This window comes from Furipterus horrens, unplaced genomic scaffold, assembly GCF_987537825.1.
Source record: "Furipterus horrens unplaced genomic scaffold, mFurHor1.1.pri manual_scaffold_6, whole genome shotgun sequence".
Classification (NCBI taxonomy): domain Eukaryota; kingdom Metazoa; phylum Chordata; class Mammalia; order Chiroptera; family Furipteridae; genus Furipterus; species Furipterus horrens.
Genome location: NW_028327176.1, coordinates 127,477,844 through 127,622,022, shown reverse-complemented (window position 1 = coordinate 127,622,022; position 144,179 = coordinate 127,477,844). Strand labels below are relative to the sequence as shown.

Below are 144,179 nucleotides of genomic sequence, written 5' to 3'. Positions count from 1 at the left end.
GGTAGTTGATCAGGTGGAGGAGCTGCTCTGGCTTAGAAGGATCTTTCAGGAACTACAGGCATGTGAGTGCACCCCAGTACAGGGTAGCAACGAATAGGAGGAGGGCCTTGCAACCTAAAAAAACATTTTGTTGAGGAGCAACAACTATGTAATAGCAACAATACTGGTTTAGTGTTGGCTGAAGAGTGAATTTCTTTTTTTCTTATAGTTTTTTTTTAAGGATTTTATTTATTTATTTTTAGAGAGAGGGGAAGGGAGAGAGAAAGAGGGAGAAAAATATCCATGTGAGAGAGCACCTCATACAGGTCCTGACCGATAACCGAACCTGCAACCTAGGCATGTGCCCTGACTGGGAACAAACCAGCGACCTTTAGCTTTGCAGTATGATGCTCAACCAACTGAGCCAAACAAGTCAGGGTGAAGAGTAAATTTCTTAAATTATGGTAAGCATATTCCTGTGGTGATCTAACTCCCACTCAAGTGCAATATTAGTGAAGAAGAGAATAGAAATAAAGAGGAAAAGGTGAATACAAGATTTCATTTTCTTTCTTCATGGCTTTCTAAATAAACAAACAATTTTCTTTTGAAGCCTTGCCTGTCCATTCATCCTTCTTTTCCACTTTATTTTAAATAATATTTATGCTTATTTTGTTTTTGCTTATATTTATTTTACTAGAATCTATGCTCTCTGAAAGCATAAATTTCACCCACACTGTTCATAGCTATTGCCCCAGTGCCTAGAAGAGTTTTTGGAATTTAGTAGGTGCTCACTAAATATTTGTTGAAAAAATGAATAAATCCCTTTTAGATTGTTGCCTTTCCATATTCAATGATAAATAATTAGTTCATTTTATGCAATTTTAGAATTGTGTTCCCAAATATGACAACAAAATATTTAGGGATATGGACTAAGATTGAATATTGACTTGCTAGTTATTTCTGGCTTTCAGATTAGGCAATGTAGTCACTGAGAGTATCTGCAGTCATTGAGATCTTCTGAGGAATTCTGGTCCTGCTACTTACTAAATGTGAAACCTTTAGCAATTTAATTAATTTCTCTGTGCCTCAATTTTCTCCTCTGTGAAGTGGGACAGTAGTAGGAAGGAAGCTCTGAATATGAACTGTATCTAAAGTATCTGAAACGTCGTCTTGCATATAGTATACAGGAACAATATTCATTGTAGTTGCTTTTCTGTTAATATTATGAGTTATTTTTCCATCAGTGCTGCTTCAGTAGATCATGAACACACAGTTACACTTGTATTCTTGACTTAAATCTGAATTTGTTGGAATATGTAGCTACATGACCTTTTTGAAAATGAAAATCTACAATTCGAGTGCAGGAAAATAAAGAAGGGTCACTTTTGGACAATGATGCCCAGATCACAACGACAACAACAGTAGCAATGAAATTATAACTATTATTTGTTTAATATTTTATTTAAATCTGTCTGTCTACCCTTCTAAATATCTACCCATCCATCTACCTACCTGTCTGCCTATTTATTGACCTATCTAGCCATCTATCCATTCTACTATAATTACATGGTCTTATCTATTACGAAGTTATTTATTTATGGATGTTTTCAATTTGAAACACACATATAGCAATAACATGGTGTCAGGTACCATTCTAAACATTAGCGAAAATTTGCTATTTGTTAGTGTAAGCCAGTGGTTCTCAACCTTCCTAATGCCGCGACCCTTTAATACAGTTCCTTATGTTGTGGTGACCCCCAACCATAAAATTATTTTTGTTGCTACTTCATAACTGTAATTTCGCTACTGTTATGAATCATAATGTAAATATCTGATATGCAGGATGTAGTTTCATTGTTACAAATTGAACATAATTAAAGCATAGTGATTAATTACAAAAACAATATGTAATTATACATGTGTTTTCCGATGGTCTTAGATGACCCCTGTGAAAGGGTCGTTCAACCCCCAAAGGGGTTGCGACCCACAGGTTGAGAACCGCTGGTGTTAGCACTCGTGTGTTCGCTTTCTACTGGAGAAATTCTTTTTTAAAATTTCAACTCAGAAACACACTTTCATGGAGCGTTAATCTTAGTGTTTTTGTTCTTATTTGTTCTGATTCATGTAAGTTTCACAGAATCCAATTCTTGCCTTCTAGAGTTAACAGTGGAAGTTCATCACAATGGGTTTCAGTATTAATTAAATAATAGTATTAAAATGCAACCCAACTGCTCCAGCCAACATATCCTTAAGCTCTCCAAATTTTTGAGTATATGTAATTTTATATCCTTCAAAATGAATGAAACCCTGTCTCTGCTCCCAAACATCTTTGAGGATTTTTCAAAGACTCACAATTCTTAGAGTTCTAGCTGGTTGTTTCTTTCACTTACTCCTAATATTCTTCTTAGAGTGAGCAGAACTTGCCATTCTCTTTCAAGAGCTCCACCTGGTACCTCTAATTCTCTTCTTTCATGTCCCCTAGAGCACTGTTTTCACAAAGCTGTTACTTGTAGCTCTCTTTGGTGTTTTGTGGGAGGGATAGTGTGGTGGGAGAATATGCAATGAAAGGAACACAATAACAGTAATTTCAACAGAAAACACACAACACCGTGAAACATTTTCAGACATCACTGTTCAGAGCATTTATGGGCATTTCCCACTATTAGGAATTTCTCATTGTTTGTCTCCTGCTGCATTTTAAGGTTCCTCTCTTCCATGACCCTCTCTACTTTCTTTTCTCTCTGTTTCTAAGCCCCTTTACTCAGTCACTACTCTCTTTAAAGTTTCTTCCAGAAATACAAATACAAGGTTTGTCCAGGAAAAGGCCACCCATTGTTAATATAATGAGAATGGTTGGCACAACATCATTGTAATCTGTCAGCCAGGGACAGTGGACTGGAACTCACATGCACAAACAGTGACAACTTCACTGTACTAGTCAGTGGGGATGGTAGATGCTGTTGAGTGAGCATGTGTACTGTATGGCATCACATTCAAAATGACTGAGTGAGTAGAGCAACAAATCTGCATCAAATTTTGCATTAAGCTTGAACATTCTTCCACAGAAACTATTTGGATGATTCAGAAGGCCACAGCTATGGGCAACTGGTGATTGGCAACTTCATCATGACAACATGCTCATACATCATGTCTCGTGCAAAGTTTTTTGGTAAAACATCAAATCACCCAGATGACTCAGCTCCCCTACAGCTCAGACTTGGTGCCCTGTGACTTCTGGCCTTTACCAAAACTAAAATCACCTTTGAGAGAGAAGAGATTTCAGACCATTGATGAGATCCAAGAAAATACAATGGGGCAGCTGATGGCAATCGCGAGACCTGTAGGAGGTGCCAAGGTGCCTACTTTGAAGGGGATTGAGGCATCATTGTCCTATGTACAATGTTTCTTGTATTTTGTATCTTTTTTTTAAACTCCTAACTCCCTCCAGCAACCCCCCCACCCATTAGTTCATGTCCATGGGTCATGCGTGTAAGTTCTTGGGCTACTCCATTTCCTATATGGTTCTTAACATCCCCCTACCTATTCTGGACCTACCAATTTGTACTTTTTAATCCCTACACCTTTTCCCCCATTTTTCCCCTTCCCCCTCCCAATGGATAACCCTCCAAATGATCTCCATACGTATGATTCTGCTTCTGTTCTGCTTGTTTGCTTAGTTTGTTTTTTTTAGGTTCAATTGTTGATAATTGTGAATTTATTGCCATTTTAGTGTTCATAGTTTTGATCTTCTTTTTCTTAAATAAGTCCCTTTAACATTTCATATAATAATGGTTTGGTGATGATAAATTCCTTTAGCTTTACCTTGTCTTGGAAGCATTTTATCTGCTCTTCCATTCTAAATGATAGCTTTGCTGAATAGAGTAATGTAGGTTGTAGGTCCTTACTTTCATTACTTTGAATACTTCTTGCCTGTCCCTTCTTGCCTGCAAAGTTTCTTTGGAAAAATCAGCTGCCAGTCTTATGAGACCTCGTTTGAATGTAACTCTGCTTTTTTCTTGCTGCTTTTAAGATTCTCTCTTTATCTCTAACCTTTGGCATGTTCATTATGATAAGTCTTGGCATGGTCCTCTTTGTGTCCAACTTGTTTGGGACTCTCTGTGCTTCCAGAACTTTTATGTCTATTTTCTTCATCAAATTAGGGAATTTTTCTTTCATTATTTTTTCAAATAAGTTTTCAATTTCTTACTCTTGATCTTCTCCTTCTGTAACCCCTATGATTTAAATGTTGGTATGTTTGAATTTGTCCCTGAGGTTCCTTACTCTATCCTTGTCTTATTTTTTTTTAATTTTTTAAAATTCTTTTTTCTTCTTGCTCTTCTGATTGAATTTTTGTTCTTGTGTTCCAAATCATTGATTTAATTATTGACTTCATCCACTCCACTGTTGGTTGATTCCCTGTAAATATTTCTTTATTTCACTTAGCATAACCTTTATTTCTGCCTGGGTCTTTTTATGCTGTTGAAGTACCCAATGAGTTCCTTAAGCTCAACCACTCTTGTCCACTTCCTAGAAGGCAGAAGCAACTACTGTCAAACTCTACTTCATACAGAAACTTTCCCCTTTTAATACTCTGTAAGGCTGTTGGAGAAACAGAGGTTAGGCCTCACCTCCTTCCCTATTTCTGGGAAAAGTTCTGAGTTACAGGCAGAGCAAGGTGCAAGGAAAGTTTTCAAGCAGCATTCACCTCGGTCTTACCACCAAGAGTTCCACCTCCTTTGTACTACAGTTCAGCTCACAACACTCTGTATTAGAAAAAATAGAAAGACAACAACTAATCCAAAAGTCAAGTTAAGCACCACAAGTCAAACACAATTTAGGTTGTACATTTTTGAACTTAAGGTTCTTTTTTGTTACATCTAAATTCAAGCTCTTGACCAACCATGAGAAGAGTTTACATTACTCTTTGAAATCAGTGAGGCAAAAACAGATTACCAAAAGCTGGAGAGAGGATACATGGTTGATTCTTTCCACAAGGCTGAATACAAAATTTAGGGAATGTCTTCATTTCTCTTCATAGGATGGATACTGCAATATAAGCCCCTAGGTACTTCCAGCCAACTTGGACTCCTGTCTGGACCTTCATCTGATTGTGTCTGCAATTGCAAAGGGAGTTTATAGGAAGAATTTCTGGAAGAGACTCCGGTTTAGCCCAGCTCCCTAGATGGGTCAGTGACTATCTCAACTCCAGGGAATAATTCTAGCAGGAAGATATGGCTTCTGACCTACATGTACCTGGGGTCAGAGAGTATTACAAAATTTCTAAGTGGAGAATACTACCCTCTATAAAGTTAATTCTGATATGACTTAAGGAATAAAAGAGAGAAGTATCCTTGGACATACATGTTGCACAAGCTCCTCTTCACACTTTTGGTGTCCAGGATAGCCTGTAGAGGTATTTAAATAACTGACCAAATAATTATTTAATTAGATCCTAAAATCCAGTAAAGGTTGAGCCGAGTGCTTCTCATTGATCACCTCAAAACAACAACAACAAAACAAACAAACAAAAAACCTGAAAGATGCATGCTAAAATATTTCCATTTTACTGAAAAAACATGTTTGAAGAAATCATTGGTTTTCTCAAAGACATTCAACTTGTACATGGTAGAGCTGATATTAAAAATCAGTTCTGGCTGTGTTCAAAGCTTTTGCTCGTAACAATAACACCGCATTGAATGGATATGCCAGGTAATTTGGAAGGAGGATAGTGAGATGGGGTGTCATATGGATGGTAAATTTCTTTCTAGAATTAGGAATCCCTATACAATAATGAATTTAATTAGCCAGGACTCTTGGCTGGAAGTGACAAAAAAGCCATTCAAACTAGTTTAAGCCAGAAAAAAATTAATTTATTGGCTTATTTAACCCAAAAGTGCAAGGGCTGGTAACTTCCTGCATAGAACCAGACTCACCTACTAATTTTTTTTTTTTTTATGCGGGTTTGAATTTATAGTCTGGCTGTATCTACATACAGAGAAAATGAATATTGGCAACACCAGACACATAGTCCTGCTCCTGATCATCCATAATAATCCTTGAAAAGCACTGGGTCTGCTTGGATCCATGCCCATCCTTGGACCAGTCACTGTGTTTGAGGAGGAATGCAATACTCATTGGCCAACCTGTTCATAGGCTTACTCCTAACAGGACAGGCAAGGGCATGTGAGCAACAGCTCCAACTGTTAAAAAATAGTTCCCAAGACAGAAGGAGGCTGGGCAGACAAAAAAAGTAAAAAAAAAAAATAAAGTGGGTACAAAAATTACTAACTAAATAAAGCAGGGCAGTCTCTAGTTGTGGGTAGCTAGAAGGATGTGAGACAAGCTAATGAAGACACATCACTCGCTACCTCATTGAGCAAGAGATATAATGTGTTAAAAATATCTCCCTTGAGCAAAGCACACTAAACAAAGATAAAGAGATACTGCCCTTATTCTTAAAATATAAACCAATACTACTAAATAAATAACTCCCTGAAGCATTTTTTTTTTTTAAGCAAGTAAATCAGGAATGTCCATAGACATTAACTCACTCATTACTCTGAAAAAACAAAACAAAACAAAGATCAGTTTAAGAGTAAGAACCATTACTATTACAAGAAAGAGAGTGAGAGTGAGAATGAATATGAATGAAAAAATGAGAATGTCTTCATCCAGTATTAACATCTGGGAGACTAAATACAGGCAGTCTTTAATTTTGAAACTCTCCTGCCAGAATAGCATCTGATGCTTACTTCTGGGTTCTCTCACCATCTCAGCCTTTACCCTTTGAATTCTTCTCTCCAGCCTCCTTCTGACTGGTGAGTGTTCAGGGGTCTCAACTAAGAACTTGAGGTTAGCATTGTAAATTAGCCCAGAGAGTCCTTTCCTTTCTCCATTATCCTCCCCTCCTTCCTCCAACCAGCTGAGAAACTAAACTTTTAGACGCTGCTCAACCAGCCTCTCTTTTATGCTTTCCTCCATTACAGAACTCTGGTTTTGTTGTCCTAATTGTTTATATGTGAATCTTCCCTCATTTTCCCTCAGCCCTCCATCATTGGCATGGTGATGAAACTCATGTTAATCATTTTTATATTTACAGCAGTTTTTACACTGCCTGACATATAGTAGGTGCTCAATAAATTTTGGTTGAGTGAATAAGAACTTGGCCGTTATTTCTAAAATTGTGAGTCTCTGTTTTGTTAGAAAGTAGAATAGAATTCAGAGAAATTTTTGTAGAACTCAAAGAACTATGGATATTCTCAACTTAACTAAACAGCTAAATATATAAGTATATACTAAGTTGAGTCCCATACTAGATTTTATTATGGAGAAGTAGTAACTGTATTAAAGGATTAAGGAAAGCAGAAAGATGTACAGCTTTAAATGAGCATTAGAGTCCAACAGGCCTGTGGTCTATTACTGGCTGTCCTGTTCATTATTACCATGTAAGGAATTGCCCCAACTCTAAAAGCAACAAGGCAGTCCTCCCTTGAAGTCTGTCATGCATTTGCAGTCAGACATAGGGCTGCAGGCACCTAAAGGGTTGGCTGCTCTGGAGACATGGTTGACAGTTGATGCTGGACTGATGACCAGAGTACCTGTATATGGCCTGTCTAGCACGGAGGTCTCAGAAAGGTCATATTTTTTACATGCCAGCTAGCTTCTACAAAATGAGCATCACAAAAGAGCCAGGTGGAAGTGGCATCAACTTTTCTGACCAGCATCGGGAGTCATACAGTGTCATTTCCACTGGAATCTTGTACTCAGGTGAGTCACTAAGGCCAGTCAAAGGAAGGGGACATAGACTTTCAATGGGAGAAATGTAAAAGAATTTGTGGACTAGCTCTACCACCTAGTGTTTGAATAATCTGGGGAAAATAAGTCATTTGAGTTTTTCTATCTATAAAATAGGATCCTGATGAAGATTAAATAAGATAATGTATACAAAACACTCAGCTCACGGTAAGCTCTGAAATGTTCTTTTATAACTGAGAGAAAATATATGGGCAAAATCCTTAAAGCCAAGAAAACGATATCCAATAATTTCATTTCCTTGAAAATTGGGAAAAGACCATTGCTCTCTTGTATTTTTCTATAAAAATTTCTTGTGGGACACCAGTGCCCCACAGGAGCATAATTTGAAAAGAACTACATTCTAACAGAATTTTTATACATACAATCGTTCCAAGTTCCAGTCCACATGTGAACTTCTGAAACTCAACCCATTTGTCTGTAACTTCAAAGTGATTTCCATATGTGTGCATGTATATGTATTATGCAAATACATGCAACCTTGCTATTCTGTCAAAGAAAGAAAGAAAGTGTTTACCAGAAAAAAGTCTGTTAGTCATTGATGATATGTCTTTGCCTTATACTAAAATACTAAAAAATACCAGGAAAGGGATTAACAGTTGATCTTCATTTAACACAAAGGCAAGAACTTTAAAAATTATCAGAGCCTTTTTAGTAATGTCACATTGATTCAATAGCTAGAAATACAAATAGTAAAGAATAGAAAAATCCCCTGGCTGCTGTGGCTCAGTGGATTGAGCGTCGGCCTGCAAACCAAGTGTTGCTGGTTCGATTCCCAGACAGGGCACATGACTAGGTTGCATGTCAGGTCCCCAGTTGGGGGCGCGTGAGAGGCAACTGCATATTGATATTTCTCTCCCTCTCTTTCTCCTTTCCCCTCTCTCTAAAAACAGATAAATAAAAAATAAAATAAAATAAAGTGATCTTATTTAAAAAAAATAGAAAAACCATGGGTGAAGACAATCATCCTTATCTTTTATAAATTCTCTGTGGGTAATTAATTTTATATAATACTGTCCAGTGCTGTTATTCTCTCCTGTTCTTTCTCTGCCCCAAAACCCAGAAATATTTGAGATTCAATATGAGAACTCTGGTCACAGAATTATATTAAACTATTTAATTAACAGAAAATTCTGCCAAAAGCAAAGAGATTATTTGGCAAGTGATCTCAGGGATTTCTGAGCAACCTCTGTCCACAGAGCCATTCACTTGAATCACAATCTCTGTTGCAACGTTTGTCTTCCTGGGATGCTGTGGCAGACTTTGGTTTGCAACCACTTTTATATTCAACATCCCTGGGATTTCTGGAACTCTTCATGTAATGAATCTTGAAAGTGGCCAAGAATTTTTTTCTTATCATTTCTCCTTTCTAGAAGTCCTTGCTGCATTTCTCTGGCTGTCATCTATTCACTCATCACTTTCTGGAAAGCCATGGAATAAGAGAAAGAGTTGGCTGTTGAACCTGGAGAGATATGAGAACTCTCTCTGCTGTTGCAAAGGGAAGGAGAGCTTAGATTCTTTGCTAGTAATCACCATCTTGTTTTTCTCTATGATAACTTTCTTAGGCAGAATAACGTCTCCTCCCCAGGGGTTCTTCTAATGGTCTACCTTTCTCATTCTTCCAATGCTGCCTTACTATGCATTCCTGAAAAACAGTCTCATTTTGGGAGGTGTCCTGGGTATGCACGAATGGGAGGAGAAAACCCAGCTCCAATAGTAATGATCCGACGTTAGTGATGAAAGAAATACAATCCAGTCATTATTGAATATTAATGAGGTATAAATGAATTTACCAACAACCAAACTCTATTCTCAGATCTCCTGGGAAGATTTCTGTCTTTGTTGTCTTGCCTGAATAATACCCATCTTCAAATATTGTTGTTCGTTTTCCCCCCTTTCAGGCACACTGCTTTGCTTCACTGGCCTAATACTCCTTTGTTGACTAAGGAGCCATTCAAGAATTTGGGGGGCAAAACTCTCTTCCTGTCTCCCTTCCTAACAACAATAGGATGTTTACTTCATTATATTTAATTTTATTATTTGAGAGTATTTTGTGTATATCAAATTATATATATCTGGATTAAAGAATTTGATATTATTTCAGTAAGACAGTATGTTAATAATTGGTATCTCTGATAAAACCAAAACTGCCTACTATTTGGAAAGTTGTTAGATAACAGGGTCAGAAGAACTGAGATACTGAATAACACTACAGGATACGATTGGTAGGTCATGAAATGTTCTGGAGATCATGGACACTGGTCGCTTTAGAGAAAGGTTCTTCAAAGCCACATGGAACTGTTGTACCTAATTTAGAATATTGCTGAAGCATATCAGAGAAGGAATAGATTTTAGGAATTATAGAAGAAAAGTGTTGATATGTACCTTTCAGCTAGCTAATGTCTCCACTTTCTTTGTTTAACTATTTATTATTTTTAATTGTGGTAAAAAGCACAAAACATAAAATTTATCATCTTAATCATATTTAACTCTAAAGTTCAGTAGTGTTAACTATTTCCACATTGTTATACAACAGAGCTCCAGAACTTTTTCATTCTGCAAAAATGAAACTCTATACCTATGGAATTGTGAAGATTAAATAAAATAAACCTTATTAGAAAATGTCTGATACATAGGAAGTAGTCAATAAATCTTAGCTTTTATTATTGCCTAAATTGGCCTCTTTCACAGTTTTACTAGGACATATCCAACACAATTATAGCTCTCTATGGATGATCAGATCACAGCAACATCCTCAATTGTAGATACCACCAACACTATTCATGCCTATTGTGCAACTCTTTATTGATATTCCAACACCAGGGGTTATTTTAAATTTTATCTTAACTCCATAAGACCACTTGACTTGCTGCCTCATACCCATCGCACACTTCCCCTGAATGTATGAAATGAAGAATGATCAATATTTGGAAAATATAAAGGAGGGTAAAGTTCTCTGTAGTTTCTCAGAGTTGGTGTTCAGCATGTATTGATCCATTTACCTAAAATATTCTGAAAAGGATTAGAGAGTTTCTCCTCCTTTTTGTGGTCTGTTGTGAAGGACTGAGGTCAGGTGGAGAATGTGAGGGAAAAGTAAAGTTTTTGGTACAGCTTAGTTTGAAATTGAGAGGCAGCTATCACAAAAATCTACCTGCTTCTTAGATAGTGGCATTGCCTATTTCCTTATCTAACTGATAATGCTGCTTGCATAAAGATAAAAGAAACAAGTTAAATGAAAATAAGTGTATTAGCTATGCTAGCAGCAGAATAAGTCAGAACAACCAGGATGATTTCATGTTAACCATTGTTCCATCCAGTGTGGTCTGGTGCAGCTGGGGTTAGTCACATCTCTGTACTTTCAGTTGTTTTCAGATTAATTCTTTCTGTTAGAATCCATGTCTTCTCCACTATATTTCGATCTCCTCCCCTTTCCATAACAAAAGACCTCTGGAAAACCTGAAGCATAAATGTTGTTTATTAAAATTGTTCTTATCCTAATGTTAATGTAGATTATCCAGCTATGCTTGAGATATCAATGCCCAATGGATCTTAATATTAAAAACTCAGCCATATTGCTGTTTTAATTAAATTGATAGCTCTCCTTAGTTCACATTATTTCAACCCAGAAAAGACAAAATGTCAAAAATGGACATTAAGCATTAAGAAATGTCTTATTCTTAATACAGTATACATCACTATGTAATTATCAAATATAGAAGGTTAATACTTCTTAAAAACATTGGAACAGAATGATTGCATTGTCAGAGAAGACTTTCATGGAAACTTTTAAAGGCAAAAACTCTAAATACAATTGAATATTATTCCAAACTGGACAAAACTCCCAAACTGCTGCTTTCTTCATATGTGGTACTATAACTGCTTATGTCAAAAACCTCTATTTCTAGGTGAAAGCAAGTAACCCAGGGCACCTTGGCCCTGGCACAGCATCGATGATGTGGGATAAAAACTCATTCCGTAATCTTCTCTAAGCTTGACTTTCTCTTCCTCAAAATTTCACTCCCGAAAAAGATTGCCCAGAGACTGTGAAAATGTGCTCACTTGAAGTCATTTGGATGACAGTTAGACTTTTTCATAATTAGAGTCAAAATGCCAATATTTTATACCCGAAGCCTTCTTCACAGTGCTAATAGAAGTTTAATTGAGCAAGCTGTGGACTCTTTAATAACTATTACGTGTTTATTAACTACATAGTTTACTTTCCAAGTTGACCTGAATGATAATTCATAGCAAAATCCAAGTTTCATGACTTCTTTGGCCCCGTTGCTGGTGCCTCTCACTTTCTCACCCGCCCCTCCCACAAATTCACCCTCACTGCTCATCCCCGCTCCTCTTTGCTGCCCTCCTCTGACTTTTCCGCAATCAAATGCAGTGTTCACATCTCATTTCTCAGCAAAATTATGAAATGCATTGAGTGAATTCGCATTAATAACATTTTAGCTCACAACACTTTGAAGAGTCTACAGACCATTTACCAAGGAAACGAAATTATTTTAAATACTTGTGTCAAAATAAATGAACCAAGGCTTTTCTGATGTAGTAGCCTAACATTTTATTGTGGTATAAACATAATTCTGTGATTTCCAAACTTCAGCAATCCTTATTAGAATCTTTCTTCATTAGGAAAGTAAAAAATGTTCCCCTATGGCTTTCTCCATAACTTCTAGTGATGAAATGGGGCATTTCTTTCCTAAAGTAATTCAAACTAATACAAAACTCTTTTCTAATATAAAAGTGTCTTTAGAACACCTTAGAATTATTGTAAATGATAATTAGAATTTATTAAGGTAATGAATTAAAGAGAAATATTGTGTTTTGTTGTCACTAAAACACAATTTAGAAGTTAATCATTTCCTCTATATTTTGGCTTAGTGGTGACTCCTTTTTTTTTTCCCCCTAATTGTTCTCTTTGGTTCCAAGGTATTCCCAGCTGCTGAGAGTCACAAATTCTGTGTGAATAGCTCAGTGACCTTTTGAGAGGAGCCAAGGTTTGTAAGCTAAAATACAAAGGAAGAAAAAAAAGTGTTTATTGAACATGTGCTGAAAGAAGAAGGCTCATTCAAATCAGCCCTCTTCCACCCCCACCGCAACCCAAATTTTCCAACTCCTTTGTCTCTCCATTCCTCCCTGGCCTTCCTGGACCAGTAGAACTGCCTGCTACAGGGATGTGGTCCTCCACTCAGGCTCTTTGATGTCATTAAAATTCTCCTTCTGTGTCCTTTTGTCTCTTGTAGGGAGGAAGCAGCATCTGGAACCCCGGCTCCTGGGACAGGGCATCAAGAAGCAACCAGCCTGCCTTAGGAAGGCAGGTGACCTGGGTTACTCCTATCAACCACCAGTAACAGGAATTACATTTTGTCTGGATATGACCAGATGTCCTCAATTCCACAGGCCTGAATACACTTAACCTTGCTTCTCCAAACTGCTTTATATTCCTTATCAACCTCCTCTGCCTCTCCATTCTTAGCTCTTAAAAAAATATCATAGACACTGTAGTTATCACACATCTTCTGACTTTTCATCATAGCTTTGCATATCCCTTTCAAATAGTCTCTTCCGTTCTCTCTCTTTAACCTCACAATTTTGCTTTTTTGGCAACCAACCAAAGACTTCTATATGCAACTTAAAAGAAATATTACAAGACAAACCCTTCCTGGTACAAAAGCTACAGAATTTTTTGCATATATAACCTCTTCCTGTGCCTTCTGCTATCATGGACTTTTTAGTCTTAAATCCTTTGATGTAGCAAAAGAATAAATTATGGTACTACTTATAGAACATTAAACCGACAGTTTTCTGAGGCACTGGCAGTTTTAATGGAAACCAAAAAAAATTCAAGAATGTACATTTTCTTGTAAATGTATTTATTCTTCATGTATGCTCTCTCACATATTGTTAAGTCTCTCACCTTCTTATTATTTAGTTTCCTATCTGCCAAATAAACCTAAAGCTGCGTTTGAACCAATCTCTCACCAATGGAACTGTACTTGCTGATAAAAAATTAAGGTACTGGCATATTCTTGCAAAGTATTTGGGGCTATAATTTAAATATTTAGTTAAATTAGTAAAGTGCAGCAATTTCAAAAAGATTAAATGTATTATTACCTTATCTAATATTTTACCTTCTTCTAACTAGTCTTTGGGAAGGGAAAAGTGAACCTAAAGGTGTTTATATAGTGCCATCTAGTGGCAGATATATTAAAAAGTTCTGTTTCATCTAGGGATCTTCTAAAAGAACGGGGAAAACAATTGCTGCTCTTAGGGACTGGTTTGCAATCTCCAGGGTTTATTGATTTATTTGTTGTTGTTTACTTGTTTTTCTTTTTTTTGTTTGTTTGATTTTATCTCCTACGGATATAATACAATCCTGGGGGCTCATTTTGCTGTCATTGAGAGATATAAGTGTTAATCTGCTTTGCGGAGAGCCAAAAATAAAATAATAATAATAATAATAAAGGGAAATCAGAGGAATTACCACCTTGGTATTTTATTATTTTATTTTATATGCTTATTGGTTTTAGAGAGAGAGAGAGAAACATCAATGCAAGAGAGAAACATCTTATCGGCTGTCTCCCATATGTGCCTGTACCAAGAATCAAACCCTCAACCCAGGGAGGTGCCCTGACCAGGAATCAAACCCCTAACCTTTTGGAACACGAGATGACGCGCCAACCAATTTTGCCACACCTGCCAGGGCACTACCTTGGTGTTTGAATTTTTAGATTTTTTCTTACCACTCTACTTCTGTCTAATTCACTAAAACGAAACACTAATTCTGCTTTGCAATGGTCATGTCAATTGAAATGTAAACGTGCTCTCTCTCCTCTTCCAACTATTTTCACTTAAATCTATTGCTCTTACATTTTAAATATATGATTATGAAGAAACAGATATCTTTTAATTACATGTGTTAAGTATACATCTATGATGACAATAACAGAGTTCAGGAGTTGGCTCATTGTTAGCAAAGTTCAAAATCAAGAAACAGCCCTCTGCATACACATATAGAAAGAACAAAAATTAGAAAAATAATAGCCAAGTCAAAAACTACTGCTTAATTTATTTGTGTTTCCCAGGATCAGCTTGCTGTTTCAAAGACCGATCTCTACCTTGTAGTCAAGGCTGGTTTTGCTTTGACTGTGAGATACTTCCAGGACTAAGTCTCTATTCCAATCCATACTTACCAGCTGCTGTTTCAAAAGTGTTTCCACATGTCAACATAAGAACACATCCAAGCTTGTAGAGAATTTTTTAAGTGTTTGTTTGAGTCAAACTGATGAAATATGCCAGGGAAAAAGATTTTAAATACTCCAGAGAACAACAGTTTTGCAGATCCTTTTATGCATTTGAAATTAAGGAGGGGAATGTAAAGAAGTTTGAAGAAAGCAAGATGGAAATTAAATTACAGGATTGTTAACAAGATAATAGGCTCTTTTGAGGGTTAATATCTCCCTGCAATGGGTATTACTCCTAGTATTTCAGAGGTGTATTAACCTAGATGCACAAGAACAATGGACTTAGATGGCTTAAAAGCTTTCAGTTAAGAAGTTATAGACCTGGGACTTGACTACCCTTCATGACCTGCCTAGTTAGTAATTTATGATTAGATCACCCTATGAGGTTAATTTCCTTGAAACCTCTTTTTTTCCATCCACATAATTTTCTTAGCTGGCTTCTCCTCTGGTACCAGCACTGAGAGGCTGATCAAATCTGCATGCATCAATGACTTCCTTCTTCCTAAATGGTGAGATAGGTGGATTCCTTGAGTTTCTTAGGACCTCTTCTAGTTATGTATTTTTTTCATTCTATCATATCTTGTGGATAAACTAATAGACAGGAAGGCAAATTGGAAATATAAAACTCACTAGGCACATCTAAAGTGCTTTGAATAGTAGAAGGTGGTTAAATGGATGACTCTCAAACCTCATGGGATGTTGGTGGAAACATATGAGGTCTGTCTGGAAAATGTCCAGCCATTGTTAATATAATGAAAATGGTTTGCGCCACATCACTGTAACCTAGCAGCCAAGGAGAGTGGATTGGAATGCATATGTGAGAACAATGACATTTTCACTGTACTAGTCAGTGGGGATGGTAGACATAGTTGAGTGAGCATGTATACTGTGTGGCTGTCACATTCAAAATGACCGAAGGAGTAGAGCAATATATCTGCATTAAGCTTGAACATTCCTCTGTGGAAATTATTCAGATGATTCAGAAAGCTGCAGCTATGGGCAAGTAGTGATTGGCAGCTTCATCATGAAAACATGCCCACTCATGCATCACATCTCCTGCAGAGTTTTTTGGCAAGACATCAAATCACCCAGGTGACTCAGGACTGCTATAGTCAAGATTTAGAGATCTGCAACTTCCTGCTCTTCTCAAAACTAAAATCACCTTTGAAAGGGATGAGATTTCAGACCATTGATCAGATTCAGGAAAATACAACAAGTCAGCTGATTGTGATTGGGAGAATTGTGTGAGCTCCCAAGGTGCCTACTTTGAAGGGGATTGAGGCATCATTGTCTTAGAGACAATGTTTCTTGTATCTTCTTAAATAATGTCTCTATTATTCATATTACATGGCTGGATACTTTTCTGGACAGATCTCATCTTATTTGGAAATTTTTCCTTAAATAAATTTGATCTTCCTCTATGGTGTCCTAACACTTAATAAAGGGTTCATTTGATCTTAATATTTTCTTCATTAAGATACTCATAAATAGTCTAGCCGGTTAGCTCAGTTGGTTAGAGCATCGCCTGGTTAGGGCACATACAAGAATCAACCAAATGAAAGCATAAATAAGTGGACCAACAAATAAATGTTTCTCTCTCCCTCTCTCTCCCTTTCCCTCTCTCTCTAAAATCAATACATTAAAAAAAAATTAAAATTAAAGACCTGGACCTTGAGAATGTCAGGACCACATTATGACTTTCATGGACCCTAGGCACTTTTGCCTTCATGGGCACCTTCTTTCATAAAAATTTAAAAAATTGTTTTTAAATTTTAAAAATAATAAATAAATAAATAAACTCATAATTATAAAAATGAACATAACTTTTCCCGGATGATGAATTTTAGAATGCTATCCTTTTCCATGTTAATTAGAATGAGAGTGACTGAATGAGATATACCTGTGTAAGGAATTTCAATTAAAAAGGACTCAAAATGTCTGTTTTTAATTTCAGCTAATCTACTAGAGGCATACCTCGCTTTATTGCACTTTGCTTTGTTGTGTGTCACAGATGTTGCATTTTTTTTTTACAAATTGAAGGCAAGACCCGCCACCAGCGAAAAGATTATGATCCACTTTATCGTGATACTTGCTTTATTGCAGTGGTCTTGAACTGAGCCTACTGTATCTTTAAGGTATGCCTTTAAAACATTTTCCTTTCAGCATCAGGATAGTGATCTCTTGATCTCTCCATATGTATCCTCCACCCCCTCAATTCAAACACTCCCATTTTATTGATGTCATTAGCAGTTCTTTAATAATTGGTAGTTAGAAGTGACATGCAGTAAAATTTAAGCGGTCATTGAGAGCGTTGTTGATTAAAGAATTGTAAGTTAAATACCAGTTTAGGATATGGTGTTATTTGAAAGGGCCAATCTTCCACAGCAGGGATTTTAGTGGAAGAATGCCAAGCAATGCTCATTTGGTGTCTTGTTTCCAACCCTCTCAAGTGATGCCAAGTTTATTATGGGTTAGAAACAGAACATGATCAAGTAGCCCATTTCTAAAATGTAATCATTTAATTTTCATATAATTTTATGAAAGCAGTTTAATTGTTTTATAATTACATAACCTGAACAGGTATGATGCAAGATCATAATGAATGCAGTATCTTGCAACCTTAAATATGGAAAAAATTATGATCAAATTATATACAGAGATTCAATTAAAGTAATACATAATCTGCCCTAGCTGGTGTGGCTCAGTGGATTGAGTGCTGGCCTGTGAACTGAAAGGTTGCTGGTTTGATTCCCAGTCAGGGCATGTACCTAGATTGCGAACCAGTTCCCCAGTTGAGGGTGTGTGAGAGGCAACTAACTGATTGATGTATTTCTTGCATATTGCTGTTTCTCTCCCTCTCTTTCTCCCTCCCTCCCCCTCTCTCTAAAAAGTAAAGAAATAAAATCTGTGAAGTAACACATAATTTGTGTATTTCTTGCCTTTCCAGGTGGGCATTAACTCAGAGTTTTCCTGGGGATATTATTAGAAAAGGCTTCCTTATATATTTTTCTGGTTTCTCTTAGTTCTTGAACTTTCTAAAAACCTGTAAGACATTATTGTCTGCTACTCTTAAAGTGTAATAATGATACCCAATAGTAAGACAGAATAGCAACCCTACATGAGAGGACCCTCATCTCAGAACCTGTCTGTTCGTCTCTGCTCCACTCTTGCCAATGACATGCAAGTAGAATAGTCATCAATGCCGGGTGGAGGGCTGCATGACCTCATACCACTTCTTAGTAGTAAGAAAAACATGTCTGGGATGTCCAGAAGTATTTCTAGAATATATAGATTTAAAAAAATTAAATCTCAATGGGTTTTATGGACATTAGTAAGAGGCAAAAGGACATTTCACCTTATGAGATAAGCTCAGACTCAGAATTCAAAGGTACTTATGATCCTTAGAGGGATTTTTATGCTTCAGGTACTAAAGAGAAGTTGACTGATAGGGATGAACATAAACAGATATTTGTGTCTTCATGGTCTGGAACCCACAGTCTATAGTTATGTTGTTTAAAGAGGCAGTATAAAACTGTGTATTTAGAAAATGGGACAGTGATTCCTGTCTGTTAGGGATAGGAATGAGAGGAAGGTGCATGGCAGGAACTTGGAGGGACTGATATTATGGGATTCACTGGGAAAGAAATCAGGGCTTGCATGGACACTGTGCTCTGCAAGGAGAGGCCTCAAGGAGTGGGAAAGTCAGTGGAAGTGAAGCTGACAACCGGAGTGCTGGGGTTGTGGCACCAGGAGTCTACTTGAGGTGTCTGGTCTGAGCATAGGTGGTGTGGTGAGACTAGAGTGCTAGAGGACAGATATGTATGTGTGTGACCAGGAGTTATGGGCATTGCTATCAGTTAATCTACACATTATAAAGTTGTAAAACAGCTTAAAGGCAAGGAAAGGCCCAGTGACCCTATAAAATCAGCTAATTCACCTAATTTTCTACTGAAGTCATCCAGTAATCCCTTTGGTCTATTTCAAGGTCTTTCACACTTTTTCCCCACATTGGCAATCATGGAAATAAGGGATTGCTTTCAGATGCTGCACAAAATCCTATTCACCCCTACATTTCCTCACAAATAACTCTATTCAGAAGTTTTTTCTGATCCTTTCAGATAATTGTGATCGCTCTCTTTTGTAGCTCCACAATTCTGTTGTGTCTCTTTTATGGCAGTATTTCATTTGACCATCAGTAATAGTTATGTATCTGTCTCATTCCCCTTACTGGGTTTTATGTCGCATTTTCAAAATCCCCCGCAGCAGCTATCAGAGTGTCTGGATATATAATGTGATCAATAGATGTGCTTAATGGAATTTAGTGTAGTTCTTACATCCATTCAGCTAGACCTAATTAGCTTTGTTTATAAGTAAAGATGGCAGCTTCCTGCAGAGTAAAATCTGAGGAGCTGATCTTTATATAGAATCATTTTCTACTGCATTAATGTAAGTTGAATAACTCCAGGCCTTACTTGCTTAGATCCAGTCTATTCCCAAATTTCTGTCTCAAACAACTGTGAGTGCCTAAAATCATTTCCCCCATTGAATTTACTAGTCAATTCTGAGAATTAAGACATCATTTCTAAAAGGCTATTTTGGTACTCTGCTTGCCATTAGCTCCCATTAATAGATCAGCATGGAGTAATTTACCAATTTGATAGGTCTCAAAAGGATAATAAATAAAAGGAAGGTGCCCTGACTAGTGTGGTTCAATTGGTTGGATGTCATCCCACAAAGAGAAAAGTTGCTGGTTCAGTTCCCAGTCAGGGTCCATACCTGGACTGTTGGTGCAGTTCCTGTTTGGGCACGGACGGGGCTCACAGGAGGGGCAACAGACTGATGTTTCTTTCTCACATTGGCATTTTTCTCCCTCTCTTCCTCCTTCTCTTCCTCTGTATAAAAATAAATAAATAAAATCTTTAAAAATAAAAATAAAAGGGTTTCTCCCCTTCTCTTAAACAGTAAATGAAGAAATAGAACACTTAGAGTTATGGATAAGCTGGACCTATAATCATTAAAGATGAACAGAGTCCTTCATGGTCATCCTTATGAGAAGACATTACTGCTTCTTTCTCTAGTAAAATTAGAAGTTCAGAAAAATATTTCCATGAAAAGTGTGAATAAAATATTTTTTTAAAAATTTTAAACATTTTAAAGAGTTCCTCTTAATTTTGGAAGTAAAAGTTAGATCATGATCACCAGCTAATATTTACAAGTTGATATTACATTGAAATTTTGTTTATGTCATTGGGTATGTGAACAGATTAAATAGGTTTAAAACACTGCCTTCAAAACTAGAAATGATTGTACTGGGACCCAGAAACAGTTGGCATCCTTGCATAAAAGACACTTGTACCAATTATTTATGTACTAAATGGGTATAGAATTCCAGATTAAATTACCACAGTTTTGATTCAGTTAGCTTTTGATTCAGTGCCTATGTCTTTAATGACAAGTTATTCCAGGAGAAGGTCAGCTTTGGAAAAGTTTTACCTAGCCAAGATTCCCCTGAAGAGAGGAAGTGAGTCACACAATACTCACATTGACAAATAAAACCACAGTGCATGTCTACTCCCTGTGGATTTTAATTTGCAGCAACAATAAACTGCAAGTAATAGGCTTTAGGTTAAATCATTGAATATAAAGTTCAAATCAAAATTAAGAGGACATGAGTTGAAAGAGGTGAGGTAAATGTCATAGGCTAAATGGTCTGAGAAGCCTTTCAAAAATGCCTCTTTTCATATCTAGATAGGGTGGCTTTATCTCCCACCCTTGGTATATTCATTTGAATCTTTTAATTTTAATTGTAATACTTTTTTTTTTTTATTCAGGTTGCACCTTGCATTCACAACACCCAGAGAAAAGGGACAGTGAACATGACCAGGGGAAAATTTTAACTTGTCAGAGCATGAATTTCCCAACTGAGGCTTCCCCTTTGAGAACACGTTCCTTTTTAAATACAGTTTTCATGCTGCTTTTTTTTCTTGTCATTTATTCAGTAATTTATTCTTTCATTTTTAAAGTATTTTATTTATTCATTCATGTTCATTTATTCATTTCTTCAATAAACAATACCCATCGAGAACCTATGCTGTTTCTTAATGGAGATACTGTTGGTACTTTTGGGGAAATCATTCTTTGTACAGGACTCTCCAGTGTATTGAAAAACATTTATTATCTTTAATAAATCCACGAAGAAGTTCTTAATCCTTGAGCAACCTAACCCCATGCCTCACATTTATTTCCAAACATCACAGGGGAAGAACCCTGGATATGATCCACTGCCAGAAAGATACCAGGACGAATAATACAAGGTTGTGACCTCAAGAAGTTAGTAATCTTATAGAGAAAACAGGTAAGTAAATACAGTACAGTGATACATGCTATGAAGAAATAAACACACACTAATGATTCATGGAGATACTCAAGAAGTCTTCTCAGAGCAAGAAATGCTTAAGCCAATTCTTTAAGCAAAAGTAAAAATCAGCTAGATAAAGAAGAGTTTTAGGCATTAGAAGAGGTCCAAAGGCCCTGCTAGAGTTCAGAAAAATGCTTTAGAAGAGCTGCAAGGAATTTCATGCAGGCTGGTGCATGGAATTGGAGTTGGAGAGGTGTTAATTAAGAAGATAGAATGTTTGATTGTAAAGATGGTGTCACAGGCCAGGGTAAAATATTTAAACTTTATTCTTAGGAGTATGGGGCATGTAAGTGACAGGATCAGATCTGAATTAAATAATTCAGGAGAGCGATGAAGGTTACTTTAACAAATTTCAGTGAATCCTTAAATGGATATAATAAGGACTGCTAACATCTTTCAGGCAAAGCCCACCAAGATACATCTCTAGTTGAACAAGTTTCATTACTTGTTGCAAGAGAGAAAACATCATGAGGAGCTGTGAGGTGTTTCAGTAAGAGAGTGTTAGAAAGAACCTATTAATCATATTTGAGCTTTAGTTGGGTAATTTGAGGCGAGTCTAAGGAAATGCATGCTTACTCACTATCAAAAAGAAAAGGCAATTCTACATCTGAGTATCTCTATAAATCTTATTTATAGGGAGGGCAGATTAGAGGGAGGATGGGTAAAGAAGTAGTTGTCACTCATATTAGCTGGGAGAGTTTGATGACTGCTATTTTGTGGGTTGTTTCTGTCTTATTTTATTATGGCTTACATTGTGTGTAGACTTCAAGTACTTGTCTGTGAGGGGGTATAAACAACGTAATAGTTAAGTGGCATTGATTTGAGTGAGTTTTACTTGTTTTTGTGAAGAGATACTTGATCCAGTTAATAAACCAAGGAAAAGCATTTAGTAGAGGGTGAAATATGAGTGGGGTAATAATTAATATAATAAGAATTCTGCAGACATTTGAGACACAAATTTTGTGCATTACAAATGATTGTTTGATTTCTTCTACTAACACCTATCAGCCAAGATGAAAGAAAGTAGAGAACATGTGTTAATTATTTCTATAGTATCTGTTTCCCTCTTTTCAATAGGTACTAATTTCCATTTGGAATCCATGTGAGTCTAGTGAAATTGATTACATTCCAGCTCCAATATGGGAGCACAGAACTGAATTTAAGCTTATCAGTTTTTACAATTTACCTGGACAGAGTGATTGGTTCAGTGATGGGCATGTGACCCAGTACTTTTACTGTGAACACTAGGATACGTATTTACTTTCTCCTGCTGGATACAAATGAAGGATTATTTTGAAATTTTAGAATGCCAAGACTTCTAATCAAGAAAAATGGGTCACGTACCAAGGACTGGAAATAAGAATGACATCAGAATTCTCAATAGCACTTCTGAAAACCAGAAGGCAATGGAGAAATGCCTGGCCTGAGAATGAAACCTACCTTGAGGAAGGTAGGATGAAAAACAAGCTTGGTCTTGTACACATTGTTTAGTTGCAAGATCAACCCCAATTTAAAGCCAGTTTTATTTTAGACTTTTTAGTCCAAATACGCTTTATTATTTGAGCAAATGTATGTTATTCATTCTGTTGCTTATAACCTTGTTTCTAGCCTAACCAAGGTAAGGGGTGAAGAAGGCCAAGTTTACTGTAGATTGATTTAGGGTTTGGCGTGCATTGAGCACATGCAACAGGAAGGCCGAGGGAATTAAGTGACTTGGCAAAAGAATGATTAAAATGGTGGTGATGGATTCAATAGGTGTGAAAGTACCTGATTTACCTCCACTAAAATTCTCCTTTTTCTCTATATTACCTTCTTAGGGCCACATGTGTATTTTCCATGCAATTATTTAATCTAATTTAATTCAAATAAAGGATAAATTATGTGAGAATACAAAAGTCTAGGTTTCTGTTTCTAATACTTGAACTATGTAATTAGGAAGTTCTCTCTCACACACACATACACATCCCATTCACCCATTCATTTATTACACTCTTTTTTTGTCTTTCTTTCATTACATTATTGGGGTGACATTGGTTCATAAAATTATATTGGTTTCAGGTATACACTTCTACAATACATTATCTGTATATTGTATTGTGTGTTTACCATCCTCATTTATTAAACTCCTAAAAGCAAGACAAGTCAAAATAGAAGGAAGAGCTCAAGTGAATTTCACAGATGGCAAGTGCAATGGGGTTTGAAAGGAACTAGAAGGCAACTCAGCTAATGTGGGATGATTAGAGGAAATTCCCCAGGGCTCTCTTTTCTCTCATTTAATATGATAGCATTAGAGAGGGCAGCAGGTTTACTCTGCTTCTGATGTGAGAGACGAGGGATTTTTTACTTGCTCTGTGACCTTGAGCAAGTCAATTAACTCCTTTGGGCATCATCTTTTTCATTTCAAACTTAAAAAAAAAAGATTTTATTTATTTATTTTTTATAGAGAGGGGAAAGGAGGGACAAAAAGAGGGAGAGAAGCATTAATGTGCACGAGAAACATCGATCAGTTAGTTGCCTCTTGCATGGTTCCCAACTGGGGACCTGGCCCGCAACCCACAACCCAGGCATGTGCCCTGGCTCCCTTCCTCATTATTCTTTCACTTAGGTTAAGATAATTTCTATAAGTCTTCTTCTTCTCCCCACCAGCCACACCCCCCCGCCCCCAAACTAGATGTTTCATGTTTTTCTCTTGCTTTCTTTTCTGGTCCTTTGCTTGTCCTCTTGCCTATTCCTGATTTTCTTACACTATAGGGTAATTGTAAAACTCATTTCAGCATCCCCCTTTCAGGGCCCTTATTGAAGCACAGTTAACAGCCTCAGGGGTTCCCAGGCAGTTTCATACCATGTAAGAACCAGTATGGCCCACTTTTAGTGGTGAGGGAAAGCAGTACTCTATATGATTAGTGAGGTACAGAAGAAAAATCCATGTCCTGACACAAATGTATACACAAGAGTTGTGGTTTCTTAGGGATTTCAGAATAACAAAAAAGTCAGAAGGTGAGGGCCATCAATAATTGCAAGGTGGCCCAGGCTGCAGTTGTCTCTGCTTCTAGGGATAACAAAGAAGCTATGATTGGGCTCATAACAAAGAAATTCTTGAGGGGTATTGCATATCTGTTTATTACTTTTTAGCCTGATATCAATTTCTTAGTGGCTTCAGTGTGTAAAGATATGTTTTAGCTTTATTTATCACTCTTACAAAGCCCTCAGAAATTAAAGATATGGAATTGAAACCATCAGAATAAAAATCAGCCAGCATTCAAAGCTGCAAACAACAGAGCCTGCATTGTCTAGTTTATGCAGAAAAGGAATGTTATTAAAATGTTGGGTACCTTACCAAGTTTCCAAGAGGGCTTTAAAATCAGGTGTACAGGCTACATGGCCTATGAATATTAGGCTACTGGGCTTTCCAGTGAAGACTCTACCCTTTCCTCTTCTGGACTAAGGAATGGAAACTTGCACTTTGGCGCTGTCAACAGTGGATATGGGACTCAACTTCTAGGGCATCTAACCTAGCTACCATTAATCTGGATGCCTTTAAAAATTATTTTTTTCCATTTATTTACTTTTTAGAAAAGTTTTTATTTTGCAATAATTATAGATTCCCAGGAAAAATAACTTAGGTCCCTTGTACCCTTCACCTAGTTTCCCCTCATAGTTACATTTTACATAACGATAGATAGCTCAAATTCAAAACAAACTGACGTTGGTACAATCCATAGACCTTAGTGCAGATTCAGATTTTACCACTTTTATATGCAATCATTTGTGTATGTGTGTGTGTGTCTTTGTGTACACATCTATGCAAATGTATAGCTTCATGTAATCACCACTATAATCCAGATACAAAAATGATCCATCACCACAAAGATCTTTGTTGTGCTCTTTTATGGTTGCACCTACTTCCTCCTGTCCCTAACCCCTTACCACTATTGACCCATCTCCATCTCTATACTCTTGTCATTTCAAGAATGTTCTGTAAATAGAATAATGTATGATCCTTTGAGATTCTTTTTTTTTTGTTTTTCACTCAGCATAGTGCCCTTTAGATCAATACAGGTAATTGTTCATATCAATAGTTAGTTCCTTTTTTATTGTTAAATAGTATTCCAAGGTAAGAATATACCATGGCTTATTTAACTGTTCACCCATTAAAGGACATTCTGGTTGTTTCTAGTTTTGGACTATTACAAATAAGGTTACTATGAATATTCATGTGCAGGTTCTCTGGTCAACTTTTGAACCAATGTCTTCCTCAAGCAAGTCTAACTGCATGCCTGAGGAACAGGGCACAGGCCAGAGTTTATGTTTAAGCTTAACAGATCTTTTATTTTCATCGGCTCCTACAGGTCATTTTCAGTATAATTTCGAACATCTACAAAGTAGACAGAAGTGTATAGTGAACACCCATGTCCATCACTGAACTTTAACAATTATCATTCTGTCATTTTTTTTTTCATTCATACTTGCACCTGCTTTCCCACTAACACTTGATTATTTTGAAGCAAATCCCAGATAGTACAATTTTATCTGTGAATATCTCTAAAAATTAAGAACTCTTTTTTAAAAAATAATTAAAATACCAGTATCCCAATGTCACACTTTGGGTTACTCCAGAATCTGATCCTGAAACAAGGACTTGAGTGTAAATAGTCTGTTTAAGAAGAGGAGTTAGGGGATTGAGACAGAAAAGAAAGGCTGGCAGTTAAGACACTGGCAGAGGGCTTCTGTAGCAAGCATTAACTCCTCAGCATTTGCAGGCAGCACAAGAGTAGGCAGAGGATTTTGGCAGGGAGAGAAAGCCCTCAGGTAAAGAAATGCAGGTGCTGGCAACTGAGTTCTGGGTAACATGCACTGAAGTGGGAAGGGCAGTGACTATGGGCCCTGGGAACTGACAGCATCTGCTACACAGGCCTAAAAACAATTAACAATTAACTAGTCAGTGGTCTAATTTCCCTTAGTATATCATAATCTTTAAAAAATTTTTTATAGTTCATGTGTCCTAATCATGAACCAAATGAAGTTTATGTATTGCAATTGATTTATGCTTTTAAAATCTTGTTTCCTTCTACTTTTTATTTTGAAATTTTTCAACATACAACAAACATGGAAGAATTTTACTGTGAACAATTATATATCCACCAAGATAATACCATTAACATTTTTAATATACTTGCTTTATTACATATCTATCATTTACTGATCTCTTTATTCAAATTATATATATTTATTAATTAATTTTTTGTTTATTTACTTATTTATTTTTAGAGCGAGGGAAAAGGAGAAAGAGAGGGATAGAAACATCACTGTGTGGTTGCCTCTCACTTGCGCCCCCAACTGGGGACCTGACATGCAACCTAGTTATGTGCCCTGACTGGGAATCGAACCAGTGACAGTTGGTTCGCGGGCTGACGCTCAATCCACTGAGCCACACCAGCTAGGCAAATTATATTTATTGATGCATTTTCTAGTACGCCAGCACCTGCTAACCAATAACAGGCTAATTTGTTAGCTTTGCAAGTACAGTACAATCTCAAATGATGGAAGTTATTGACAGTTCTCAATTTTTATTTTTTTTCTTGATAACTAATTATAGCAAGGCGTTTATCAGTGTTGTTGATATTTCCAAAGAACAAACTTCAGCTTTGCTATATTTCTCTATTGGCTTTCTAATTTAATTGATCCTGCTCTTATCTTATGAATATTATTTTCTTCTACCTACTTTGGATTTACTTTACTCTTCTTTTTCTAGCTTCCAAATGTGGAAAGATCAGATGAGCAATTTGACTATGTTTCTAGTCATAGTTATCTTTGTATTTATCATGCCTAACTTGTGCTGAACTTCTTGGATCTGTAATTTTATGTCTCTCAGGGTGTTGGCTTTTCTAAATTATTTGGTGATTCTTGGTTTTGTGATCTGTGTATTAGAGCTTCATTTCTAGAAATTGCTTATAGAGGAGGCTGGGTCTGTTGTATACTCTCCCTGAGGGGAGAAATAAGATCTGTGACCCCTCATCTGAATGCCTGTCATTCATAGAGGTATGGAGAAGGGTGCAGTGTGCTGCTGAACATGAAGAGCTGATAGGTAAGGTTCTGAGTATGAGTTTCCTGATTATTCTAGATGTCACCAGCCACATGAGCACTATTCTATATTCTACCTAGAGACAGATTACAGATATCTCTGTTGCTATCATGGGATGGGGGATGAGGAAGCTTCAACTGGATAACAGCTTCTGCTGTGATACTGCAATTAATTTCTTTTTTTAGAATTATTTTTAACTGTTATTTTATTACATTTGTCCCAATTTCCCCCCCTTTGCCTTCCTTGGCTCTTCCCACCACCCCACCCCACACCCGCTCCAATTATTTTCTTTGTGGTTTAGTCTAGACTCTTTCCTGAGTCTAATGGCCACCTGTAGATGTGAAATGTTTTTAGAGCTGCTACTACCTTTCATAGTAGCCTTGTCTTCCTTTTGTTTGGAGTTGTCAATCCTTTCTTCTGTGCAGTCAAGCCCTCTAGCCATCTTTCAGGGAATCCTTGTAAGTCTTGGACCATCAGTGGCTAACCTTGTTTTCCAATGCACTTGTGAATTTCATCATTTTAAATATGTCTTTTCTGCCAGGTCTAGGGATTTGTGGCATAAAGAAAAAGTTGCAGTATGTGTTCAATCTGCCATTTTAAATCAAACTTTTTTTTTTTTAAGCAAACAGTCGTGACAACAGCCTGTTTAATTATGCAGTTAGGTGTGGGGATTCAGAACTCAGAACTAGTCACCCCAAGATGTGCCTCTGTGGTATGAGGATTGTTTTGAGCTAAAGGCAACTTTAGCTGTAGGTGAAAAAGAAACATCTGTCTCTCCCTTAACTACCTAGAAGAACTTGAATTAGGGGCCTTGCCCATATAAGAGATTATCAAATATAACTTGTTTTGACCTATGTGTAGGGCAGGACAGTCTTCTATTTACTAAACGGTCTGCTCCTCATATGGTTCTGCAATGATCCTTTGAAGCCCCCAACATACCTTACCTCATCCCTAGCTCATAATGTCTTATATACCCATTTTCCCTTTCTCTCTTTTAAGCTTTTAACCTCTCCTACATGTGGGGTATCTGACTCTCATGTATTTGGTCTTCCCATACATACATATGTATTAAACTTGGTTATTTTCTCTTGCTACTCTGTCTCATGTCTATTAGATTATTAGACCAGCCAAAAGAACCTTGAGGAGAGAGGAAAGTTTCTTCCTCCCACACATAGATAAAGAAGGAACACAAGCAATTCTAAGTAAGATGGGCTGAGAAAGGAATATTATAAATTATCAGTCATAGTGAAGGGGGAGAATTTGTTGAGTTCATATTGTTCTAATCATAAAAGAATGCTAAGCTTACCAAATTCATAGGTTTGATTTCTCACAAGTTTTGCTTGTTTCATGTAGGCTTTGAATTTGCCTTTAATTTCTCCAGTATTTGTCTTGAGTTTTTAGATTTGTTGATGGACTCAGCTTTTAAATTGATACAGTTCTAAAACTATATTCAAATACTGCCATCTTGTGGGCCATTTCCTGTGTCTCCCATCCCATCCCTCAATCACTCTCATGCGAATACACACATCCAAAAGAGCTGGGGTACATCAATTTTTATTAAGTGTGAAGAGTTCTATTAAGAGCTTTACAGATAATCATCTCATTTAACTCATAAGAACTTTATGAAGGAAGTACTATTAATCCCATGCTAGAGATGAAGAAACCAAGACCTAGAGGGATTATGTAACTTGCCTGAGGTTTCACAGCTAGTAAGAAGTAAATTTTGTATCTAGGCAGTCTGTCTTCAGTCCTTGCTCTTACTGCATCCACATGTAAAACTAATAAATCTAAAAACAATGTAGTGTGTAATAATATGAATAAGTTACAGAAGTAGTAGAGAGGAAGGGACAATAATTAGGGAAGGGCATCAGGGAAAGCTTCACAGGTTTTCTGTAAATGAGGATTTGAAGGATAATCATTACATAGGAAGAATGCGGCTAGGACCATATTTCCTGGATCTAATTATAAACCCAATAGTTGTCTATTGTTTCATCTGTCCAAACCCTGCCTTCTGGGGAGGAGCTACTCTTCACTGTGCTTCAATCAGATGACTCTAATAAAGGTTGCCACTCAGGATACCCTTGACTCCTCACCTAATCTAAGTCAATATGAACTCATCAGGAGACTGTGGAATTGTTGTGCTTGAGGCAGAGGGTTCAGTTCTTTCTTCCCTAATGGAAAAGTTAGGTGTGTATCAAAAAGCTCCAACCAGCCAAAGGTTTTCCTATGGAAGACAGTCTGGAGCAGAGGAGAATAAAGCCAAACAATAAGGTTTTAGCCATCTCTAGGCCCACTGTATTGCGGACCTTCCTGTAGTAATAACCATTCTTGCAAAACCTGATTAGGTTTTGGTTTTGATCTTTTGAAACCATACAGTTTCTAATATTCTCTCTTCTGTCACCAGCTGAAGTAGGGGCAACCTTGGCATTCCTTACCTCTACACAATTTGAACAACAGCAAAATATATTTTGATTATAGATAGCTCTATTCATTTATTTTAGAAAAATGGCATTTAGGGGCTTTATTACAAATGCTATGTGACTTAAAAACATTTCTGCAGTGCTCTACTCTGGCCTCATCTCCAAGTCCATTCCTGCTTCCTGGACTATTCTTTTTCTGCTTTTCTCCATCTAAATAACTGTGATCTTCTAAAGTCATCTCTAGAGTTATTTCTTCCTTTAAGTCTACTTTAGTGTGGTAAAAGCCAGGAGAAGAGGGAGGGTGGGGGCCAGGAAGAGGTGGGCAAAGCGGGTGGAAATGGGGTACATCTGTAATAGTGTCAACAATAGAAAAAACAAAAGAAATTCCGGTTGACTATTTTTCAAATTTTGATTTTTTAAAATCAAGCACCATTTAATTATTGCAAACAAAAATAAATTACAAAATCCAAAATGATAGAAAATAAGAATCACTGAAAAGTTCACACAGAGATAATCATTGTTATTGGTATATTTCTCTTTCTTCTCTGTGTAAACACAACAAAAAATTTTAAAAAGCCAAACTAAAATGACTAGTTTTGATCTCCTCCTTCCCTAATCATACCTACAATGCATTTTTTTATTTAATTGTATTTTGTTTGTACTATTTCCTAATCATTTCAATATTCTGTCCTGAAAATAACCAGTATCTTGGAAGGTATCTAATTTTTCAGAGAAATGCAGAGTAATTACACATCTTTTAGTCTGGAATGTTCTTTTCTGCTTCATCTAGTTATCTCCTATTCATTCTTCATATCTTAGTTCAAATGTCACTTCTTTGGGAAGTCAGATTAAATTTATCATAATATTCTTCGCAATACTTGTAAAAGTTGCCCCTGGCTGGTTTGGCTCAGTGGATTGAGCGTCGGCCTGCGAGCTAAGTGTCGCTGGTTCGATCTTCCAGTCAGGGCACATCAGAGAAGGAAAACTCTGCCTCCAAAAAACCTCCGCTGCCTTGCGGCATACCTCTTCAGGGGAAAGGCTAAGGGAGTAAACCCCGACAGAAGATCCGGAGCCAGAGTCCCTAAGGCGGTTTGACGTTGTAGTCATCACCGGCAACTCCTGCGGCGCACCTGAAGCCAAGCTGTATTGACTCCGTCTTTCCCTTGGACCCTTCAGCTGCGAAGAGAGGGGGAGTCTGCTGCATGGGCAACAGCAGACCCTCCATATCACCCTGCCCAGGCTCTGTAGCTTCAGCTTCACTGGAGAGGACACTCCAGCGTCATAGCAAGATGTCGATTCAACACGGGAGGAGACAGATACCGTGTCACTCACGAGTCGGACTGCACAGCCATTCTCGGCAGCGCAGATAGACTTTTAAGAAGCTACACCATCGTCTATCGAGACGGACGGCTGCTGACGACGACGACTTGTAAAAGTTACAATTTATTTTTACTTTTGGGATTATCTGGGTCTATATGTGTTTTTGTTCACTATTGGATCCCCAGTGCTTAGCACAGGTGCCTGGCACTTCGCGACTGTTAAAATGAATGAATGACTGTTTTGAATAATTCTACTGCTTGGGAAATACTTTATTTATAAAAAGTAACAGTATTTATGATGTGTTATTGTGTGGTAGGCACTCTACTAAGTGATATACATCTCTATCCATATACTTGAATTTTCACAACTCTAAAATTCATTATTGCACCTATTTTACAAATGAGGAAACTGAGGCTTTAGAAAAGCTGATTAACTCACCCAGATCTAAATAAGCGACAGATAAAAGATTTAAACTTAGTTCAATGCATTTATTTACGTTATTAGCTTTACTTGACATTACTGGCTTCTTTGTTCATGAATATATTAGTCATCACATACATAGTTCGTTTTCAAAATCACTCAACTTTTACATTACAGACTGTTCTTTTTTATACGTCAAAGTAGGAAGTACAGTGCCTAGAATAAGGGGCAAAGAGACAGAATATTGTATTAAAAAGGGCAACAGGAGAACTAGTTATTCTCCCTAATCGGCCCTATGGCTTTGGGATTCCACAAGGGAGGCTACAAAAAGAGCGTCGAGTCCAACTCCTATGTTTTCTATGTGAGTGACTACAGGTTGTGCCTAACTGACAGCGTGGCAGAGTTGTATGGCCAACTTCTAACTCATAGTGCTGTCTGTTCTGAGTCACACTGCCCCTCTTTGAACAAACATATACTGAATGCCTACTGTATGAGATATTCCGTAGTAGTATGTTTCCCATTCGGCAGCCCAGTATTGATTATTGGCTATTTTTTTTTTCTTCTACTTGACCACTTTAAAAATGCTTCATCAGAAGCAGAGTTAAAGTGGAGTGCAAGCCTTAGCGTCAGGCATGGAGTGGCGTGACCTGGTGAGTGGCGTGACACAGGTCTGCAGCCGGTCACACGGTACACCTAAGAAGACAAGTGTCGCACTCTGACCAAGGGAGTGACTCCCGGATAATCTAGGTGTATGAGCCAGCCACGGAGGGGCGAGGCTGTGTTTCTTCGAGATAACGCCTTCGGCATTCCATTGGCCCTACTAGTAAGGTAACGGGAGGAAATATTTCTGTGCCAGATCCCTGGCCTTTGGCCGGTGCTGTGTGCGATGACTGGCTGCTCAAGGTATTCGGCCAGGTCTCCAGAGCTCAGTCTCCCCACCCAAGTTTATATTGAATTCTGAGTTTCCACATACTGGGAGAGCAACGTTTCTACTTGGGCGACAGAAGATCCCGAAAGGGCACTTCTACCACGGCTGTTTCGGCCTTGAGTCCCCGCCGCTGCCCTTCCCCGCCCCCGGGTTGGGCACCCGCGGCCCCAAGGCCCGCGGGGTCATGCTCCCTCCCGGCTCCAAGAAAGGCCACAGCTTCGGTGCTGCCACGTGAGGCCTTCTGGGCAGATAGCAGCCAATCCTCATGAGGCATACCCAAACCCCAGCCAATCAACGCCTGTCTTATTGCTGAGTACAGCCCGCCCCGGCCTTTTCCCCCTACGCTCCTTCCCGGTGCCTGTAGTCGTGGCTGTAACTGCCTCCGCCACCGCAGCACTCACGGGCTTGGAGGCCAGTTTACCCTCTGGCGCGCCTCATTTCCTCCTGTTGCTTACACTGAGAATGAGTCCCTGCGCTGCTGTGTGCCCATCCCGCGGAGACCGCCGGCGCACTTTCATCTAGCGACTGGTAAGGAGGGCTCTGCACTGCCCGACAGTGTGGGGCGGGCTGAGGCGACGGCTTCCCTTCATCCCGGGAACAGTGGGACAGTATTCTCTTTCCAGAGGGTGCGAGGGGACCGCAGGGAGGGGACCCAGCGGCTTGGACGTAGGGCGGGCGCAGTGTCCGGGATCTGCTGCCGTCTGCCGCTTGCCTCAGCTAATGAATGGTCTGTTCGGGCTGCTGGCTACTTTCGGACCTGCTGACACGCCTTCCGACGCTGTTGCTTTGCTAGTTTCAGATAGTTGTCCTGTATCGCTTCCTTTTGGGCCTTGAGCCTTGAATATGAAGCCATTCCTTGAGGCGCTTTCCCCTGGGGTCACGCAGTTTTAGTCCATTCTGGGGATACTAACTCTGAAATTCAGTGTCAGTTGACCGTGTGGAAAGGACCTGGTTCTTTTGGGGGGTGGGGGACAGAGGAGATAGAGGACTGTTCTTGTATCATGTATCATGTCAAGTTCTAAAGAACTTATAAATAGTAGGAATCCAATTCTGTGACTACAAATAAGGGTGATTTTTTTCAGCAACAATACTTACTGAAGGTTTTCTGCCTGCATTTTAAGAGAATATTTTGGGTCGAGTACAATAGGTAGAATCTAGAGTCCTCTTTTCTATCTGTGATTTTGGATGGGCTACTTAAACTTCCACACCAATCTCCTTATTATAAAATGGAACTTAATCGTATATACAGGAGCAATAACAAAGCTGAAAAGAGCATTAAATAAGTTAACTTATGTAAAACAGTATGCTTGTACATATGGAGGTTTAAAAGATGGTCCATATTATGTTTGTAAACCATTGTCAAGTTTGCAGCGCGGTAAAGATTTGGGGGAAAGGCATTCCAACCAGAAAGGATTGTAATACAGTTTTGCCATTTTCTGACCTGCATACCAATATGTCTCCTTTCCCCCCTTTTCTTTAATATTTGTTAGGTGCTTAAATATGAATGAATTGCCTCACTTATTTTTCAGAACAACGCAGGAGATAAATAGTTGTTACCCGCTTTTCACATGGGAGAGATTTGAAGCTTAGGAAATTGTGAGGTGTCCAGGGTCATTTAGCTAGTTAGTGGTATACCTGGGTTAACTAGCTCAGGTGTTCCGAATTCAGAGTCTGAACTTTATATGCTACATAGTCACCAGACCTAATTGGCATCCTCTTCCTGACGTCACTAGGCTATTCTTAGTACATGAAACACAGGCATACTTTGTTTCATTGCACTTCACAGATCTGTTTTTTACAAAGTGAAGGCAAGGTCCTCTACTAACAAAAAGATTACGACTCACTTTATTGCGGTGGTCTGGAACAGAACCTGCGATATCTCCTAGGTGTGCCTATATAGATGTTGGTGATATTTGATTGGATATATCAGAGGTTAGCGTGATCAGATTTGTGCTTTGAGAAGAACTGAACTCTTAGCCAAGCGTAAGTAGGATTGTGAGCCATTGCTGAAGGCTCAGCCTCCCTCCACTGGCTGACATCTTTGGGGTGGACCAGTCTTCAAGGTTGAACAATCGCCTGTGAGTAGCTAGACTCGTCCAACTCCGTTTCTCAAGTCACACTTCATATTCATCACATATCAAGCACATTTTTAACTTTAATTTTTATTTGTTCCTTTAAGTTTGTTTTGTTTTTTCTGATTTCCAAAGTATTTACTCCATATTCTTCTTCCTGGTTGTCTTATCTGTAATCAAGCCAGAAACCTGAGGGTTATCACATCTTGTTGATTCAAGATCCTAAATTTGTCTCTAAATTGCTTATTTTCTTTATCCCTAAGAAGGGCAGATAAGGCTGTTTATAATCTAGTCCATCCTTGAGTATATATTAGGCTTCATTTCTGTCTTCTACATTATAGTACTTATAATTTTCAGAATGGACTAGGATGATCCTAGGGCTTTTTATATTTACAGTGTCCTTTGCCTCAAATGCCCACCCACCCTGAATTTCCCAGTCAAACATGTACTCATCTTAAGTCTTAGGTTAAACATCTCCTGTGGAAAATCTTCTCTAGACCCCTCTTGTCCACTCCCCATTCTTGTGAGTCACTTGTTTTATCTTCTCTGTAATAGGTTTATAATCATGATATATTTTTATAACTTGCTTAAATAAAATCAGTCTCCTCTACCAAGCTGCTACCCGTGATAGAAAATGGATAATAGATAATAAATTTTATTCAGTCAATGCAGTTGTTAAATGAGCTGTACCTTAGCACTGACTGGTGTGGCTCGGTTGGGCGTTCCTGTAAAGTAAAAGGTCAGGGCACTTGCTTGGGTTGCAGGTTCGGTCCCTGGTCAGAGCAGGTATGAGAGGCAACCAATCAATATTTCTCTCCCTCTCTTTCTTCCTCCCTTTCCTGTCGCGGACCTCTGACCAGCAGGGTCCACGAAGTTGTGGATGAAGTGAATAAATGCACACAGACTGCAAGAATCTTGTGGAGAAGAGGGGACAGAACTGGCCACTTTTTAGAGGAGAAAGCGCAGCTTGCCTCTGCCTTAACAGGCTTTTATTGATTCTTTAGGTGGATTACATCCAAGAAATTTGTGAATCTTTGTCCCAGTCATTGCCTTATATGATTATTACTTTTATATAACAGAGAAAAAAATGTTACACATGGATGGATGATAAGGATAACTCGTCTAGCCCCATCCTGTTCTTAGAAGTTGGCCCAGAATAGGTCCTAAGAAACTGCTTCAAGGTTACACGCTGAACATCTGTTGTTCTCAGTCCAGGATGAGAGGGGGTCCTTTAGCAGAAAGCAAGCTTTTTAGCGATTATAGAAATGCAGGCCTGGTTCCCCACGGGAAAACTGGTGTGTGGAGTGGGTCCTGCGTGCCGCCACGCTCCCAGTGGTTTTCCAATCTGGGGCTGAGCTACATTTGCCACCACCACGCACCCCGGCTTCCCATACTTCCCCTCTCTAAAAATAAATAAATAAAATTAAAAAAAAGACTAGTTGTCATATTTACAAATAAAAATAAATGAGCTCCACTTTCACCTAAATATTACCCATGAACCTGTATTTATCATTTTATCTATTTATTTTTCTATTCCCTGTACTTTGTGCCCTACTGTATGGATGCACTGGAGAAGCAGTGTAGTGTTGTTGAAATAGCTTGGACTTTACTGTTAAACAGATCTGTGTTTGAATTCTAACTTTTTTTACTGGTGGTATGATTCCAGTGGCTTACTTAATCTCTCTGTGGTGTAAAATATTCAGTATGTATTAGATGCTTAATATTTATTTCCTTTCTTTTCTTTGTCTTCAATAAGCATTTGTTGAATGTATAAATAAGATTTACCCTAGGTATTGGAAATATGGGCCTGGAATTTAGAAGAGATGTGAGGGCAGGAAACAGATTTGGGGATTATGAGCATGTAGTTTAAAGTTAACATGAGAGATTGAAATTATCCTGGGGGACTATCAAGTCTCTAGAGAGGAAAAAAAGACTGAAAATGGGACATTGAGAGAAGCCCAGCATTTAAAGGTCAGGAGAAGGGATAATAATGCCTTTGGAAGAAGTGATAGGAGAGAGATCACATGCTTAAATGCTTCATTGACTCCCTTTGCTTTCAGCATCCTTTTCTAGATTCCTTAGGAGAATGTGCTGTTGATGACTCAAAAACCGGAAAATCAAGTATGATAAGAACTGAGAGTACCCAAAAGTATTTGACAATTTCTAGGTCATTGGTTTCTTGGTTTCATTGGAGAAGTATACCTGGAAACCAGGTAGTGGAGACATTGAAGCTCAAACATGAACTTTGGGATTAAAAATCTGTTATCTTTTCGTTGCTGAAGAGATAATAGTAATTAAAACTGCTGTTTTCTTGAATGCATATTTGGTGCCAGGTACCATGCTTAGCAGTTTTATTTATCATTACAGTAACTCTTGAGTTTGGTGGTATTGTCTGTATTTTCAGATGCAGAAATGAGGGTTTAGAGAGATTATGTAATTTTTAGAGTTACATAATTGGTAGCAGTTGGCATTGCTATATTTGAATAGAAATATGTAGGACTAATAAATGCTACCTCTTAGTCACTTCTGTATTACTGTATTAATGTTCATAGTATGTAGTCTCTATGTGCTTTTCTATCTATAGATATACTTTAGTATGATATTACTTTTATGTTTAATATATTTTATTTTCCTTTTAAATGTTTAAATTACATATAGTAATAATTAGGGACTTCTTTTTTGCTGTATCTTAAATTCTTTCATATAGGGTTTGAGTGGTTCACCAACAAGGAGTTTGTTTCAGGTATTTTGAAGACACTGAAAACAAAATGATGGCAAAGTTTTAGAGCCTCAACAGAATGAAATTAAGTAAATTGAATTTTTCCATATACCATGTGTTCCAGTTTTAACATTTTTAAACTATTCGAGGCTTTGGTACCATTTTCTTTGTTAGTTTGTTTGTGGCTTAAATCACTATTTTATGGGGAATGACTTTTATAAGGACTAAATTATAAAACTTATAGACTTGAAATGGAACTGGAGCTAGAAAGATGAGGAATCTTCTAGTATTTTATCATTTCCCAATGGGGAATCAGAATTATTAAAAACGAGTTAGATTTAGGGCTTCTGACCGAGTATATTTTGAAATAGGAGTGGACAATGCAGATTTGAAATGTTTCATATTTGGCACACAAAAATTTCCCCTGTACATATATAGTAAACGCATGTATGTTTCTCCACATAGTCTTCTAATAACTTTTTCTCTGTCATTCAAAGTGTATATTTTAAAAACGAATTAAAATGAAAAAGTGTTTTGAGGAGTATAAGTATTTATAATAGTTTCATACCTTGGAGAAGAGAATTAACCTAGTATTTCTTCTATAAAAGCTTTAACATTTTAGGCAGTATGAATGAATTAACTACTCATTTAAAACCCCAAGGACAAAAATACTGAAAGGAGAAGATAAATAATTAGAAGGTGTTAAATATAAAAAATAATGAGAGATGCTTAAGTATAAAGTAGTCCACTCTATATATATAAAATTTCTAATATATTGGTGGTTAGTTTTCTAACATGAAGTGAAGAAACTGAAGAATGTAGGTTATTGAATAGTTGACAAATGACATCTTATTTCTCCATATCTGAATAAAGTAAAGCAGATAGGGTAGTATATTGGAAAAAAGGAAGCTAGAGGTTCATATATGATGATCCAGTTTTCTATACTTTGCTATGACCTTTCTAATCAGTATATTAGCATATATTTATATATTTTAGACATTTATCTTTAAATAGGTATATACACATGGTGAAGTATTAAAAGGGGTTCATAGTAAAGAGTACGTCTGCCTTCCATTCTTGTCACCAACCATTGGTGCTCTTCCTCAGAGCAACCGCTATTAACCATTTTCTTGTGTATTCTAGACATCTTTCATAAATATGTACACATGGTATTACAAATGCATCTCATTTTAAAAGACATTTTACAATATATCCTTTAGATTTTTTGATACCAGAAATTATATAACTGGTTCATTCTTTTTTATACATGAATAATATCCTATTGCATATACACACCATAATTTCTCTTAACTATTTAGGTTTTTTCCATACTTTACTATTCTAAACAATGATGCAATGAATGTTCTTGTACTTAAGCCATTTCACACACAGATATATTTTTATGGGATAAATTCCTAGGAGTAAAATTGTCTGGGTCAGACGGAAAGTATGTTTTACATTTTAATAAATAATGGGTTGGCTAAAAGTTTCATTTTTTTCCTGTACAATGGCTCTACTAGAGTTTAGTTGTCTTGAACGTCATTTTAAACAGTTTTGTTAGATTGTATTCTGACAGCTGTCATATCAGTGTGCATTTAAAAATATCAAAATTGGTGAATTTTTGTGCAACCATATAATATTGAAGATGGAAGATGATAACATTTTTGGCGTATTATGCTTGTTATTTTAAGAAGGGTAAAAATGCAACTGAAACGCAAAAAAAGATTTGTGCAGTGTATGGAGAAGGCACTGTGATTGAATGTGTCAAAGTGGTTTGTGAAGTTTCTTGTACTATTGACATTTTGGCCAAATAATTATTTGCCGTGGGGCTGTCTTACGCATTGGAAGATGTTTAGCAACACCCCATGGCCTCTGCCCACTAGAAGCGAGTAGTGGGACATAGCTGACATACTGAAAATATCCAAATCAATAAAATTATTGGTGAAAATGAAAAATGTGCCTTTTTTATTTTATGGAAAAAACTAAATGGACTTTCTGGCTAACCTAATATTACTAAACTGCTCTCCGTATAGGTGTTACTAATTTATACTCTCACTAGCCATGGCGTAGAGTTCATGTTTCCCCACAACTTTATCAATGCATAGTAATATCAGCCTTTTTAATCTTTGATATTCTGATAGATGAAAAACGCTAACTCATAGTTTTAATTTGCATTTCTTATGTGTGAGGTAAGCCTCTTTTTAGAAATTCATTTAAATTTCCTTTTTTTTTTTTTAGGAGAAGTGTGGTCATGTTCTTTAACCTTTATTCTGTTGGTCTCCTAATGATTCATAGAGACTATAAAGGAAGATTTTTCTCTTTTTGTCTTTAAATTTTTTTCATGTAGGTTTTAAAGTGACCAAATTTATTAATTTTTTGCTTATAACTTTTGGATTTAAGATCATACTTAGAAAGTCCTTTTGTTACTTTGAGATTATAAAAAATCTCCTATATTTTCATCTAGTGCTTTTGTATCATGTTTTTGTTTGTCTTTGAGCCATCTAGAATATATATTGGTTTATGGTATAAAGTAAGTATTTAAAGTTATTTTTTTTCCATATAGCTCTCTAGTTGTTTTGATACCTGTTCTTTAATTATTATCTCCTTTGTTGAAGGACTTTCTAGGTAGAGAGAATGTTAATTAGCATAGTGCCTGGGACTTAGTAAAAACTAAATGATGAGAACGTTGGTTATTGTGGTGGTGGTGTTTCAGTTTAATGGGTAAAGGCCTGGGATGAGAGTTCTATAAAGATGGTAGAGTCAAGTGTGTTTATAGCTTGTGGGGACATAGCCAGAAGAGTGTAAAAATACAGGAGAGAAGGAATGAAAGTTTTGAAAGAAAAGAGGTGGACTCCAGAGTATAGACTAGAGGTTAGCCTTAAAACTAGAAGAAAGCAGGTGAGGTTTGCTGATGTAGATATATCAATAACATATACTAACTGTGAAGGTGAAAGTTGTTAGCCTTTTTTTTTTTTTTTTTTTTTTTAAATAGGAATTAAAGGCACTTAAATATGGAGATAGTTGTATTGTAAAGTACTTGAGGAGAGTAAGATATTTTGTATTTTTACTTTTTCTTTCTTTCCCCTTCTCTTACAGGTCACCCTTGCAATTATGGATATTTGAAAGGATCAGACTGTGTGGAGGGGGAGTACCCCTCCTCACTCCCCCCCCTTGGTTCTTGACTTCAGGAATAATTTCTAAACTGTGGAAAGCTAATTTTTTAAAAAGAGAACTTGTATTTGATATAAACTTTATAGTGCTATTTATAATTTTTTGATTTAAGTGCCAAAATCAATTGTACAAAGATTTATAGTTTTATACTCTTGCCATGAGGGTTTAAATTACAATCCTGAGCAGGCCATTTATTCTCTGTAAGTTTTTCTGAATAGCACCTTTGTGTCCTGGCTTTTTCATTTTTTAAAGTTAGTTTTATCTGACTATTCTGAAGAAGTAAGCAGTATAAAAATAATTAGGATGAGTTCTTCCATCCCTGACTGCACATCGAAGTGTCGTTCCCTGACGCATGCTTTGGATGTCCTTTCTGTGGTAACAAAGGGGAGTGAAAACCAGATTAAGGCCTTTCTCTCCAGTCATTGTTATAATGCTGCAACTATCACGGATGCCTTTGGCAGAAATGCCCTCCACCTAGTGTCCTCCTGTGGGAAGAAAGAAGTGTTAGAGTGGCTTCTTGAGAAAGGAGTGGATCCGTTGGTGAAAGACAAGGAGTCAGGATGGACAGCTTTGCACAGAAGCATATTTTATGGACATATTGATTGTGTTTGGTCTCTATTGAAGGTAAGTGTAATTTGTTTATTTAAAACCATTATGTTTTTCCTGAAAGGAGAGTAGACTATATCCCTATTTTACCCCACCAGAAATTATGTAGTCTCAAGTTATTCTTTAGATCCTGACTTTTTTGGTAATATATGGGTGACAGTAGCCAGGGAGCCATATTAAACTTATTCAGCTTAGCTCATAACCAGTTTGTAAAGATTAGTGCATCAGATACTTCTGAATCACTTCATGTCTTCTTGGCCTCCTCATCTCTTATTCCAGTCACAGCTGTGCTGACCAGTTGTGCACAGGCTTCTGACAGCTTTCTGTAGGTATAATCTGTATTTTGTTTCTGGCATGCCTCTTATTTTATGTCCCAGAGCTTGGCAAATGCATGACCAGTAAAAAGTACAGGAGAGTTTTAAAGCCGCTGTAGAGCAACTCTCCATTAATGAAGAATGGGAACCAGAGGTAAATACTTCCTTCTTTGTCCCTTGATTGGACAGTTATTCTCTAATATATTTTATAAGGTCCCCAGAATGTCCTGGTCAGATCATGCACTAGCCTCCTTAATAGTGGCCCATTTGGTAACACATCCTTATATTGTTTTTTCCCTTCTTCCTTGATTTACTCTTCTGGTTTCTCACCACTGCTTTCTAGAATGTTTTCCCAAGGAAATTACCTTCATGCCAGTCTGTCTTATGCTTTGCTTTTGCAGAAGATAGTCAAAACAAACAAAACCAGTTTTCTATATTTGCAGACAGACATCTTCAGTAGAATAGATGTGTCAGAAGACCATTTGCTCCTTGTTGTAGGGCACTGGCATGAAATACTCAGGCTTATAAACCTGGTGTATACTTAGATGCTTTTTAATAAGCTAATGAATTTACTGTTTTGGGGGCTATGTAAAGAGTTGATTTTTAAAGAAACGAGATAGACTACACACTGGTCCTTCTTCTACCTTTAGAGTTTAAGATGTGCATATTAAAGTGTCAGAGCCCACCATTTCTAGGGGCTCTAAAGCCAAAAAAAAAAAAAAAATCCCAGGTCCTTTATGCAGGTTGTGGCTAGTTAGGGTAATGCAATCGTATGTAGTCTATTAAGTCTAGTGTCAAGTTGGTATAAAAAAGTTTAGGACAAATTGACAAAAGTTACAAAATAAAATCCAGGGATCTTAAGTTTCTGGGATCCATTTGTCATTCATAGCTTGGAACACTCTGCCCTGGAACCCAACCTTCATACTCTAGAAAAGGTGAAGCTCAAGTCTTCCCTCATGGATTTATTTATTTTATATTCATTCATTTATTTATTTACTTATTTATTTTGATTTAATCTTATTTGTTTGTTTATTTTTAGAGAGAGGGGATAGGAGAAAGAGAGGGAGAGAAACATCACTGTGTGCTTGAAGGCCAACACTGGTTTAATCTTAATTGTATTTTTTCCCATTACCATTTAGTGCCCTTATACCCCCTCCCCCAGCAATCACCACACTTATACATGTCCATGAGTTCTTTTTCCTCAATCCCTCCTCGCCCTCAGCTCTCTACCCTCCACTATCTGTGATCCTGCTCTCCACCTTTGAGTCTGTCCCCATTTTGCTTGTTAGTTCAGTTTGTTCATTAGATTCCACATATGAGTGGAATCATATGGTATTTGTCTTTTCCTGACTGGCTTATTTCATTTAGCATCATGTTCTCCGTATCCATCCATACTATCAGAAAGGGTAAATTCTTTTTTTTATGGCCAAATAGTATTCTATTGTGTAAATGTCCACTCATCTACTGCTGGACACTAGGGTTACTTCCATATCTTGACGATTGTAAATAACACTGCAATAAATATGCGGTGCTTATGTTCTTTCAAATTAGTGTTTTGGGTTCCTTTGGATATATTCCCAGAAGTGGGATCACTGGGTCTAAAGGCAGATCCATTAAAATTCTTTGAGGTGTCTCCATACTACTTTCCACAGTGGCTGCATCAGTCTGCATTACCACCAACAGTGCTAAAGAGTTCACCTTTCTCCACATCTTTGTCAGTACTTGTTATTTGTTGATTTATTGATGACCACCATTCTCATGGGTGTGAGATAGTTTCTCATTGTGGTTTTAATTTACATTTTTCTGATGATTAGTGACATTGAACATCTTTTCATGTCTGTTGGCCATCTGTATGTCCTCTGGAGAAATGTCCTTTGCCTATTTTTTAATTGGCTTATTTGTTTTTTTGGTCTTGAGTTTTGTAAGTTCTTTATAAATTTTGGATATCAACCACTTACCATATTGGCGAATATGTTCTCCCATTCTGTGTATTGTCTTTTATTTTGTTGATGGTTTCCTTTGTTGTGCAAAAGCTTTTTAGTTTGATGTAGCACCGTTTGTTTATTTTTTCTTTTGTTTCCCTTCTGGGGAGATATATCCAATAAATATTGCTGTGAGCAATGTCCAAGATTTTGCTGCCTACGTTGTCTTTTTTTTCTGTTTTTTTTTTTCCCCCTGAGGTATGTTTGTGGCTGCTTTTGTGATAACATCTATGTCCATGTACCTCTAAAATGTGCTTGTAGTGACATTGTATATATGTGTTTTTGAAACTGGCAAGGTTGGTGTTTGTGCTGCCTATCACTACCAGAACCAGTAAGTAGAGTCAAGGATTGAATCATTATGGGCATTTTATTCAGATGGCTGGCGATCAGAGAAGACAGTGGGTTATGTACCCTCAAAAACCCATCTTAACCACTGCCTGTGTTTTCTTCTACAATTTTTATAGTTTCGGGTCTAACGTTTAAGTCTTTGATCCATTTTGAGTTTATTATTGTGTATGGTGTAAGAACGTGGTTTAGTTTCATTTTTCTGTTTGTATCTGTCCAAGTTTCCCAACACCATTTATAAAATAAACAATATCTGGCCCTTTGTATGTACTTGCTTCCTCTGTTGAATATTGACTATAAAGGTATGGTTTTATTTCTGGACTCTATTCTGTTCCATTGATCTAGGTATCTGATTTTATGCCAGTTCTATGCTGTTTTGATTACTATGGCCTTATAGTAAAATTTGATATTAGGTAGTGTGATTCTCTAATTTTGGTCTTCTCAGGATCGCTATTGCTATGCGGGCCCTTTTATGGTTCCATATAAATTTTTGAAATAATTATTCTAGTTCTGTGAAATACATCATTAGATGCCTTATAATTTTCTAAGTACAGGTCTTTTACATCCTTGGTTAAGTTTATTCCTAGGTATTTTATTCTTTCTGTAGCAATTTCACATGGATTTATTATGTTTAACATTTTGAAATCAGTAGTCAACATACAGTTTTAAATTTATTAAGATATTAGATCACTAATGATTTTTGTTTTACTTATTTTCTCACTAACTTGAGTGTTTTTTGTTCATTGACAGTCCTTGTGAAATCAGGTATTATAACCACCTGGTACGTAGTAAAGTTAAAATTGGTTTTAGTTTATTAGAATCCATTGGTATGAGGTAAGAGGGATTTCTCTTTACTGAGTAACCCCAAACAGGGTATGCCAGCATGTCACAGTTAGAGTTTAAAAATTTTATAGTTCATCTCAACCTGTAACTATCCAGACAAACTTTGTGTGTGGACAGGCAGTGATGACCCTCACCAGTTAACACAGAGATGAGTCTTAGTAATTGCTGAGTGTCTTATTAAACTACCAGAAAATATTAGAAGTTATTCTTGAAAAGGAGTACATTTGGTATTTAAAAAGCCGTAATGAAGTAACAGTGATATAAATTGAACATAGGTCTCCTTCCCCTCATCATAATTTAAAATACAGAAAGTGTGGTGATAGGGAAAGGGTATGCTAACTGCCTTAAGTAAGTGGGGAAGAATGTTCTAGTTCATGTTTGAATTTTAATTGTAGGGATATAAAATTATAGATTGCTTTAAATTCATCCTTAACACATACACACACAAGACCAAAATTAAGGAATTATATAAAAATTTTGAGGAAAAACATGAAAATGTAATCACACAGATAGAAAAAAATAATAGAATTGTCTTAATGTAAGTAATTGATACCGTAGAATCCAAGGCAAAAAGATATGGAGCATAGTTGATCACATTATATTTATGAACAGTAAATCCTAATGTAAGTAAATTTTTTGCCATTGCCTTGAACTTTTTCAGTCATTTCCTGGATATAGAATATTGCTCTTTAAATACCAAAAAGCATATATATATATGTGTACATGCACACTGGCACAGACCCAGAGCTGGGGCCTTCTACGCAACCAGAACTTCCTTACCATGGAAAACAGGCACATCTAGTTCATTTTGATTTTAAAAGTTATTTATTCATGTTTTCGAGTCCTTCATTAGTCTGCCAAGAATTGGATATTGGATTTCTCATAATTCTCTTCTGTGTGTGAAAAAAAAATGTGTATGGTCATAGGAGATAATTGTTTTTAACTGATTATTTTAAAATGTATTTATGAGCTTAATCATTTGGATTTTTAATAAGAATTAGAAATTACCGATTATTGGTAAATGGTTACAATACATACAAATATATACACACACATTTTTTGTTTTTTATTTTTAGCGTGGTGTTAGTCTTTATATTCAAGACAAAGAAGGCTTGTCTGCTTTGGATCTTGTAATGAAGGATAGACCAACTCATGTAGTATTCAAAAATACTGGTAAGAAAATTATATATATATACACACACACACACATATATATATTCCATTAAGGTATAGCTTAGACAATTTTAATGAAATTTTATTCTTGTTAAAATATCTGTGGAAATTTGTGTGTGTGTATCCACAAAGAACTTTTACTTTGGTGTATGTTGGTTGATTAATTTTGGTTCTATTCAGAATACTGCTATTTATTTTGCATTTTTCAATTTTAATCTGTATTTTGTCTATAGAGTAAAAATACTGTCTACAGAGGGGAGGCATTTAGAATTGTAACTGTAAAGTCATTAATGTGCATCCAGAAAGTAAAATCAACATTTAAGGTAGAAGGATAAAAGAAGAGATTCTTCTACCCACACATTCTTCTAAATCTCTTATCCTTCCAATTTGCCCCTTGAGCTCCGGAAATGGAAATTGGCTGAAAGACAGAAGAGATAAATGGGATACTCTATAATTTGTATTTAACTAGCGATCAAGTTCAATAAGGCCTCATTCTTTTTTTATTCTTTTTTTAATATTTTTAATTTCTACCTTGGATACTATATTGCAGATTATAGCTATAAAGGAATTACATGACCTTCCAAAAATAAAAATGAAGCTTTGTATCATAAACTTAGCTATGATTAAGTTTTATCCCCATTTAATGGGTACCTAATCAGTAGACAGTTTTTTTTTCTATTACTGTTGTCCCATTTTTCCCCCCATTGCTCTCCCCTACCCTACCCCACCCCCCCGCAGTCAATCCCCACCCCGTTGTCCATGTCCATGGGTCATTCATACTAGTTCCTCGACTAGACCCTTTCCCTTCTTTCCTCCCTTCTCCCCTCCCCCCTCCCCTCTGGTCACTGTTAGAGTTATTTTGCATATGTCAAGAGCAAACTATTGAAAGTTAGTGTTTTTGTAGGAACAGTAATTAATATCACATTTGCTTGATTTATAACCTTTATATATATATATATATGTTTTAATAACATTTTATGTTTAAATAACTTCTTTTTATAGAGACTAAGTGGATATGGCAGGTTTTTTTACTAATTTGGCAGTTAAACTTTAGCTGCTTAAGAAACAAAGAACAAATATTAGATTGCCTACATTGAGACTGACCTGTGCTGATTTGGATTTTCTGATATCTATTCCTAGAATTATATAATATATTAGTAGATTCATAATTTTTAAAGAGTATTGGCAACATCATTCTAAATATGGTAGTTAAATTAGTTCCTCTAAAGAGTCATATTTAAGGTAAAGCAATTAGTGGATTGTATCTATAATTGAACTACACTAATACTTGTTTTAAAATATAAAAGTATAAAAACTAATTTTCACCTTAGATCCTACAGATGTCTACACTTGGGGAGATAATACAAATTTCACCCTGGGTCATGGAAGCCAGAATAGCAAACATCATCCAGAGTTGGTGGACCTATTCTCCAGGAGTGGGGTTTATATTAAGCAGGTATTTTGAAGTACAATTTAAGTAATTGTAGAGATTAAAAAGAACTTCTGTATTTAGTAGCTCATCTTTTCATTTAGATTATGTTAACTTTGTTGAAGGTATGATAGCATTTGAATGAAGAAATCAGTAATGGAACTTTACTAATATAATTTAGATTTTGTTAGCCTTAATCATATTTACACTGTGAACAATACCATAAAACTGAGATGTTTGTTAAGCACTGTTAGAAATTAGAAAGCATTATACAGATATTAATTTAATTTTAAAAAGTAGAACTTCTGTTGATTTTCTAGCTTTTATTTCTGTTTAACAAAAATTAGAGTTTTTCAAGTTGTTTCTCAAGTGAATTCATTGTTGAAACTCAGTGTAACTAGTTTTAGGTAAGCGAACCTGAGTTCTTAAATATAACCAATTGTAAAATTAATTGACATAATTGTAAAGGTCTGGTCTTTGGTCCTCTATTATTATGCTGGATATTATCTTCCACTTCTATGGTCGAGTATGTACTCATCTTCCTCTGTACCACTTTGTGTGTGTATATATTAAACTGAGCTTGAACAGGTCTTCAGAATCCTTCTTAAAATAGTATTCCACCCATCAGTAGCCACTAATGATTGATCAGAGTTGGGGCATTTTAGAAAGACAGCCTTTTCAGATTTCATGAACTGAGATTTTTTTTCAGGGGCAGGGATTTTTACACAGGAGTGAAGGAATAATGATAACATTAAGAAACCAGAGGCTGATTGTACCTTCTGATCCTAAGATATATGTGCTGTATAAAAATTGAGTATATTCCACTTGGAAGGGTTATAGATGAAACAGTACACCCAAAGAGAAAGCTACATTTCAGTTAAGGAAAAAAAGTGACAGTATTTTGTGACAAGATTAAGGACATAAGGGATTTTATTTACTGCTGAATGAGGGTTGAAGCAGACACTGTGGATGGATTTAAAAGGAAGGAAAACAGTCTAAGTTTCAATCAGAAAAGATGAAGCAAGTTTATGGGAATGTTTATTGAGCATCAATTATAGGGGTGGGCAAAAGTAAGTTTACAATTGTAAGTATGTGAAACAGTTTATTCTTGTGTTATTATTTATTTGTATTACAACTGTAAACCTACCCACCCCCCCCGAGTACAGAGAGCCCTATTAGTTACTGAAAAAGGGCTGATTCTGTAGAATAGTACCAAGAGAATTAACTACCAAGGGATGGAGATTGGTAATATCAGCATAACACTGGGGAACATAGTTTTCGTTGAGTTAGATCTGACATTTGTTTTTGACTAACTTTTGGCATCTGAATCCAAAAATGACCCCAGTTTTTCTCTATCATGTCAACTTTTTAAGGTATAGGATACCCTCCATTTGTCCCAAAAATCATACAACTGTACATACAAAGGAAAATAAAATATTACCTGAATATACTGTTTATTTAGAGTTATTTTATTGATATAAAGGCTATATACTGTTACTGTAAGTCAAATTGTGTACAAGTAGTAAAGTTCTGCTAACAAACATACATATTAAGGGATTTTATCTTTTCAAACGACAGGCTAGGAAATGCCAAAATGAGATACTTGAAAAAGTCTCCTTCAGTTGACAAAGCTTTAACAAATTGCTTCCTGAGACCCAGCTTTATGTGCAGAGGTGGGAATATAATGTTCTTTCTGTCAACAAGTGGCTCATGTAGAATGTTTGGATCACCAGGTTTGAGGTCAGATCTTGAAGGTCAATTTGACTCCACCCAATGCTTCTCACGAGCTCTGCTGTCCCACATGCACAGAAAACAGGGATTCCTGGTGTATCTGCATTGCTGATCAGGAAAGAAGCAGACCATTTTAAGGTCAACACAGATGATCCAACTGTGCTTGTGATATTGCAACAGATAGATCAATGACTCTCTTTATGTCTTCATATTCTTCACAAAAACAAACTGAATGGCCAATTGGGACTGTACCAAATAAATTGCCATTGTGGAGGAGGACATACTTCAAGCTCCGCTTTGAGCTGTCAATGAACAGTCACCATGCAATGGTGTTACACATTGGAATTCCCAATTCCTCCATTAAACCATGTATGTTATGGCAATACACAAAGCCACCGTCACTTCAAAAGTTCTGCAGAAATGTGCTTTGTCTTGATTGAAAGTAGGATGCCTTTGCTCCTTTTTCAAGCAAGTTTTTCTTGTGTAGTCGATGCTAGGAGTTCTGAAGCCTTTTTGAATAGTCCCAAATCTCGTCCCAAATCATTCAGCTCATGCTGATCAAATCCCTTACAAATTGAGTCATCTTCAATTTCAAAATCTTCATCGTTGCTGTCACTTAGTTCTTCACCATACTCCTGTTTTTCGAAAGAGGGTATGAAAACTGGCACTGGGATTTCAGCCAAATCAGGCACTGGGTGTATAACTGATGGTAGACTAGCATACTCTATTTCACATTTATTTTTTGCGTTATATCCTGACATTTTTGCTATACAAAAGTAACAGTCACTTGAATGATCTCTGGGCTCTCACCAACCCATAGGTATACCAAATGGCAATTTATCATTTTGTTCCCTTTGTCCACATCCATAAACTTGACACACTGCTTGCGCACCTTGTGAAGGGCCCAAGACTTACCTTGATCACCAAGTTGTACTTTAAAATTTGCAAAAAGGCTTGCCTGACAAATGCACTGATGTTTGTCTTTTGACTGGGAATGCTGAAACTGCCATAGATATAACAAATCAGGGTTGTTTAGGCAAATTCTGCTAACTCCTTGTATACCGACAAGAACTCGGACTACACTTCAGATGCGATTCACTATATGGAGCAGCACACAACCTCTCACCACACTGTCTCATGTGTAACTGAATAGCCTAGACAAGTATGAACCTGTCACTGGTCTCCAAGGTTATCCTCCACCCCTATCCACTCAAGGGAGGTTTGCTGTCAGCCAAGAGGAGAGCTCTAGTGCTTCCCTCAATCCAGGCTTGATCCAGCCTAGAGTGGTCACATTAAGATAAACTGTAAAGGAAAACTTGACATGGTAGATGAAAACTAACTGCAGTTTTGAAATCAGCATGCCTGTTTAAGTCTAAAACCTGAAAAATCTGACTCAACAGGAATTATGTTAAAAATTGTTCCCCTGTGTAATATATTTCTGAAAATTGGGATCAAAAGCCATGATCAGTTATCTTCTTAAAAAAAGTTGAAGGATATAAATTCTGGTAGTGGTTGATATAGTAGATGTCAAAAATTGTAGAATGGCAATCTAATATTGAATATAAAATTGAACAAAATGTATTTGATTTCCAAAAATGTTTTCTTTCAGATTTTAACTTTGTATTAGAAAATTAAATACAATTTTGAGTTTTATTTTTAGACTTTTCAGGTGTGGTGATACAGCTCAATGAGATAATGACTTTTTGCATTATTTACAATAGGCACATATCTTTCTAGAACTTGCCAACTGGTTGAAGTGTATGTATAACTTGAGCTTGCAATTCAGCTTTTAATTTTGGTATTTCCCAAAGGAACTTGACTTTCTGAAAAATAATTCTATGGTTTCATTATTTCTTAATATCTTTTCATATTCTAAGTTAGAAATTTTTATAGATGGCATAAGAAATATAAATGCAAATAATTTTTGAAAATAAGAAAAATCATTGTTGAATAGTATTAATGTAAAGTGAATACATTGCACATTAGATGCATTGAAAAACAGCACAATGTGGCCTGGAGGTTAAGTACATTAGTATTTGAAACTTCTCTTGGTTTCCAGCTATTGCCTTCTGCTAATGTTGTTCAACCATTTTAGTACCCATGTCTTCTGCTAAAAATATATGATTATGTAAGTATGATACTAAAGATATATTAGAAAAAATTAGATGTATAAAAAGGACATACTGTCTGTTCCACATTCCCATGTATAGATAATGTTGTTTTTAGAAAATACTTTTGCCTTAATATGTTTCCATTATTTTCTTTAATAACATTATCAATATTTGGTAATCGTTATGCCTCATATTGTAGTCTGCTCAGTTCTTGCTGTTTTGGATCTTATGAAATTGGAAAACAATTGGCTACTACTTTTTGTAGTTGAAAACTTAAGATTTGCATTTTCCTTTGTTGAGTGTCTTCTGTGGGTAACACATGCTTAATCCCTTCTTTGTTCTCTTTCCTATATGTCTCTTTTTAGACGTAGTTTAAAAATAAAAGAAGTATTTTATGTATTTTTAATTTTTATTACAGAAAACTTATTATTTTTTTTAATAAAATAAAGGATATTTTATTCAGAGAATTTGAGTAATATTCTCTTTTTTCCCTATAGGTGGTGCTTTGTAAATTTCACTCAGTGTTTCTGTCTCAGAAAGGGCAGGTCTATACCTGTGGTCATGGTCCTGGAGGGCGTTTAGGTCATGGAGATGAACAGACATGCTTGGTAATTGAAATGTTTAGGTAACTTTAGTAAAATTTTGATAAACTGGAAACTTTAGTTCAGTAAAAAAAATTTGTTTTAGCCAACTATAAGGAGAAAATAATATACCAATTGATAATAGGTTTTTTTAAATCAATTATTTTTCTGGTATATCATGTACAAATTAAGGATTTAGTTATGATGTTCAATTCTAAAGCATCAAGGGAATTTTTTATTTTTCTTATAGCAGATATTGGGAAGGAAGTACTGGTATAATTTGCTGTTGATTAAAGGGTTCTTTAAAAAGGAGAGAGAGCTATTGTCATAGCTTCTATTTTTTGAGGGTTTATTATATTCTCGGCATTGTTCATAAAGCCTTAACAGCCCTGAGAGGTTATAGGCATTATTATCCTCTTTTTATACACAGTGATAATAATAGCAATCATTTATTGATTGCTTACTCTGTGCTAGAGACTATTGTGTTTTATTCTTACCAAATCATTACTCCTAACACTAATCCAATTATATTCTAAAATACTATAATTATTTCGTGTTCAGGTGAAGAAAATGAACCACTGAGAGGTTAAGAGATTTGATTGAGATCAAATAACTAGTAAACATCTCATTGAAAAGATTCATTGTTTCCTGCATTTTATTTCCTCAATATACCAATAAATTCTTTGGCTGAAGAGCTCCCTCTATTCATACCAAACCAATTAGCACTTGATGTAAAATAAGGACTCAAAAATCATTTGTTGAATCAAATTATTTTATTGAAATGTTTTACTGGGCTTTTGTGTTTTGCTGATAAACCAGTGTCCTGTTAAATTAATCTACTCCTTGATGAATTGTGAAATTTACCATGAGCCATAGGTCAGTCATGTCATTTTAGACATAATATCATCAGGTTCTATTTATATTTTTATATAAATGGTTAATATACTAAGGTTAATTTTATTTTGTAGGTCCCTAGGCTTGTGGAAGGACTGAGTGGTCATAATTGTTCCCAAGTGGCAGCTGCCGAGGATCATACTGTTGTATTAACTGAAGATGGATGTGTATATACATTTGGTGTCAATACTTTTCATCAGTTAGGAATTATTCCTCCACCTTCCAGTTGTAATGTACCTAGACAGGTAAAGTTCTCTTTTTTAAACAATAAGGTGATTATTTGCTATCTATATAGACAAAAATATGGAAGGTATTGACAGAGCAACTTATTTTACGTACATTCAGTGCTATATTTATTTCATGGGAGAAATCAAGCATAGTACAAATCAGCATTTGTTTGGAGTAAGAAAGAAAGCACTTGGGATGTTAGATACCAAACTGCCTTAGATTAACTTCTAAGTATTCGTAAACTGAGGGGGACCCGGATTTTTGGGGTTTAAGGCCTTCTTAATAAGACAACATTGAGTTTGTAAATACAAAATGGGCTGTGCAAGTGAGGCACCTAAAAGCCTAAGCTTATTGGCTTCATGGTAAATCTGCCTCTGTGCAGAAATCACACCTGGCAAGTTAATGTGAAGGTATATAGGTCCAAAGGCCACTCACTCTCTTGTTCTACTTTTCCTGTCCCATTTGTACAGCGAGCACCAGGAGGTACTCTTTCCTCAGCTTCAGGAACCTAGTACATAAAACTGGGAAAGCTGGGACTGGTGCTCTGAATTAATGTGTTTCCAGCTCATAAAATTTTGTATTTTAGATGTTAAATTTCATCACTGGTTTTAATCCTCTGGATTTAAAATTATTATGAAATTATTATTTTTATATGAATAAGCTTTTATATCCAATGATTTTCCGTTGGGATGACTAATGAATCAATAGAAATTACCCCAAAATAATTGGAGGTAGTCTCTAATCCATTGTACTTTTTTTCTCCAACTGTGGAATTTGTGGATATTTAGTCATTTTGTATATTTCTTTAGGAATAGTAGGTTTTTACTCCCATTTTTATTCTCATTGTGTGGCTATCTCAGAGTGCTGGGTTGATAGGCACACATCTAGTATTCTCAACTTGGAGCAGTTTTGCTCCCTAGGAGCTGTTTGGCCATGTCTAGACATAATTTTAGCTGTCACAGGTGGGGGCAAAGGTGGGAGTGGTGCTACTGGCATTTAGCAGGTGGAGTCTAGGGATGTTGCTAAACCTCCTATAACGCACAAGACAGTCCCCCACAACAAAGAATCATCCGGTCCAAAATGCTATTAGTGCCACTCTTGAGAGACCCTGGATATGTTGCATGTAAAAGCACCATATTTTCTAATAACAATGGGAATGCTTGTTTTGCAAATTGCTTTGTATATGTTAAAACTGCTGACTTAAAGTGGTTACATCAAAATGTCTAGTGCAGTGGTTTTCAACCTTCCTAATGCCACGACCCTTTAATACAGTTCCTCATGTTGTGGTGACCCCCAACCATAAAATTATTTTCGTTGCTACTTTGTAACTGTAATTTTGCTACTGTTATGAATCGCAATGTAAATATCTGATATGCAGGATGTATTTTCATTGTTACAAATTGAACACAAAGCGTAGTGATTAATCACAAAACAATATGTAATTATATATGTGTTTTCCGATGGTCTTAGGCGACTCCTGTGAAAGGGTCGTTCGACCCCCAAAGGGGTCGCAACACACAGGTTGAGAACCGCTGGTCTAGCGTTTGAAAAGAGTTGGAGTCTCAGTGCTGACATCTGTTAGTGATGACTGCCATTAGCACTTGCGAGAGCACTGGTAGCAAATATACCATGTATTTGCTACTCTGTTCTACTGGATCTTTGCAAAATTGTACTACTTTATATACAGTAAACTGTAGTCTTACTTTTCTTTTGGAATAGTTGCAGGCAAAATATCTGAAAGGAAGGACAATCATTGGAGTTGCAGCAGGCAGGTTTCATACAGTGCTCTGGACTAGAGAGGCTGTTTACACTATGGGACTAAATGGCGGACAACTGGGTAAGAAATCTTTGACGACACTATCTGAAAAATAAATTGGATTCTTAAAATGGATATTTTGTGATTTGTTTATTTGTGTAACTTTTTAGGTTATTTACTAGATCCCAATGGAGAAAAGTGTGTAACTGCTCCTCGTCAAGTCTCAGCCCTTCATCATAAGGACATCACTCTGTCTTTGGTTGCTGCAAGTGATGGGGCCACAGTCTGTGTTAACACAAGGGGAGATATTTACTTACTTACAGACTATCAGTGCAAGAAGATGGCTTCTAAGTATGTGTATTTCTGTGAAAGAAACATAACTTTAATAATAGTTTAACTCTTCTAGCAAGTAATGGTATCAGCTTTATGCTATGCTCTGAAATGCCAAATGGAGAAAACTAAGGATTTCTATTTTGTTTTGAGGTTTAAAATTTTTCTTTTTGTTAAAATGCAAATACATTTAGGAGCTTTTAGCCTTATCGGTTATTTAAACTAAAGTGAATGCATGCTTCAGAAAGGGAGGGACTAAGGATACCAAAGGCTGAGTCATCTTACTTCACCTTTCACAATAATCGCCCTAGGTTATTGTTTGAATAGTAATTTCTTTCAAATTGAGCTTGTGTATTTTAGAGAACATATTAATCTAGATTTTTTTAAATCCTAGACAGCTAAACTTGAAAAAGGTTCTTATATCTGGAGGACGTATGGAATACAAGGTTGATACTGAACATCTGAAAGAAAATGAGGGTGAAAAAATTTGTATTCTTGCAATGGATGGAACTGGAAGAGTGAGTATATATTTGTGCAAAAGTGTAGTAAACTTATTGTCAGTTTATAGGTGTAGAGGACCTGATAATGTGTAAATGTATTTCTATGGTAGTAATGACTCCTGTTGATTTTGCTTTTCAACTTATTTTGACATCCAGTATTAATTAGTATGGAGCTGGTATTTCAAAGAAACTATGATGACATTTAACAAATGTTGTATAATACTACTTTGTTAAACTGTAGTTTAAAATATGACTTACTGTTTTTAAAATGGAAATAAGTGATGGGTTGTTTTATATGTGCGCAGTATTGATAAATGATACTGAATTTTATAGACATGAGCTATGTTATATAACTACTCTTTTAAAAAAACTAAACAGGCAATATTAAAAATTTGATGCATAATTGGAAAAATTTCCCCAGATTTAGTTTTAAACAAATGTACACAAAATATATATATGCAGAGATTATAACTATGATTCTAGATCACTATATAAATAATCATTTTTTAAGTATGTTTTATTAATTATGCTGTTACAGTTGTCCCAGTTTTTTTCCCTTTGCCTCCATTTGCCTGGTATCCACCCCTGTCCTGCAAACCCCTCCCCACATTTAGTTCATGTCCATGGGTCGTGCATATAAGTTCCTTGGCTTCTTCCTTTCTTATACTATTTTTAACATCCCCTTGTCTATTTTGTTCCTACCAGTTATGCTTCTTGATCCCTGCATCATTTTCCCCTATCTTCCCCTTCTCCCTCCTAGCTCATAAGCCTCCAAATGATACCTATGATTCTGTTCCTTTTCTGGTTGTTCCCTTAGTTTGTGTTTGTTTTTGTTTTTTAGATTCAGTTGTTGATAGTAGTGAGTTTGTTGTCATTTTAATGTTCATAGTTTTGATTTCCTTTTTTTAAAATAAGTCTCTTTAACATTTCATGTAATAATGGCTTGGTGATGATGAATTCCTTAGCTTGACCTTGTCTGGGAAGCACTTTATCTACCCTTCCCTTCTAAATGATAACTTTGCTGGATAGAGTAGTCTTGGTTGTAGGTCCTTGCTTTTCATCACTTTGAATACTTCTTGCCAGTCCCTTGTTGCCTACAAAGTTTCTTTTGAGAAATCAGCTGATAGTCTTATGGGAACTCCTTTGTAGGTAACTTTCTTCATTTCTCTTGCTGCTTTTAAGATTCTCTTTATTTTTAACCTCTGACATTTTAATTATGATGTGTCTTGGTGTGGTCCTCTTTGGGTCGACCTTGTTTGGGACTCTCTGTGCTTCCTAGACTTGTGTGTCTTTTTCCTTCAGCAGATTATGGAATTTTTCTTTCATTATTTTTTCAAATAAGTTTTCGGTTTCTTGCTGTTCCTCTTCTCCTTCTAGTACCCCTATGATTTGGATATTGGTATGTTTAAAATGGTCCCAGAGGTTCCTAATCCTCTCCTTGTTTTTTAAATCCTTTTTTCTTCTTTCTAGTCCAGGTGAATGTTTATTTCTTCCTTTTGTTCCAAATTGTTGATTTGAATCCTGGCTTCCTTCCCATCACTGTTGGTTCCCTGTATATTTTACTTTGTATAACCTTCACTTCTTCCTTTATTTTGTGGCCATACTCAGTCATTTCTCCGAGCATACTGATCACAGTGTCCTGGCTGGTTTGGCTCAGTGGATTGAGCATCGGCCTGCGAGCTAAGTGTCGCTGGTTCGATCTTCCAGTCAGGGCACATCAGAGAAGGAAAACTCTGACTCCAAAAAACCTCCGCTGCCTTGCGGCATACCTCTTCAAGGGAAAGGCTAAGGGAGTAAACCCCGACAGAAAATCCGGAGCCGGAGTCCCTAAGGCGGTTTGACGTTGTAGTCAACACCGGCAACTCCTGCGGCGCACCTGAAGCCAAGCTGTATTGACTCCGTCTTTCCCTTGGACCCTTCAGCTGCGAAGAGAGGGGGGGTCTGCTGCATGGGCAACAGCAGACCCTCCATATCACCCTGCCCAGGCTCTGTAGCTTAAGCTTCACTGGAGAGGACACTCCAGCGTCATCGCAAGATGTCGATTCAACACGGGAGGAGACAGATACCGTGTCACTCCCAAGTCGGACTGCACAGCCATTCTCGGCGGTGCAGATAGACTCTTGGGAAGCTACACCATCGTCTCTCGAGACGGACGGCTGCCGACGACTGATCACAGTGTTTTGAACTCTGACAGGTTGGCTATCTCCGTTTCACTTAGTTCTTTTTCTGGGGTTTTGTTCTATTCTTTCATTTGGCCCATATTTCTTTGCCTTCCTAGTTGGCAGCATCCCTATGTTTATTTCTATGTATTAGGCAGAGCTGCTTTAACTCCATGTCTTGGTAGTGCGGCGTAATGTAGTAGGTGTCTTGCAGGGTCCTGTGGCAGAGCCTCCTCTCTCACCCAAGTTGGATACTTGAGTTGTGCCCTTTGTGTGGGCTGGTTCACCCTCTTTTTGTAGTTGAGGCTTGGTTGCTGTTGGAAGATCATTGGGAGGAATTTACCCAGGCCAGTCATCTGTAAGAACTGGCTGTGACCACTGACCACCAACCACTACCCTCAGTGGAGGGTCAGCTGTGCAGAGGCAGGGTGGTGGTGCTCCAGTGTGGTCTCTGGCTGTCCACTGGTTGCTCTGGCCCTGGTGTTTCCTGTTTAGTGCAGGCCAAGTTCAGCCTTCACCTGCGTTCTACCCAGGGCATCCTCCCTGAACTATAAAGCAGTCTGAGATGGCTGTTACTTGTGCTGGATTTGGAGATTCTCAGGTGAACTCAAGCTGTGAATTTAGGCTGGCTGCTGCTGCTGCTGCCAGGCCTGAATCTCACTGAGGGCAGATGTTGCTTGTTTGATAGGATTTAGGAAGTTGTGAATCGTGAACAAAGACCAGCCATTCATATGGAAAAGCAACTTGGGTGGGCTGGTAAATTGGGAGTGGGGAAGTCTCTGGGGAACTTCAAGGTGAGTCAAACAGTATTAGCCAGGGTGATGGAGTCTCAGATATGGCACCAGCTTAGTGGCTCTGTCGGGGGAGGGTTTAGAAAAGAGACAATGGCTTCTGCTGGGCTTGATGCCAGACACTTCAGTTTCTCTCTGTATACCACTGGTGCCTTTCAAGCTGCTACCCCAGTGCTAGTGCTCAGAGGGAGTGAGTCCGTGTGTGGGTTTTTTACAATGAACTGCTTGGGGCTCCAGCTGTTTCTTCCACTGACTCAATCTCCACTGGTTTTTGCAGCAAGAAATTGTGCGGACTTATCTTCCTGGCACTGGAACCCTGGGCTGGGGGGCCTGGAGTGGTTCTGGGACTCCTCACTTCTGAGATAGCTCTCCTGAATTTTTATCTACCACATATGGTTGAGAGACCAGCCTGTTTTGTGTCTGTGCCCCTCCTACCCATCTCAGTCGATGTGGTTTCTTTAATTCTGTAGTTGTCAGACTTATATTCAACTCAACTTCTGGCGGTTCTGGCTAATGGTTGGTCTATATTTTAGTTGTAATTTGATGTGATTGTGTGAAGAGGTGAGCCATGTTTGCCTACGCTGCCGTCTTGACCAGATACTCTTTGTCTTTTTTGATTTATGTAAATACTGTAGAGTTCCTGGTGCAAATGTATCAGTATATTTCTTTAAAAAAATTGTTAATTTAAAAATATACATTATACAGTAATATACACTGAAAAAAGTTTTACACTGACTAGAACAACACATTGCTTTTTATTTTTTGCTTATAAAATAAATCATACAATAAGAATGATTTTCTGAGGTTTCTAAAGTGCTGTAAATTTTGACATTTTAGAATTTGAGGAATTAGAATCATAAAGTTTCACCTACCGGTACACTACAGGCATAAATCTGTAGTTGATCATTTTAATTGAAGGAAATATATTCTGGAATTAGAGCTTTAATTTGTACTAATGGAAGGAAGCAAAAGTGTGGGATTACATAAAAACTTGAGTATTAAAAAATTATATTTGACTTCGGCGTATGTTTCATTTATATTAACATGGATATAGCTTATATGTCTGGATATTTACCTTCTGTAAAATTAGTCTTACTATAAAAACCAAGCTGCGAAGGAACCATTCAGTCAATAAATATAGTCTGTGTGTGTGCACGCGCATAACTTTTGATTGACTTGGGCAGGTACCGTTTTGTGCTTTACTTTTCTTAGTTATGAGCGGGTTCAGCTTTTATAATCAGCAGTGTTAATTTCTCAAATGAAATCTTATTTGGAATGCTAATCTATGGAGCAGATAAAAGGGTTGCTGCCCTGCATAAAGCTGGATTGGGAAGCCCAGCATCCCATCTCATCACTTTCACTGTCCTTGAGCAGCGGCCCCGAAGCCATTTCTCAGGAACACTGTGATTTCAAGGATCACTAGGAATCCATTGAACTCTATGCTGTTTTTTTCTATTTCTAAAATTTTGTTTTAGTTATATAATTTAGTTATACATAAAGATTTCTTTTTTTAAGTCAAGTTTGGGCTTTCATAGGACGATTTTCATTCTTCTTCTAAATACATGGTACTACAGCAAACCTGATATGTAAGTTTTACTCTTACCTTTAAGACTTTCTTTTCTTTAGCATTGTAGCAGATCTATAAACCCCAAACAAGCAATACTGAAAATTACTTAAGAGAAGTGTATTTGAAGCATATTTAATGTTACCTGTTTTCTTTCTGTACTTTTTCTGAAAGACAGTTTTTTAAAACCATCTAAACTTTTATAGTATATATTTTTCTGCAGAAGGATGAAAATTGAAACATAAATCAGAGCTTTTATTTTAGAAATATTACCTCTTGATTTCAGTTTTTGGTTGATCAGATGCTATTTTGCTTTCCATTACAATAAATTTGGTCTATTTTAGGTATTTTGCTGGAGATCAGCCAGCAGTTCTCTGAAGCAGTGTCGATGGGCTTATCCACGCCAAGTCTTCATTTCTGATATTGCTTTAAATAGGAATGAAATTCTACTTGTCACACAGGATGGAGAAGGATTTAGAGGGAAATGGTTTGAAGAAAAAAGAAAGAGTTCTGAAAAGAAAGGTCAGTTTATGTGTATGAATGGCACATAGAAGAAGTTCCTTTCAGTTAACCTTTAATTTCTCAAGTATTTATTGTAGGCTTAATTAGCAAGTGTTACTAGATTTACCCTTAATGTCTCTTTTGATTTTGGTTTGCTTGTGTACAGATGAACAGGAAATTGATCTAATTAAATCTGGAGTTTTTGACTTTTTGTCTGTCTCAGCATACTCTGAAGTCATGGTACATTCTTATCAGTAACAAGTGGCTTATTCTTGCTGATCGCTAACCTTTACTTTAGGGGTAGGGAAGTATCAAGTTAAAAAATAGAGAAGCAAATGAAAAACAGTTCCCCAGATGGTTGTGAACCATCTTCTAAGATACTTTTTAAAAATTTTCTATGTTTTATTATTTTGCAATTATGCATAAATCACATGATTCATTTAATACATGTTCAAAACCTGTAAACTTACATATTTTTTCTGCAACTTGTTTCTTTCACTCAAAATTATGTTCACTTCATACTGACACATGTAATTCATTCATTTTTTCAATGTTTGTACTAGTAGCTTATACTATATTTTTATTTTGTTTTTTACATATTTGTATATAAAATTGAGGTTTTAAAAGGTATAGCTGGTGACTTAGATGAAAATCACAGGAAGAATCAAGTTTTTATGTTCATTGAGAAGTGTAAAAAGTAAGTTTTTTTAAACAATTGCTGAATCATTTAAGACAACTTTTATTCATTCTTTGATTAATATAAAGAATAGCTTTAAGATGCCACCAGTGAAAATAGAAATTATTCATTATGTAGCTCCTTCTTAATTATCTGATTATAAACTTATAAACTTGTGGATTACTTGCATTGTTTTTTTAACTTAGGTTAGTGACTTATTTCTTTCATTCATAATTAATAATCAGTTGATTCTTTTTTTCCAGAAAAGCTAGAATTTATTTACCTTTTTTACATCTCATTGCTCTTACTCTAGCCCAAGTCAGATGGACTACTGAAAAAATAATTTTTTAAAAATTTTCACTCTTGTTTCTTTTTATCTATTCTGAAGTAACAACCAGAGTGAGCTTTTAAGATCTGATCCTAATATTACTATGTTTAAAAACTCTTTAATGGTTTTCTCATTACTAACACATGGCCTATGAGGCCCCTGCTCTGACTTGTTTACATCTCTGAACTCACCTGGAGTTTTCTCCCTTTCCCTTTCTGCTCTCCAGTCACACTAACCTTCAGGGTCAATCTTGTTCAGGTGATTAGTCCCAGGGCCTTTTCTAATTTTTCACATCTCCGCTTAATTTATACTTAATCAGTAATGTTTTTCACTGGTTCCTCAATCTAAACTGAGTAACCTTGTTTCATTTTTAATATTCCCTTTGTATTTTCATCATGCAATTTATTTTTACTTGTTTTTATGTATTTATCTTTGTGATTTTTTTATTTATCAGTTTTTTTATCCTCACTTGAGGACATGCTTATTGATTTTAGAGAAAGGCAAAGGGAGAGAGAGAAACATTGATGTGAGAGAGAAACATCAATTGGCTGCCCTTTGTTTGTGCCCCAACTAGGGACTGACCCCACAATCTAGGCATGTTTCCCAACCAGGAATTGAACTTTGTGACCTTTTGGTGTGCCTGATGATGCCCAACTAACTGAGGCATACTAGCCAAGGTTGTGATTAATTTTTTAAATGCTCGTCTCCTATCAAACTATAAGATGGCAAGGACCTCGTCTGTTCTGATATATTCTTAGCACTCAGCATATTTCCTGTCATATAGTAATCATCGTTTAATGAACAAATCAGTTTTGTTGTATGCCAAAAAATATATAAAGAACATTTATAATTATTTAGATAATTATAAACATATTCTTCAAAATCATAAAGCCACAAAGGAATGTTTTTGTGTAATTGTTTAATTTCTTTATAAATTAGTCAAGTCTGTGCACATTTAAGGTATATTTACTTTATGCCAGATATAGGGCTAGGTTTTAATAATACAAAAATATATAAGATGGGCCCCTGATCTGAGACACTCATAAATTTGTAGGGGCATAGACACGCATATAACTATTTGCAGTTCATGGATGCACATAAGTTTTTTGAGAGTATCAAAATTGGAATAAACTAGTGTTGAGGGAAGATTAAGCTCTTTGAGACTGAAATAGAGTGAATTTGAGAGAGTAACCAGAGTACAGGTTTGACTTATAAATCTTGGAAGTCCTTAGAATTGTGCCTTAGTTATATTTAGTGGTCTAACACAGAACTAACATATCCACATCTGCTTTTCAGTGTTTCAATTGAAGTAAATGGTTATCTTTGACATCTCATATTCCCTTACCCTCTATATCCAATTAGTCATCAAGTTTTGTCACTTTTGTCTCAAATATTTCTGAAATCTTTCTGCTCTTCTACAGCTTCATTGCTACAACCTCAGTCTATATCATTTTTTTTTTCTGGACTCTTAAAGTAGTTTGCTAAATAATCTCTTTGGTTTACTTTAAACACTTTTCATACTGCAAGCAGAATAATTGTTTTGCACGCAAATTTCAAACTTCTCTTTCATAGCCTTGATATGACTTGTAATGATATTATCATTGTTTAATGTCTGTCTTTTTGCTAGAATTATACTCTCAGATGGTAGGGACGTGCCTATTTTGTTCACTACTGTATCACTAGGGATAGACTGATGAACACTGTATTACAGTAGCATAGTGTGGTCACTCAGATATTTGCTCAATAAATGGGAAAAGGGGGAGAGGTCAGGAGGGAACAAATAAGCCATCAATTACAAAATGCTAAGTTTATATATTGTTAATGGAAGCTGAGGAATTTTTAACGTCAGTTTAACACTAGATTTGCTTTTTGGAAAGATAACTGGTTGCAATATAGGGGATTTTTGTTGAAAGAGATAAATTCATGGATAACTGAGAATTGACTCACTAAAATTTAATGCACATTACAACCAATATAATGCGGTGCAAATTCTGTTAAAGAGGATATAGTTTTTCGAAAGGACTTAATGCATACAAAGGATGTTTCCATATTCTCCTAATTATTTTTCTATTCTGTTTACTCCTAAATCATTTTAGTAGTAATAAAGTCTTGACTAATGGGAATTTATTGTTTTTTCTTTTTAGCAGAAATTTTATCAAGCCTTCATAATTCCTCATCAGATGTATCTTGTGTGTCTGATATAAATAGTGTATATGAAAGAATTCGACTTGAGAAACTTACTTTTGCCCATAGAGCTGTTAGCGTCAGCACAGATCCAAATGGATGCAACTTTGCAATCCTGCAGTCAGATCCTAAAACAAGGTATACTTGTATATATTACACTTCATTTTTCAGAAGGAACAGTCACTGGGTTTTCTTTTGTTTTCCATAGCTCCTGAACCAAGTTTAATTGAAGAGCTGTTGCCATGTTTTGTAGAGACTTGAGACATATGACCATGTTACCAGGATAACTCAAAGATGGAATTTATTATACTGAAAATGATGAGTGTTCCTTTTAGTTTGTAAACTGATATTTATTGAAAATACTGAAGATGTGTATATATGTTTATGTATATGTAGACACACAAAATATACTTTTTAGTACTTTATGATGTACTCTTAAGTTCTCAGATTCTGAGAATATAAATGTTTGTTATGTAATTTGCAAAAATTTCTGACCCTTGAATATGATGAGAATTGATAAAAGAAGTTGAGTCATCTATAGGGCAGTGTGAATCTGTATAAATCTTCTAAGTCATATTAGTAGAGAGATGACAGGTTAAGATAAATATCAAGGGTACCATTGAAAAGGAAAGAAGTCCTATAAAATAGGGTGACCATTTGTACTGTTTTGTCCAGGTCTTTGCTGTATTTAGCACTGAAAGTCTCACCTGCTCGGAAACCCCTCTGTCCTAGGCAAACTAGGAGAGTTGGTCTCCCCATACCTGGAACGGTAAAAAGGAGGTTGGGAATGTCTGATCGCATTTTTACAGTACTGAAAGAGTTAGGGTTACAGACCAATTGTATATCTGTGTGTGTATTTATCTACTTCCTTGACTTGCTGACCTATCCTGGGGCTGGGACCTGAAGTATTGACTCGGTTCTTTGTATATTTATTTTTCTTCACTTGTAAAATAAACAGACATAAAAGAGGGAAAGTTTGAGAATTATGTTCTTTTTTGAATGTTTAATTATATTTATCATTTACAAATTTCTATAAAATAGTCATTTGAAATGTACATGCTGATTTTTTTTGTAGAAAGAGAAAACACTACTTTCAGAGGAGAACTTAATTCTAATCATTTTAGTTTAGAAGAAAAAAAGAAAAAGGAATAGAAAAAAATTGAAAGGGTGATACAGTATCTAAGGCTGTGAAGTATTCTATTTTAGCCAATGTCAGATTTTAAAATTTAAGTAAAAAAATTGCACTTTAAAAGAAGAATTGACTAGGGATGCTTTTGAAATTCTTTTTTCTTGAAAGTAAAAGTGATTTTTGTTTCATTTCCAGCCTTTATGAAATTCCAGTTGTGTCTTCATCATCCTTTCTTGAAGAGCTTGACAAACTGTTGAAGGAAACTGATGAAATGGACAGCATTCATGATGTGACATTTCAAGTTGGCAACAGAATCTTCCCTGCTCATAAATATATTTTGGCATTGCGTTCTGACTTTTTTCAGAAGTTGTTCCTTTCAGATGGTACTTCTTTAGACTTTACAGATGTTTACCGGAAAGATGAAGATTCTGTAGGATGCCCTCTCTTTGTGGTAGAGAAGGTTCATCCTGACTTGTTTGAATACCTTTTACAATTTATATACACAGACACTTGTGATTTTTTAACTCATGGCTTCAAACCAAGAATAAACTTAAACAAAAAACCTGAAGAATATCAGGGCACTCTGAATTCTCATTTGAATAAAATTAGTTTTCATGAAGATAATCAGAAGTCAGCATTTGAAGTTTATAAGAGTAATCAAGCTCATACAATTAGTGAAAAGCAGAAAAGCAAACCCAGATCTTCCAAAAAAGTAAAAAGTGTTGGGGAAGATGATCCTGTAAAAATGTTGCAAAATGTTGCAAAGAAATTTGGTTTCAGTAATTTGAGTAGTAGGTATGGCTCCTCCTTGATATCTATTCTTGTATCTTATTATGTCTTCCTTTTAAAAATTATCTTTTCCTTTGCTTTGCTGCTCTTCTCTTTCTCTCTTCCTCCCTCCCACCTCCCTACCCCCTTCTTGTGGGAGGTGTATTTTTTCCTCTCCAGTTTCTGCTAAAGCTGTTTTTGGGACTCCCTGGATTAAAACATTCAAGTATGGGAAGGCTGTTACTGGATTTGAACTCCCTGTGGTGTTTGTGTAGCAGAGATCTGGATGGGCAGGAGTGGTTGCTGTAAAGAGGACTGTCTTTGGAGTTAGAAAGACCTGTCTATGTCTCTTAGCTTTACTATAACTAGTTGGGGCAAACGTTCTTAGTTTCTTTGAACTTCAGTTTCTCAACATACAAAATGGGAGGGATAACTTTGATTTCATATTGTTGGTGTAGCTTTGTCATGTAACATGTAAAGTGGCTAACAGTATTTGTCATATTACAAGCCAGATTTTTTGGAATTCTCTATTTTTAAGGTATTTATGTTGCCTGTGGGCAGTATAACCTCAGGTGTAGGGTGGGAGCAGGTGAGCAGTGTATGTTCTCTGTTTAAAAACAATAAAGGGCTTTGTGCTATAGCTTAGATTTTCTTTTTTATCAGTAATGGTATTTAGTATATTTTTAAGTCTAAGTAAAATTGAAGGAGAATGTATGATTATTTCTTTATCACAGAGTGGCAATTTGAGGTATTTTTCTAGGTGATATGTAATCATGTTCAGATGTAAGCTAATTTGTTGGATTTTTGTTGCTTGTTTTGGTAGGGGAATATATACATCAATTGTTAATTTTTATCTATTCTTGTTGATAGGTTAGATGGAATCAGATATGAAAATGAAAAAATTAATGTTATTGCCAAGAAAACTGGTAACAAACCAAAGCTAAATCAGAAAAAATGGTAAGTTAGGAATTGAAGGCAAACTTTTTATCTAGATTTTAGGACCCAAGAGTGGAAATAGAGCTCTTCTTACATATGAAACAAAATGTTTATGTAGATATACGCTTCTTTACCAGTATTCTTCAGTTTTGGAAATGTTGGAGAGTTGTTGAGGTAAATGAATAAAATATTAACTGTTTAATAGATGTTGTTACAATTAATTTTTCTGATTACCTACTACTTAAGAAAGGAATTTTTAATTTTAATTTTTTCTTGCCTGAATTTTGTATTTTTTTGACCAATAGGAAATGAAAAACCAAACTGATTATCCCTCTTCATTATTATGATGGTTCCTTTGTAAATCTCTTCAGTAATAAATATACTATACTAAATACATTTGTTGTTAGCTATTTTGTTTTTAGGTATTTAGGTAGGTGAAAAGTTTTTAGAGAAAGAAACTGGAGATACCAGGATTATGCTTAACACAGAATGGGTTGTACAAATAAGTGAATTAAAGACCTTTGACTATGATGTCACTTAACCATTATATTATTAACCTTTGGCTTGTAATAAAAAAGGAAAATTAGAAGAAAGACTTTCTTGAATATCTGAGTTTAGTTTCCTTTTCAAATATTATCTTTATTGTAAGGCCCTTTTTATCTTCCTTAAAGTTGAAGGAGATGAAATACTTTACTTGTGTGTATTTATTCTCTGCTACCTTTCATGAAGAGCAAGTCAAAAGCTAAGCCAAATCCTATAATGAATTTTCTTATTTTCTCAACATGTAAAGAAATTGCTCTTGCTTTAATTAAACATTTTTCTTGCAGCTCATTTCTGTGTGATGTGACCATGAAATCAGTAGATGGAAAGGAATTTCCTTGTCATAAATGTGTTCTTTGTGCAAGACTTGGTAGGTATACTTTTTCTTAGTTGCTGATTTATTTGTTTAGTATTGTTTCACTATTCTTACTGAATTGAATTTCTCTTTTGTTTCAGAATATTTTCATAGTATGCTGAGTAGTTCATGGGTTGAGGTAAGGTTTAAATAGAAACCACCTAGGTTGGTAACAATACTTTTGTAGATTTGGGGGAGATTATATACTAAAGAAAGTCAAAATGGGAACCTGTATTTTAACTCAGTTTTTCTTTTATATTGAACTTTATTTATGCTTAAGCCTGTTGGAAAATTATAACACTTAGAAATGAAAAGTATTTCAAAAAACCTACTTAAATGAATATTTTTCCATTATTTGGAAATTTGGAATACAGTATGTTTCTTTTTCTCAAATTTTCTTGATCCTTTTTCATGTTATAAGGCAGTTTAAAATTAATTGTATCTCATTTAGCTTTGTGTTTTATAAATGTTATATACTTTTGCATTTGATGTGATTCCTCTTCAAAGTTATTTGTATCAATCACAATCAGAATATAGTAATATTTTATAATTTAAAATTAAATGTTTTTTCCCTGTCCAGTATGGCTTGGTTGGGCATCATCCTGCAAAGCAAAAAAGTCGCTGGTTCAGTTCCAGTCAGGGCACCTGCCTAGGTTGCAGGTTAGGTCCCATCGGAGCATGTATGAGAGGCAGCCAATTGATGTTTCTCTCTCACATTGATGTTTCTCTCCCTCACTTCCTCCCTCCCATCCCCTATCTCTAAAAATAAATAAATAAAATCTTTTAGAAAAAAAAAATGTTTTATCTTTTTAAATTTTACTTTATTTAGGCTTCCAGTTGTGCAGCTCTGGAAATGCCAATACATTCTGACATACTGAAAGTTATTTTGGACTACCTCTATACTGATGAAGCTGTGGTAATAAAAGGTATTAATAAGAGTTAGTGTATTTTAGGTGTTTAAGCTATAATTGATTAATGGTAAAATCAACATGAATCTTAATTTCTACTCTTAATTAAAGTAAGTCATTAACAGAGGCTTAATCTAGAATTAGCAATAAGGATGATTACTAATGGTAAAGGAATGGAAAAAAGAATATTTTCATTATCTGTGTGCAAATGAACTCTATGAGATTAGATTTAAAGTTTCATACACAACTACTTCTATGATTGAGATGAGGAGTTAACAATAGGGAGTATAGTTTTGACTAATGGTCTACAAAAGATTTTTTGTTTGTTTGTTTGTTTGTTTGTTTTTGCCTGTTGTCCCCATTGTGATAACATGTCTGAAGTGCAGGTATACCTTCAAGATCCTGATTTCAATTCCTTGGGCTAAATACCCGAAAGTAGGATTTGCTGTATCCTGTGGTTTTTCTATTTTTAATTTTTGGAGGAACCTCCATATGGTTTTCCATAGTGGCTGCACCAATTTAATGCCCAATAGTGCACCAGTGATCCACATCCTCATTGACACATTTATTTTTGATACTAGCTGTTCTAACAAGTGCCAGGTAACATCTCGTTGTGGTTTTAATTTGCATTTCCCTGATTATATACTAGTGGCATTGAGCACCTTTTCATATACCTTGTTGGCCTTTTGTGTGTCTTCTTTGAAGAAATATCTATTGAGGTCTTCTGCTAATTTTTAAATTAGGTTACTTGTTTTTTTGCTATTGAATTATAGGAGTTATTATATATTTGGATATTAAATCCTTATCAGATATTTTCTCCCATTCCAAAGGGGTTCTCTCTTCATTTTGTTGATTGTGGTTTTTCTTTTCTCTGCAGAACTGTTTAGTTTTACGTAATCCCACCTGTTTATTTTTGCTTTTGTTGTATGTTGTTTTGGTGTCATATCTGAAAAATTATTGCCAAGATTAATATTGAGGAGCTTTTTCTCCTAGGAGTTTTATGGTTTCAGGTCTTACCTGTAAGTCTTTAATCCATTTTGAGTTGATTTTTGTGTATGGTAAAAGATGTGGGTCCACTTTCATTCCCTTTCCTGTAGATATTCAATTTTCCTAATATTCTGTTGCAGAGACTGTCCTTTCCCTATCTTGTAATCTTGACACTTGTCAAAAATTAGTTGACTGTATATATGAAGGTTTATTTTGGGCTCTGTTCTGTTTCACTGGTCTGTGTCTGTATTTATACTAATACATTAGTGTTTGATTACTGTAGTTTTGTAATAGAGTTTAAAATTGGGAAGTGCCCTGCCTCCAGTTTTGTTCTTTTTTCCCCAAGATTGCTTTGTTCTTTTTTCTCAAGATTGATATTCAGGGTTTTCGTGGTTCAGTATGAATTTTAGGATTGCTTTTTAAATTTCTGTGAAATATGCCATTGGAATTTTTATAGTATTTAATTGAATTCTGTAGATTGCTTTGATTACTATGGGTATTTTAACTATGTATTGCAATGAGTTCTCCAGTCATGAACATAGTTTATCTTTCCATTTACCTGTGTCTTTTTCTATATCTTTCCTTGATATTTTATAGTTTTTAGCATAAAGATAATTTATCTGCTTGGTTAAATATATTCCTGTGTTTTATATTGATGTAGTTGTATGTGGAATTTTTTTTTTTTTTTCTTAATTACTTTTAGGGATAGTTCATTGGGCTTAGAAAAGCAACTGATATTTTTGTTGTTTTGATCTGTATCCTTCAACTTGACTGAATTTATTCTAATAGGTTTTTGGTGGAATCTTTAGGGTTTCTCTATATAAGATCTTCTCATCTGCAAACAGGGACTGTTCAACTTTTTCCTTTCCAAATTGGATGCTGTTTATTTATTTTTCTTGTGTAATTGCTCTGGCCAGGACTTCCATTACTGTGGTGTATACATCTTCCTGATTTTAGGACAACCAGCTTCATTTCATATTTTTACTGTAGAGTATTATGTTAGCTGTGGGCTTGTCATATATGGCCTTTATTGTGTTGAGATACATTCCTTCAATTATACCTAATTTTATTGAGAGTTTTTTTATCATGAATGGATGTTGAATTTGTTGTATGCACTTTCTGCATCTATTGAAATGATCATAGCATTTTTATTCCTTATTTGGTTAATATGGTGTATGATATTTATTGACTTGCATGTGTTGAACCATCTTTGCATCACAGGCATAATTTCTACTTGATTGTGGTGTACGATTCTTTTATATGCTGTTGAAAATGGATTACTAGTATTTTATTGAGGATTTTTTGCTTGTATATTCATCAGGGATATTGTTCTGTAATCTTCTTGTAGATCCATGTCTGCCTTTGAGATCAGGATAATGCTGGCCTCATAAAAAGAGTTTGGAAATGTTCCTTTTCAATTTTTTAGAGTAGCTTAGATGAGAAGGGTCAGTGTTAATTTTTCTTTAAATATTTGATGGAATTCACTTGTGAATCCATCTAGTCTTTTTGGAGAGATTTTTGATTACCAGTTTCATTTTTTCACTCCTTTATTGGTCTGTTTAGATTTCCTGTTTCTTTATGATTCAAGCATGGTATGCTGTACATTTGTAGAAATTTATTCATTTGTTCTAGATTGTCCAGTTCATAAACATGTAATTTCCTATAGTAGTCTCTTATGATCTTGTGTATTTCTGTGATATTGTAACTTATCCTCTTTCATTTATAATTTTGAGTCCTCATTTTTTTTCTTGGCCTACCTAAGAGTTTATTAATTTTTTTTATTTTGTTAAAGAACCAACTTTTTAAAAATTATATTTTATTGATTACTCTATTAGAGTAGTCTCAATTTTCCCCCTGTGTCCCCCTCCACCCAGCACCCCCACCCCCTTAGGCAATCTCCACATCATTGTTCATGTCCATGGGTCATGCGTGTAAGTTCTTTGGCTACTCCATTATAGGAAATACTGTACTTTACAACCCCATGGCTATTCTGTAACTTCCTATTTGTTTTTTTTATTCCTCTCACTTCTTCATCCATTCCCGCACACTCCCCTCCCATCTGGCAACCACCAAAATGCTCTCTGTATCCATGATTTATCTGTTTTTCTTATTTGCTTAGTTTGTTTTTTAGATTCAATTGTTGATAGATATGTATTTATTGCCATTTTATTCATACTTTTGATCTTTTTTTTTTTAAATTATGCTTTATTGTTTATGCTGTTACAGTTGTCCCAATTTCTTTTCCCTCTGTTCCCCTCCATCCACTGACCCTTCGCCCTCCAGTTGTCCGCCCCCCTTAGTCCATGCCCATTGGTTGTGCATATAGTTCTTCTCAACATCTTCCTGTCTACTCCACTCCCTACTACTATGCTTCTTAATTCCTGTACCATCTCCCTCCCTTCCCCCCTTCCCCCTCCCAGCTGACCTCCCCCCAATATGTTTCCCATACCTATAATTCTTTTCCCACTCTCGTTGCCTACTTAGTTTGCCTTTGTTTCAATTTCCTAGCTTTTGTTGTTGGTTGTTGTGATGCAGTTTTCATTTTCATGTTCATAGTTTTGATCCTCTTTCTCCTAAACAAGTCCCTTTAACATCTCATATAACAGTGGTTTGGATCTGATGAACTCCTTCAGTTTTACTTTGTCCTGGTGCACTTTCTTTGCCCTTCTATTCTGAATGACAGCTTTGCTGGATAGAGTATTCGTGGTTGTAGGTTTTTGCTTTTCATTACTTTGAATATTTCTTACCAGTCCCTTCTTGTCTGCAGAGTTTCTTTTGAGAAGTCAGCTGATAGTCTTATTGGGACCCCTTTGTACATAATGCTCTTCTTCTCTCTTGCTGCTTTTAAGATTCTCTCTTTAGCCTTAATTTTTGACATTTTGATTATAATGTATCTTGGTGTGGTTCTCCATGGGTCTAGTTTTCTTGGAACTCTGTGCTTCCTGGACCTGTAAGTCTATTTCTTTCCCCAAGTTAGGGAAGTTCTGCTTCATTATTTTTTCACTTAATTTTTCAATTTCTAGTTCTTCTTCACTTTCTGGCAACCCTATGATTCGGATGTTGGCCCGCTTATAGCTGTCCTATAGGTTTCTGAGCCTCTCCTCATTTTCCTCACTTTTCATTTCCTCTTTCTGCACTGGTTGACTGTTTGTTTCTTCCCTGTGTTCTGATATGTTGATTGGATCCCTGGTTTTCTTGTCCTCACCACTAGTTTCGTATGTGTTTTTGTTCATTTCAGCAGGACTAGCTTTCATTCCTTCCACGTCTTGTTTAAAATCTGCTGTTAGGTCTGTAAGCATTTTTATAACCAAAGCTCTGAACTGTGCCTCAGGGAGATTTTCTATCTGCTGATCCATTAGATTAGATATTTGCTGTCTGGTCAGCTGAGCTGCATCACTGGGATCTCTATCATGATCTATGCCATCCTGACAGTTTTGTGTTTACCTTTGCTTCCTGGGCGGGGCTGTCACACCACCTATGCTATAGGGGGCAGAGCCCCGTGCACTCGTCACAACCAGGTGACCTTCTCACCATGCTGTGGCATTTTCTGTGGGGGTGGGGGCCCAAGATGGATTCCTGCTGTTCACTCTCTGCTCAGAGACTGGAAGCCTCTCCTCCATCCCCACCCCCTCTGGGCCTCACTGTCCAAAGCAATGGGGGTCTGCTTCCCTGGCGTTAGAATGACAAGCTGATGGATCTGGTCTGCATCCAGGGGTGCTCCCCAGGCGCTTCTCGACTCCCCTTAAATATGGGTGTCTGTGCTTACTGCCATCCTGTCGCTGTCGCCCCTGCTGCCGCCACCAGCAAAGCTTGACCTCTCCGCTCCAACTTTGCCCCTCCTACCCGTTTGGATGAACACCATTTCTTTATAACTTTATACGTTGGACTTCCATTTATATTCTGGAACTTCTGGTTATTTCTGGTTTTGCAGTAGTTGTATTCCTTCTTAGTTGTGGAGCGCGACAGAGCGTGTCAGTCTAGGCCTCCATCTTGGCTGGAAGTCTCCTGTGGGTGTTTGCCTCTGTGTCTTAGGTAGAGGTGTCGTTTCTGTTATGTTTAAGGGGCGGACCCTTAGGGTTTCGTCAGTACATGGAGACCTTTTTCACCACGTTGTGGCTCTGTATGTGGGGGTTGGTCTGAGAAGGAACAATGCTGCTTGCCCAGCACTTGCCCCTTTTCCAGGCACTTCTCCCACTTCCATATGGGACTGGTGCCCCTCTAGCTGTTGCCCTGGCTGTTGTTCCCAGAGTGGATGGGTCTGTGGACGTTCTAGGCCTGTGGGAGCCCTTTAACCAAGCGGACTCTGCTGAGAGACTGGCAGTTTCTGCCTCCACTCCAACCCCCACTGATTTTCACAGTCAGAAGCAATGAGGCGTGATTTTCCCTGGTGCTGGGACCGGGAGCTGCGCAGTCTGGTGAGAAGCTGGGAGTGCTCTCCAGGTGTCCCTCCTGACTTTTTAAAACGTGTAAGTGCTTTCTGCCGACGTACCACTACCGCCACTGTTGCCATCACCACACTCTGTTCTCTCTGCCCTGGCTTCGCCCCCCTACCTGTCTGGATGAGTATTTCTTCCTTATATCTTTGTTTATTGGACTTCCATGCAGTTTGATTTTCTGGAACTTCTGGTTGTTTCTAGTTTTGCAGTAGTTGTATTCTTTCTTAGTTGTGGAGGGAAACGCAGCATGTTTGTCTACGCCTCCATCTTGGCTGGAAGTCCAGTTTTGATCTTCTTTTTCTTAAATAATTCCCTTTAACATTTCATATAATAATGGTTTGGTGATGATGAACTCCTTTAGTTTTTCTTGTCTGGGAAGCTGTTTATATGCCCTTCAGTTCTAAGTGATAGCTTTGCTAGGTAGAGCAATCTCGACTGTAGTCTCTGTTTTTCATAACTTTGAATACTTCTTGCAAATCCCTTCTAGCCTGCAAAATTTCTTTTGAGAAATCAGCTAACAGTCTTATGGGAATTCCCCTGTAGGTAACTAACTCCTTTTCTCTTGCTGCTTTTGAGATTCTCTCTTAATCTTTAACCTGTGGCATTTAATTATGATGTGTCTTGGGGTGGGCCTCTTTGCAACTATCTTGTTTGGACTCCCTGTGCTTCCATATGATGTGAATGTTGGACCTCTTGAAGTTGTCCCAGGGGCTTCTTACACTATCCTTGTTTTTTGGATTCTTTATTTTTTCTTCTTCTTCTGGTTGGTTTTTGCTTCCTTATGTTCCAGCTTTTTTTATTTGATTCTCTGCTTTATCCAATCTGTTATTTCCCTGTAAATTGTTCTTTATTTCAATTAGTATATTCTTTGTTTCTGACTGCAATTTTTTTATTAGTTGAGGTTCTCACTAAGTTCCTTGAGCATCTTTATAACCAGTGTTTTGAACTCTGCTTCTGATAGATTGCTAATCTCCATTTTGTTCAGTTGAGTTTTGATCTGTTCTTTAATTTGAGCCATGTTTCTTTGTCTCCTCATTTTCACAGCCTCCCTGTGTTTGTTTTTATATATTACGTAGAGCTACTATGACTTCTTGTCTTATATAGGATCCAGTGGCACAGCCTCCCAGCCTGGGTATTGGAGGTATGCCCACCATGTTGGCTCAGTATATTCTCCTCTTGTATTTGAGCCTTGATTGCTGTTGGCAGGTTAATGGGAGGGATTTACCCAAGCCAGTCAGATTCAACGACTGTGACCACTGACCACCAACCTCTGCCTTCTGTGGAGGGTCAGCTGTGCATGGATAGGGTGGTGGTACTCCAGTATGTTTTCTAGTTTTCTACTGGGTGCACAAGCTCTGGGGTTTCCTGGGTGATGCAGGCCAAGGTCAGCCCTTAACCTGTGTTCTGCTAGGGGCTATTTGGGGATTACCTGCATGAGTTATAAAGCAATCTGAGATGGCTGCTACTTGTGTTGGGCTTGGAGGTTTCCAGGTGAAGCCAAGCTGTGAACTTAGGCTGGCTGCTGCTAGTGTTGGGCCTGGTGCCATTTAGCAAGAGGTATGGGGGCTGTTGGCTCTCTGAGGCTGGCTGTTGCTTGTTTGAGAGAATTTAGAGAGTTGTGAAGCATAAGCCAAGACCAGCCATTCATATGGAAAAGCTACTGTTAACAGTCTGGGTGGGCCCATAAGTTGTAAGGGATAGAGTCTCAGGGGACTCCAGGGCAGGGCAAACAGTGTGAGCCAGGTTGATGGAGTCTCAGATATGTCATCCGCCTGCTGGCTCCATAGTTTTGTGGTGAAATGGTTCAAAAGGAACGTTGGCCTATGCATACCTTTTTGTCTGGGAGAAAGGTGTCCCCCATAGATGCCAGACACTTCAATTCCTCCCTGGTGCCTTTCAAAGTGTTGCCCGGTGCTAGAGTTCAGAGGGAGTGTAGGTTCTTTAAGAGGAACTGCTTGGGACTCCAGAAGTTTCTACTACTGACTCAATCCCTGCTGTCAATCCCTGCTGGGTTTTGCAGCCAGAAGTTGTGGGATCTTATCTTCCTGGCACTTCTGGGCTGCGTGCTGCGTAGCCTGGTAGGGCCTGGGGCTCATCGATCTTGAGATGTCCCTCCCAAATTTTTATCCACCACACATGGATGTGGGACCATCCTGTTCTGTGTTTCTGCCCCTTCTACCAGTCTGGATGGATGTGGTTTGTTTAATTCTGTAGTTGTTATACTTCCATTCAGCTTGTTTTCTGATGCTTCTGAGTGCTTGTTGTTCTATAGTTCAGTTGTTTATAATTTAATTTTCATGTGGTTGTGGGAGGAGGTGAGCTGTGTTTGTTTACCTGCTGAGAGACTGGAAGTCCAAACAAACAACTGTTAATTTTTGTTGAACTTTTCTATTTCCTTTTTTCTACCTAGTTTACTGATTTCTGCTGTACTTTTTATTATTTGTTATTTTCTAGTTCTTTGTTGTATAAAATGCCTTAAGTATGTTCTTTTGAATTCTTTTTAGTTGAGGCACCTTATCAGTATAAACTACCATGTTAGAACTTTTTTTGTGTTCTACTATCAGTTTTGGTATGTTGTGTTTCCATTTTCATATGTCTCAAAACGTGTTGTTTTGCTTTCTTTTTTATTATTTTTTGACTGTTAATTTCCACATATGTGAATTTTCCAATTTTTCTCCTGTTATTCTAGATTTTTACCTTTTTAGTAGGAGAAGATACTTCGTACAATTTCAGATCTTTTTAAATTGTTGAAACTTGTTTGCTGGCCTAACATAATCTATTTTGGAGAATGTTTTGTGTACACTTAAGAAGAATATGTATTTGCTTCTTTTGGGTGAAATTTTCTGAATATGTCTAAATAGGAAAAGCTGCAGTGTTTGAAAGCTCTAACAAAGATTTAGCTCAATTTCTTGAGTCAGCACTACCCAAATTATTGTAAGTTTCTGGCTGATTTTTAGAATCTGAAAATGTTGATTTTGACAAATTTTTCTTTTCAGTATTCTTATTGTTTTCTAGAGGAGAAGAATTTTGAAGCAGTCCTTAGTCTGTCATTCCCCTTTATTTTAAAAAATGTTTCTTTTATTTCATTTTTTCTTCTTAACCATTTCTCTCCCCCTCTTCCTTTGGTGTTTTTTTGTTTGTTTTGTTTTTTGTTTTTTCTATGTATAGTGTCATTCTGGCAGTGGCACAGGGCATTTCTTAAGACCATTAATGGGCTGGACCAATAATGTTATTTTAAATTAAGGAATTTCTATAGTTTTAAAAAAAGTGCTCTTAGGCAACCAATTTTATTTTAAACAAGGAAGCCTAAGAGCATTATTCACCCTTCATCCCCCCCTTTTCCCTCCCCGTTGTATATACACACATATATATATTTATACATGTTAACATATGCCTATGTTAAATTTGATATTGAGATTTGACTATTCCTTCTTTTTATTAATTTGAGAAATGTGTAACAACATGGGAGAGTTTAAATAAGTCAGGCATTGTAGTAGCTCTCTTGACTAAAAAGATCAACTCAGGTTGCCCATTTTATGGTCATAGTGTGAATCAGGGTGTATTTTGATACTATTACTCTTGATCATATTTGTTGTTCCAACATTTAGAAAATAATTGCTTTAATTCTCTTTTACTGTCTTAATTACTAGAACGTGTTTTCCTAGGTGTAATGTTTATAAAGTAATGAAGAGTGGTACTTATTTTCTTCTTTTTATTTTTTATTTTTTAGAATCTCAAAATGTGGATTTTATTAGTAGTGTACTTGTGGTGGCTGATCAGCTTCTCATAACTCGATTGAAAGAGATTTGTGAAGTAGCATTAACTGAAAAACGTAAGTATTTTTGAATTAGAATATAGTATGTTTTAGAGGTGTCCAGGATTATTGTATTTTATTGACTCTTGGTACCATTTATGGTAAAACGCACCAATATTTTTTTGTATCAAGAAAAATATCAAAAAACCTTTAAATTATGTCATCATTTGTAAGCACATTCTTATTTCAGAGATGTTAATATGTGAAAATATGTGCATCGTAGAATTGAAATATGTTACAATTTTGAAATGTCACAAAACATTAAATAATAAAGATGCTGTGACATTTATTTTGGAAATTCAAGGGTGAGTTTGGAAGCAGAAATTTTTTACCCTTGCCCTGGTCTTGACTTCAGGTCTATGAGGTCTATCTGGAAAAAGTCCAGCTATTGTTACTATAATAAGAGTGGTTTGCACAACATTGATGTAACCTGTCAGCCAAGGAGAGTGGACTGGAATGTGCATGTGTGAACAATGATGACTTCACTGTACTAGTCACTGGGGGCAGTCGATACCATTGAGTGAACATGTGTACTATGTGGCTGTCACATTTACAGTGACTAAATAGAGCAACAAATCTGCGTTAAGCTTGAGCATTCCTCCACGGGAACTGTTCAGGTGATTCAGAAGGCCACAGCTATGGGCAAATAGTGATTGGCAGCTTCATCACAACAACATGCCCGATCATGCATCATGTCTCTTGCAGAGTTTTATGGCAAAAAGTCAGGTCACCCAGGTGACTTCGTTCCCCTGCAGTCCAGATTTGATGCTGGGACTTCTGACTTTTCCCAAAACTAAAGTCACGTTTGAAAGGGAAGAGATTTCAGACCATCTCAGAGATTCAGGAAAATATGACAGGATAGCTGATGGTGCTTGAGAGAACTGTGTGAGGTGCCAAGGTGTCTGCTTTGAAGGGGACTGAGGAGTCATTGTCCTGTGTACAATATTTCTTGTTATCTTCTTCAATTAATGCCTCTTTTTTATATTACGTGGCTGGATACCTTCTGGACAGAACTTGTTTGTTTAGCTACCCATTTTCTGCTATTTGCTGAATGTTTATGTAAGCATCTCAATATAATTGATCAAAACACATCTCTTTTCTCTTAAACTTTTCTTTCTCTGGTCATTATTTCAATTAATTGCATGGCTTTTCTCCTGAAAACTCAGCTTTGCAAGGTTTTTTTTTGTTACTTTGTTTCTTACACCCAGATTATTTCAATTATGAAAACTATTTTATCTTAAGTACATCAATCACATTTCTCCCACCCTTTTATTCTGTGACTAAATTAGTTGAATTCAGTCTTATTAGTGTCCTCTGTGTAATGTCCAGTAGTCTTTTAAGTTCTCTCTCTCTTCTCACTTCTCTTTGATCTTCCTGTAGAGAGTAATTATGTCTCCCCTGTTCAGATATTTTTAATTGCTTATTCAAGGATAAAGATTAAATTTCCTTAGCCTCATATAAAAGTTTCATGACTTTCTGATTTTATCTTTGTTCTCACTCATTTCCACATTGCCACTTGAGGAAGTGTGAAGGGATTTCCTGTTAAATTTTTCTAATTTGTACTTGCTAATACTGGGTTGGCCAAATAGTTCATTAAGCGTTTTCCATATCATAACTCTAGTAGTGCTTAGCTGTCTTTAGTTTCATTCAAAACAATTTTGTTAGATCGTATTGTGACAGCTGTCATATCAATGTGTATTTGAAAAAAACATCAAAATTGGTGAATTTTTGTGTAGCCATTTTAATATTGAAGATGGGAGAAAACATGCAACATTTTGGTATATTAGGCTGTATTATTTCAAGAAAGGTAAAAACACAATTGAAATGCAAAAATAGATTTGTGCGTTGTATGGAGAAAGTGCTGTCAAAAGTGGTTGTCGAAGTTTCTTGGTACTATTGACATTCTGGCCAAATAATTCTTTGCTGTGGGGCTGTCTTACGCATTGGAAGATGTTTAGCAGCACCCCATGGCCTCTGCCCACTGGAAGCCAATAGCGGCAGAGAGCCAACATACTCAAAATATCCAATTCAAGAAAGTTATTGGTGAAAATGAAAAATGTGTCTTTTACGGAAAAAACTAAATGGACTTTTTGGTCAACCAAATAGTTTAAATCTAGTGTCTTATTTATGTAATTTTTTGAGCTCTGTGGATTATCTTCTCCTGGGTTATCAAAAAGATTAATAGTTCTGATATTTTAAACAAGAAAAAGGAAATACATATATATAAAATAAAGGACACAACATACAATAGGTATAAAGTATCCATACAGGTGACATTTTTTAGTTGTTCAATTCACTTTCCTGGCATCCCTTGGATATTTTTTTTTCTTGGACCCTGCTACAGAGTTTTCTTATTTAATGAATTCCGTGATCTTTCTAGAACATAGCGAGAGAATGGTTTGGTGTCTAGTTATTGGGCAGTCTTGTTCCCAGTGAACAGTTTCAAAACTTTTATATGATCTATTTTAATTTCTTTGAAATGGGAGACTTTGGGTTCATCATTCATTAATTGAAACTTCAGGTTTGTTGGTAGTGAGACAGATGGTATTGGTTGCAGTTACAACTTTTGACAGAGTTACGAGGGAGAAGATAAAAGAAATGGAGGAAGAGAGTAAGCCTGGCATAGAAGGACAGTTGTGTTGCTCTGTTGTTTGGGACTCAGTAAGTAAAAAAGGATGGAGAAGTTTGGGAAGCCAAAGTTACATGCTAGGTAGGTAGGATATTCTGGGACAGTTTTCTCGCAGAACATACATCATATAAAAGTTACTAACATTATAACAAAATTCAGAATCTTGTACAATATACCATATTCTGCATTGGCATGAATATATGGTAAGACAAAGATGTATTTATTTTCCAAATACATAGTGTGTGGATGTGTTTATATTTGCAAATATACCCACATAATTGATAGATTACATAAATATATTTTATAGAATGATTTCGTAAGTTTCTCTTAGTCTTAAGAATAGCTTTAATTGTATAGCAAGAATGACTGTTCTGCACTCTATAAATGAAAAGTAAAGCTGTTCACCAATGAAAGTTAAAAATACTCTAAAAAGACTAGGTGGAAGATTGTCGATTCTTATGTAGTTGCTTTTAGACAACACAAATGCACCTGTATTTGCTTAAAATTTTCGTGTGTTTATTTTTTTCTCATAATCATTTAAAATTAGCTTGGCATATTAGAATGAAAAATGAGTTCTCTATTTGCCCTTATATAAATTATTTTTGTCAAGAAACTACTTTCAGTTTTCCTTGTTCTAAATATTCAAACCTGACAACTTTAGAAATAAGTATTTCATTTTCTGTAGTATCATGCCTTTTATCTAATTTTGCATGTATTTTCTTTCTTTGTAGTTACGCTTAAGAATGCTGCTATGCTACTAGAATTTGCAGCAATGTATAATGCTGTACAATTGAAACTGTCTTGTTTACAGTTTATAGGACTGAATATGGCAGCTTTACTCGAAGCAAGGTAGGTTGTGTGCATACATTATATGAACATTGCAAAAGCAATTACATTAATCATTCAAAAGTATTGTTAATTCTAGCTTTGCAGAGAAAATGAAATGTAAGCAGATTTAGTCATTCCATGAACATTTGAGTGTCTTCTATATGCTAGCCATTAGTAAGGTACAACAATAAACAAAAGAGAAAATCCTTGCCCTTGGTGGAGCTTACATTCTGGTTGGAAAGTTGTGGGACACTATTATCACAAGTAATATTTTTTGTATGCATATCTCTTTGCTTGTTCAGGTTGATTTGTGACCTTGGCATTTGGAAACTATCTGTAATACTAGTACTTAATTAATTTACATATAAGTATGCATAAAATTTGTTAATGGTTGATTGCTATTTTATCTATGTATTTAATCTCTTTAAGACATTTCCTTTCAAACTTAAGGACTGCAGGGAATGGTGTGAAAAATTAATTTCCTCTAGTGTGTTGCAAACTGATAAGGATGTTGAAGGCTTTATGTAGAAATCAATGAGTAATGAAATGTTCCATATGAAAAATGACATTTTATATAAAAAATCAGCTAAATATAAATACCCTGCTTTGTAAGTTAATATTCATATTATGAAGATTACCTGGATGGAAATTGACATGTTAATTATTTAGGAGTCATAGACATTTTAGAATTAGAAGGATCTTGGAAATTTCATTCTTTGTTTTCAGTTGTTTTAGCAGTGGAAATTTTAATGAAATACATCTACAGATTTTCAAATAAAGTCAAAATTGTATTGCATTTATTTAAAAATAAGTGTTTTGGAGAACACAGATTTGATATTAGAGATCTTGGTGTGAGTTTGCATTTTTAAAGCTTTAGTATCCAATTTATTTCTGTATTTTGTTACTCATAATAATAATAATTCTGTCATAATTATTAACATAATAATAAAAGTATTAATGGTAACTAATACTAATGTGCCAGACAGCATTCTGAAAGTTTTCATGAAATCTTATGAAGTAGATTGTTTATATCTTCATATTAAAGGTGAAAAAATCCCAGGAAACATATATGCAAAGAATTAAGAAAATCTTGACTTATATAATTTATTATAAAGAAAGTTTTTAATAACTCACCTTTCAGTCAGGATAATCTTTAATGAAACTAATCCAAAACCTGATTGAAATAAAAGGGTTCTATTAACAGATTTTTAATAATTGCCTCTTAGGATTCTATTTAGAGGATATAGTATTTTGGCAGTTGAAAGCTTTGTTATTTTGTAAACAATGCTTTTCAAGTGCAAATTAATGTTATGGGATGTTGGACAATGTCTTTTGAAAATGCCTCAGTTATTTTAGTGTAACAGCCTGGCTAGAGTTTCAGAATAAAGTTAATTTCTGTGCTGACATTACATTAGTAATTTTAATCATAGTAATTTTTTAAACCAAATTAATCTCAGTTTGTCAGATAGGACTCAACCAAAATGTAAAATAAACACCAAACATCTAAAATATGATATTAAAAATGATGTGTCATACTACTATTGTTTAATTATTAATGTTGTGGAAAGTGTGTCAGCTGTACTATTAATATTAAGGATGGCACATGTGTGTGATTATGTCTGTGCTGATGTAATTTTGCATGAGTAGACATTTATACTTGCATAAAACAAAGATATTTACAGACTTGACTGTTCCTAATCAAATATGTGTTCGGTACAGAAGGTACAAGTAAATATGCACAGATAAAGGAGGGCACACCAATATTGACACAGCATCACAAGTAAATTAGCTTCAAAATGTTAAAACTGGTATGGCACAGATTTGAATATGTGAGTTGTTTTGGATTAGTTGTAAAAATAGTTTAAAATATATTTCAGAATGTAAATTTTGATTTAAATTTTCAGTGATGCCTTAAAGTAGATCTTTGGAACCTGATAGTTCCTTAAAATCTACTTTGAATACTATTGATCTAGTCTGAATGTCATTTACACATGAATTACTCAAGCCCAGAGAGTTAAAGTGCATTGCTCCAGGTCATGCAGGTAATTGGTAGCATGATAGTTTTAGATAAAATTTAGATATCCTGATAGGTTATTGTTCTATCAATATGAGCATTCCTATAGTTAAAGATTATAATTTGTGGTAAGTGAGAGTTGAAAAATGAATATGTTCTTGCTATTTCATTATGATAGAAAAGATTTTTCTGTCACTTTTAAGAGTTGTTTGAGTTTTATGTAAGATATTTGGCTAGTATGTTCATGCTGTTTATTTGAAATATATAACTGCATACTTTCTAAAAGAATTTGAAGCAGCTAGATATTAATGATTTAAATATAATTGCTACTTATTCAGCATACAAAATACCTCTACTCATTTGAAAATCTTGACAGGTATTAAACTGCTTGAGTATTAAGATAAAATTTGTGTTTAACTTTTTAGGTCTCTTGATGTTTTAAGTGTTGGTGTTTTGAAGGATCTTTCTGTATTTTACCGAAAAATGGTAAGGTTTCTGTTTTTACAATTATATTACCAGCTAAAGCAGTATATTAAGTCATACTTCTTTTTTTTAAAAGATTTTCAGAGATGGGAGAAGGGAGGGAGAAAGAGAAGGAGAGAAACATCAATGCATGAGAGAAAAATCAATTGGTTGCCTTTCATGTGCCCCCACTGGGGTCCTGGTCAGCAATCCAGGTGTGTGCCCTGACAGGGAATTTAACCGGTGACCTTTCCATTTATAGGTTCGTGCTCAGTCCATTGAGCCACATCTTAATACATTAAGATCTTTCAGGAATTAGGACTTAGTATTTATTTTCAGATCCCATAGGTAAGTCTAACAATCAAAATTGAAGATTTGAATAAGATTAATATTGTATAATTCCTTTATAAATGAAAGGTTCAGTCTTTTATTATTTACCAAAGGTCAGGATAGTGCAAAAACATGGAGTCACATGATTCCTAACAAATAGATTAATTTGTATTCATAAAAAGGAGGAGCTTTTTGGTCAAGGTTTTATTTTGTTTTTGTTTGTTTTTGATGACTTAATGGATTAAATTTTAATCAGCACCCCCCTTAATTTAAATTTAGGAAGTCATTAGGCATTCTAGACTTTCTGTGGTTAATGTCACAACATAATAAAACAAATGGAATATTATACTAATTTAAAAAAATCTTTGTAAATTTTGTATTTAAAAGGTGAAAACTTTTTTTTTTTGTAGATTCCAGCAATGGCTACAAGAGTCATTACACCATATCAAGATGGACCAGATATTAGCTATTTGGAACTAGTAGAAGATGGAGATATTTTTTTGAAAGAAGAAATAAATAATGAACAGAATTATTCGTAAGCTCCGTTTTCTTTTTCCTTTTCCTTTTCTTCCTCTCTTCTTCCTTCCCATCCTCCCTTCCCACATTTTGGACACTTGATAATTGAAAGAAAAGAATAGAGAAACTTGATATAAAATGTATGTATTTATGCTCATTCTTAGACATGGTATAGTACAAAATAAATGAATAATTTATATTTGCAGATACAACAAAATTGCATGTAAATATGAAAGGAATGTAGCCTTCAGGTTAAACTTGTTGGGATGAATTAGTGCATTTATCTTAACTACCTTCCCAAACCCTGCTGAGGCTAAAGAAATTAAAAAAGGCATAATATGCTCAAATCCAAATTACAGAAAAGGGGAAGACAGTAGTCAGGAGATGTTGACAGTTTTGGAAGTTGGAAGGAAAGAACTAAAACAGAATTCTGGAAAGTCTTAACAATTGGAGGAACCAGGTTTATGAAGACCAAAGTGAGTGGCTGGATTTGGAAAAGAGCATTGATTTCTATCTGAACCCCATTCAATCACGTGATTGCCCCTCTCCCACCTTGGCGTGAAGATTAGAGATTTGCCTTCTGGAGAGGATGAACCGGAGGAGGAACATCAGCCACTTCTCTAAATTTTTTTTTCCTTAGAGAACCTGACTGGTTCCAGAGATGTGGCCTACAGTGACTAACATTTGGGAGTTCTCCAAGTATCCCAGCTTCTAGGTATATCCTAGTAGTGGGGCCAACAGTTTGACAAGCCCTACTTAGATTCCAACTCATGTTTTAGACTCACTTATCAACTGCTAGTAGAATTACTTCTACTTTGTAAATGACCTATTAAAATCTTTGGTTGTTCAAGTCATTTACTACATATATGTGATGTGTGCTTGTGTGTAGTAACCTACTGTGTAGCTCACTGAAAGACTGCTCTTGAGTTCCAGTAAATTGTTTTTTTTTATTATTTAATCTCTTTTTTTGAGTTTGGTAGCATTTGGGATACTTGGCAGTTTAAAGATATCTGACTTAGATGTATGATGTTATTATGTTAAAAATTTTAATAAAATCATTAGCATTGGCATAAATGTTATCCTTTACAAAATAATAGTATTCACTGCTGACCTGTGTAACTGTTGATGAATTATATAATGAGATAAGTAATTTTTAGTAAAAAAGGGGGTAGTTGTAGTTCTTAAAGGTAATTTTCTTTTTCCTGATTGATAATACCTAATTTAGGGAATTAAGCATTACCTGAAATACTTTAAAAGTTATCAGCAAATATTTCACATTCAAGGTTATAGTTTATAATAGCTTTTGTGTGAAAATGTGCAGTATTTTACTTTTCAAATAATTTTCTGGTAACCATCTTGTTTCTGACTTTCACAGAACAAGTAATAGTACCACACTGTGAAATTGAGTAATTTGCTCCAAACCACGCAGATAAATGTGACTACAGCATGTGTATCCTTACATGTTTTCTGAACATGCATAGTTTTTTTTAATGTTTTATCTTATTCTTTAAAATGACTTTTATGTTTGCTTTTTCCTAGGGAAAGTATGTTCAAGAAGGCAAAAGCAAAAGCAAAAAAGAAGCCACGTAAGCGTTCAGATAGTTCTGGAGGTTATAACCTTTCAGATATTATTCAGAGCCTACCATCTACAGGTTAGTGGGAAGTGTTTTAGGATATATTTCTGGATCTAATCTTTCATGTCTCTGTTCATTATCTGATTCATTTAACATGTACTAAATACTATTAGATGCTATCTGCTGGGGCTACTGAAATAGAAAATTGTCTTAGGGGGCCACAGAAAATGATAGGACTTGTGATAAGTACTCTGAAGTTTGCTGTGGGACATGCAAACTAGTCTGAGAAGCTCGATAGGAAGGATCTCATAGAGGAAAGTGACACCTGAGCTGGACCTTGAAGAATGAAGAGAAGTTAGCCAAAAAAAGGAGGCAGATAGACCTACTAAAAGAAGGCAAGTAATATGTTTCCAAGCCTAGAGGCAATAGAAATTAACTGCACATTTCTTTTGCATATAGTTCAGCATGCCCCAGCTATGTAGGGTGTATGCAGATAGGTTAGAGAGGGTCATATTTTGGAGGGTATTGCATGCCAAACTAAGGTATTTGGGTTTTATTCTGAAGGCTATTGTTAGCTATGGATAGATTTTTAAGGCAATATGTGACTGGATAAGATTTATATTTTTAGAAAGACCACTCTGTCCAGTGGCATGCAAGGTTAGTGGAGGTAGGCAGATTATGACAGAGATACTGTTATCATGTGGATTCAATTCGTATGTATCAGTGCTCTGAGGGAAATGTCAAGTGAGATGTTATTCATGTGCATAAGGAGATATATAATCCTTAGTAGAAAACAACATATTTTCTCTCTAAGCATTATGTTAGCCTATTTGAAAGTAAAGGTTATATAGTTTTTAAAAAATTTTCTCCTGATTTTTTATATTGAAAATAATTAACTTACTAAAAAGATGGAAGAAAAATAATAAAAAGATGGAAGAAAAATACCATGAACACAGTATACTCTTATACCCTTCATCCACATTTGCTTTTTCTTTTTTTTCTGTCAAGCTAATTAGCATTTTATTTCCTCACATAGAGTTATCTTTTTTTTGAGTGCAAAAATATTTATTGCAGCATGGTTTCTTCTTCTTTTTTTAAAAAATATGTTTTATTGATTATACTGTTACAGTTGTCCCAATTTCCCTTCCCTCTGCTCCCCTCCACCCGGTGGCCCCCCTCCCTCCAGTTGTCCCCCCCTTTTAGTCCATGCCCATTGGTTGTGCATACAGTTCTTCTCAACCTCTTCCTGTCTATTCCATTCCCTCCTACCATGCTCCTTAATTCCTATATCATCTCCCTCCCAATCCCCCTTCCCTCTCCCTGCTGACCTCACCCCAATATGCTCCCCATACCTATAGTTCTTTTTCCACTCACATTGCCTACTTAGTCTGCCCTTGTTTCAATTCCCTAGCTTTTGTTGTTGGTTCTTGTGATGCAGTTTTCATTTTAATGTTCATAGTTTTGATCCTCCTTTTTCTAAACCAGTCCCTTTAACATCTCATATAACAGTGGTTTGGATCTAATGAACTCTTTCAGTTTTATTTTGTCCTGGAAACACTTTCTCTGCCCTTCTATTCTGAATGACAGCTTCACTGGATAGAGTATTTGTGGCTGTAGATTTTGGATTTTCATTACTTTGAATATTTCTTGCCAGTCCCTTCTTGCCTGCAGGATCTCCCTTGAGAAGTCAGCTGATAGTCTAATTGGGACCCCTTTGTACATGGTTCTTTTCTTCTCTCTTGCTGCTTTTAAGATTCTCTCTTTATCCTTAATTTTTGACAATTTAACATAATGTGTCTTGGAGTGGTTCTCCCTGGGTCCAGTTTTTTTGGAACTCTCTGTGCTTCCTGGACCTGTAAGTCTATTTCCTTCCCCAAGTTTGGGAAGTTCTGCTTTATTATATTTTCACTTAATCTTTCAATTTCTAGTTCTTCTTCTTCACCCTCTGACAATCCTATAATCCGTATGTTCGATCTCTTATAGCTGTCCCAGAGGTTTCTGATCCTCTCCTCACTTTCCTTACTTTCTGTTTCCTCTTTCCACACTGGTTGACTGATTGTTCCTTCTCTATGTTCCGGTTTGTTGATTTGATCTCTGGATTTTATTTCCTCACCACTTGTCTCATATGTGTTTTCGTTCTTTTCAGTATGAGTGGCTTTCAATCCTTTCTCATCTTGTTCCAAATCTTATTTTATTTCTGTAAGCCACCCTATAACTATAGCTCTGAATTGAGCCTCAGAAAGGTTTCTTATTTGTTCATCTGTCAGATTCTTCATCTGCTGCCTGGTGAGCTGCTCGACCGGGATTTCTATAGTTGTATGCCTCATTTTGACAGATTTGTGTTTTGCAGGCTGTAGGGGGCGGAGTCTCGTGTACTCGTCACTATCCGGTGACCGGCGGCGATCTGCAACCTCTTTTGCCGCACTGTGGCGCTTTGAGTGGGGGCGGGGGTCCAAGATGGATTCCTGTCGTTATTCTCCCCTGGGAGATTGGGATCCGTCCTTCCGCCATCTGGGCCTCACCGTCTGAGGCAATGGGGGGGGCTGCCTTTTCCAGCATTGGGGTCGTGAGCTGCCTGGGCTCGACTGCAGCTGGGATTTCTCCCCCTGCTTCTGTCCCTGCTGCTACCACAAACTGCACCACCCGACTTTCCTCTCCTACCCATCCGACAAACACCACTGGTTTATAATTTCATACGTTGGGCTTCCGTGTAGTTTTATTTTCTGGAATTTCTAGTTATCTTTTGTTTTGAGGTAGTTGTATTCCTTTCTAGTTGTAGAGGGAGACTGAGCATGTCAGTCTAAGCCTCCATCTTGGCCGGAAGTCTCCATATTTGCTTTTTCTTGTTGTCTTTCTATTGCATGCCCTCTTCTCCTCCAAACATTCTACACACACTTTTTTAAAAAATGGATTCACTTGAAAGTAAACTTGTATATGAATGTTCTAAGAATAAGGATATTCTGCACAACCACAGAACCATTATCACATCTAAGGCAATCACATTAATTCATTAATATTATCTAGTAATACAGTTTTACATCCAGATTTCCCTAATTGTCTAAAAATGCCTTATAGGCTTTTTTGTTTTAGCTTTAAAAAAATTAGTATCATATCAAGATTGATTTTGCCTTTTCGTATTAATATCTCTTTACTATCTTTTAAAAATTATATTTTATTGTTCATGCTATTACAGTTCCAATTATTCCTCCTTGCCCCCTCCACCCAGCCCCACCCCCATTCCCTCAGGCAGTCCCCACACCTTGTCCATGTCCACGGGCCATGCATATATGTTCTTGGGCTACATCCCCATGACTATTCTGTAACTGCCAATTTGTACGTACTTCTAAATCCCTTCACCTTTTTCACTTTAGTATTTTTTAACTAAGATTAGCACTCCTGATACTATTTTGTTTTGTTTTGAAAAGTTCAGGCCAGTGGAACTACAGAGTGTCCTGTATTCTAGACTCATCTGATTAGATTCAGATTAAACTATCTAAATCTTAATGATCTCATTAGATAAAAAGTCTGTAGTGGTAAGATATAACTTGATAACATTTCTATCAGCATATTTTTGTAGTCAATCAACCTTATACAAGCAACTTTGAAAAATACAACTACACATTGTTTTATGTTCCTGTGGGGAAAAATAGCTATAATTCAGGGCAAAGAAATAGTATCTTTATGTTTAATAAAATACTACAAATGAGGTACTTGACATGCTCAATAAAGCTCAAAGGAATAAATAATGTAAGGAGTAGTTAGTTTAGATAACAAAAGATATAAAAAAGATAAGCACTGAAGAATGATTTCCCATTTACCACATCTCCTGATTTCTATTTTAGGAACTTTAAAAATTTTAAGTTTGATTTTGTGCTCTCTGTGTTCTATAAATTACCTCTAGTCCTTAGAAGGAGGCATAGATGGATTGATGGAAGGATGAATGAATGGATAGACAGTTCTGAGACTACTGCTTTTCCAGTCACCTTAAAACACTTATGGAGAAGAAGACACTTGGTTTGTTTTAAATAGTGTTATTGTTAGCACATATGTGTCTTTGCATTTCAGAGCTGGAAGAGACATTAGTAATAAACTAATTTATATCCCTTTTTTTAAACTTGATTCCAGGTAGTGACCAACAGAAATAGATTTATTTTCTGATCCCAGTTTTATATTATTCCTGCTGTACCACTCTTTATGTGGACAAATCAGATATTGATTGAAAGGTCAAATTTAATTGGGGGCCAAAAAGACAATTCTGGAAGAAAATTTGAGTATGAGGCAAATTTCATCAAGACAGTTGTATGTAAAGGCTTAATATTTATTTGCATTTATCTTTTTTTTAAAGTAATTTGATTGGTTATATTGTCACAGTAGTCCCAATATTTTTTTACCTCTGCTCCCCTCTGCCCAGTACCCTCATTCCCTCTAGCAATCCCAGCACCCTTAATTCATGTCCATGGGTCGTGCACACAAGTTCTTTGGCTTCACTCTTTCCTATATTATTCTTAACCTCCCCCTGTCTATTTTGTACCAACCAATTATGGTTATAGGTCCTTGCTTTTTATCACATTGAATACTTTTTGCCAGTCCCTTCTTGCCTGCAAATTTTCTTTTGAGAAATCAGCTTATAGTCTTATAGGCACCCCTTTGTAGGTAACTCTCTGCTTTTCTCTTGCTGCTTTTAAGATTCTTTATCTTGAACCTTTGGCATTTTAGTAATGGTGTGTAATGGTGTGGTCCTCTTTGGGTCTAGTTTGTTTGGGACTCTGTGCTTCTTGGACTCGTATGTCTATTTCCTTCACCAAATTTGAGAAGTTTTCCTTCATTATTTTTTCACATAAGCTTGCAATTCCTTACTCTTCCTCTTTCCCTTCTGGCACGCGCATGATTCGGATGTTGGCACGTTAAAAGTTGTCCCAGAGGTTCCTAAGCCTTTCCTCATTTTTTTCAATTCTTGTTTCCTCATTCTGTACTGGTGACTTTTTTTCTTCTTTATGTTCCAAATCATTGATTTGAACCCCAGTTTCCTTCCCTTCACCATTGGTTTTGTGTGGATTTTCCTTCATTTTATTTAGCATAGCCTTCACTTCTTCTTTTATGCATTTGCTGTACTTAAGCATATCTGTCAAGCCTGTGAGCATCTTTATCACTAATGTCTTGAACTCTATGTCTGTTAGGTTGGCTCTCTCCTTATCACTTAGTTCTCCCACTGGAACCTTGAATCATTCCCTCTTTTGGGCCACAGTTCTGTTTCCTCACCTTGACCTGTGTTTGTGTGCCTCTGTGTCTGAGGTAGAGCTGTTACACCTGTCATGTTGTAAGGGGCGGGGCCTTAGGCATTTTTCAGTATGGGCGACCTGTTTCACCATGTTGTGGTGCTGTACAGAGGCAGGGGGAGTCTGAGAGGGAACAGTGCTACTTGCTCAGTACTCACTCATTTTCCAGTCACTTCTCCCACTTCCATATGGGACTGGTGCCCCTCTAGCTGTTGCCCTGGCTGCCATTCCCAGAGTGGGTGGGTCTGCTGATGATCTAGGACTGTAGGGACCCCTTAAACAAGTGAACTCTGCTGAGAGACTGGCAGTTTCTTCCTCTACCCTACCCCCACTGGTTTGCACAGTCAGAAGTAATGAGGCTTGATTTTCCCTGGTGCTGGAACTGTGAGCTGTGCGGTCCGGTCTGGTGCTGGGAGCGCTCCCCAGGTGTCCTTCCTTACTTTTTAATACCTGTGACTACACTTTTTGCTGGCCTGCAGCCATAACCACACTGTGTCCTCTCTGCCCTGGCTCCACCCCTCCTACTTGTCTGGGTGAATATTTCTTCTCTATATCTTTGTTTGTTGGACTTCCATGCAGCTCGATTTTCTGGAACTTATGGTTGTCTCTAGTTTTGAGGTAGTTTTAGTCCTTCTTAGTTGTGGAGGGAGATGCAGCGTGTCTGTCTAGGCCTCCATCTTTGCCAGAAGTCCCTTCATTTATCTTTAAAGTTAGAAGATATTGTGTGAAAAAAGATTTTTTTTAACCCAAAATAATTGTTGACCACTTTAATCATTCTCTTTATTAGATTTATTTCTTATTGACTTTTGGAAGCATTTCGGTATTAAACATGCTCTATTAGATAAAAATTTGCCTCCCTTAAAAATATTTAAAATATTGTGGTGCAAAAAGTGAATGTTTTATTCAAACTCCTTTTTAGCAATGATTACCACAAAAGAGATATATATCTTGTCAAGGTGATTTACTTTAAAAGAGTAACACTTAGTTGAATATATAAGAGATAGTATCTCTTTGTTTTTAAATCATTTGTACAGTTGTTAATTATAGTCCATATGAAGTTTATTTTGCTACTTCGTTTAGATTGTACTATATTTGTAATATGTTAAACACAAGAACTGAAGCAAAAGTTTACCTTTTATTCTGCTTTTATTTGAAATAATTCTGATCTGCTAATGAATCTGGATACCACATGTGACAGGTAGACAAGTATTTATTTAGCCTGTTTAATAGAAGAAATGGTATATTTATCTCATAACTCTTTTGCTTTAGGTGATAAGCTAATTAAAAATAGTTCTTAATCCACAATTTTATTTTATTTTATTTTACTTTTTTGTGAAAGGAGACTCTGATACAGACCACAATTGGTTTCAGCGAAGTCTCTGCTCCTGGACCAATCTGCTGCCTAGATGAGAGATAGAAAGGCTCCAATGCTTTGCCCATACAGAATGGGGCCAGTCCCCTGCTGTATGGGTGCAGAGACCTCTGTACAAAGACAGATGTGAAAAGGAAAGGGCAGGGGTCTGTAGTTTATTTATTTTATCGTTCTTCTTTATTTTTATGTGGAAAAAAATTTCTGAATTGCTTTTTAAAGCAGATCCCAAAGAACTGTCTTCTTTGGGATCTTTGAATAATTGGTATATAATTGAAACTCGTTTTAAATCTAGATGTAAAATCTCCACTTCAGTTTTCATTTTAACTGATTTCTTCTTTTAGCTTGAATTATTAAGATTTGGTATAGTGACTAATAATTGAATGTTAAGTCTAGATAAATGGAAGCTTTTGGCTTTATTTGGTTTATTGAATGCAATACATATATGTTTAATGTAACATATATGTTTATACATGTTTAATTTTATTTTTAAATTTAACTTTTAGAATTATTGAAGTCTGGTAAGACCAATTCCGTGGAATCTCTTCCGGAACTATTGACATCAGACTCTGAAGGAAGCTATGTAGGAGTGGGTAGTCCTAGAGATTTACAGTCCCCTGACTTTACAACAGGATTTCATTCAGATAAGATTGAGGTTTGTTTTTACTTGTCTATTAATGTACTATTTTCTTAACTTCAAAATTTAGATTTATAGACAGTTTATCTTTTGTTTTATGTTATTTTTACTTTAAAACATTGCCCTGGCTGGTTTATAATAAAATATAATTAATGATATAATATATGTACTTAATTTTTAAAAACATGCATGTTTCTAGTTTTAATGATTTTAGTGGCAGTTCTGAGCACTCTTATGATGTTTTATTATCTTTCTACAACTAAAATTCATGTTGATATAAAATGTAGGAACACTGTATAGACGTATTGAAGAATATATTTATAGCTAAATTACTTGAAAATTATTTTGTGTAATGTCAGTCAACACCAGCTAAAAATTGTCAAAGGACAATTATGTTGAAGGTAGGCCTAATTTCAAATTTTGCAGTGTCTTTTCTCCATGGTGTTAATTGAATGAATACAATCTGAAATGGGGTTCTCTTAATCCAACACAATTCATATTAAGCTGCAGAATTACTATTCTGTTCAAGTCTGGGAAGGCCATTTTTTAGACATCTCTTGTTTTATTCCATGATTGTGAATCTACAGGGAAGGAAAATGTTTAACTTACTAGGTACAGAGTCGTTTTTTTTCCTAATCTCTATATTCAAAATGTTAGAACTAGAAATTTCTGAGACAGTGAAAATCCATTTATCCTTTCTTAGAATCAATCAAAGGTTGATCTGTAATTTAATTTTGTAATTATTTATTTATTTATTTATTTATTTATTTATTTATTTATTTATTTAATTATTTGGCTCAGCGGCTTGAAGCATCCTCCTGTAACTGAAAGGTTGTGGGTTCAATTTCCGGTCAGGTCATGGGAGGTTTGATCCCTGGTCCTGGTGCCTTTGGGAGGCAGCCAATCAATGTTTCTCTCTCTCCCGTCCTTTCTCCCTATGCAATGAAAAAAATGTCCTCAGGGTGAGGATTAAAAAATAATAATCAAATAAATAAATGTGGTTTTTTTTAATGTAGGGTAGAAATTGGAGTGGGGGTCAATTCCTATTAATACCAGGATTGGTCTGGAATACAATTGAGGTTTAAAGGAAAGTTGAAGGCATGCTGTGAATGTCTGGCAAGAATAGAAGAATCTTATCATGGCAGTGGAAATATCATTTTAATAACTTCATTAACCTTGGAAAGTAGCAATAGTTTTAGGGTCTCTTTCGAAGTGTCAATAATATTTGAGTTTAATTTTATCAGAGTACTTTAATTACACTCAGAGTGAATTACACATTTTTACGAAACTTTCATTTTGTCTGATACTAAAGTCTTAGACTTTAATTTTAAAGTTACTGGTTCATATCTTACTGGAAAAACTTTTACTTATTAATGTTTTTGTTTAGTACTTAATAGGGATTTAATATGCAAACTTAATTTCCCTAAAAATTGTTTCTAAAACTTAGAATAATTGGGTTATAGTCACTGAATCAATCTGAGAATTGGCTAAGGCACTAAAATTATAGAACTGAATTGAAAATGCTAGATCATTATTGTCATACGATTTTATTCCTTAAAATTTAAGTACCAACTATGTGTTAGCTGCTCTGCTAGGTTCTTCCTCTTTTTGTTCACTTTTTAAATGTTTTTTTGTTTTGTTTTACCCTCAGGGGAAAATGAAACCATATGTTAATGGTGCACCTTCTACATATTTCAGAGAAGATTTGAAACCATGGGAAAAATCACCAATACTTAAAATATCTGCTGCACAGCCCATTCCGAGTAACAGAATTGATACTTCAAGCTCTTCTAGTTGGGTTGCTGGCTCTTTCAGGTAGGTATTCATTTTGTGCCATATCTGGTAGTCTGAAGAATATCATTCATTTTTAGTCAAGTGAATATTTTTAATGAAACAAATTAAAAAATTTTAATATAGATTTCTAATATGATACACAGAAAATTACCTAAATGCATACAAATTACTCTCTGGCTAAAATAAGCTTTTTTCCAGACAAAATTTAATTGCTTTTGTATTCTCATCAGTGAAAACTGGTAAATGCTATCACACACATAGTGACTTGATATCAGCATTTGGGCGTGGGGTAAAGATAGTATATATTTGTTAAAAATATCAGCCAGGAAGACCATTTTGTCATTTGTAGGCTTACTTTGTCTTTTTTTTAAGCACATTAAAGGAGTATTTCATATCTCAAAAAATAGTTATTCACAGTTAATTTTAAAAGGATATTCAATTAATGTTACACTGTGCTTTTAACTTAACCTATATTTTGTCTGTATTTTTCTTTTATTAGAGAAAGTCAGTTTTTAAAACTGAAGTTGTAGATATAATTAAAATGCAGTATTTTTTTTTTTCAGTGTTTTTTGAGCTTGTGCTTCATCTTTATACACCTGCCATGGTTTATAATATGCTAAAACTGTTAATTGACTTGCCAATTATATTATTATCTGAATGATTTGTGTAATTATTTTGAAATATACTGTATTTTGCACAGTTGGAACAAAGATTATTATGTCCTATTGTATGTTGCTTCATGGTCTAAAGATAGTTTGAAATTTAGTCTCAAAGTTTTTGCCCAAGTAAACATTTGTGAGAACACCTAGAAGCATCTTCTAATCGCTAATATTAGACTGTTTTTAAAACATTTTAAGAATAGCTTGGTGTAAAGTCAGAAAAATATATTGGTTATTTCTAAAGATCATAGAATTCTTTTCTCATTATGGCGCAACTCTCCCTGCTGGGTCTCTAATATTGTTGAGCATCCCCAAGTTTTCCATTAAATGTTTTTTTGGTTAACTTTAGACAGTAGTAAGAATTTTGTTTATTAAAAATAAAAAGAAAACATATTTTTTAAGTTCCGTTGATCTTGAAGTATAAGAATTTAAATAAAACTTTGAGTCCTTCTACCTGAGTTAGAGAAGTTAGGAATCTTTCTATTGCTTGGCTTATTTTTTTCTTTAAGAATTTCAATTATATTACTTACCATTATGACATTGCATGCATTTTAGTACTTGTGTATGTGTATGTAGGAAATTAGCTTTCATTCAAAATACCTTTTTTGAAGTTGGATTCAGCTGATGAAGCAGACCTAAATTGTCTTATTATCAGACAGTGAAGTTTGGAGGTAGGACTTTATGGATAAATGAATGCGTTGTAAAGTTACTTTTATGTCTTTTAGTCCTGTCAGCCCTCCTGTCATGGATCTCAGAACCATCATGCAAATTGAAGAAAACAGACAAAAATGTGGAGCTACACCAAAGACAAATTTGGGGTTAGTTTAAAAATTGATAAAAAAAAGAAAAGAGAGACTGTGTTGTGTTGTGGTTCTGCCCTAAAGAATTGGAAATATAATAACTACTGGACCTTTCCTGTTATTTTTCACATTTTATGTTCAAGTTAATGATAAGCTCTTTTCTAGGTAGTTCAGCCTCTGTAACATATTTTCTAATAATTAGCTAAAGACTTAGTTGGGTTGATAGTCCAGCTCTTGTGGAATACTGTATTGAATACCAGAAACTTGCCTTTAAAATGGTCATTGTGGACTAGTTCTGATGCAAGTGTATTAATAAGTAGGAGATTCACTTGATCACTGATAAAATAAACTGATATTATCACTGTAGAAACTTGTAGTCATTTTGATTTAGTAATAGTAAAATCACATCAAATAAACAGAAAGCAATATAATTACCTGTAACCTTCATTAAGCAGAAATTAATGTTAATTGGTTTAATTTCATTTCTAGCAAAATGATTTCTTATAGAATTAAACTTTCCCAGAGATAGTGAAACTAATTGGTTTATTTTAACTTAATTTCTAGCAAAATAATTTCTCCTGGAGTTAAACTTTCTCAGAAGCAACGAAAAATGATTGCAATGACTACCAAAGAAAATAATTCAGGAATGAACAGCATGGAAACAGCTTTAACTATTCCTCCAAAAACCTCAAAACCAGCACATGCATGGTATGTTCTGATTTTTGGTAAAATAAGCATAGATCTATGTGTTATTAGCTTTTAAGGTAATTCTTGACTTCTGGATCTTATTTTCCCATCTTTTCAAATATTTCATTTTCCTCTTTGTTTTTAGTTACAAACTGTTCCTTGGGAAATAAAGACAGTTTTCTTTCTTTGTTTTGACAAGTACATCATGGTTTTCAAGAGTTTTTCATAGATATTTTATTTTTGGTATTTTAATTAGTGTTTATTGAGAAGGCATTTTAAGATAACATTCTTTTTCATTTTCTATAATAAATAATATACAGGGGTGGGCAAAAGTAGGTTATCAGTTGTAAGTACACGAAATAATTTATTCTTATTATTGTATTATTTGAGACCTTACTGGATTGTGCTTAAGTGCATTATGCCCTTGTGACATTCTTTTGAGTTAATAAAGCTATTGTAATAATCATAATCTATATATCTTTTTCATAGAAACAACTATAAACCTACTTTTGCCAAGAATATCTGTATATTATGGAAAAATATGATAAAAGCAAACTTTTTTTTTTTTACCATTTTACTTCCTTTGTCCTTCTGTGTACATCATGAATGTCTTTCCATTCTTATAATCAAAGATTGTCATTGTTTCTTTTTTAAGCAGGGCCATTTATGTAATATATATATATTTTCTTAATTAGAATTTACCCATAATGGCAGCATTAATAGGAATAATCTTCCAAAAGGTCAGATAGCAATTTGGAGATGTGCAAAATAAGTTGTACTTTCTGCTCCTCTCCAATTCTTCCTTTTCTTTGTAACTGATATAATAATTGGCAATCAGTTCTAGAGGAAAAGTACCTAGGTAGTATGAAGGGTAAGAGATCAATAGAACCCTGTCTCTCACAAGCCTTGAAGAGAATCTTGGAGGCTACCTTGGGATTGGGGGAATCCCTTCACTGCTTAATGCCACATTTTTCTATTTATAAGAGGAAATATTTAACCCAATTAAAGTGTAAATTATTTTGAGAGAGTAACCATTTTATTTTGAGTGCCACCAATAGGACTAAATCAGTGTCTTTTAGCCACTGGTTGATCTACAGCATGATCAAAGAAAAAGAAACAAGAGGTGGGAAAGCCCAAGTAAAAAAGAAAAGAATACATAAAACTTTAGAGAATGGGTTAAGTAGAATGTTTTAATTTATTTGTGTTTGTTGTGTACCTTCTACATGCAAGGCACTGTTCTTATTTTTGATGATAAGACTGATTTGGTCACTGCTTCTTAGGGTTTATGGAATAGCTGTTAAAACATTGAATTGTGTTTCCCCTAATTAGAAGTATGAAAAAGATAAAAAAAGAGTTCTCAAGATACTAAATTTGTTGTAATTTGTGAGAATTAACTAAGCACATGAGAAAGCTTTGGGCTTAGTGATATAGTTTTAGTCATGCCATCAATCAATTTTCTTATTTAAAAAGAAAAAGTAAATGAACAAAAAAAAGAAACAATGATCAGTGAGGGAATCCAACTAATGGACATGCTGAATTTCTTGAAGAGAATTTCAGGCCCAATTAAAAAGTTTAAATCAAATTAAAACCAAACATAGTTTAAAATTTGATAGTGTGATAGTACTCAAAGGTTTATAATGAAAGACAATAACCCCCTGCCCTAAACCTTCCCTTTTGTGTCTGGTTCATTAAGATTCATGGTAGTCATATCATGAGTGCGATTATATTTCCTTGTTTCACACTTCTCTATTTTTATCCCAGAATAACTAATTTCTTCAATTTTCCCCTTGCTTTTTATGTTCTCATCACTAATTTCTCCCAAAACTAAAGCATAACTCTAACATAACCTATCAATTTTGCTTGTTTTCTTGGGGTTATCTTTCTTAGAGCCCTTTGTTCTTTGGTCTGAACTGGGTCTTTTCCAGGCCTGCTAACCTGCTAAATATCTGTCATCTTGAGACTTCCCTTAACTGTTATCCAGGCAATTTCCCTTGCTTACCTATAATATTTGATCCTCAGTTTCCTAAAGCCTGTTTGTTTTTTTTTTGTTGTTGTTGTTTCTTGGTTTACTCCTTGTTTTGATATAGCACAGCTCCAGTAGTTTTCTGACAAAGGATGTATAGGACGTATATTTTTGGACCTGTTCTATCTATGAAAATGTTTTTATGTTCTTTATTCTTGACTGGTAGATTGAAATAATTCTGAGTTGGAAATCATTTTATAGGGTTTTTTTTTTTCCTAATGGTTGTTGGGAAGTCTGATGCCATTTCAGTTCCTAACTTTTAATGTTGGGAAGTCTAAAGCCATTTCAGTTCCTAATTTTTTATACGTTACCAGTTTCTTTTCTGTCTGCTTTTTTTTTCTAAAAGCATAAAGGTTTTTTTTTTTTTTTTTATCCCTGGTGTTCTGAAATTTTACAGTAATCTATCTTGGTTCTTTTTTGATGTATTGTGCTGCATACTTGATGGACTCTTTTAATTGGGAACGGCATGTCTTTGTGTTCTAGGAGCATCTTGTATACTATTTGATACTTTTCACTATTTTCTTTAGAATTCATTCACATTAGTTGGCTATTGTTCTTCTTGGATACCTCTAGTTTTCTTACTTGGGCTCTTCTATTGGCCACATAATTGCCTTCTGATTCTACTTTCTAGAACAATTCTCATACTTTTATCTTACAACCATTCTACTGAATATTTTATTTCAACTATTGAAATCTTTATTTGCCAAGAGCTCCTTCTGTTTGCTGATGGTGTCCTTTTCTAGTATCCTATTCAGTATTCACTGTTTAAGGATACCTGTACTCTATAAACTTTTTTTACTCTTTAGTATGCACCAGGCAACATGTATCAGAATGTTCATATTATTGTTAGTAAAATCCAAGAAATGAACACAGTCTAAGTGTCTATAGCAGTAAACAGATAAAATAGTTTTTTTAGAATATATACACAACAATTAAAAAATTAATTATGACTAAATTCAACTGCGTGGATGAATCTTATCAATATACAATTAAGCAAAAGAAGCCACTCAGCAAAGACCAAAAAAAAAAAAAAAAGAAATAATTACTTCATTAGCGAGGTAGGTCCAGGGTGGGGGCATACATAGATGTTGAGCTCACCCCCTCCTCAACAACACATCAATGTACACCTATATTTAGAGCAGTTCCTCCTGAGAAACAATTGTGAGCCAATTGAATAGCTTCTCACAACAAGCAAGAGAGAAGGGACCACCTAGAGAAGATCAGGAACCACAAGAGCCCTCCAGGAGCTGAGGGACCAGTCCTAGACAGTAGTGAGCGCCATTGTGTACAGTTCCCCTGAATGTGGATAGCAGGTGGGAGCTCCATCTAGGATATCTGCCCAATTGACATATAGGGTGCTGTGGTGCATTTGCAGCTACCCCTCCTGGAGGTACATTCAGCAGAAACAAGGGGGTTCTACAGCTTACATACAAGAGGTCGCTTTATCCAGAGATTGATCCAGTAGATACAGCAGGATGCTGTTTCATGTACCCAGTGGGCTGTGTACACAGGGACCAGCCTCAAGAGAAGGCAGAGCTAACAAAATGCTGCTGTAGTCCTCCTGCAGGACTCCCCTCACAGGAGGAAGTGCAGAAATAGTGGGGCACTTCTGTGTGCTTATGTGGGGCTGCGCCCACTGGAGAGAGAGTATGGAGCTAGCAAAGTGCTGTAGCACCTGCACACTAGACTGCCCCACAAAGAAAGTGTGGAGATAGTAGGGGGCCACTGCTGCACAAGCATGTGCCTGTCCTGACTACAACTGGCTTGTCAAAAATGTTCATCACACAGCCTACACATAGACCATACTTTCAAGACCAGGAGAGGGAGTTATCCTATCTGACTCATAGGAGCAAACACAAAGTCAAGGTGAGGAAACAGAAGAATATGCCCCAGATAAAGGAACAAGAAAAAACTTGTAAAACAACCCAATGAAATGGGGAGGTAATTTTCCTGATAAAGAATTCAGATAGATGGCCATAAGGATGCTCAATAAAGAGGTAACTCAGCACATCAACAAGAGTTAGAAAATGTAATAGAGAACCAGAGGTGAAGAATGCAATAACTGGTATGGATACATTAGAAGGAACTGATATCAGATTAGTTAATACAGATGAATGCGTTAGTGACCTGACTGGCAGAATAGTGGAAATCACCCAATCAGAACAGCAAAATGAAAAAAGAATTTTAAAAAATGATGATAGTGTAAGATATCTCTGGGATAACATCACATGCCCAACTTCATATTACAGGGATTCTAGAAAGAGGAGGAGAGGGAGAAAAGGGGCAGGAAGAATATTTCCAGAAATAATTTCTGAAAACTTGCCTAATCTGAGGATGGGAACAGACATCCAGGTTCAGGAAGTACCAGACAAGAGCCCAAAGAGACCCACACCAAGGTGTAATGTAATGTAAATGTCAAAAGTTATGGAAAAACAGACAATGTTAAAGGCAGCAAGAATCAAATATCAAGTCATGCAAGGAAAACCTCATAAAAGTTACCAGCTGATTTCTCAGAAGCAACTTTATAGGCCAGAAAGGAATGGCAGGAGATATTTAAAGTGCTAAAGAAACGAATGTACAATCTAAAATACTATATCCAGTAAGGTTATTCAGAATTGAAGAATAGTTTTCTAGTCAAGCAAAAACTTAAGAGTTCACAACCACTAAATTGACTTTGTAAGAAATATGAAAAGGTCTTTTGTATGCAGAAAAGAAAAGGCCATAACCAGAAATAAGAAAATACAGCAAAGAAACAAAATCTCACTGCTAAAGGCAAATGTTCAATAGTCATAGTGAATCAACCACTTAAAAAAGCTAATAGGAATGTTAAAGACAATATTAGCAGAATTAACTATAACTACAATAAATTATCAGGGGATACACAAAACAAAAAAAAATAAATAAAAAATGACATCAAAAACAAAAAGTGGAGAGGAGAGTAAAATATGTCAATACACCTTTTAGAATGTGATTGAACTTAGATGCTTATGTGCTTAAAATAGATGGCTATAGATATAGGTGGGTGTATATATGAACCTCATGTAACCATAAGTCAAAAATATGCACACACACACAAAAAGAATGGAATCTAATCAAAACATGAAAGAAAACCAAAAAATAAAAAGGAAAGAGATAAGAGAAGAATGAAACAGTGAAAAACAACAAAATAATAATAACAAAATAGCAATAAGCATATACCTATCAATAATTGCTCTATAAATGTAAATGGACTAATTGCAAGGACACAGAATGGCAGAATGGAGTAAGAAGACATGATCCATCGATAAGCTGCTAACATAAGATCTACCTGCGATTGAAAGACACAGACTGAAAGTGAAGGGTTGGAAAATGATATTCCATGCAAATAGAAATGAAAAGAAAGCTGGAGTAGCAACACTTATCTCAGACGAAACAGACATAATTTTTTAAGGGATCAATCCAAGAAGAGGATATAACAATTGTGAATTTATACATCCAACACAGGAGCACCTAAGTGTATAAAGCATATATTAATGGACATAAAGGCAGAAATTGACAGTAATAATATAATAGTTGGGGACTTTAATACTCCTCTTAGTCCAGTGGGTAGATCATTTAGACAGAAAATTGATTTAAAAAATGGACTTAAATGCTACATTAGACCAGTTGGAGCTGATACATTAATAGAGCATTTTATTTTTAAAAAAGCCTATAGATTACTTATTTTTCTCAAGTACACATAGAACATTTTTAACAATAGATAACTTGTTAGGTCCCAAAAAAAGCCTCAGTGAATTCAAAGATTGAAATAATATCAACCATATTTTTTACTACAATGGCCTGAAACTAGAAATGAACTACAGAAAGAGAGTTGAGAAGAAAAACACAAATATGTGGAGATTAAATGACATTCTTCTAAACAACCAATGGATCAAAAAGGAAATGAGAAACTACCTTGAGACAAATTAAAATAAAAAGTACCTTATAAAGTTGATGAGATGCAGCAAAAGCAGTTATAAGAGTAAAGTTTATAGCTATATAGCTTACCTCAAGAAGCAGGAAAATTCTCAAATAATTAAATTTCCACCTAAAGAATCTAGAAAAAGAAGAACAATCAAACCCAAAATGAAGAGAAGGAAGGAAATAATAAAAGATCAGAGCAGAAAAAAGAAATAGAAAATAGAGTATTTATATGGAACCACAAAAGACCACGAACAGCCCAAGCATTCTTGAGAAGAACAAAACTTAGAGGTATAATGCTCCCTGATTTCAAACCTTACTATAGAGCTATAATAACCAAAACAGTATGGTATGGGCCTGGCTGGTTTGGCTCAGTGGATTGAGCGTCGGCCTGCGAGCTAAGTGTCGCTGGTTCGATCTTCCAGTCAGGGCACATCAGAGAAGGAAAACTCTGACTCCAAAAAACCTCCGCTGCCTTGCGGCATACCTCTTCAGGGGAAAGGCTAAGGGAGTAAACCCCGACAGAAAATCCGGAGCCGGAGTCCCTAAGGCGGTTTGACGTTGTAGTCAACACCGGCAACTCCTGCGGCGCACCTGAAGCCAAGCTGTATCGACTCCGTCTTTCCCTTGGACCCTTCAGCTGCGAAGAGAGGGGGGGTCTGCTGCATGGGCAACAGCAGACCCTCCATATCACCCTGCCCAGGCTCTGTAGCTTCAGCTTCACTGGAGAGGACACTCCAGCGTCATCGCAAGATGTCGATTCAACACGGGAGGAGACAGATACCGTGTCACTCCCGAGTCGGACTGCACAACCATTCTCGGCGGTGCAGATAGACTCTTAAGAAGCTACACCATCGTCTCTCGAGACGGATGGCTGCCGACGACGACGACGACGACGATGGTATGGGCACAAAACAGACGCACAGATCAATGGAACAGAATTGAGAGCCCAGAAAAAAACTGCTTATATGGTCAATTGTGTATATGACAAAGGAGGTAAGAATATACAGTGGAGGAATGACATTCTCTGCAACAAGCAGTGTGGGAAAAATTGGCCAGTTACATGCAAAAATGAAACTGGATCACTCTCTTTCATCATATACAAAAATAAAATTCAAAATGACTTAAATATCTGAAACCATAAAACTCCTAGAAGAAAACATAGGTAGTAAACTATTGACATCAGTACGAGTAACATCATTTTTGAAATGTCTTCTCAAGAAAGGAAAACAAAAGCAAAAATAAACAAATGGAACTTCATCAAACTAAAAAGCTGCAGAGAAGGAAACCATCAACAAAACAAAAGGACAACCTACTTAATGGGAGAATAGATTCAGATGATACGTGCAATAAAGGGTTTATTTCTAAAGTGTATAACAAACTCATACAGCTCAATAATGAAACAAATAACTGATGCCAAAGAAATAAAAAGAATTGTAAGAAAATATGAATGACTATATGCCAAAAAACAGATGAAGCAAATACCTAGAAACATACAATTTTCTAAAATTGAGTCAGAAAGAGTTAAGAGAATCTAGGTCTGTATATTGTATTATGTTCACCACCCCAAGTATTATATTGGATTGGCCAAAACATCCATTACATTTTTCCCTGTAAAATTAAAGACACATTTTTCATTTTCACCAATAACTTTTATTGATTTGAATATTTTGAGTATGTTGGCTATCTTCCGCTATTAGCTTCTAGTGTTAGATGCAGGGTTGCCGCTAAACATCTTCTAATGCATAAGGCAGCCCCACAGCAAAGAATTATTTAGCCAAAATGTCAGTAGTACCAAGAAACTTCACCAACCACTTTTGACACATTCAATCAATCACAGCACTTTCTCCATACACTTCACAAATCTTTTTTGCATTTCAATTGTGTTTTTACCTTTCTTGAAATAATAAAGCCTAATAATGCCAAAAATGTTGCATGTTTTTTTCATCTTTAATCAGAATGGCTGCACAAAAATTCACCAATTATGATGAGGTTTTTTTTAAATGCATGCTGATATGACAGTTGTCACAATAAAAAAAATTGTTTCAAATGAAATTAAAGACAACTAAGCACTACTAGAGCCCTCATACAGAAAAAAACATAACGGACTTTTTTGGCCAACTCAGTAGAATTGCACACCTGTAACCTATATAATTTTATTAACCAATGTCACCCAATAAATTAAAAATTTTTTACAAAAATAAAAAATTTTAAAAAAGGGCATGATAAGACATTTCTCCAAAGAAGAGCAATAGACATATGAAAAGACCAGTTATCAGGGAAATGCAAATCAAAACCACAATGAGATACCACCTCACACCAGTCAGAATGACTGTTACTAAAAAAGTCAACAAATAACTTGTTGACGAGGATGTGGAGAAGCAACCTTGGTGCCCTGTTGGTGGGGCTGCAAATTGGTTTCGCCACCATGGAAAACAGTATGCAGATCCCTCACAAACCTAAAAATAGATCTACCATAAGACCCAGCAATTCTACTTCTGGGTATTAATCTGAAGAAAATGAAAATACTAATTAGGAAAGGTATGTGCACTGCTATGTTCATTGCAGCATTATTTACAATAGGCAAGCTATGGAAGCAATCTAGGTGTCCATTGATACAGATAAATGCATAAAGTAGGTGTGATATATATATATATATATATATATATATATATATATAATGGAATATTACACAATAATAATAAATGAAATCTTGCTATTTGTGATGTGGATGACATAGAGGATATTATGGTAAGTGAAGTAAGCCAGACAGCAAAAGATAGATGGTTTCATTTATATGTGGATTATAAAAAATAAAAACAGACTCAATGATACAAACCGAAGGGATGATTATTAGAAGGGAAATGGTGGAGAGATAGGTGAAAAACATGTAGGGGAACATAATCACTAGTATTGTGATAAGTTTACATGGTGACAGATGGTTACTAGAATTGAGTTGATAACACTGTAAGGTATAAAAATATCAAATCACTATATTGCATACCTGACATTATATAACTAATATATACCAATTATACTTTGATGAAAAAATTTAAAAAATAAAATTAACACTCCATAATCATTTTAAAACCTATATGATTACATTAATACAAGTTAAAAATACTCATTGATTTAAGTTCTGACTGGAAACTATGTGTTCATGTGTGAAACAGGTTGACTGGTAGTTGTGACTGTAGGATGACTTGGTAGTCTTCTTGGAGGACCCCTAAATGTCATTATCTCCATGTCAGTTTCTCTAAAGAAGAGTCTTTTAACTTTCTGTATTTGGTTGCCAGTATTCTGTTAGCTGATCAGGGTAATTTCCGTTCAGTGTGTAGACTCTGTACACTATAGTTCAGTCCTTCCTGCCTCTATTACTAGTGATTTTTAATCACATTCTCCTTCTACCAAGATAAAAGAGGTTCAGTTTTCTGACTACATGGAGTTAGGGAGAATATCTGACATTCTCTACCACTCCCTAAGTGAACTTGAAATAATTTTTCATATTTACATCTTCATGCCTATTTTAGGATTTTATACTTAAATGGATCCAGTGTGTGAGCCTTTTCGGTGTTCTGGGTTTTACAGTGTACCACCATCTCACTTCACTGTAGCTCTTCGCCATCCTCCAAAAGTATATTACTGGTTTTAGTCTGTCATTGTCTTGATGCTTTATCCTTTCTGCCTTTCCAGGTTTATGCATTTCTAATGATTTGCCTGTTTACCTGCTATGGGATTTAAGGGCAAGGATTAATTATAGCCATTTATCTGAAACTTCAGACTTTGATTTTCAAATTTAGGAAAAAAGTATTCCCCAGTAATTATTGGTAACATGAGGTCAGACACCCATATTGAAGAGACTATCTAAATTTCAAAAGAAATTTATTATGGAATATTAAAGAGAATTCTAAAAACATGGGGAGAAAAATGCCAAAAAATTTGTCCAAAATGTAATAAGGGTATTTTTCATTGAAAAATAATTTGGTGACTATGAAATGTAAGTGATGTTTATTATACATTTATTTTATGGAAATGTGATTGGAAAATTTAAATACAAATGAACAATGGATTTTAGGACACCAAGTAAATGTATTTTGGGATATCAAGAAAATTTATCTAACTGACCAATTATATATAATTTTGTCCTGAATTATCAAAGATTTATCTGCATTACCATAAGCTTAATCCTTTATGCCCTTTTTATGATTTCTTACAACTATAGTTTTGGTATCCAAAGGGTTTTTTAAAGTTCATTTCTTGTAAATTCTTTTGAATTTATGTACTGCTTTTATTTGTACTGATTAAAATGTGGGCTGAGGTAACTTAATAAAATATGTATGTAAGATATATGTCCAATGTATGTATAATTACATAATAATATATGTATAATTTATTGTTTGGTTATAGAAATTTTATCCTAAGTTAATGGCACAGGTTAGAAAACATTTGTTAGAAATTTTAAGAACAGGTTTACATAAAATGGTTGATTGGTATTCCTGGATTTTGATTTATGTTTAGTATAAATGGAAATAATCATTATTAGGTTAATTTTCTTGAATTCTTAGAGTGCTACAAGTTTAGTATATCACTTGATTTCTAAGCAGATATACATAGGGTATAAAATACATGTAGTACATGCTTGAAGAAACTAAAAACGGAAGATTTGTTTTTCTGACCACATTCCTTGTAAATGTTGGTCTAAACAAAGTTGATAGAATTTAAATTGCTCTGCTGTGAAAAAATAAAAAATCTGAAATTAGCATTTTAATCTGATTTATGGATTGTATTTGCAGAATGCATTACTGCAGTGATTTATTGTTAAGCTTTAAAAAATACTTCTCAAAGGAACATCATCCTGATGAGTTACCTAATGCAATTTTATTTTCTTAGATGTTTTTGTACTCTGTTTATTTGAATATTAAAGTTAATGTATAATGAATTAGCAAATTGCCAATATAAATTAGCTTCTGGTTGTAATAAGGATTTTCACTAGTTTGTTCACACATTCATTCACCTAGTCCATACGACTCCCAATATACAGTTGTACTCCTGCTATTTGCAATTAGGTGTGGCAATAAGTGTTACAGACAACTGGTTCTTGAATTAGAATGAAGTTCTAGCCAGTTGAGTTTTCAATCTAATGTGAAAACACCAAGGGCATATGGGAATTGGCCACTTTTTATTATCCAGTGTTGTACTTGGAGAAATAAATCTTCAGTGGAAGAATGCACAGTCTTTGTGGTCTGGCTTGATTTATAAATGTAAAATTTTCCAAATTTCATTTAGAGCTAGCCTATAAGTTATAGATTAATTTCAGTTATTTAATTTGTTAGAGCTAGGAAAATTATTATTAAAGCAAAATGTTCAGGGTGCTTTAGCTGAGAGACAAATATTGATTAATTTTTTGTGTGGCTACAAATGATCTACAAATGTTTCTCCATGAAGTTTCTCTGGCTGCTAAGATGGAAAATAGCCAGAGCCTATGAGTTAGAAAAGTAAAATCACAGGAAATCAGACACTCTTTCAAATTATGGCATGATCAGTGGAAAGAATAATCGAAGTCATTTAAAGAAATCTGCGTAAGAAATTTTATAGGTAACTACTGGGTATGATTAATGAACATGTGAGTTTGATCTTTTCTAAGTACTGTTAGCTATATTTATTCTTATGTCAATGTTATAAGTAACTTAAAAAATGTTTTAGGATATATATCACCACATTTAGAAGTTCCTGAATTACCAGTAGGGTGAATCTGATAACTTGTGCTTTTTATACACATCATTGTGAACCTTCTGTGTTTAGAGACATGAATTACTTACAGGAGACATTCAGTGGATTTTCTGGCAAGAGTATTTGTCAACATGTTCCCAAATGACTAATTATACATTGTACTTTACACTGTCTTGTTTGCCAGTAGAAACCTTCAGGTATATGTGCTTTTTAGGAGGAAAAAGAAATTGGTGAGGAAATAGGGAGTGATCATTTTGTATATGTATATAATTTTTGAATGTTCTGTTGTGTATATGTGTTTGGGGAGAAATTTTGTGATAAGTCAAAGTCCACTAGGTTTCTTTTGAAGAAGTATTTTTAACATGAATACTTTAGTAGGTCATGTTTCTGATACAAATCTATAAGGAAAATTTCTCATAATGAGCTAAGATTTTACTTAGGGTAAATGACTTAAATGCGGACACAGCAGTAGAGTATAGTGATGAAGCTGGGGTTCTGAATTTAAGTAGTGGAACTGTTACTTGGTTAACATTGTGAACTTATACCACAATTGTTTAAGCTTTCTCTTTATTCTCTTGTCTATAAAAAGAGCTAAAAATTACCTATTTCACAAGGATATTGTGACTATTTCACAGTACATATATCATAGGAGTTGATACATAGAACACATTTAGCAAAGACCATCAATATTGTATAAACAAGTACATAAATGTTAGCCATTATTATTTACTTAAATAATAATATATATGGTCACATGATTAACTGATTTCCTTAACGTATATTACATTATTGGTGTTTTGATTTTTAGAAAAAATTGTTCTGTGCAGCAGTTTGTGTTCATTTAATCTTTAGCTAATTTTTAGCTAATTTTGTTGTGAATGGATGATTAGCTCATATGTTAACAAAAACAAAGTGTGAATCATCATTATTTTCCTCTCATCTTTGTTACCTTTGGCACTTTATAAGGAGCGTTGTTCTGATTTCTTATGGAAGGCAGTGGTAGACTAGATGGCAAATTGTGAGTTTTGTGATCATTAAGAATTGGGTTTGGATCCCAGTTCTGCCTTCTCTCTGGTGATTTTATGGTTGTTGAGATCCCTGAACTTTGGTTGTACTTTTTTTGTGGTGATGAAAATACTTCTCCATCAGGATTGTTACTGTAAGGATTAAATGAGATGATACATGCTAAAGTGTTTTGCAAATATGGTTTGGCCACAGACAAGTATAAATGAGTTATTCAAACAAGATATGGAAATTTAGAAGGCCTTGCTTTTTTATGAGGTACTCCAAATATAGGGTATGGCAAAAGTAGGTTTACAGTTGTGAGTACATGAAACAGTTTATTATTATGTTATTATTTATTAATTATTGTATTATTTTTCATATGAACAACTCTAAACCTACTTTCACTCTACCCTGTAGTTTATGAATTTAATCTGGGTGTGGATTTTATGGTATCTTCAAAGTATGAATTTAACTTCTGGGGGAGTTATCCAGTTAGCATTGGTGTTCACTTATTAACATGGCCTTTTTGTTCCTGAGTAAATAAAATGGGAAAAATTAAAATTAGAGTAGGAAATTGTTTACATTATTATTGTTCATAATTTTGACTAATGTTACAGATTTTGAAAATGATGCTATGGGTATAGTGTAGTTTGTATACGAAATAATAAAAGTTTCTTTTTGAATTTTTTCTAAGTTACCTTTTAGGGAGGAAGAAATACTGATCCTATTAAACAATTATATTGCTTCATGTCAGGACTTATGTGTTCTCATTTTCTTTTTCTCAAATATCAAAATAAGTTAATTTTGTTAAAAGTGAAAATTGTGGATAGTGACAGACTTACATAGCATTTCTCTGAGACAGGTACTATTTTAAATGCATAAATTAACATTCGATCCTCATAGCTGTAATGATGAAGGAGATGGTATTAGTATCCCCATGTTATGGATGAGGAAACTAAAACACAAAAGTTAAGTAACTTCCCAAGGTCAAAGCTAGTATATGACAGAGCCAAGATTTGAACTCAGTCTAGCAACAGAATCTGTGTGCCTAATCCTGACTAGCATGCTGCAAGTCCTTTAACATTCTTATTTTTTTTTAAAGATTTTATTTATTTATTTTCAGACAGAAGGGAAGGCAGGGATAAAGAGAGAGAGAGAAGTGTCAATGTGTGAAACATCAGTTGGTTGCCCCTTGCACACTCCCAGCTGGGGACTTGGTCCCCAACCCCCGCATGTGCCCTGACTGGGAATCGAACCAGCAACCATTCACTTTGTGGGATGATGCCCAACCTACTGAGCCACACCAGTCAGGGTGTGCCCTTTTTACATTCTGGATTTTAAAGTTAAACATTGATTACTGAATAAAAAGATTTTGATACCATATAAATCTAAGTATGAACTCTTTGGAAGCTAAAGTAATCTCTAGGTAATAATTTTTAATGTTTTACCTTTTTTATTTTTATTTTTGTGGATATTGTTCTGAAATTCCAGTCTTAACTAATACTCAAAGTATTACATCTATGTTGTGTGTAATTGATTTTATGTTTTCAATTATTTAAATCAACCTAAATTTTATTTCCTCTATTCTGTCCATGTAAAATTAGGTTTAAATTTTAAGTCACTTTATTGAAACATATATACACTTAGAAGTGCAGTTATAAGTGTATAGGTTGATGAAGTTTCACAGACTGAAATCTTTTGCAAGCAGAACTCAAGAAGTAAAATTACCAGCATTATTCAGCAGAAGTAACGTTTCATCTGCTGAGCTTAATTATTTAATTTATTAAGCATAGTTTCTGTTGTTACCTGAGACCTACCTGTAATAGCTGTTATTAATGTCATTGCTATTATTAAATATCTGTGTTAACTTGCATTTGTTTTATCACATAGTTTTGATTAGTTTATCACAGTTAACAGCAAAAATCCAACATTGCACTAAAAATGGTAATTATATAGTATTGTAAAGTTTGTTATCTATATTCTCTCCCTTATGCCCAGGGACTTCCAGCAATGACCTTTTTTAAAAATAAAATTTTTAATGTGATCTTTTTTGTTTTTTACAGGGTATCTTCTCTACATTCATTTTCATCCAAGTCATTCCGGGATTTCTTAGTAGAAGAAAAAAGATCCAATACTGGGCATAATTCAGGAGATCATGTCAAAAAAGTTTGTTTTAAAGGAATTGAAAATTCTCAGGCTCCAAAGTTTATAAGGTAATAAAATAAACTTACACATTTTCTACTTTAAATTGTTCTACAGTGGTTTTATGTTCTGAAATAATCTTTAAATATTTATGAGGTAGATTGGTTTAAAAAAATCCTCACCTAAAGATATGCTTATTGATTTGAGAGAGAGAGAGAAATAAAGAGAGAAACATTGGTGCAAGACATTGATTGGTTGCCTCCGTATGTGCCCCGACTGGGGTTGGAACCTGCAGCCTAGGTATGTGCCCTGATTGGAAATTGAATCCTCAACCTTTTGGTGTAGAGGACAATGCTCCAACCAACTGAGCCACCCAGCCAGGGCAGTGAGGCAGATTTTTATACATTCTTTTACATTCAGAATTAACGTATATTTTTGAAGCTTTATTTTTATATAATTGGCTTATAATAAACTATTTATTTAAAATATATAATTTGAAGTTTTGGCATGTAGAATACCACTGTCAACCACATTCAAGACAGTGAATATATCTTATCATTTTCAGAAGTTTCCTCATGCCCCTTTGTAATCTTTTCCTCCCTTTCCCATCCTGCTCCCCATGCAATTACTAATCTGTTTCTGTCAGTATAGACTATGTTGTATATTCTAGGGTTTTGTATCAATGGATTCATACATTATGTACTTTTTTAAAAAGCCTTTTTTTTACTCAGCATTTATTTTGAGATTTATCCAAGTTATGTGTATCATTAGTTCATTCTATTTTATTGCTGCATAGTATTTCATTGTATGGATACAAAACAATTTGTTTATCCACATCTGATGATGGACCCTTGGGGGTTTCCTGTTTTTTGTCTAACTATTTTTGATACTGGTTTTTAAAGTCCAGTACGTTTTTAAAAGAAGTTATATATTTTAAATTCATACATGTGATCTCTTAATTAAATTAATTTAATCTCGTTAAATTTTGACAGTAAAAATTTTGCCTACATTTGAGTGACACTTGTAACTATACACATGTTTTATATCTATTACATACATGATTATAAGTAAGTTTTTAAAATTGACCTGTACTCAGAAAAGTATAATAGATTAAAGAAAGAAATCGAAGAAGATACTAATAAATGGAAGCATATATGGTGCTCATGGATAGGAAGAATTAATGTCATTAAAATGTCCATACTACCCAAAGCAATCTATAGAGTCAACACAATTCCTATTAAAATACTAATGGCACATTTCACAGAACAAGAACAAATAAATCCAAAAATTTGTGTGGAGACACAGAAGACCTTGAAAGAAATCTTGAAGAAGAAGAACAAAGTGGGAGGTATCATACTACCTGATATCAAACTATACAATGCTATAGTATCAAAAAAGCAGGGTACTGGCATAAAAATAGACACATAGAGATCAGTGGAACTGAATCCAGAAATAAATATTGCATACACAGTCAATTAGTCTGTGGTAAAGGGAACAAGAACATACAATGGGATAAAAGACAGTCTATTCAATAAATAGTGTTGGGAAAATTGGACAGATTCATGCACAAAATGAAACTAGACTACCTTTTTACGCCATATTCAAGAATAATCTGGAAATGGATTAAAGACTTAAATGTAAAACCTGAAACCATAAAGATCCTAAAAGAAAATATAGGCAGTAAAAATCTCTGACATTTCTCCTAGCAATATTTTTTTTCTGACATATCTTCTCAGGCAAGGGAAACAAACAAAAAACCCAAAAACCAAATGGGATTCTATCATAATAAAAACGTTTTGCACAGCATTAACAAAAAAACATTAACAAAATGAAAAGACAGCATAATGAATGGGAGAAGATACTTGCCAATGAAACATCTGGTAATAAGTTAATATCCAAAATGTATAAAGAACTCAGACAACACAGAAAAACAACCCAATTAAAAAATGGGCAGAAGACTGAATAGACACTCCTCCAAAGAAGAGATACAGATGGCCCATAGACATGAAAAGTTGCTCAATATCACTAATCAGAGAAATGAAAATCAAACCCACAATGAGATACAACCTCACACTTGTCAGAATGGCTTCATCAATAACAATGTTGGCAAGTATGTGGAGAAAAGGGAACCCTAGTGCACTGTTGATGGGAATGTAGATTGATGCAGCCACTATGGAAAACAGTATGGAGATTCTTCAGAAAATAAGTGGAATTGCCTTATGATCCATTGGTTCTACTTCTGGATACATATCCAAAGAAACAATTAAGTCAAAAGAATTAATACACCCCTATGTTCATTGCTACATTATTTAGAATAACCAAGTGATGAAAGCAACCCAAGTGCACATCAATAGATGGGTGGATAAAGAAGCAGTGGTACATCTATACAATGGAATATTAGCTATAAAAAAAGAGTGAAATCTTACCTAAAAGGTATTATGCTAAGTCAGAGAAAGACAATACCATATTATATCTTATATGTGGAATCTAAAGAACAAAATAAACAAAATAAGAAACAGACTCATAGAATTACAGAGAACAGACTGACATTTGACAGAGGGGAGGGGTTTGGGGAGCTGGATGAAAAAGGTGAAGAGATTAAGAAGTACAAATTGGTAGTTACAGAATAGTCACAGAGATGTAAAGTGCAGCATAGGGAATATAGTTAATAATACTGTAATAACGATGTATTGGGCTATGTGTGTACTTGATCAGGGAGACCACTCTGTAAAGTACATTATTTTCTAACCGCTATGCTATACATCTGACACTAACACAGAATAATACTGAATGTAAACTGTAATTGAAAAATACAAATAGTCATTATGTACACATCTCTCATTAAGTTTGTCTATTCCAGACAAACTATTTTAATTAGAAAAAAATTTAAAAATTTTTTTATTATCCTCTATAACAACTCTATATCTATTATATTTTTAAAACCTGAATGTAGTATATAGTTTTTTATATAAGAAAAACATAAGAATATCATTGGTTTTGTAAGTTGTATGATGAGTATGTCCTGTAGACCATGTTTTTAAATAGAAAGAGAACTAAGTTCTTTATTTTCCTACTGAGACACTATTTGCCTCTATTTGTATTCATCTTATCCTTTTTTGTTTTGCAGTAGAAGAGAGCCTTCCAATCCAAGACTAGTATTTTTATGTTTGCTTGTATCTTAATTCTTTTACACTTCAGATGCCTTAAACTATGAATTATTCCTCTCTTGCGAATATTCAACCTTTTCCTTTTAAGTAGAGTCTTCCCATCTGGTTTTCAATATGCTCAGGTCTCTCATGTGGCCCGGGTAAGATAATCAATTCTTCACTCAGCCTCCACACTCTGTTCTGGCATTTGTCCTGTCATTACCAATCTCCTACTCCCTTCACAGCCAGATTTCTCAAAAGAGCTGTCAGCTTCCACTCACTTCATACTATATATTCTGCCGTCCAGTCCCATTGCTAAACCGAATGGCTAAGTTGATCAGTGTCCTCCACATTGCCAACACCATGGACTTTTTATATGACTCATTGTACTTGAAGTTCAATTACAGGTCATCTTCTCATTTCATTTTATATTTTTTCTACACCATTTCATGAGCTTCTATGTTCAGTTATCAGCTACACACTAAAGACATATTGCCTGCTTCAGACGTTGTTATCCAACTACTTTCTTGACATCTCATTCTGTTTGGATGTTCAGAAACACCTTAAACTTTATGTCCAAATCCAAACTTAATGATTTCCTCATACCTCTCTCATAAAACCAAAATCAAACAAATATACAGATAAAACAGTAAACAGGCCATTCTTCCTGTTTTTTCTTCCTTGATAAATGGTATTTGCAAGTCTTTAAATGTCCATCTTCCTCACCAATGTCTAGTCTATCTCTGAGACATGCCAGTCTTATGTCTTCAGTATTTCTCAAATCCATATACTAAATGTTACTTCCACTGGTATCATCCTCATTCAGACTACTGTGATCCTTCACCTGGTCACCTGGATAAGCCTCCTTACCTACCAGTCTGCCATAGCCTTCCTTTCCTTCAATTTATTGAGCCATTGTGTTCTCTTTAAAATGCAGGTTTAACTGTTCTTAGGATAAAAGCTAGAATTCTTATATGGTCTTCAAGGCCTCTCCCAACCTTTTTAGCTTTATCTTTTAACATGATCTCTGTGTTCTAGCCATCTTGGCCTTCTCTTGGTTTCTCAAGTGCTGTTTACTTCTTTCCACCTACCTACCCCTTGACTAACTGACTGACTCTTCTTTCAGCCTCTATTCAGTCATGTTCTTTGGAGAAGTCTGGCTTCCTTTTTGGGATTACTGTCCGGTTATGTATGTTCTCAGTGCACTTTTCACTCATCATACTTTTCATAATTATACTTTTTATTAGTGGGATTCTTTGTTTGATGTTTTCTGCTACGAGTATTTTAATGTCTGGATATTCAACTGCGTAGTTCAATGAGAGCTCATCACCAGTGCCTAGAATGTCTCCTTGCATGCAGTGGGTGCTCAGTGAGCATTTGGCGAATGACGGGATAAATAAATAAAAGTATAGCTGTCTCAAGTAACATTTGTTTCTAATATAGCAAGTTATATTGTATTTTAGATATATACATTTTAAAGTGTGAAGTATTAAGTTCATTTTTGTAATTTTTTAATATTTTAAACAGTCAAACTATACATTACAATTTCTTCTCTTTGGATCAATATTTTTATCATGGAACTCTTAAAATATTAAGGATCTGTGGTTTCATAGTTGATCACTAGAGTGTGCTATAACATCAGGGCTTTTAATTGTGAAAAGTGCTTTCTGCTAGTGAACTATTTTGGAAATTTTAGTTAAAGGAGTATATGATAGACTGGACATTGGTGAGGAAGATGGACATTTAAAGACTTGCAAATGCCATTTATCGAGGAAGAAAAATCAGGAAGAATGGCCTGTTTACTGTTTTATCTGTATATTTGTTTGATTTAAGATAAAGGAGTATATCAGGCCATCCATATGGTGGGTGTTTGATAAGTGGAATTTTATGTTTTAAATAGCTCTGTGTTATCATCTGATCACTGAGAAAGAAAACAGCTTGAGTTTTCTTTTTTAATTTCACTATAGAAAATATGTAATCATAAGTGAGTTTTTGAAGGAAATAATACACCATAACAGTTACAGTAAAGTATTAATTTGTTAATTATGGGACACCTGATATATGTACAACATTCTGCTGGCCTCTTGGGTGTATATAAAAGTATAATACACAGGCCCAGCCTTAAATGTGTTTGAAATATAGTTGGTAAGTCTAAATATGCAGATGGAAGTTAAGTGACAGAATGAGGATGAATTTGCAGTATAATTTAACAGTATTAAAGAAGTCACTGAGCAACATCTGATTCCGTGCTAGATGAGTGGTTCAGAGAAGGCGAAAGTGACTGGGCCAGAGTTGTAAGGACAAACTTCATTGAAGAAGAAGGCTTGGATGTAGTTCATAAGCACTTTTTGTATTCAGTCCCAAAGATGTGATCATTATCTTTATGGCCATATAAATAATATTAGAAAAAATACTGATATTTTATTGCCACAAGTTTTTGAACAAAGGATGGGTTTTAAAAGAAAAGACAGCATAAACAGAGGAAAAAGGGGGAATTAAAGCAAGAAGACAGGAATGTATATGGTCCTTTAGGGTACTGGCGGGCAAGGCAGAGATTAGGGAGCTCATATCAGGAAGTTCCATCAGTCATACATTCGTGTTTTAATTGTAGAAAATGTTATTTTTTGTCCCAAGGCTAGGGAAATCCAAGAATGGCAGTGTTATTCAGGGATCTTAAAATGTAGAAAGGAGGGATCTATGCAATTTCTCTTTACTTATTGTTACTTATGTAGCTTTTTCCCCCCCATTTTAAAATGTTTTCTTTCACTTTTCTTTTACTTAAATACTTCCTTATGTAATTCTGAGCACAACATGTGATCTTGTATTTCTAATTAGTGAGAAAAACTACTTGTGAGACAAAAATTGTTATATCGGCTCTAATCTTATATAAAAATGTTTGTAGTTAAGCCAGTACAAAATTCTTTTTTAAAAAGTCAGCTGTATGAGCAAAAAGTAACCAGGTTGTTTTCTTAGTCTGCAGTCAGCAAAATTAATGCTTTTCAGTTTGAACAGAAATATTTGAAAGAAGATTTTGCTAGCATATTTATGTTTTTATTTTTCAGAAGGCTAAATTTTATACTAATTGTCTATTGGGATGTCTGTTTCTGTGTTGCACACACTGAAGCTTAATAGTGCTATATTTATTATCTGAAAGTTAAGAATGTTTTTTTATTTGCTTAATCCTAACTGTCTTAGTTAACAGTTTTGCTTCATTCTAAGATGAAATTTTGACAGACTTTTAAGTTGTTTGGGTAAATTTATAATTAAAGAGATTATCCATTGAAAGACAATTAGTAGAAATAATTCTGGGATTATAATTTTATGAAAGAGATTTGAGTTTTAATCTAATGCTTACAAAGGCCTCTATGAACCTTTGTGAACCTCACTTCCATCATATATGAAAAACTGTAATGCCTATCTTATTGGTTTATTATGAGGCTTAATAATGTATATGAAAGTACTTTATAAATTACAAAATATTTCATAGGTAAGTTGTTAAACTTAAGCTTTGATTGCTTAACTTTGATTTAACAAGACCTGAATAAGATACTTTATTCCTAATATCAAATTCTGTTAGCAAATGATATACCATATTCTAAGGCAGAGCTTGTAGCTGTTACTTCTTAACAATTAATAATTGGTTCTACATCATTATTTTTCCATTTCTTCAAAAGTTTCAAAACACTTTAGCTGATCTCTGGACACCAGGATGGTTTTTGAGCACCACTTAAGCCATTATATGTTTGTTTAAGTTAAGCTTGTAATCTCCAATTTTAGACTGATTTTAGGTCCTTTCAGGGAACTTAAGGGAGTTTGCCTTTAGTATCTGTCTAAGGCAGTTACATCAGAATGTAGAATTTTTCCATTTGTTTTACAGCCATTTTAATCTAGATTCTCATCATCTCATATGTTTATCCCAACACCTTGCTAGTTCATCTTTGGCTTCATTTTTCTCCTGGTTGTCTTTTATTTCATCCTGGAGACTAATTTTGAATGTCATAGGTCAGGTATCCAGCAGGTTTCAAGTAATAGAAATTCATTAAAACTAAGAATACTGTAACTTTACATATTTTCATTTCCATTTGTACTGTATCACCTACATCTGAAAGAAAAAGTTGCCAGTAATTAAAGGAATAGAAAACTTTCCTAAACAACAACAAAAAACCCTCTGCTTTTATTTTTATCATGTTCCTAAAATCCTTTGGCTTTCTCCTTCATTTGCTTTGTTTCAAGTGTTCTGCTAGACGCAGATGATTGAACACAGTCCTGTACTTTGAGAAACCAGTTTAGTAGTTAAAACGGACATGTAAGCAATAGTAACACAGTGTGTGAAGCTCTATAATAGTAATTGTACTGTAGGAGCAGAGAGAAGGTGCTATTTGAGCTAGTCCTTAAAGAATGAGAAGACATTTGTAGTGGAATGTATTCTAGACTAAGAAGAATACTAGAAATAAAGGTAACTTTGTGATAGTGGAAAATACACTGTACTCTGAGTGAAAAAGGCCAGGATTTGAGTTCTGTGTCTGCCATGTTACCCAATTTGTGAATCAGGCAAATTATATAATACTCTGAGCCTTAGTTTCCTAATCAGTATAAGGGAAAGAATATATGCTCTCTTCACAGAGTATTGCAAAGATTAAGTGAAGTAAGTATACGAAAATATTCTCAGTGACTGCCCACACATCGAGTCTAAACATTTTAGTTTTCACTGCATTTGTATTCTGGCCCTTCTGTTTCATTTTAACTTTGTCTTTTAATCTCTTCCATATTCTGTTTATTGCGAGAACAGTCTACATTTACTTAAGCCACCAAAATCTTTTACCAGTACTTGTATTTGTACAACCAAAACCCTATCTCAATGTCACTGTCCTCAGTTTTAATTTCATTTCCTCAGTGAAGCCAACAGCATGTACCCTCTATGATGTTAATTTTTTCTGTGAAACTAGAGTACTTTTCACATATTGGTATAGATAGCAGTTACAGTACTTCCATGTTTTGTCATTGCTTAAATACATTTAAAAATCTTCCTACCAGTGTTTTTTGAGAGGGAAGGACTGAGTTTCAATCAGGCTGGTTTTTAGCACCATAGTGCTTTCACACACCCAATAACTGTGCATAAATGAGCCGGAAGTCAATATTTAAGACACTGTTTGTTCGTTCTCAGACTTGTTGTTAAACCTGCCTGATTGTTTGCTCGTTGCTGACAGAGGTCATTTGATTAATTCTGATAATCTCTAAGTACCTTTCTTACTCTAAAATTCCATAATTAGACCCGTCTCTATAGCACCTTTGTTATTTTTTCCCCTTACATGAATGCTTTCTACTATTCTCATCCTACACCCCTTTATTAAAATTCTCTTCTGCTTGAGGCCCTCCCAGGTGACCAAATATTTCTGATTTTTATAATCCTTATGGTCAACAGACCTCAGTTTGTTAGATACCGTCTTAAATTCTCTTCTGTATTCTATGTCATTTTATATGTTGTTTCCTCATCTAGTTTGTGAGTTCTTAGAAGATAGGGAAGAAATATATGACATGATCTCTATCTATAATCCTTAGCTTATCAAAGTATTCACTATATTTTAGTCACTCACAAAATCTGGTTGCAAATTAACTATTATATACAATAAATCCTCATTTAACGTCATTGATAGGTTCTGCAACTTTAAGAGAAATGAGGTATAATGAAACTACTTTCACCATACGATGATTGATAGAAATAATAGTTAAGTTCATACAACATCTCATCAACATTATAATTGAACAACATTGAATAAAATGATATTATTCTAGGATCTGCTGTATTTTGAAACTTAGTGCTAATTTGTCACTTTTTAGTCAAAATATTAATGTGAAACATCTTCACAAAGTTGTCTGTATTAATGTATATCTGATTATAAGAAATGGCTATATGAATATTATTTTTTTAAAGTAGGCCATTTCTTGCAATATTACCTTATGGTATTATATACAAAATTGTAAAAGTGCCTATAGAATTTTTCTTTGCTTATAATTTTAAAGGTAAGTCTGACTGCACACATTAATTTGTCCCTGAGTTAGGGGATTGCAATTCTTCGTCTGTGTATCTATAATAAGCAATTTTATTAATGTTTCTAGAAGTTTTAATCTTTAGGTTGGCATTTTTTTTTTGCAGAGGCTCTACTCATGGTACCCCAGGACCAGAAGGCAACTATATTTCAGATGTACCACTTCTAGACAGTCACAAGTAAGGTTAATTGATTAGCTTTGGGACCTCCAAAGGTTGGCAGTGCTTAGCACTGAAAGAGAATATTAAGAAATTGGGAATAGGATGATACTGAATAGAAAGTTTTATCTGAAGACTCTGTTCCAGAGTTTGAGTTACCTTTCTGTTATTACACTGCATCTACCCTATCCCACTTATTGGTGTTTTCTGAAGTTTTCTCTATAGCACTGATCCAAGTAAAATATTAGTTTTCCTTTTTTCTGTTTCTCACCTCATTATTCTGTAAATGGAAAACAAAAGCTTTCGAGTCCCTTATGTTGTAGGTCACTGGGAAAAAAATGTAACTGTTAAAGAATGTTTCAGAGGAGATATTGTGTGCAAACATTTGGGAAGATGAATGAAAACTCATTATTATTATTATTCTTTCAGTCCCTGGTTATCTTCTTCATTGGCTGCTCCTCCTGTGGTGGCCCCAGTCACTTTCGCATCGATTGTGGAAGAGGAACTACAGCAGGAAGCAGCACTTATCAGAAGTCGAGAAAAACCCTTGGCTTTGATTCAGGTAAAGAACATTCCTATGCGGGTTTAATTCAGGGAAGACCTACACTATATTTTATCCTTAGACCTTAAGGAAATTATGTTTGCTTTGTGTAGGTGCATATACTTATCCAATTAAAATGTAAATGCAATGTAAAAGTAAACTGAAATTCCAGATTTGAAGTATTAATTGAAGCATTCAGGATAACTAATTGAGAACTAATAAATTGTGATAAAGCTAATATTTTTAGCACTGGTGAGTCTTTGAACTATTTTTAAAGTGACCTGTAGGGAACTTGGCATTATCCAACATATTACACTTGCCTCAGAAGTTCAGTGAGCATCATTAAGAATTCATAAAGCAACACACACCAATTCTGCTTACTTAAGGAAAAGAGAATTTATTCGAGGGATATTAAGATTCCACAGACTTAAGCTGAAATACCAGAGACCCAGGCCTGTAAACAAAGACCCATTGTTGCCCTAGAGATCTTAGAAGCAAGAATTTGAAGACCTGTGCGATAACAAATGATCTCACAGAATAAAGGTATTGGAATGAATGGATTCCAATAACTATTTTTAGTTTTTTTTTTCTTCTGCTCAAGATTAAAATTCAAGGAAAGGTGGCTATCTGATTATCCTAGCTCAGGCCTCAAGTCTTCTCCTTGCCAAGGAAATAGTAGGATACCTAATTTAATTCCATTATGTAGTATCTACAGAAAGTGGTAGTTCCACAAAAGGAAATTGGAAAGCCATTACAGTCTTTCCTAGTTGATAATTAAAAGAGTAAAACAAGTCTTCCGTTTTTTTTTTCCTTCTTTCTTTTCAGATTGAGGAGCATGCTATACAAGAGTTATTGGTTTTCTATGAGGCATTTGGCAACCCTGATGAGTTTGTCATTGTTGAAAGGACACCGCAGGGACCACTGGCAGTACCTATGTGGAATAAGCATGGATGATGGATGCTAGTTTGCTGTGAAATTAAGACGTGTTTTTCACAAATCGTGATTGTTATAAAGAAAAGCTGTGGAAAAGCATCATTACAAATTTGATAATAGATCATTCTAGATAGAACAAGACCTAATTTCTGTATTGCAGTTTCAGCATACACTATTTGTATGATTAAAAAGGAATTACTTATAATTGTGATTTTAGTAATTTTATGTAACAGTGTGGGAGGAAAAACTAGATTAAGTTTAAATGAAATCATTTCTTCTGAATAGGGCTGAAAAGAAAATATGAGTGATTTAACGGTAAAACTTAAAAGTGATACATAAAAATTAACTTGCCATTTGAAAATTTGGGATAAATAATTTAGAAGATTTTTGCCAAATATCTGTTACTTCTTTTTGATATGACATTGATGAGCATAAAGTAGGAGTATTAGCCATTAGTTTTGATCCATTAATGGCCAAAGTTCTATGTTTACTTCAGTAGTTATTTTCCATTCTTGTGTCTTTTTTTCATCAAGCTATGAATGTTCTAGTCTATTTAAAGCTTGGCCTGCTCAAATGCTATATTATTTCAGCTTGGATAGCATATTCTCCAGTTTGCATTAAACTGTGGAATATAGTGCAAAGGAAATGTGTACATTCTGAACAGCTTAGTCCAAGATCATAGTTCCTTTCTAAGATTTGGAGTCTTTGTGGGTTGTTTCTTGATGGGGAGAGGAGACTTTATAAAAGTCTAATTGTGAGAGAATCAGTTTTCCAAAGTGTTAAAATTATCTGAAATAAATGCTTAATTATACATTACAAGAACAAGAATAATTTAGAAGAAGGTTGGTTTAAAATAGTTACCTTAATAATATTACGTAATCAAATTCTTGAGCCTGGATTATATGACTAGACATAAACATTATTTTCTTTACAGTATGCTGTTTGGTTTATTTTTGAGTAGTTAAATTGTTGTTAAATGTCAAATCTGTGCTCCAGTACCTAGACAAATTGGGAATGTTAATGTTCTAGTTTCTAGAACATCAGCCTAGGGGAACATAGGAAATTCAGATGATGAAAATATGGCTAAAACTAACTCAATACTTGAGATTTAGCTCTACCTGAAAGAAGCAAACTTGTAAGCAATGTGCAATAAACATTTTTGATCACTGCTGTGTGTTTGGTATTTTGTACTATATTGACATCTATTATAGGAGGAATTGTTAAGTATTCATCCTGATATCATATACTATAACCAGTACTGGTTTTAAGTGAATGTTGTGTCCATTCCTTGACCACTTTAAAGAGGGCAGTTGTCCTAAAATGCAACCGTGAAAAGTTTTATATTATGTGTTTGAGTAACGTGAGAAGAAATCAGTTTTGTTTTATTGGTGTTGTAGTAAAGAGGCCTTCTGGGTAATGTATTTGAAGCTTTGATGCTTACATGTATCTTGGCGTCCTGAATACTTACAAATGGTGTGAAGTGATGATGATTTTCATGGCATCCTTTGTGCTGCCTGGGAACCCCCCTAAAGGGCCTTTGTTGGATGAGATTTGAAGGAGGGACAAGGGCTGACCAAGTCAGTGGGGCTTTAGTCCTTAACAACCTTAAACAGCAATTGCATTTTATGGCCTGTTCTATATGAGGCATTTTATTAAATTTCAAAAGAGCTATTTTGCTAGTAAAATGAAAGATAAGCACTGCTAGAAACTACAGTTTATAAACAATTCCATGAAGATAGCAACCTGAAAGAGCCCAGGAAAGGGATAGTATTTTTCTCTAACAATGACATTATTCTGCCTACAATTATTTTTTTTAATGTTTTTTATTGATTATATTGTTACAACAGTTCCAATTTTCTCCCCCTTGCTCCCCTTCACCTAGTACCCCCCCTCCCCCAGCAATGCCCCCCAAGTCCATACCCCTGGTTCATAAAAATTAACTATCCCCCGCCCCTCAAATATTAGGACCCTTTGTAATCTTGTAAAGGACAATGGGCGAAGGTCTCAAGCTCCTCTAGCTGCTTCAAGCTGGACATGGTCGTCGTCCTACCTGCCCTGCCTACAATTATTAATTCATCTTTAATCCCATGACTTTAAGGAAGACTTAGTAGAATTGAAGAAAATTTAGCAATTGGCAACTTAAAGTATCAGTGGGATGAAGAGGAGAGGTTTTTAAGGTTAAGCAAAGCAATCATAGAATTCTTTAGCCTGGGGATGATATTAGGTGGGGGACTAGGGGTAGGGAGTAGGTCAGAGCAAAATATGCTTAAAATTTGCAAAATAAAGTCTATCAGTGCGGTAAATTCAAATTTGTTTACAAAATACAAGATTCAGGACTTTCTTTAAAGTTCTCAAGAGAGACTTCTGGCCAAGATGGAGGCCTAGACTGACATGCTCCATCTCCCTCCATAACTAAGAAGGAATACAACTACCGCAAAACCAGAAATAACCAGAAGTTCCAGAAAATAAAGCTACATGGAAGTCCAACATATGAAGTTATAAATAAGTGGTGCTCATCTGGATGGGTAGGAGGGGCAAAGCCAGGGCAGAGAGCTCAAGCTGTGCTGGCAGTGGCAGCTGCAGCAATGGCAGCAGGACGGTGGTGGTAAGGACAGACACCTGTATTTAAAAAGAGGTGAGAAATATCCGGGGAGCATCACCGGCTGCAGACCAGACCTGTCAGCTCATGATTCCAACATCAGGGAAGGTAGACCCCCATTGCCTCGGACTGTGAGGCCCAGATGGGGTGGGGACAGAGCAGGAGGCTCCCGGTCTCTCAGCAGAGAGTGAATGGCAGGAATCCATCTTGGACCCCCGCCTCCACACAAAGTGCCACAGTGTGGTGAGAAGGGTCACCTGGTAGTGACCAGTGCACGGGGCTCTGCCCCCTATAGCATAAGAGGTGTGACAGCCCCACCCAGGAAGCAAAGGTAAACACAAACTCTTAGGATGGCACAGGTCATGATAGAGATCCCGGTGATGCAGCTGACCAGGCAGGAAATATCTAATGGATCAGCAAATAGGAAATCTTTCTGAGGCACAGTTCAGAGCTTTGGTTATACAAATGCTTACAGACTGAACAGCAGATCTTAAACAAGATGGGGAAGGGATGAAGGCTAGTCCTGCTGAAATGAATGACAATATGTACGAAACTAGTGGTGAGGGAAAGAAAATCAGGGATCAAATCAAATCGGAGCATAGGGAAGGAACTAACAGTCAACCAATGCAGAAAGAGGAAATGAAAAGTGAGGAAAATGAGCAGCTCAGAAACCTATGGGACAGCTATAAGCAGGCCAACCTCCGAATCAGAGTTGCCAGAAGGTGAAGAAGAACTAGAAATGGAAAAATTAAGTGAAAAAATAATGAAGCATAATTTCCCTAACTTGGGGAAGGAAACAGACTTACAGGTCCAGGAAGCACAGAGAGTTCCAAAAAAACTGGATCCAGAGAGAACCACACCAAGACACATTATAATCAAAATGTCAAAAATTAAGGATAAAGAGAATCTTAAAAGCAAGGGAGAAGAAGAGCATTATGTACAAAGGGGTCCCCAATAAGACTATCAGCTGATTTCTCAAAAGAAACTGCAGGCAAGAAGGGACTGGCAAGAAATATTCAAAATAATGAAAAGCAAAAACCTACAACCATGATTACTCTATCCAGTGAAGCTGTCATTCAGAATAGAAGGGCAGAGAAAGTGCTCCCAGGACAAAGTAAAACTGGAGGAATTCATCACATCCAAGCCACTGTTATATGAATGTTAATGGGACTTGTTTAGGAGAAAGAGGATCAAAACTATGAACATGAAAATGAAAACTGTATCACAACAACCAACAACAGAAGCTAGGGAATCAAAAACAAAGGCAAACTAAGTAGACAATGAGTGGGAAAAAATAATTATAGGTATGAGGAACATTTTGGGGAGAGGTCAGCGGGGAGGAGGAAGGAGTGAAAGGGAGGGAAATGGTACAGGAATTAAGAAGCATAGTAGTAGGGAGTGGAGTAGACAGGAAGATGTTGAGAAGAACTATATGCACAACCAATGGGCATGGACTAAGGGGGGGGAAACTGGAGGGAGGGGCGTACTGGGTGGAGGGGAACAAAGGGAAAAGGAATTGGGGCAACTGTAATAGCATAATCAAAGTATACAGTTAGTTAAGAAAGGCATAGCTGGATAATACATGGGTTGGAGGCTGTGTTTGTTTATGATAAGGCCGTTGATGGCTGTTTCATAAAATTTTAGATTTGAAGAAGTCTTACAGATTATCTTTGCATATTCCTTATCATTTTATAAATTGAAGAAAGTGAACTCCAGAGAAAGTGACTAATGAGAATGAAGTCTATCTTGTCTGGTTCCCCTACAACTACACCAGACTGCCTCTTAAAAATTGGCAGAAAATACATATTTAAAAAACATTTTAAAAAGAGTAAACAACCACAAAATATCAGGAATGCATTTTATATTTAGAGTAGTGACTGAAGGTTGAACCTCCTATGTTAAGAAAAATGAACTACAACAAAAGGAAAATATTAAGACTCCTGGCCGAGATGAAGGCGTAGATAGACACGCTGTGTTTCCCCCCACAAATAAGAAGGAATACAGGTACCTCAAAACTAGAGACAACCAGAAGTTCCAGAAAATCAAACTGCATGGAAGTCCAGCAAACAAAGATATAAAGAAGAGATACTCATCCAGACAGTAGGAGGGGTGGAGCTGGTGCAGAGAGGACGCAGTGTGGTGGAGGCAGCAGCAGGCTGGCGGAAAGCAGTCACACATTTCAAAAAGTAGGGAGGGACACCTGGGGAGCATTCCCAGCTCCTGACCAGACCGCGCAGCTCATGTCCCAACACCAGGGAAAATCAAGCCTCATTGCTTCTGTCTGTGAAAACCAATGGGGGTTGGGGTGGAGGAAGGAACACCTGGTCTCTCAGCAGAATCCGCTTGTTTAAAGGGCCCCCACAGTCCTAGAACATCCACAGACCCACCCACTCTGGGAACGACGGCCAGGGCAACAGCTAGAGGCACCAGTCCTATATGAAAGTGGGAGAAGTGCCTGGAAAAGGGGCAAGGGCTAAGCAAGTGGCATTGTTCCCTCTCAGACCACCCCCCCTTACATACAGAGCCACAACGTGGTGAAATGGGTTGCTCTGTACTGACGAATACCTAAGGCTCCACCGCTTACAATGTAATAAGAATGACAACTCTACCTAAGACACAGAGGCAAACAAACACAGGAGCCTGTCAGGATGAGGAGACAGAGAAGTATGGTCCAAAAGGGGGAACGGATAAAGGTTCCAGTGGGAGAACTAAGCGATGAGGAAATAGCCAACCTAACAAATGAGGAGATAACCAATCTAACAGACACGGAGTTTAAAACATTGGTGATAAAGATGCTCACAGGATTGACAGATATGCTTGAGTACGGCAAATGCATAAGGGAAAAAGTGAAGGCTATGCTAAGTGAAATGAAGGAAAATCCACACAAAACCAATGGTGAAGGGAAGGAAACCGAGGTTCAAATCAATGATTTGGAACATAAGGAAGAAAAATGTCAAGCAGTACAAAATGAGGAAACAAGAATTGAAAAAACTGAGAAGAAGCTTAGGATCCTCTGGGACAACTTTAAGTGTGCCAACATCAGAATCATAGGCGTGCCAAAAGGAGAAGAGGAAGAGCAAGAAATTGAAAACTTATGTGGAAAAATAATGAAGGAAAAGTTCCCAAATTTGGTGAAAGAAATAGACATACAAGACCAAGAAGCACAGAGAGTCCCAAACAAGCTAGACCCAAAGAGGATCACACCAGGACACATCATTATTAAAATGCCAAAGGTGAAAGATAAAAAGAGAATCTTAAAAGCAGCAAGAGAAAAGCAGAAAGTTACCTATAAAGGGGTTCCTATAAGACTATCAGCTGATTTCTCAGAAGAATGTTTGCAGGCAAGAAGGGACTGGCAAGAAGTATTCAATGTTATGAAAAGCAACCTACAACCAAGATTACTCTATCCAACAAAGCTATCATTTAGAATCAAAGGGCAGATGAAGTCCTTCCCAGACAAGGTAAAGCTAAAAGTGTTCATTATCACCAAGACATTATTATATGAAATGTTAAAGGGACTTATTTAGGAAAAAGAAGATCAACACTATGAACATTAAAATGACAACAAACTCACAACTATCAACAACTGAATCTAAAAAATAAAAACAAAATCTAAGCAAACCAGAATAGGAACAGAATCGATCATTTGGAGGGTTATCAGTTGTGGGGAGGGGGAGAAATGGGGAAATGGTGCAGGGATTAAGATGCATAATTGGTTGGCACAAAATAGACAGGGGAAGTTAAGAATAATATAGGAAAGGGTGAAGCCAAAGAACTTAAATGCATGACCCATGGACATGAACTAAGGGGTGGTGGGGCTGCTGGAGGGAAAGGGCATCCTGGGAGGAGGGAAGCAAAGGAGGGGGAAAATTGGGACTACTGTAACAACATAATTAATAAAATACACTTTAAAAAGGGGGGGGGGGATTGAAAAGGTGTCCTAATTGGTGTGGCTCAGTGGGTTGGGTGTTGACCCACAAACCAAAAGGTCGCATGTTCAATTCCTGGTCAGGGCATATGCCTGTGTTGTGGGCCGGGTCCCCAGTTGGAGGCATGTGAGTGGCAACTGGTAGATGTTTCTCTGGCACATTGATGTTTCTCTCCTTCTCATTCTCCATCCATTCTTCTCTCTCTGAAAATAAATAAATTGATTAAAAAACAAAAAAAGAATTGTAAAGGTAACAGAGTTTTGTGTTCTATATGAAGACCTCTAAAGTTGCTAGGATGATAAACATTTAAACAGAATTTCACAAAATGCATTTATCAATTTGTTTTTTCTGTTTCATTTTATTGTGATCCAAATAAGCTTAAAAGACAGAGGTAAAACAAAGTTTGCTTGTTAATTCTTTTAAGTCAAGTCATGAACTCCGAATCAAACTAAATTTTTCCCCAGTGCAGAGTATAGCTTACTCTAATGACCCAGTCTTAAAGTTCTGAGAAACAGTATGTTCTGGAATGTTATAAAAGTGTATTTTGCATACTCTTAGTAATTCAGGACAATAATATCCATCCTCACTGAAAAAGAATTATTTAATAAAATCAAAGTATTGTAAATTCAATTCATGACAACTTATGCCTGACAATATTAAATGTCTTAGTTTAGACCCTTTTAAAAATATTCCATAGGAAAAATCACAGATAGTTCTATTTCAAATAATCAAAGTGTTATATTGGTTTTGGTAATTCTCGGTTCTTCATTTATTGCATAACATTTGGAGGAAATAAAACATTTTCATTTTAATTTAAATTAGTTTTTAGAGAAAATGGATTTATTACTATTGTATTTTTAAAGTGCTTTTGGTTATGTGTGTCACTGGCCTCAATTAAGTCATTTAAAGGTTTTAAAAATAATTTTGAAACAAGTTACTAATTACACTTATCAATAAAAATAGAAAAATATTTAAGTCTTGTGATTCTAGTATTCCTTTTATTGCCAATCCCAGCAGAATGGAAATAACAGAGAGCTGGGCTGAAAAGATAATTTTCCTTTACCTTCTAAGAACAGCGTAACAGTGGCCAGCCTCCACTTGCTCGTTACTCTGATGCTGTTATTATTAAATAGTGCATTTGACTCATTTTGACAATGCTAGAAAAGGAAAAGGAAAACTTAGAAAAAGAGGCATTTAGCATGATTTTGTGTTAGATGTATGCTTATAACTATGTATCTAAGACCATTAACATCAACATCACACTCATCACCAAGAATTTGTTTAAATAGTCACTGTACAGAGGGTAGAATTCAAGGACAGGGAATAGAAAGTGATGTTTCTCCTGACGTTTGAGCTGAGAGTGGCAGAAAATAATATAGTATTTTCTAAAGGTCTATAAGGAGAGGTATAGGTAATAAGTACTGGAATTAAAGGTAGTGACTGAGATTTAAAAAACATGTATTTGGTTGTATGTTAAACAACATTTATTTTGATTAGTTCAGTAGAGTCTGCCAAATAATCTTAAACTTTTATCTTTAACATTTTATTTTTTTTAAGGTTTTATTTATTTATCTTTAGAAAGAGGGGAAGGGAGGGATAAAGAGAGGGAGAGAAACATCAATGTGTGGTTGCCTTTCACACTCCCCCCACTGGGCACCTGGCCCACAACCCAGGCATGTGCCCTGACTGGGAATTGAACCAGAAACCTTTCAGTTCACAGGCTGGCACTCAATCCATTGAGCCATACCAGCCAGGGCTATCTTAAACATTTTAATAGTATACCATTGAAGGGGAAAATCAGGCTTATTGGGAAGGAGATTTATGTTCCTTTTAACATCATCTGCTCTCAGTTTTTGAGGTGAAGTTGCTACTTCTCTAGGGTTATCTTCAGAAACCAAAGGCATATACAGTATGTATAGTTCAGATACATTTGCCATAGGATTATTGCTTTTATCAGTGAGAAGCTATCATGCCATTTAAGTTATTTGTAGAATTCTTGTGAAACTGTCGCACTTTGGTATCACTCATATTAGGATTAGATAGAACAGAAATACCAAGTATTTTTAAAATAGGGCAGAATGCTCAGTGCAGGGTTCCTTAAAATGTTCTATGAAATGCTAATTGAGTCATGCTGATAGCTATATAGTTCTTAAAAAGCCCTGTGATGAAGTTAATTTGGGAAATGCTAAGTTAAAGACTGCAGGACTTCTTAGAACGTTTAACTTGCTAATATGCATTGCAAACTCTGAAGTAGGGCTTTTATAACATGCTTTTAAAAAATGTATATTAAATTTGTATCTAACCAATGAATTTCCCTCCTCCTCCTCCTCCCCCTCCCCCTCCCCCTCCCCCTCCCCCTCCCCCTCCTCTCCCCCTCCCCCTCCCCCTCCCCTCCTCCTCCCCCTCCCCCTCCCCCTCCCCTCCCCCTCCCCCTCCCCCTCCTCTCCCCCTCCCCCTCCCCTCCCCTCCTCCTCCCCCTCCCCCTCCCCCTCCCCTCCCCCTCCCCCTCCCCCTCCCCTCCCCCTCCCCCTCCCCCTCCCCTCCCCCTCCCCCTCCCCCTCCCCCTCCCCCCCCTCCTCCTCCTCCCCCTCCCCCTCCCCCTCCTCCTCCTCCTCCCCCCTCCCCCTCCCCCTCCCCCTCCCCTCCCCCTCCCCCTCCTCCTCCCCCTCCCCCTCCTCCTCCTCCTCCCCCTCCTCCTCCTCCTCCTCCTCCTTTTAGCAATATTCCTTGGGACTGGAGTTTCATGGAGAATATTCTGGATCACACTGACATCAAAGTTAGATATAAAAGCTCTGGAATTAGACAAACCAGCAAGTCATTTTATCTCTCTGAGTCTTTGGTTCATACCTATACGTTAAGAATAATAATTCCTTTCTAATGAGAATTGTAGAGATTGCTAGTTAATGTAAGGATCATAGCTTATTATAAGCATTAAAAACTGTTTATCAAAACAGCAGTAACTGGAGGAGCGGAGAGCACAGATGCAGCCACTGTATGTCCCCAGGAGAATGTAACAAGCCCAGAGAAGCAGCAGTCTGTCACCAAAGACAACTGTGAAGCAACAGGAAAAATGTGAACTGTTTTATATTAAAATACAAATTTTGCTTTGGTTCGTGATTCTAATTTAATCCTACAATTAATTGATTCACTATTAATTAAACTGACTTTTCACATATATTATTTCATTTAATCTTCATAAAATTACTGAGATATTTTGTCTATTTTTACATTTAATTTCACAGATGAGAACACTGAAGTAATAAAAATGTTCCCCACGCTCTAACAACTTATCTATGGAGCCTGTATTTAAACTATGATCTGACTCAAAGTCCATGCTCTGTTTTTTAAATTAATTTATTCACATAGTTAAGAACTTCAACAATATAAAAAGATGAAAAATCATACCTCATAACCCCTTCCCACAACCTCCTGGTTCCACTACAGGTTACCCACACTTTAATTAGATTAGTATTCTTTTAGTTCTTTATGCAGGTCCCAGCAAATAAATATAAGTATGTTCTTAGACATGACATCAAAATCCATAAAACAAAAAAATCAGTAGATTTAAAAACTTTTGTGCTGTGAAAGTCCCTGTTAAGAGGATGAAAGATAAGCTACAGACTATATCTAGAATATATAGAAAACATTTATTAAAAGAACAATTATAAAATGAGCAAAAGATGTAAACTGGCATTTCACCATTGAAGAGATATGGATGGCAAATAAGAACAGTAAGCCATGTTCAACATCATTAACCATTAGAACAATGCTGGTTAAAACCACAGTGAAATATTTTATACTGACTAGAACAGCTAAAATGAAAAATAGTGATTATACCAAATGCTAGTGAAGAAGGATATGAAGTAACTGGGCCTCTCATTTGCTGAAGGGCATGTAAAAGGGTTCAGCCACTCTAGAAAATAGTTTGGCAGTTTCTCTTTAAACTAAGTATCCATTTACCATGTCACCCAGCAATTGCACTCTTGGGCGTTTATCCTAGGAAAATGAAAATTTAGGTTCACACAAAACCTGTGTACAAATGTTCGTAGAAGTTTTACGTGTAATAGCAAAATATTGGAAGCAACTTGAATCTCCTTCAACCCACATGTCCTGCATTATGAGTAAATAGTTCTGTCTTTGTGCCACTATTTACTCACTTAGCTGGAGGACTGTATAACTTGTCTCAGAGATGGGGCAACAATCCCTCCCATCCTGCATATTCAGGTGAACAAACTGGCACACCCATTAATAAAAAGGAATTGACACAAGCAACAAGCTGGATAGACCTCAAGGGTCTTATATGTAATGAAAAAAATCAACCTTGAAAGATTACATACTTATGATTAAATTTATATAACATTCTGAAAATGACCAAGTAGAGAGGGAGAACAGCGTGGACTCAGGGCATGGAGGGCGTGTTTGGGGGAGGGCGGCACGGACTCGGGAGACAACAGGAAGGCGTTCTTTAGCGGTGGTGATGGAACCGTTCTGTGTCCTGATTGTGGTGGTTGTTAAAGTTGTACAGGGTATAAAATTGCAAAGAATTATATGCACGCACATGAACAGAGCTTAAAAAATGATGAAAACTGAGTAAGGTCTGTAGTCTACTTAAGAGTAATATATTAATGTCAATTTCCTGGTTTTGATAGTGTATTGTATTACTATATATTGTCCTATAATTGTGATATACTATAGCTGTCTACATACACACACACACACATATCGTTGTCGTCGGCAGCCGTCCGTCTCGAGAGACGATGGTGTAGCTTCTTAAGAGTCTATCTGCACCGCCGAGAATGGCTGTGCAGTCCGACTCGGGAGTGACATGGTATCTGTCTCCTCCCGTGTTGAATCGACATCTTGTGATGACGCTGAAGCTACAGAGCCTGGGCAGGGTAATATGGAGGGTCTGCTGTTGCCCATGCAGCAGACCCCCCCTCTCTTCGCAGCTGAAGGGTCCAAGGGAAAGACGCAGTCGATACAGCTTGGGTTCAGGTGCGCCGCAGGAGTTGCCGGTGTTGACTACAACGTCAAACCGCCTTAGGGACTCCGGCTCCGGATTTTCTGTCGGGGTTTACTCCCTTAGCCTTTCCCCTGAAGAGGTATGCCGCAAGGCAGCGGAGGTTTTTTGGAGTCAGAGTTTTCCTTCTCTGAACGCACACATATATGTGTGTATATATATATATATATACACACACACACACACATATATATATATATATATATAGTTGTTTTTATTTTATTTAATTACTTTAGAGAGAGTGGAAAGGAGGGAGAAAAAGAGGGAGGGAAACATCGATGTGTGAGAGAAACATCAGTTGGTTACCGTTCACATGCCCTCACCTGGAGACCTGGCCTGCGACCCAGACATGTGCCCTGACTGGGAATTGAACCCACAACCTTTAGGTTCGCAGGCCAGCACTCGATCCACTGAGCCACACCAACCAGGTATAGCTATACTTTTGATATCACCATTTGTGGAAGTTGATTGAAGGCTACTATATGGGACTCTGTACCATTTTTGCAACTTCCCATGAGTCTATAATTTCAAAATACAAAGTTAAAAAAAAGTGCATGTAAGATGGGAGGGATGATTGCCACAATCCTCCGGCTAAGTGAGCAGAGTGGCACAGAGAGCTTGAGCTCTTGGAACCAGCAAACTGGAGCCAAGATCTGGATGATCTGCTCGTGTTTAGATGAGATGACGGGGCAGAACCATTAGGGCTCCACTCTATTAACTCAGGGTCAGGATACAGCAGCCTGTTGTTGAGGGTGAAGAACCTAGTTGACTGAGCAACTAACTGGCAAAAGTTAAAAGAGAAATCTAGGCAAAGACTCAATCCTGAAAAGGAGGCCAAAGTGGAGAAAACAATGAGCAACCTAAGGATCAGGCAGCAGCAGAGTTCTGAGCTGGGGGTCCCCGAGCGGTGGGTCCGCTGCTGGCACTGTGACTCATCAGCAAGTCCTACAGTGTAAGGTTCAGAGGGAGGTGAAAGGCAGAGGCTCCCAAAAGAGCTCTGGAAGTGGGACGGGCCGAGCTTACAGAGGGTTTTATCATCATCGTCATCATCGGCAGCCGTCCGTCTCGAGAGACGATGGCGTAGCTTCTTGAGAGTCTATCTGCACCGCCGAGAATGGCTGTGCAGTCCAACTCGGGAGTGACAATCCCTGCCACACTTGTTACAGGTGAAGGCAGATGGCCGTTGTTGCTGCTGTTGACGCTGCTTCCGCCTCGATCTTTTCTGGACCGCCTCCTCGTTGCGCGCAGCCTCTGCGCATGACGTACCTTGCCTGACCGCGAGCCTCCAGGCTAGGCGGTCGTCTGCTTGAACTTCCCATGTGTTGAGACTGATGGAGCATTGTGTCATGTCCTTTTTGCAGATGTCTTTGAACCGCAGTTTTGGGCGCCCTGTCATCCTCTGGCCTTCTGCTAGCTCGCCGTAGAGGAGGTCTTTGGGAATACGGCCTGCATCCATTCTTTTGACATGGCCGAGCCACCTGAGGCGTCTCTCGCTAAGAACTGCATGCAAACTGCTCATATTGGCTCGCTTCAGCACCTCGGTGTTGGGGACCTTATCCTGCCAGGCGACATGCAGGACGCGTCGCAGGCACCTCATGTGGAAGCTGTTGAGTTTCCTTTCGTGCCTTGCGTAGGTGGTCCACGTCTCGCTGCCATAGAGGAGAGTGCTGAGTACGCAGGCTTGGTAGATGCGCAGTCTGGTTTTCTCAGTGAGGCTGGAATTGTTCCACACTCGCCGGTTCAGTTTGGCCATAACTGTGGCTGCCCTGGCGATTCTCCGATTGACCTCCAAGTCGACTGACAGAGAGCTCAAGATGGTGGACCCGAGGTAAGTGAAGTCGTTGACAACCTCCAGGGTGTATCCTTCGATGGTGATGCATGGGGGAGTCCCCATGCCTTGCGCCATAACGTTCGTCTTCGTCAGGCTGATGGCTAGTCCAAACTCCTTGCATGCGTGGGAAAGGCAAGTGACTAGCTGCTGGAGTCCCTCTTCGGAGTGTGATGTCAAAGCTGCGTCGTCGGCGAAGAGCATCTCACAGATGAGCACCTCTTTGACTTTGGTCTTGGCTCGTAGACGGGCCAGGTTGTAGAGCTTGCCATCGGATCTGGTGTGAATGAAGACACCCTCGCTGCAGTCCTTAAAGGCGTATTGGAGGAGCATGGAGAAGAAGATTCCAAACAGCGTAGGCGCGAGGACGCAGCCCTGCTTTACTCCGCTGCTGACTGGGAAGGCCTCAGAGGTTGCGCCGTTGTAGGACACCGTGCTGTGCATGTTGTCGTGAAAGGACATGACCACAGCAAGCAGAGGGTTTTATGGAGGCGCTAGAAAAGGCAGACACTTTCCTTTTCTGAGGAATCCTAAATTTTACCTTCTTCCTGTTACCATTGCATTTCTTACACGTTTTCAATTATGAAATGACTGCAAAGTACAACACTTCTTTTTATAGAATTAAAATACTGATTTAAAGTGGGAAGATGGCGGAGGAGTGAGGGGAGGCTGTGCTTTCAGGATCCCGAGACCCTTCTGTAGTTTGGACTAATTGCAGACAGAACATCTCAGTGAGCAGCTGGACACTGGCAGGAGTCGAGCCATGGCACTGCTGGAGTAGAGAAAAACCATCTGGGAACGACCTGTTTAGTGAGGATAGTGGAGGAAAAGGGGACAAAACAGGATTCCTGATTGGGGTGGCTGCCTGAGCTGCAGCTGGAAGTACACAAAGGCTTTTTGGCGATCACAGGCTTCCCCAGAGAGGAGTCGGGAGGAGAGCGGATCTCTGCCCGCTGGCAGAGATAGGACTCAATCAAGTGGCATTGGCGCTGAAGGATAGGAGACAGCGTGCTGCCGCGCAAGTGAGAACATAATTCTCCTTTATATTTTTCTCTAGTGGACTGCGGAGAGGGGTGGAAAGTTTGGGGGTGGTAGGCCGTTCTTGAGGAGCGCAGGTGCAGAGGCGCGCTCATCCACTCCCCAACCTTACCCTTGGGTCACGGGGGTGCACATAGGGAAGTACCCTCATTCACTGGCCCAGGTGCGTGGGGCCGTGAGTCCAGGCGTCCCTCAGACACTCCCCAACAGACATAAGATCAGTGCCCCAACGGGCACAGGGAAGGCCCACTGAACACGCAGAAGACTGCGCAGACACCCCTAGCCAGCTCCAGTGGGCGCCAGGCCCCAAGCCAGAACGCAGACTACTTGCTCAGGCTCTGCTCGTGCCTGCCCAGACGGGTGAGGGAAGGCAGGCGGCTGCAGCATGGGAACAGCGGGCGGCAGCAACTCACAGATGCTCACTTCCACTGAGCACAAGTGTCCGCGGCCCCGCCCTAAGAGGCGAGAGACCAACTCCCAGAGCTTGGCTCAGTAGGACTAAGGGCACGGGTGCACAAGCACGAAAACACCTCGGCCCGGCGACAATAGGCGCCAATCGCAGGGCAAGCTCTCGGACCGAACTTGATGAGAGAAAAAAGTTATACAAGTTCAGGAAGCACAGAGAGTTCTGATGAAGAGGAACCCCCAAAAACCCACTCCAAGGCACATCATAATTAAAATGGCAACATTTCAAGACAAAGAGAGAATCCTAAAAGCAGCAAGAGAAAAACAGCAAATAACATACAAGGGAGCTCCAACAAGGCTATCAACTGATTTCTCAACAGAAACATTACAAGCCAGAAGGAAATGGTCAAAAATATTTCAAGCAATGAAAAACAAAGGCCTACAACCAAGAATACTCTACCCAGCAAGGCTCTCATTCAAAATAGAAGGTGAAATAAGGAGCTTCTCAGACAAAGGAAGACTGAAAGAATACATCTCCAGCAAACCAGCATTGCAAGAGATGCTAAAAGGAGTGTTCTAAGAAAAAAGAAGAAAAAAAAAAAAAGAGGAGAGGAACAGAGGTACAAAGGGAAATGAATAAATACACGTCAATAATAACCTTAAATGTAAATGGATTAAATGCTCCAATTAAAAGACATAGGGTAATGGAATGGATAAGAAAACAGGACCCACATATTTGCTGTCTACGAGAAACACACCTCAAAACAAAAGATTTACACAGACTGAAAGTAAAGGGATATAAAAAAATATTCCAAGCAAACGGACCGGAAAAAAAAGCCGGGGTAGCAGTCCTCATATCAGACAAAACAGATTTCAAAGCAAGGGCAATAAAAAGAGACAAAGAAGGACATTTCATAATACTTAAAGGAACAATCTATCAAGAAGATATAACATTGATAAACATATATGCACCCAACATAGGAGCACCCAAATACATAAAGCAAATACTAGAAGATCACAAGAAGGATATCAACAACAACACACTCATAGTAGAGGACTTCAACACTCCATTATCAACAATAGACAGATCATCAAAGCAAAGAAACACCAAGGATATACAGGCATTGAACAACACACTAAACCACATAGACTTAACTGATATATATAGAACTTTCTACCCCAAAGAAGCAAAATATACATTCTTTTCAAATGCACATGGGACATTTTCAAAGATAGACCACCTGATAGGACACAAAACAAGCCTCAACAAATTCAAGAAAATTGAAATCATATCAAGCATCTTTTCAGACCATAATGCCTTGAAACTAAAAATCAATCTCAGAGAAAAAAATCAAAGACACCCAAACTCATGGAGAATGAATAACATGCTATTAAATAATGAATAGGTTAACAATGACATCAAAGAAGAAATCAAGAAATTTCCAGAAACCAATGATAATGAGCACACAACAGCCCAAAACCTGTGGGACACAGCAAAAGCAGTCCTGAGAGGGAAGTTCATAGCAATACAGACATATCTGAAAAGGATAGAAGAATCTCAAATAAAAAACCTAACCATAAAGCCACAAGAACTAGAACAACAACAACAAACAAAGCCTAGGGCAAGAAGAAGGAACGAAATCATCAAGATCAGAGCAGAACTAAATGACATAGAGACTAAACAAACAATCCAAAAGATCAACAAAACTAGGAGCTGGTTCTTTGAAAAAATAAACAAAATCGACAAGCCTCTAGCCAGTCTAATCAAGAAAAAAAAGAGAGAACACCCAAAATAAACAAAATCAGAAATGAAAGAGGAGAAATTATGACTGATACCACAGAAATACAAATGATAATTAGAAATTACTACAGACAACTGTATGGCAAGAAATTTGACAATCTAGAACAAATGGACAAATATCTAGAAACATACAACCTTCCAAAACTGAATCAAGAAGAAGTGGAAAGTCTCAACAGACCAATAACAAAGAAGGAAATTGAAACAGTAATCAAAAATCTCCCTGCACACAAAAGCCCTGGACCGGATGGCTTCACAGGTGAATTCTACAAAACATTTAGGGAAGAACTAACTCCTATCCTCCTCAAACTATTCCGAAAAACCCAAGAAGAGGGGAAAATCCCAAACTCTTTCTATGAAGCCAGTATTATCCTAATCCCCAAACCAGGTCAAGACACAACAAAGAAAGAAAACTACAGGCCAATATCACTGATGAACATAGATGCTAAAATTCTCAATAAAATATTGGCAAACAGGATCCAGCAATACATCAAAAATATCATACATCACGATCAAGTGGGATTCATCCCAGGGATACAAGGATGGTTTAATATTGGCAAATCAATAAATATAAAACATCACCTAAACAAAATGAAAGACAAAAATCAAATGATCATATCAATAGATGCAGAAAAAGCATTTGATAAAGTACAACACCCATTTATGATGAAAACACTCAGCAAAATGGGAATAGAGGGAGCATACCTTAACATAATCAAGGCTATATATGAGAAGCCTGAGGCCAACATCATACTCAATGGACAAAAACTGAAAGTATTCCCCCTGAATTCAGGAACTAGACAAGGTTGTTCACTCTCTCCACTCTTATTCAACATAGTGTTGGAAGTCCCAGCCACAGCAATGAGACAAGACAAAGAAACAAAAGGCATCCAAATTGGGAAAGAAGAAGTAAAACTATTATATGCAGATGACATGATAGTATACCTAGAAAATCCTATAAACTCCACTAAAAGAGTACTCGATATAATAAGTGAATTTGGCAAAATAGCAGGGTACAAAATAAATATACAGAAATCTAAGGCATTTCTGTACACCAACAATAAAATATCAGAGACAGAGACAAAAAAGAAAATACCATTTACTATAGCAACAAGAAAAATAAAGTACCTAGGAGTAAACTTAACCAAAAAGATAAAAGACCTGTACTCTGAAAATTACATAACATTGAAGAAAGAAATTAAGGAAGATACAAATAAATGGAAGCAAATACCATGTTCTTGGATGGGAAGAATCAACATCATCAAAATGGCCATACCACCCAAAGCAATTTACAGATTCAATTCAATCCCTATTAAAATACCAATGACATATTTCACAGACCTAGAACAAATACTCCATAAATTCGTATGGAACCAAAAAAGACCCCGAATAGCAAAAGCAATCTTGAGACAGAAGAACACAGCAGGAGGAATCACAACACCAGATATCAAACAATACTACAAAGCCACTGTGATCAAAACAGTCTGGTACTGGCATAAGAACAGATATATAGATCAGTGGAACAGAATAGAGAGTCCAGAAATAAACCCAGGCCTCTATGGTCAACTAATATTTGATAAAGGAGGAAGGAACATAAAATGGAGTGAGAAGAGCCTCTTTAACAAATGGTGCTGGGAGAACTGGATAGGGGCTTGCAAAAATAATGAAACTAGACCACCAACTTACACCACACACGAAAATAAACTTGAGATGGATCAAAGACTTAAATGTAAGCCACAACACCATAAAAGTCCTAGAGGAAAACATAGGCAAGAAAATTTTAGATATCTCACGTAACAATTTCTTCATGGATACATCTCCTAAAGCAAGATAAATAAAGGAAAAAAATAAACAAATCGGATAACATTAAAATAAAGAGTTTCTGCTCAGCAAAAGAAAACATCAGCAAGATGAAAAGGAAACCAACCATATGGGGAAACATATTTGCCAATGACATCACAGACAGGGGACTGATTTCCAAAAAATATAAAGAGCTTATATGACTCAACATCAAGAAAACAAACAACCCAATTAAAAAATGGGCAAAGGACCTGAACAAACACTTCTCTGAAGAGGACATACAGAAGGTCCATAGACACACGAAAAAAATGCTCAACATCATTAGCCATCAGAGAGATGCAAATAAAAACCACAATGATATACCACTTTACACCAGTCAGAATGGCCATCATCAACAAATCTACAAACAACAAGTGCTGGCGAGGATGTGGAGAAACGGGAACCCTACTGCACTGTTGGTGGGAATGCAGACTGGTGCAGCCACTATGGAAAACAGTATGGAATTACCTCAAAAAAACTAAAAATGGAACTGCCTTTTTAACCAGTGATTCCACCACTAGGATTATACCCGAAGAATCTTGAAACACCAATTCAAAAGAACTTATGCACTCCTATATTCATAGCAGCACTGTTTACAATAGCTAAGTGCTGGAAACAATCTAAGTGCCCATCTGTAGATGAGTGGGTCAAAAAACTGTGGTACATTTACACAATGGAATACTATGTAGCAGAAAGAAAGAAGGAACTCCTGCCATTTGCGACAACATGGATGGAACTAGAGAGAATTATGCTTAGTGAAATAAGCCAGGCAAAGAAAGAAAAATACCATATGATATCACCTAATACAGGAAACTAAAGAACAACACAAACAAAGGAACTTAAAAGAACAAAGAGCAGAATAGCAGTTAACAGGGGGGAGGGGGGAGGGAGAGAAGGGGGATAAGTAAGGGAAAGGTTTAGTCAAAGAATGTGTATAAATGACTCATGGATACGGACAACGGAGAGGGATATGATTGTGGGAGAGGGGGTGGGCTGGGTGGGGGAGAGAAATGGGGGAAAAATGGGACAACTGTAATTGAAAAACCAAAAAAAAAAAAAATGTACTAGTGCTGAAAAAAAAGTACTGATTTAAAATAATTATTAAGGTTATACTTAGATGGAATGAAACCACGTATAGTGAACCAAGTCATTCCATTTCTTTGTGTGTGTATGTGGGGAGGTTCTGAATAGCAATGTGCTTTATGAACACTGTCCTTGCTTTTTTCTTTGAACAAGAAAGACAAACTTTAAAAGTAATCTCACTGTAATCCCTCAACAAAGCTATGCGAATCCAGTGAAGAATCTGGGCTTAAAAATTTCCCTGACCAAGTAGCTCTCTTGTCCACTTTCCAAGTTAGTAAAAAGGCAAGTTACTTCCTCTTTTACTGGTGCCTGCACCCCAGGGTCCTGGGAATAGGCTACAGGGCAAGTTCTGAGTTCTCATTAATTGTGAATGGCCATGTGAGTCAATGCTGATTATTATGTTCTGAGTTGCTGCCTTCCCATCCTATCCTTGAGAAGAATGTTTTGTGTAGAGCTCACTCCATGGCCCTGCAGTGAGCCCTACTCCAGGCCCCGTATGCCCACATACGACTGTGACTCAGTCTCCTATTTGAATGTTAGAAATGGCAGGTCCTGGCTACACAGTCCAAACGCACTCTTAGGACCTAATTTGATTTTTAGAGATATTCAGAATGCCTGGCGTTACACAGAGCACAGTTTAAGAATCAATTTGATACTCAATTATTCCACACAGAGAAGAAGCCTGGTTTCATTGGCTACTGAATAAACAAACAGTGCTTCAAAATCTTGGATTGGGGGGGATATTATTTACAGAACACTTGGAATAACAAAACCAGAAAACATTGTGAATAGTTTTAGTGATAAATACACTTCTTCAGTTGCCCTTATAACTTTTAAACCTGGCATTTATTTCACACAGATTTTTTCATTAGAACATAATTACAAGTGCTACCAAACATCACAATGGCTATATTTTAACAATGACAGTAGTGTCTATAAAGGCCAGAATTTCAACTAGTGTAAGTTTTATGCACCAATTTAACAGAAAGATGATTCTCAATTTAGGTGCACATTTTGAATGTCCGTGTTTCATAAAAGCAGGAAGTGATGCTTCAGCAGGAGGCCAGACTAGTGGCACACAGACTGGAAATGCATGCAGAGATGTTGAACCCCAGGTGGTACTGCAGTCCGCTTGCTGGTACACCATGTCTCCCCTGACTATGATTGCAGCCTCCCAGTAAGAATCTCATTAATACCTGTTCCTATCTCAGTGGGTTGCCATCAAAGTTAGTTTAAAAAAAAAAAAAATCACAACGCCCTTTGAGCCTCTCTGACGTAGTGGGAATTAACTTTCATTTTCTATTCTAAAATGGGTTCTTCTTGTGAGAGCAGGATCTAGGCTTTCAGGCACAGGCCCTCAGGGATAGCTCATAGGCCCCCTCATACATTGCCCATGGCCTTTCGGATTCCCTGGTTCCAGGGCTCCCAGTCAAGCACAGCACAGCCTTGACTAGGAGCCCTGGAAACCTTGAGGGGATGGCCAGTGTTATAAACCACTCTCATCGGAACAAAAACTGTTTCCTACCATAATAGGAGAGATATACAAATATTTTTTTTTATTAGAAAAGGGATATAGCTAAATGTTGTGTCTAGTTTTATATTTTATTCTGAGTCTTGGTTTCATCACTCTTGTCTACAAAGCATTTTGTGACACTTTCAAAAAAGATTTGAGTGCCTGATTATGTATTACCAGGCTCTGCTAACTACTGTGTGTTTTAATCAAAGAGAAAACATGGATCCTGTGTGCATTCTGAACATCAACAGGGAATCAATCAAACCTTGTTCTGAGCATTGAGTTAAAATTTTAGTAACCAAGCAGGGGGTGGACAGGCCTTCCTTAAGACACCTTCAGCCAGATAACTTTTACTTCAGGCAACTACTACCACCCACCACCCAGAATATGTTTGC

The 144,179-nt window shown here is 36.3% G+C and overlaps 1 protein-coding gene across 1 annotated transcript; it reads left to right on the top strand.

Moving 5' to 3' along the window:
- The first annotated feature begins 32,981 nt into the window (after positions 1–32,981).
- IBTK (inhibitor of Bruton tyrosine kinase) lies at positions 32,982–123,900 on the top strand. Its single transcript, XM_090279617.1, has 29 exons — positions 32,982–33,160; positions 40,520–41,218; positions 45,761–45,857; positions 47,189–47,313; positions 51,626–51,736; positions 52,678–52,848; positions 54,551–54,668; positions 54,758–54,938; positions 55,312–55,435; positions 60,276–60,453; positions 63,581–63,758; positions 64,945–65,544; positions 66,388–66,474; positions 67,281–67,363; positions 67,450–67,487; positions 68,178–68,274; positions 77,410–77,511; positions 80,854–80,971; positions 83,390–83,450; positions 84,167–84,291; positions 85,812–85,924; positions 92,998–93,146; positions 94,780–94,943; positions 96,307–96,399; positions 96,946–97,089; positions 111,829–111,978; positions 121,208–121,279; positions 121,688–121,820; positions 122,625–123,900. The coding sequence occupies exons 2-29, from the start codon at positions 40,898–40,900 to the stop codon at positions 122,751–122,753; spliced, it is 4,062 nt and encodes a 1,353-aa protein (XP_090135743.1). The 5' UTR covers positions 32,982–33,160; positions 40,520–40,897; the 3' UTR covers positions 122,754–123,900.
- The last annotated feature ends 20,279 nt before the right edge of the window (positions 123,901–144,179 follow it).

Coding starts and splice junctions, on each gene's coding strand:
- IBTK (XM_090279617.1), top strand. CDS start 40,898: ATGAGTTCTTCCATCCCTGACTGCACATCGAAGTGTCGTTCCCTGACG. Junction 55,436..60,275: donor CAATGGATGGAACTGGAAGA/GTGAGTATATAT, acceptor GGTCTATTTTAG/GTATTTTGCTGGAGATCAGC. Junction 121,280..121,687: donor CCACTTCTAGACAGTCACAA/GTAAGGTTAATT, acceptor TTATTCTTTCAG/TCCCTGGTTATCTTCTTCAT.